This window comes from Excalfactoria chinensis, chromosome 2, assembly GCF_039878825.1.
Source record: "Excalfactoria chinensis isolate bCotChi1 chromosome 2, bCotChi1.hap2, whole genome shotgun sequence".
Taxonomy (NCBI): domain Eukaryota; kingdom Metazoa; phylum Chordata; class Aves; order Galliformes; family Phasianidae; genus Excalfactoria; species Excalfactoria chinensis.
In genome coordinates, this window is record NC_092826.1 from 128,246,631 (window position 1) to 128,390,809 (window position 144,179).

Genomic DNA, 144,179 nt, shown 5'->3' on the forward strand with positions numbered 1-144,179 from the left:
TTGTCTGAAGCGTAAAGAATGGGCCACTGCCAGAGGGAGGGTACCAGGCTTGACAGCCCAGTGGCCTGATCAGGTCTGGCATATCCTTTGTTCCTCTGTTCCAATTTAATGCCTGCTGGGAGTGAATTCCAGTCATGTGGGGGTGCTTTGACCAATGAATATTTACCAACATCCTGATCACCCTGGGAATACAGTTTAAAAAAAACAACTCCAGGTGAAGTGAACATATACTAGAATTAGCACTCACAAATAAGTCATGAGCATTTTTCTTTAACAGTGAAGTTAACGACAAAAACACACCTCTTTGGTTCATGCATACATTTAGGACTAAAGCAACCCAAGGCAGCATTCTCCATACATTAGTGGTACAAGATCTAGATTTCTAACTAATGATAAACCTATGTATCATGTTGCAATAATACATTATTTTAACGTTGCACTGCAGTAATCAAATACAAGAGTGGTAATCTGATTTCTTTAACTGCAGAGAAACCGATGCAGTAATAGTGCCAGGAACACCTCTGTCATGCTGAGCCCATGTGTATGTCATTATGCCACCTTTATCAGTGGCTTTCCCAGTTACGGTCTGAAGATCACTTGGTGCTTACCTGTGGGAACTGGCTGACAATGCAGCACTTGTCCTCCCTCCTTCCTAGCTGCTAAACTCACTGAAACAAGCAAGGAATCAATGATTGTCTTCCCAGGTGTCACACAGATGAGTAAGTAATTGCAGCAGCTATGGGGATGGCATGCCAGTAGCGGAAAGAGAGGAGGTGGGTTCGGTGGCTGTGTGTGGAGGTGGAGGACATGGCCACTGGGTGATCTCTGCTCTGACCTGTTAATGAGTCTCAGCCCCCACACTGGGTTGTTTCAGCTTTTAAACAGTGACAGGAGGAGATAAACAAGAGCTGTTCCTGGCCTCAAACACAACGAGTGAGACCTCTGAGGACAGAGAGCACGCAAAGTCCTCAGCTTCCTCTTCTTTAAATGAGGACTACAAGAAGCACACCTGGAGAGGAGCTCTGCAACACAGCACTGTTAATGCAGTGGTGGAAGAGACAGATTCAGGCTTGTGGAGCAGCAGAGGCCTTGAGTTATTCATAGTAAGAAGCTGTTCTGCTTTGTAGGCTGGGTCAGTTCCAGGAGTACAGAACTGCTCTGGCCTACACAATGCTCAACAAGGCAAGACTGGCAGCCACAACATTCAAAGGCCTCTTTGCCTAAAGATCACAAGATATTACAGTGGCACAGGATGAGAAAGTGAGATCTCAGTTACAAGGCTTTTACATTGCATTTCATCGTCTCTTCTGGTATTTTTCTTTAAGAATCATAGAATCATAGAATCATAGAATTACTCAGGTTGGAAAAGACCTTGAAGATCATCAAGTCCAACCGCAGCCTAACCAGTAGCCTATCTCTTAAAAAACAACCACAAAACAATACCACAACAACAAACCTCTTCTAAGTCATATCCCTGAGTACCACATCCAAGCGGCTCTTAAACACATCCAGGGATGGCGATTCAACCACCTCCTTGGGGAGCCCATTCCAGTACCTAACCACCCTTTCTGTAAAGAAGTTCTTTCTAATATCCAACCTAAACTTGCCCTGGCGCAACTTGAGGCCATTTCCCCTCGTCCTGTCACAAGTCAGTAGTGAGAATAGACCTGCCCCACTCTCACTGTAAGAACCTTTCAGGTACTGGAAGACAGCAATAAGGTCTCCCCTCAGCCTCCTCTTCCTCAGACTAAACAGCCCCAGCTTCCTTAGTCTCTCCTCATAGGGCTGATTCTCCAAGCCCTTAACAAGCCTCGTTGCCCTTCTCTGGACCTGCTCCAGTACCTCCATGTCCTTCTTGTGCTGAGGTGCCCAAAACTGGACACAGTACTCGAGGTGAGGCCTCACCAATGCTGAGTACAGGGGCAGGATGACTTCCTTAGTCCTGCTCACCACACCATTCCTGATACAAGCCAGGATGCCATTGGCCTTCTTGGCCACCTGGGCACACTGCTGGCTCATATTCAGCCGACTGTCCATCAGCACACCAAGGTCCCTTTCCGTCTGGGAGCTTTCCAGCCACACCTCCCCAAGCCTGTAGGATTGCCTGGGGTTGTTATGACCAAAATGCAGGACCCGACACTTGGCCCTGTTGAAACTCATTCCATTAACCTTGGCCCATCGATCAAGTCTATCCAGGTCTCTCTGTAGTGCCCTTCTCCCCTCAGGCAGATCAACACTCCCTCCCAGCTTAGTGTCGTCTGCGAACTTACTGAGGGTGCACTCAATCCCCTCATCCAAATCATCAATGAAGATGTTAAACAGAAGCGGCCCAAGCACCGAGCCCTGGGGGACGCCACTTGTGACCGGCCGCCAACTGGATTCCACTCCATTGACCACAACTCTCTGGGCCCGGCCATCCAACCAGTTCTTCACCCAGCGGAGCGTGCACCCATCCAAACCACGGGCAGCCAGCTTCTCTACCAGAATGTTATGGGGGACAGTGTCAAAGGCCTTACTGAAGTCCAGGTAGACCACGTCGACAGCCTTTAAGAAGAACAGCTATGGATTTGATAGGGAGATTTTGTGTGTATTTTTGTCTGAAAACATCCTATAAACCCTTAATTCCAAAGTCTATGACTCAGGGGAAAAAAAGAAAGATACACAGTGAAAGCTCAGTTGCTGGCAATGCAAATGCTCTGTTCTACTCTGTGACTCTGATTTGCTGTCCTGCATGCAAATCCCCAGCCTCTAGAGGGGGGAGAGTTTCATCTTCCACTTCCAAGTGCAAAATGATGACTGGGTCAGGATTTTCTCAGCTGACTGCAGTTTTGGGCAGGTAGGAAACTGGGCAGGAATCTGGAGTTGCCAGTTTCACTTTGCCTTAAATACCACTCTGGAACAGTACCAGTGCCCAGGCTCTCAGATGAGCATGCCTCTCACTATCCATGCCCTCACTGGTACGGCCCTTCTCATGCAGAGGCCTCACCGCAGGTCAGCAAAGAGGAACAGCTCTGTGGGGTTTCTGCTTCTTCCTCCACCTTATTTGGATCCAGTGTGCATGACTGGTGAACACCTGCACCCCATCAGCAAGAGCAAGTGAGCAGCACAAAAGTGAGTTGCTAGTGGGCAATGCCACGCAGGGATGAACATTTACACCTCCTCCAGTCCTAGCAACTTGGGGGGTTGTGAATGTGACTGCGTTGAATGGAATGGGGCAGAGCTCAAACATTTATACAGGTCACCATATAATTGCAGGAAATGTAGGACAGACGTTTTTGCATTAATCTGCAATGTTAAGCACTTAATCAACAACTTAAATATTCTTCAAATTCCCAGCTTGAGTGACAGCATCTGAATAGTTTTCTATAAGTTAAGTGGGCTTAAATTTAAGCACATTAGGGTTCCCTAATTAGTACTGACAGTCATAACCAGGTTTTCAGCAATGTGTATTTATGTTGCAACACGGATAAGGTGTTCAATCTAGATTTGGAGGATTTGAGAGTTTAAAGAATTCCAAAAATATATGTAATGGACCAAAGCATCAGAGATATGACATCTGCTCCAGAGCATGAAAGAGGCTGTGCTCTGATCCTTTGAGAGCAGCATAATTGCTAGAAAATATTAACTCCAAATAAAAGCGTCAACTGCTACTTGCAAGCTCTGAGCCACACTCCTCACTCCTAGCTTTCTGGGGCAGCCTGTCTCCTTGGTATCTGTTCAGGATGCTTCTCTCTTTTTAGTGCCGGATAGTCCTTACTGTACGTATCTTCACTAACCTTGCAGGGTAGCAGAGTGCTGTCACTGGTCTTTAAAGATGAGGATCATGAGATTTTGGCTTGCTCAAAGTCTCTAAAGTAAGGCAGGGATTAGAAAGGCCATCTTCGGAATCCCAGCTTCCCTTTTGTGCTTCCTGCTGGATGGCTCTGCTGTTCAGCAGCAGCTCCATAACATGTAGGTCTGCTGGTGACAAGTGCATGAGAGCACTGGCTGGTTCTGCAGCCACAGCCGTCTGGCTTCATGCTCCTAGTTAAAAAACAAGGGCCAAAAGGTTGTCAGAACTGCCAGTGTCTCTGCTTTTATACAGTGCTCAGCAAATAATTGACAACTTGCAAGTCATTAATGTTTTCAACCTGTTATTCATAACTCTGCTTGTCACTTACTTGGTGCCCGAAGTGTTATTGCTATTTTTTCATTCCCAAAGTGATCAGATCTGAAGTCCTATTTACAGGGATACAGCTTTTGGCAGAGCTTCCACATTGTTAACAACCAGGCTCATAACCAGCAGCAGAAAGGAACCTCAGAGAGGGCTTTGCACAGCTTGGGAAGGCTGTTGTTAATGCCTCTCACCCCTCTCTGGCTTGCCAGAAGATACAGTCCCAGTTAAACAAATTAAACACTGCCTCCACAGTGCTTTTCAAAGACTTTTTTTTCCCCATAGTTTATACCAGCACCTGAATGATATTTTCACTGTCTTTCTCTCCTCCTCCTATCCTAAAGTTTCATCAAATATTTGATATTGGTTACTCCTCGAAGCCTAAACTCTGCCATACAGGACATGTATGCTGACAGAAGCTGAATAGAGCTGTATGAATAATGGATTTTTTTTAATCTGGCAGCCATAACTGTTGCAAAAGTGTAAACCCTCAACGAATTTCCTCAGATCAGCACTAAAGTTCTTCTTTTCTTCTTTTTTTCTTCTTTTTTTTCTGAATTTATCTGTCCTTCCTGTTCCAATAAGTGAACATGAAAATAAAAATGAACAGTTTGTTTTTGTTGTGTTTCCTTCCCCCCTGCACTCTCCTTCCCCCCATCCTCCCCCCCCTCCCCCCCCATCCTCAAATATAGAAATGAATTATCCAGCAGTTTCAAGGCTTTCTTCCTGCTAAGGAGAGATGGTTTGGCCTGGCCTTGGCTCAGGTTGCTCACGGAACTGATTGTCCCACACATTTCTGGACCCCAGCACTGTGGGGCTGGGCTGTTCAGAGTTGGCCCAGGACAGGCTCAGGATAGGACCAGGACAGGCTCAGAGCTGAGGGATGACACTTGGATGGCAGACCTTGTGCCCATGATGGGCAGCTGCAGAGTGCATCCCTGCCCACAGCTTGACTGCTTCCCTGCCAGGCACCCAGCAGGACCCGGCTTTGCTGTTGTTCCTGATGTCGCTGCTAGCTGCCACTAGCAGGGAGCCAGGTGTAGGCCCGTGAATGTTCTAAATCTAATTGAATTTAGCACTTGGATGAAGTGCATGCTAGTTAGAATTCAGCTACATGGATTATTGCCAGGGTCCAGCAGCAGGTGGAAGGCTGCAGGGTGAAGCTTGGTGCCCTGTGTGGCCAGCACTGCCAGAACCCAGTGTGCAAAGAGGAGGTTTACGCTGTCTAACTAACAAAACGTTTATTAACAGGCAGCGTGAGCGTGTCTGCTTGGCTTTGTAATCACATCTCTGGGAAATGTCGTAACCTTTTGTGATGCATGAGTAAGGAGCAGTGGTTTGCTCTTGCTCAGTGGTTCCCCCTCATGCAGAGGAGGCTCTGGTGCCTTCCTCAGCACACAAAGAGCCCTTCCCATTGCCCGTGCAGGAGGATGTAGCATGATCCACACCATACTCTGTGGGCTTCCCTGTGTCATTGGCTTCCCTGTCTAGACACAGAGACGCTTATTAGATCAAATTCAGATCAGAGACATGGCTCTGGCCAAGATACCTGAGCAGTCATTGTCAAACTAAGCCTGGGGATTTGCACTCATTCAGACAGATCTTGTCAGAGAAGAGCTGGTCTTACAAAAGATGTTTAACATCAGTATTAAATACAAGACAGAGAAGTGCCAAACTCAGGAGGAGCCACCAGCTCAGTTAGAGTCTCAGCTACACTCACATTTGGTTGGTAGAAATTTGTCAGTGCAGGCTGATGGCAGAAGGACTGATAACAAACATAATGACTTTCTGTCTCCTGCTTATTGTCCTAGCATTAGCACTGTTGCAACAATGAATTCTCTGGATAGAGCAGAGTGTACCCTAGGCATTCAGCCGCGGCAGCCCTATACTTTTGGCTAGATAAAACAAGACAGGCAGAGAGAAAGACTTATCAGTGGTGCACGGCAACAGGGCAAAGGTCTAAAAGCATGATGTGGAGCATGGAAAATTCCAACCAGACAGCGGGAAAACATTTTTCACCGGGGTGTGAAGGTGGAGGTCCTGACACTGCGGCTGGTTCCCTCAGGAGGTTGTTGAGTCTCCATCCTTGCAGATGTTCAAAATCCAACTCATCATCGGTAAGCAACTTCCTGTGGCTGACCTCCACAGAGGAAGAATGAGCAGCATCACCTCCAGAGGTCCTGCCTGATTCAATTTTTTGTGGCTGTAGGCAATGTCCTGCCTAACCAGGCCAGCTGGTCTCCTCCAGTCTCTTTGCAGACAAGGCAGAGAAGCAAGTGCTCCAGAGCACAGTGAGGTTCTTCAGTGTGGCCGCTCAAGAAGCCATCCACTCTTTTCCAAGACCTTCAGGAGGTCAGGCAGGCAGACTGGGATTTTTTGTCAATCACCTGTTTTCACTGTCCTACTCAAGTGTTCGATGCACGGAGAATGACAGGATGTAAAAATTGTGCTGGTTTCAAAACTGCAAAAAAGGACAGTAAATGCTGGACTTAACATTATTTGGGATATCTTAACTTTCTTTTTTCCTACCCCAATTTCAGTCACAAGGAATTTTTAATTCCTTGTAATGTAACTACTACTGCATTAACTATCTACTGGCCAGTCCACATTGCTAGTTAGCTGAAGGCTGGACCAGGAGCTTTTCATGTGCTCATCTGTAGTTCATCCTGGGGTTACAGAGTCACTGCCTACTGGGATCAGGAGCTTTCCCAAGCTCTGGGTTCACTGCCCAGTGAGCTTGCAAAGAAAATCAGACTTTTCCCTTAGGCACCATTTAAAAGAAGGGTATTCTTCCTTTCTGCAGAAGAGAGCAGTCAAAGTCTGGAGCTTTCAAATTCTTGAAGATCTCATGAGTTTATAAAGGCTCCATCAAATTCCTGTAACTGTTTATGCTCACAGTTAACAACACTGTGCTGTACTACAAATACGTTTTAAGGCTTCATCCTATCACTGCCCTGCATGAGAGCAGTCCCAAGAGTTGTGCTTTGCAGGACATGTCTCCAGGCCCATGGCATGAAGCTACAGAAACCACTACTCTGCACGTGTTCAGCTTCACCCCAAACTGATAGCGGCTGGCAGGTTTTGCCCCCAAACCAGGATCCAGTCTCCTTCTGGAACATATGCAGGTGCAGAAATTCACAGCTGCAATCAGGTGGTTAAACAGGAGAAGAGGAAATGTCTCCCAAAGCAGCCTATATATCAGTTCATGTTCTGGCTCTGACTGCCTTGAAAAACAGAAAATCGCCTCCTTGTCCATTAGCTTTCAAAGAGCAGTAGCTGCAGTTAAGTACTGAGGTACCTCATGTGCTAAGGATGTTCTGAGCAATGCTTTCATTCTTCCAGAGATTACAGTCTGCCTGAAATTAGAAGATTATAAACCAAAAAGGCCTCTTAGGTCTTCCTACATTTTCCCACTGATAAAAGGTATGGGATGGAGTGAAAGAGCAGCACCATTTCATCGCTTTATCCTAGACACGATTGATTGCAGCACAGAAAGTCTCTCCGGGCTACCCTGCATGCAGATGCTGGACGCACACAAGGTGGGAAGACTTGTCAGCTCTTCAGAGACACTTAGTGTGTAGCGGCAAGCTCTTTACCAATGCATTTGATGCATGCAGGGAGGAAGGTGTTAATCTGCTCACATCCAAGGCACAGGCTGCAGGCTGGCTGCTGGTAATTGCTGCCCCATAAAAGTGCCTGTCATGCCTCCTTAGTCCTTAAATATCCAAACTCAAAATAGATGTCTGTGCAACATGTTGAGCCCGGCACTATTGTTTGGCGAGGCAGTGTTATTCATTTAGCTCCAGCCAGCTGCTCTCTATATTCAGCCTGGAGGAGCAGACTGGAATTCGTAACCAGACAGGCAGGCTGGGAAGCCATAACTTATTCCCCGCGCTGATAAACCTGTGCATCCAAAGTACAGTAAACAAATACCCGCTGGGAGCCCGCTCCAATGCTGCATTCTCCTTTCCCCTGCCACAAACAGCAACGACCGCAAGGGAAGCCGCCTTCATAAACAAACGCCCTAGCCCTTCATTCTCTATCGGCTGCATGACATAGCGTCGCTGCTGTGTCGAACGCGGCGCAGAGCGGCAGGATACAGCCACAGGTCGCACTCTGCAACGTACCACACGAGGTCGAGGCCTGCGCCTTCTGCTGGGCGGGGACCGGCCGCGCTCGGTTGTTTGTTCCCACATTGCCCTCTGCCGACAGACGCGCTCGGAGCTGAGCCGTGTTGCAGCGCGCAGCCCGGTGAGGCGCCCAGCGCTGCGGGCCCGCAGGCACGTGCTTGGCCTCGAGCTGATGCTGTGCCATACAGCCCTGCACCCACAGCACTGCTGCGGGGAACCGGGCTCCTCAGATGACCACGAGAAACTCGGTCTGCTTCCCCGTGCCCTGCATCAAAGCACTCAGTGATCTTTTCCAGGCCATCAGCAGTGGCTGTGACAGCAATAGGGATTGCTAAGCGGGCTGAATAAGCACAGTCTTGACTTTGTAAATCACACTCGCCATCTTTTGGCTGGTTTCCTGCATTCTGAAGTGCTGCCATCCTCTACTTGTGATGGGGTCTCACTTCCCATATGTCTTTGAACCACCTCCAGCACCATGTGGGCTGCAGGGCGGTAGCAGTCTGTGGGGCTGTAGTTGAAAAGGCTGAGCATTGGTGTATGAAAATAAAAGGGCTGAGACCCCCTGCTCTGGGACAGGGGTGTGCTTTACCAAGGTAGTTCAGTTCCCCTTCCCTGGGTTCCATTTAACTGAAGTGAAAAGAGAGCTTTAGAGGAGGCAGGTGCAATTCCATAGCGAGGAAGTCAGGACAGCAAGGAGAGTTGTACTGAATATTCACTATTTGCACTATATCCAGTCAAGACAGGTTTTTTAATAATACATTCATCAACGTGGGGGAAACTCAAGTGCTATGCATTTTCCCTAGGGAAGCTTTCATCAGTAGCTCTGCTATAATAATGTGAAGAGCACAGAGCTTGTTGGTGATACTTTCTGTCTCAAAAGATATTGCTTTATACCATGAGCAATCATTAGGGAAAATGTATTACTAGCACGACATACAAGCATTTGTGTGAGAAGTGTGTCTGTGTTCCTTCTTTAGCAGGATGCCCCTGAACTGCACAGAAAGTGACATTTTGGTCCTTTAACAGGGTCTGGTGCTTATAAAGGTGCTAGGCAGAGGAAATGATGCTGCTAGTTATATGTGTGCTATAGTAGTTACGTAAGTCCCTGCATGTCTTCAGTGAGCACACTGGGTGCACAGTAAGGGGTTTCCCTTCAAGGGCAAACAGTGGTTAAATTCCGCATAGTTCCTCGGGCCCTGAATTATTTCCATCCAACTGCTGATGGTTTCAAAATGTTTTCAGATCTGCTACGAAAACAAAACAAGTGGGAACATCTGTGAAGCTGAAGCAGCACGGTGCATGTGGGATGGGCTGAGACAGGGGAAGGAAACCAGCCATGGGCCAGCATGCTGTCAGGTGCCATCTCCATCGCTGGAAGTGCTGGCAAGGAGGGAAGCTGGGACGGGAAGGAACTGAAGAATGAAGCCACGCATGAGGGCCATAAATAAAAAGAATAGAAATAATGAAGCTTAGGTACTGGGAGAACTCCTGCCACGTAGGAAGAGGAGCAGGCTGTGACTCATCCATCCCAGCCCAGTCACTCCAGGGCAAGCGTGCGAATCACATGAGCGTGCACCGAGGCGCTATTTATAGCCAGTAGGTGAAGCACCAGTTATTTATTGTTGTGTTTGTGCAGAAGGAAACTCCCCAGCACAGGAAAGATGCTACTCCAAGTCTCCTGTGTTTCCTGTTTTTATGTATCTGCTTTCCCTAGCCTTATTTCTGCTCACATTCTTTATTTAAAAGCATCTGTACTAATGATGGGAGAACTGATAAATAATTACCAGCACCGGTGTGATCCCCTCCAAGTGCTCTGTGAATGCAGCCATGTGGCAGTCCCCATTCTGCCTGCATGCACCAGGTCTCCAGCAGCACCCCTAAGGGTGCAGGGCTGGCTGGAAGGCAGGACCCCCTTCGGGGCAGCCCTGCTGCAGCCAGCCCCACTCCTGCTCTGGGGAGCTCTGCTGAACGCCATCTCGAAACAGAGACGTCAGCTCTGTTCTTCCTGAAAGCATCACACGGGTTTTAGCTACTGGCTGAAGGTGTCCACGGCCCCTATAAACATTAAAGAGAGAGTGTGATTTCTGAACAAACGAACGTTTGATGCATTTTAAAACTGACTCTCTGCCCTATTTGGAGAATCAGTGCTTTGCTTTTTAACAAAACCCTTTCAAGCAGCAAATTGTCTGGCTTTTTTTCGTACATAAATTCCCCTTGTCTCCACTGAAAGACCTGTCATGCAGGATTACAGTGCAGCACTTGCACTTCTGTGCTTCAGCACACACATAGAAACATAATCTCCCCACCAGTGTCGTTCAGAGATTCTTTTTCTGTCTTTGTAACACAGCCGTGACTTGTAGTTTAGCACCTGAAATCCTTAAACTTGGGATGGGGGAAAAGACACATCTTATTTGTTTGCTTAATACTCCAAAGCCCTCCCAGCCAACAGCCTGGGATGTTCACAGCCCGCCCTATTTTGCTGTCACTACTTGACAAGCCTCCTCCGCTGCAGTGAGACTCGGCTCTGAGTCGTGCACCTGTACTAATTTCAAACTGTTTGGGTGAGTTTGATTTCCACAAGTGTAACTTCTTTGGTAGCTGAGGCCTGGCTGTCCCAGTTGTGCTGTGGGGTCAGTGCAGGCTGGCTGCTTTTGCCTGTTCAGTGCATGCACTAGGTGGACTTCACATTGCTGCAGTGAAGATGCCTGCCCAGATGAATTGCCCTGGTCAAATACTTGAATAGAAACGGATCTTCTCTTTCATGATTTCTCTCCCTTACTTTGCCTTTCCCATCAAAGCCTGATGTGTGAAGGTGGGCTGCTCCTCAGTGGGAGAACAATCCCTTTCAGAATCACAATGGGCAGTTTAGAAGATACACTGGGAGATCTCACACAATCCCCTCTCCCAGTGGATGACTTCCAGCTTACCTGCTAACAGGTTCCCCACATTTCAGACTGTGTGTTCCTGGGGGATGTCTCTTCACTGATCAAAACCTGCCTGAGAGCCTCCATTTTCAGGAGAGGATGCAGTACGAGGGCAGAGTAAAACAGCCACTTCTGTCTTCCTTCTCTGCACTGAATCACAAGGTTGGAAAGGACCTACAAGATCAACTAGTCCAGCTGTCCTCCCATTACCACTGCTACCACAAGCCACTAAACCATATCTCATAACTCCTCATCCAGACACCTCTTGAACACTGACAGGGACGGCAACTCCACCACCTCCCTGGGCAGCCATTCCAGTGCCTGACCACTCTCTGACTGAAAAAGTTTTCCTTATATCTAATCTAAACTTCCTCTGGTACAACTTGTGGCCATTTCATCGGGTCCTGTTTGTTGCCTGGGAGAAGAAGCCAAACCCCTCATCACAACCTCCCTTCAGGAAGTTGTAGAGCACAATGAGGTCTGACTTGACTGATGCTCAAATACCTGGAAATTAATGTATTGTGGAAAAGGAACTGTCACCTCACACCTTGCAGACACTTTCTTCACCTGTTGTCTGGTTGTTTACCTGCAGCTTGTTTTGTTAATGTGCTATATGGGTTTTTTAGTCAGTTTTAGTCAGCTCTCAGGTTGGAGGGCTCTCAGGTTCAGCACTGGGCTGGTAGCTCATTGCCTCATACCTGGCATTTTCAGTTCCAGACTATTCATCCATTACTTACAAGTCAGATAAACGCATTCTGCTCACCTCTCTTAAGAAACTGATAAATAAATACATAAGCATATGCTTGGTAACAGTTTGGCAGATAACAGAGTTGGTCTATTAAACAGAAGAGAATTTGGTTCTCTGGGGTTTTACCTGGGCTGGATCCAAATACAAAGTCTGGCCCTGAATTTGAATTTCCTGCACTTCAGGAAGTTTCAGATCAGAGTTCGGCTTTAGACTGCCACAAAACTCGGTCCAAAGCACACATCCTGGGCCCATGCTCACAGCTGGTTTCCTTTCTCCTCTCCCCATCAGTTTCAGCAAGTGGGGATTAGGATTTCCCCTGCCCTCCTACTGCTCTTTGCTAAACTAAACCTGTGACTTGTCCGCAAGTGAGAGGTCCGCAGCAGAAGAGCTTCAGAGGGTTTGCATATAGTGAATACTCCCTGTTCATGTAATAAATACATACTATATATGTCCTTCTGTGGATCATTTCCCAAGGACATTCCCACTGCTGGGATGGAGGTGGATCCAGGCTCTTCTCCTCACCTGTTTCATGGCTGCTCCTTGTTCTACTTGTGACACATGGCAGGTGTACTGCAGGGCTACCCATCCTGTTCCTCTTGTGGAAATGAGGAAATTCATTTCCTGTCTGGATGTATAAATGATGGGCAGAACTCTGCAACCTTTGGTACGCTGGTAAAGCATACAATCTTCTGCCTGAATATGATTTCCAAATAGTGGTTCCAAATTGGAGTAACCGTGACCTAAGCTAAGCTGACCCTTTTTTCCAAACAGATTTCTCTGGCTATAGCTTAACAATAAATCAGTGCCAGCACTGTCAACATAGGCCCAGATACCAGTGAAAGTACACCTCATGGTAGCTCTCTGGTAACCCTGAGGAGCTGCAGCTTTAGGAGCTGTGGGCCTGCTGTGATCAGAGAACAATTTCAAGAAGCTATTAAGTCTGCTCATACAGCACCAGCGCAGATGGGAGCAGAGCTGGGCCAGGGCACAGGCAGCACCCACACGTGGAATCCTGCCCCGCTCCTCTGTTCCCTCCCACAGCAGCACAGCAGCCATTTGCTGTGCAAATCTGGAGTGTGACTTTTCAACCAAATCCATTCATCCAAAATCCATTATGGTGCACCTGCAGATGTCAGTATAGCCTAAAAAATATATCCTTAAAAAGAGGGATCCCAGTCAGTGAAATACTGTGCTTTGAAGCGTCCACACACAGCTTGTGGCTCTGCTCAAGGTTTGGGTGTTTTAGAAGGGAATATTCTCCTGTGGTGAGTGGCTCTGGGTTTCAGCAACATCTGCTGCCAGGTTTGCAAAGGAGCCCACAGCATGAAGGCAACTGAAAGGGGAGAACTGGGGGGCAGGCTGTGCCCACTGAAGGCAGGAAGGGCTCTTGCCTTGAGGTTTGGACAGCAGAAGGCAGCTCTGGAGAGTGCAGCCTTGGCTTCCCCCAGCAGTGCAGCTGTTGTCCATTGGTGCACCTGGCACTTCTCTTTTGGCCATACTGTTGCCGGTGCCCCACTGGGTCAGCAGGTGCTGTCTCAGCCCAATGCAGATTAGAAGAAGGGCTTTTGGCATTGTCTTCGTGTGTTTGTAAGAAGTTATAGATGTGTCTTCAGGTGAGAACCATCCTCCTTTTATTTTGCATGATTTGTTCCTTGAAGGAGAAAGCAAGGGCTGAGGGCAGGGCAAGGAGGATGCACAAAGCAACCCTGCAATGGAACAGGGCGTGGAAAGGCAAAGGTGATGGCTGCATTGCAGCACCCTTGGGATGCAATGCTCTTGCAGGGAGGTGTCTGCAAAGCACAAGGCACAAGGGGCAGTGGTCATCCAAAACGCAGCCCTGCTTCTGCCTGCAGGCACATTGGGTGCTGAGCTGAGGGACCTGAGGCAGAGCTGAGGCTCTGTAATGTGAAACTGCACTTAATTACATCCTAACCCTGAAAGCGCAAACCACTTTCCTAAGAGGGACTGCACACTGAGCCTTTTAGCAGCCTGGTTTAAAGCAAATGCCACTGGGATGTGAGGTGGCAATGACCAGCAAGGGGCTGGAACAGCTCAAATGTGGTTCCGCAGAGATGGCTCAGGGGAGAAAAAAAAAGCTCATGTCTGTCTGAGCCCGCACCTGGACAAGAAAGAATGTGCGTACATGAGTGTGTGTGTGCATGTGTGCACGTGTTGCTCTCCTTTCCATTCTTTGTGCCACTCCTGCAGACCAGAGATGAGGGCAGGTGGCCTCCGGGCACAAGGCTATGCAGGGCCCTGGGTGCAGGCAGCTGCAGCAGCACACACTGCAGTCAGGGCTCGAGCTGGGCTCCTGGCAGGCAGGAAGCTGGCTGGAGCGTCGTCTGTAATGCTTAAAGGCTTTTATAATGCTATTACTACTTAGAGTAACCTGTTGCCAACAGTGCAAGAGGGAGCACCACAGCCATGCCATCCACAAACCAAATCAATCAGTAACCACTGAGCAAAATACAAGATTTTTTGTTATTTTTCCTTCTGGTTAAGGGTTAGGAGGTATAAAAATGAGTGTCACCCAGCACCCCAATCCTGCCAGTTACTCACGCTCTAGCAAACAGTTGTGCTGGTGTGACATGACCAGGGCCGTCTCAGACGTGAGATCTGCCCTGTGCCACTTATCTGCTGGCTGAATAGGGCCCCAGGAAAGAGTATGAACAAAAGCCTGCTTGTCCTATTTATAGCTGCTTTGTGTCCCAGGCCCTGGGCTGGGTTCTTCTGAAGTTTCGATCAGAACAATGTCTGCAGGTTGGCAGGTGTTCTGGGATGGGCACACTGACCTATGGGACCACGCAGGAGGTGGCTCCAGGCAGAGAGAATGTGACACTCACTTGGTGACCCGTGGATACCCCGAGGTGGCTGAGACACAACCACCTGCCCCAGCCCGCTGGCAGCAAGCGCCATGCAGCCATCTGCTGCAGCCCCACGCAGCCCGTGGCCAGAGTGCCAATTAGCCTAGTCCCTAATCAGTGTGCCTTAATCCAATAAGCCGGGACATGAGGAGCCAGAGGCGGTGGTGGAGCGGAACAAAAGCTGTTTATCTGCCTCAAACGGTCCCACCAAGCAGGTTAAAGCTGACGGTGTCACAGTAAACAGGCAGCTCTGAGAACATACCCTCAGCCAAGGGAAATCCCCCACCTCAGGGTTTGCTTTCCGCCTCAGCTCTTCATGGGACAGAGAGAACAGTCGGGTTTCCTCCATCCCTCCTCCTGCTGTGGGGGAGCAAACTGCCTGCTGCTCCTGCTTCAAGTTGGAGCGTAAAGAAATGACTGCAGAAGCAAGAACCTGAGTGACTCCTGGCTTCCGGGCTTTGCCTGTGAGTAACACTGAGGTGTGCATTAGGTCCAGCTTGTTCCCTGAGCCCAAAGTCTATATACATCTGCCTGTGCTATAAGCCCCTGACTCTCATCCCTGCCCATTCTTCCCTGCATTCCCTCCCTGATGTGTCCCCAAAACACTCCTGCTCAAGTGGAGTCCCTACCGGCCCTGAAAGCACCGTTAATCCCAGTCCCCGTTGCACAGTGTGTAGCAGATCTGTCCCCCACCACCCGCTGGGCCCAGCTGAGCTCTGTGCTGCTGCTGCGGTGCTCCTGCAGAGCCCCAGCCACCCGAGCTGAGCAGAGGGAGAGACCTGGGGCAGCACTTCTCTGCAAGGAAAAAATGCACACAAAAGACACTTCTGACTGCTTTCCTCTTATAAAGTTTATGGATACCAGGTGTTTCCCTCTGACATTTCACTAAACCTCCTCTGTGAGGCTTTTGTTGCTTTCAAGCCAGTTTCCAGTTAAAAGAAACTTATAAAATTGCCTACCGTTTAACACCTGTTTAGTATCAAGGAGAGGGGGAGATCCTGAAGGCCGTGCTCATGCTAAATAACCACTCCCTCAGCACATCACTCCTACAGAGCTGGGAGCCAGGCTGTGGAACCACGCTGGTGTGGGGATGGGGGTGAGCACTTGCAGCAGGCAGAGCTTGGGCATGGGCTGTGCCCAGCAGGCAGCCAGGAGCACAGGAGGAATTTTGCAGCAGGTAATTACAGAACAACCTCACTGAGCCTCGTCACTCAAAACCCGCCTGGAACTTCACATGTGCAGGCTTAGATACCGTGAATGAAGTGGCCTCTTATTGCTTTAATGGCACAAATGTATAGCGTGTGAACTTGGAGGCTGTGGGCACAGCAAGCCTGCGACTTTGTGGGTTGTGCTGCAGAGAGCAGAAAAACACTGTGTTTTCCACCTCCAGTGCTGCAATAAGAGCAGAATGACAAAGTAATTGCTATTGTCTGCTGGGACTGCTTCCAGTTCTACTCGTACTCATTGACCTTTCCAGCTCCATTTGGCTTTTGCCTTTTCCTTCTTTGTGACCAGTTCTTGCCCACTTTGATCTCCTTCCATTGCTGCATTTTAGGTGCTAATCTCTAAGGAAGAAGTATGTCAAAGCCTTTCTTTAAAACCCTTTCTCTCAAGTGCCAGTAGACTTCCAAAGAGTGCCAGCACATGGGGAGAGTCTGAACTCCTCTTAGCCAGGCAGATACTGGCTGAACAGCTGTGTGTTAGCAGCTCCATTCTTCTGCAGCATCATTTCCTTCCAAGCTGTTCAATCCACAGCCCTATAGCACATCATCTCCCTTTTCCTTGCAGCCTTCTTTCCTGAGATTGGTTTCTGTGTAAGGAGGGGTTTGTGGTGTTAAACCACAGGAAAGGCAAACTTGCACAGGTTTCGTGATGTCCTTCTGTAAATGAGTTGAAGCTCAGTGAGGCCTCCTCCTTCCTTCAGACACTTCCAAATGCCCAGAGGAAGCACGAGAGGGAAAAAAGTCTCATGCCTTTCTGTGTAAGACCTGTGATGTTGGCTTTGCTTTCAAATTTGACACTGCAGATCGGTGCTTCATGAGACCAAAAAATGCAGGCTTAAGTCCAACCATGCCAGTTGAATTGTGCTGGCATGACATGACATTCCAGTGTTACACTCTGAAGGAAAGACCACTTTTTAGGGCTTGAAGTATTTTCAGAGATGTCCCCACCAGCAACTGTGATGGCTCATTGCAGACATGGAGGGAGCCCTTCTCAGGCCTCTGAGGTGCTCCCCCCCAAAAAAGTGTGGGTACTGCCTTGGGATCATCCCACGGAGGGGTTCCCTGGGAAAGAATGCCATGGCTGCATGCAAACACTGTGACCCAAAGGAAATTCCCCTCAGAAAACCTCAACAAGCTTTTAAGCTGTGGGTGGTTCTACAACCCTTTGGAAACAAGATTTGGGCTGAAGGATTCTGGGCAGCCTGTGGTGCTGCTGCCAGTAAGCACTGAGATGCCGGGGGAGGTGAGCATTCCCTGCTGAGGGCTGGGAAACACAGGCTGAGGAGTGAGGACAAAGAGATAGAAAGAGATGGAGCAAAATGAGAACAGTTGAAGAGAACTGAAGGGGAAAGCGAGCTGTCGCCTTCCCTATGCCTGCAAAGCTCCAACCCCATGCCAGGTTTTTAAAGCAGTGCTCTGGAACCACTACACACGCTTTCAGGTAATGATTTGGTTCCCTGATCATTGCTGTGGTGTTGGACCAGGTGACCTATAAGGGTCCCTTCCAACTCAAACAATTCTATGGTTCTGTGGTTTGGTTGTTTATGGTAGCAACAAGAGCCATGCAGGACCAAATCTGTCCTGTGTGCCAACAGGAGAAGGGGGCTGATTTTAAAGCTAAGAGCCTAATCCTTCGCATTAGCCACATTCTTCTGCCAGCTTTCGCCATAAGAACATGGTCTCCAGATTGCAGAGTCTGCCAAGCAACGACCGCCACATTGCTTTGACCACTGGAACTGTGTGCAGCACGGCCCATCCTCCCACGTGCCCAGAGGTGGGGTGGGCTGTGAGCATGTGGGGTGGAGGAGCCAGGCTGCCCCACCAGCGTGTGGTGCCATCACAGCATGCTGCACTCCCAAGGTTGCATTTCGAGTGCCAGGCAATGTTCTCCATAGCTGTGATGCCCCCTAAGGAGCGGGGCTCAGCCATGGTCTGGTGCTGCTCGGCCTTCTGTAGCACAATAAAAATGCAGAAATAGCAATATATTCTTTCAAAGAGTAAGGAATGGGCTACCTTTAAATAAATAATTGTAAAAAAAATCACCATCATCACAGGATGATGGATAGGTTTTATTTGCTTTCTTTCCCCACTTTAGAGATGCTAAAATGATTCTTCGTTGAGCAGTGGGAGCAGAGCTGCTCACTGCATCACCTGAGCTCCCTTTCTACAGGGTGACAGGGCGTTATTCAAGGCTTTCACAGCAGCTTGGGAGTGCAGTGGCACAGAAAGTGCTGTGACTCCATCCACAAGTGAGGAGAGTGCTTAGAAGTAATGTAGTAATGTTCTCTTCTCCAAGCAAGATGTGACTCTGGATGTGGTCTGCTCCAGGGCATGCTGCTGCACTAAAAATACTTTCTCTGGAGGAGAAGTGGATTTTCAACCCAAAATATGTATAATAAATAAGTAACACGAAGGGCTACAGGAACCCAAAGATATGGATAAATAAATACACACCAATTCTGTGAGTGAATGTGTATCTGAAATAGGGTCTGAGCCTTGTGTGGCCCTGTGTGGAGCCAGGAGCTGGACTGAGTGATCCTTTAGGTCCCTCCCAGCACAGGATATTCCATGGTTCTACACTGAAATCCATGCGGATAATTTTCCAGTGGCAGGAGCTGAGTGCAGGCCCAGCGCCGCCAGCAGCGGGGTAGCAGGGCATAATTAATGTTTACTTATAATCAGCATCTTTCTGCACCAGCAATCACGGCAGGCTGAAACCAAGCAGGGGAAGCAGGAGCCCTGCTGCTTTCAGCTGTCTGGAGCAATAATTGCGCTGTGCCACTGCACCTCTGGGAGTCTGGCACCATCCATCCCCGCTGGTGACCGCCAGGCAGCCCGGCCCCAGCACGTCTCTGTACAAAAGGTGGAGGAATATAATGGTGTGCTATAGCTCTGCCTATGGAAAGTGGGGCTGATGGCTTAATTGAGGTTAAAACAAGCTCCAATCAGAGGGGTAGAAATCTAACGGTGCTACTTAATCTTATATAAATACAAGAGAGACACAAGCGCGTGACAAGAGAATAATGACCGACTCCGGTAGGGTTTCTATGGAGAGCAGCCATTAGCCATGCAGCCAACGGGCTGGGCTGGAGCGGGCTGCTTAGCATTCAGTCCTGGTGGTGCAGGCTGTGAGCTGGAGCCTGATTTGAATTTTAGGGCTGGATTTAACAGTCTGGAGCAAAGCGTCACCTCGCTCATCTCTTCTGCCTCAGGCTGTGGGCAGACCTTTGTCCCAGTGTGGCAGCAACCTGCCTGGGGCATGGGGCTGGAACAGAAAGGCCTTTGAGGTTCCTTGCAGCCCAAACCATCCTACCACTCTGATTCCAAGGATGAGGATGGGATCCAAGGGAAGGGATGAGGCTGGCATGGGAGCATCATAGGCCCAAGGGGAAGCAGGGAGCATGCTGCAGGTTGTCTCATAGGCACAGCCGTAAGGGGAATGCAACTCCATTGCCCCAGCTCACACTCTGGTCAGCACACTGCGGGACAGCCAAGGGCAGATTTAAAGGACTGGGCTTGCTTAGTCTGAAGAACAGAAACAGAAACAGAAAAACCTTGAATAGATTTGTAGGCTGCTCTTAGTTGTGCAGAGATGAAAGGGGAAATGGCTGCATGTGTGAACTACGTGGGATGGACAGAACAGGGAAAAGATGAAAGCAAATTGCAGCCACAACTGCCCAGATGTGCAAGAAAGGAAGCTTTCTAAATGAGAAGAGACTTACGTGCTAGAAAGGAGTGTCTGCGAGTTTGTATGCCCTCCACCAGCAGGGTCTGCAGAAGCAGAACAAACTGCTGCTGGGATGCAGCAGTGCTGGGATGCCCGTTAATACAGGCAGTGCTAACTTGTGGAGCATGGCAGGTGCTGCACAGAGGGAGGCACATCGAGCACAGGGCTATGTGACACAGCAGATATTGCAGAGGTGTGTGTTGGAAAGGGAGAGCTGAGCAGCATTAGCACCCGGACAAGGCAGAGCTGATGCAGACTGCAGGAGGGATGAGGCAGCTCTTCCTGCTGAGTCCAAGCACAGGGCAGCAGCACATCAACTAGCAGGGCAGGAGAGGAAGTGCTCAGCTTCCAGTGCCCGGTGCAAAAAGCGAAAGCCTTTCCTTACAGGATTTATTACTATATAGGACAGCTGTTTCTTTTGCCCTATCAAAAGGAAAAAAAGAAACCCTCCCCTGCTCCATCAGCCTGGCTCCCTCCCAGCTCCTCCTGTGCCCGGGCACATTTTCTAAGCAACAGTCCCTCTGCTGTCCCTGCTGTCTGTCACACCTGCTTTGTCCCGTTGCCTGCCCTGCTTTGCATTCCCCCATTCCCACACTCGGGGCCTGCTCCCCCCTTTCCTGTGAGTGACAACTGAGTGCAGTAAGCTGCAAGATTCAGTAACCCCAATGCTATCCCATAACCATTCCCATTTGCCGCACTGTGTGCACCGAGCGCAACGTGAATTTCTTCTTTTGAAAGAGAGCGGCAGCCAAGTACCTCAACAAACTGCGCATCTGGGGGAGTCCGACCAAACTCTAATATTAGAGCTGCCATTTACGTCTCAAGGAAATAAAAAGGACCAGGAGGCCAAGCTCCCTCCACACGTCTTTCATGTTGGTTTGCTACACAGCGTGATCTTGTTTTACAAGTGCTCTGTTTACAAGAATGCTATGGAGAAAAAAAAAAAACCCGTTCATTTAAGTCGCACAATCGCATAGGGCTACTTTTGAGAAAGGGCCGATCCAGCCCTACCAGCTGCTGGCCCGCAGAACTTGGCAATTGTGGAGGCTAATTAAGATTCCTCGGAGCTGCTCTCTGCTCCTCATCAGACATGCTGAGCCTCCCCCCGCGCCCCAGCAGGATGCCCACCGCGCGGCCCGCTCATGAATTAACCGATTGATTCTGAAAATATCTTTACTTCGGGCCTAAAGAAAGACGCTCCCTTTAAAAGGAAAACGGCAGCTCTCCGCATAAGAATGAAGCGATAGTACAGCACCCACAGCCGGCACACACAGCCGGCACACACAGCCGGCCTTCTCTCTCACGCTGCCAGAACCAAGGACTGCCAAAGGGTTGGGTGCACAGGGAAGCCGTGCTGGCTGGCTGTGTGGGTGGGTGTCAGCAGTGAGACCAACTTACACACACCTTTCAGTGAAAAGCAGCATGTTCAACATGAAATGAGCACGTATTTGCCGAGCCTGTGTGCTCACCTCTAGCTTTAAAGAGAAGAAACTCCTACCTGGTATGGATCGAGGCTGAGAGTGCCTGAGCAATAAGGCCACGATGCTGAACTACAGAGGCACGCGGCTGTTACTGCGACATGACTTGGACCAGCAGCAAAGCATGAGATCTCCAGTCCCTTCCAGCAGTTGTGACTGCAAAGGTTTATATGGCCAAGCTTTAAGCTAGAATCTGATCTGCTTCATATATTTCTCAGTTCAGGCTCTGATTCATCTGACACAAACAGCTTTCCCTCCCATGTCTGTGCAGAACTCTGGGTTTGATTTTTACAGGAAAGGTGACTGTGGGAAGAAGACAAGGCAGGTGAGGTAGTGAGGAATCCCAGTGTGCTGCCATATAGAATCTCAAACACACCCTCAGCTCGGGCAGCTGCCCCTTTCTGAAAGGGCAGTGTTCAGCTGCACCGCTTTTAGTTAAGGAGTACTTTCCAAGTGAGACAACTAAAACTCAGGACGATTTCCCTGCACAAAAGCATACTGCAGACTGTAATAACAAAATGCTTTATTTTCTGGGAATACAAGGAAAAATGCGATGTTTGTCCTTGTTATCAAATGGTTCTAAGAAGGAATTCTTTCTCTGAATACAGAAACACTCATACAGCTTATCTATCTCCTTTAGCAATGGGGATTCTTTATTTTACAGCTGAAGTTGGGATTTCAATAAGCTACAACAACAGATTTCAACTTTGCTCATATTCTCTCATAGATGGGGCACGTCTGCCACCCAGCACCGCTCTTGTTTGAAAGCCTAACAGGAGGCTGAAGAGACAACACAGATGTAGCCATCACAATCCTCACCCAGGCTGCTTTGCAGCAAGCCACAAGACTTCACCATTACCACAACAGAACAGTGAGAAAGCCACAAGGTAAGCTGCTTTCTTCCTTTATCTACGAAGACTTCTCACTCAAGACTTACGGTTGTGAAATTCTCATAGCATTCATCTGAGTCCATCTCAGTATTTCACCACACATCCCCTCGGCTGGAATCTGGAACTCTGCCGTGAGGCAAATACAACAGATTCAAAGTGAAAGTGACTTATTTCCCAACGTATCTGCTATCTGTGGGACAGGCTGAGAGCCGAGATGATAAATGAGAGGTGCTGATAAAAGACTGCAAACTTATTATCCATAAATTACTTCCGTCTTCCACGAATCTTAGAGTAAGAGTTCAGGAGTTGAGCTTGTTAAAGAAAGGGGGCTGGGAGGTTCCTAAAATGGTCAGGTTTTCAAGTAAGCATTCATCTTTTAACGCAGCACAACAGCTCCTTGCTGCAAGCAGCATCCGCACTAAGCAACAACAGTTGTCAGTCTTACTGTGTAAAGGGGGTTCACGTTGTCTGAAGCGGGAATGGCAAACTCGGAAATAACTAATGGTTGTCTTTATTCAGGTTAGACATAACAAAGATGTCAGATACAGCAGTTAGTCTAGAAAAATACATTTAAAAACTCTGCAGCAGACCGTGCCTCCTGTAACAAAATCTTCCAAAACCAAATTGTACAAATTATTCTACATTAATGTAAAAAGAAACTCTTAAATTTAGCATCACGGCTTCCATCAAACTTCTCTCTATCAGAACATGAGTTTCGCTGTTTGTAGATGTTAGAGTTTGTCAGACATGTTTCTAACGTATCCTGTACATATTAAATAACCTGAAAGGCTCCTCTTGTAGTGCATTAATTTAGCAAGCACACTCAGTATTTTTCCAGTACCATTCGTGTTACAGTTATTTGCCCACAAACGTAATTAACATCTAAAAGTGCACACAGTTAGGCCCCCCTCCCTCTCCATAACCTGTTTCAATGCTGAAACCCAGACATGGGCTGGAAACGTTATGCTACTGCAGCTACTCTACCCATGGTTAGAAATGTGTGACTAGAACGTTCTTAAACTATACAAGAACTGAATTATATACAAGAACCAAAAGGACAGTCTGTATTTACATAAGAAACTTCCACTACCACAGCATTATACCAAGAACTCCATACAGTGTTACAGTCGGTATTTACTCAGGTTTTAGCTGTAATTCAGCATAACACAAAACCTAGCTCAGGAAACACCCTGAAAAAGAAACGAACATATGCATTAAATATGACTTGAGTTATGCCACAAGACAAACATCCATTGCTGGATGCTCTTACAGGTTCAGTGTTCGCAGTAGTGTGCTGTGCTATACAGCAACTCGGTTGATCCAGAAATGTCGCTGGGGGGAAAAAAAAGAAAGAAAAGAAAAAGGAGAAAGGACAGCAGATGTCATGTGAGGAATGAGACCTGAATAACCAACCCCAACTGATAGCCTACGGCACTCACTGCAAGCAGAAACCCCACGGAAAAGCATCATACCGACCCACGTAGCTTGCCTGTAACATGCCTAAGATGGAACTTCACTGATTATTTCTCTTTATATAACTTTTCCATACCAAATGGGAATATTTCAAGGTCAGATTCCAGATTATCCAGTTTGAGATTAATAGCTTCACTCTGCAAGAAATCCAGTGTATGAACCTATACCGTAGTTTGCAAATGCTACTTTAAAAAAAAAAAGGCCAACTATAAACTTTTTAATTCACTTTTTTACAATGAATTTTTCAAAGAAATCCAAACAATGAAAGCGTTGTCTCTAATCTGCATTAAAGTGGTAAAACACTTCTCCTGCTTCTCCCCTCCCCCAAAAGTGCAAAAATCAAGTTGCTTCTTGGTCCACAAACATAATACATCATATACAGTGAGAGATTCTCCTCCTGATGGAATACTGCTGCCAACCCATCACTTCCAGTTTCCACTCCATGAAAATGTCAGCGTCCAAAGATGGCATTCAATTCCAGTAGAATTAATTCTACGATCTGGTTCTGGTACACTGTATGGACTGCAATGTTACCAGTCTCTTTCTCTGGTTTGAGTAAGGTTGGACCAAAAACTATCGCTACGCTCTGATAGGTCATTCGGTTCTTTTCTCCATTTTCCACAACTCTGAAAGAGAAAAAAGTACACACAACGAAGATTTGTCAGTGCTAGAGTAATGGGATGACAGAAAAAGTCCAAAGCAAATGGCTATTCACAACATTTACTTAATGACTACTGGGCTTGTTATTAGCACAAAGCTGCTGCCATTTCCTTCTCTACAAACAAGTGTTGTTTGGTGATATTATCCTTGAAATCCTCACAATTTCTCTAACACGAGACAGTAAGCATCACAATTCTGCCACTCACCATCCACTTGATGCTCTATAAATACAGACTGATGTATTGCTTTTATGAAGTCCAATATACACAACAAAAGCCCAATAGGCATTGCCACCTCCTCTTTTTAACTTGACTATTTAGCTTTAAGGGAATATCAGCAACTCCAAGCCTTTCCTTACCTCTTCAGGTGTCTGAAGAGTACTTGCATAGTGTCCTGATTTGGTTTTGGCAGCTGTTTGATTAGATCTTTAACAGCATGGACACGCTGTCTCGGTTCTTGCTCTGCAGAAGGAAGAAGTGTAGAAACAAAACCTCAGTAATTCTGCACAAAACTTTATGATAAAAATTAACAGACTGGAGCTAAAAGCTTTGATTTCTCAGGGCTGATATCAAGAGAGCATGCTGCCACCTGCTGGGCAGTCTGCGTGTTACTGACAGACAACTGCAGGTAAGCCTTGCAGACACTCATAACAAAACATTCTACAATAACCAAATTGCTGCTATTGAGCAGAACTCGTATCAAGAGCACAGAACTGCTTTCCATACTTACTGATTGCATTGACAAAGTCATTGAAGTGGTTGTAAGTGAACAGCGGCTCTGGCAGTTCTCTGAAAAACATCTTTAGAGCTCCCGTGATGACATGAATATCTTCCCATTTACTGTCATTCAGGTCAAGTTTCTCATCTGAGAGAGAAAAATGAATAATGTTAATAATTTAACTATAAAAGCCTAGTTAAAAAATGTTAATTCCTTTTCTTTCCTGAGTTTATTGCTTTTAAAGTATGGGAGGACCAGCATCCTGCTCCAGCCTCTTCGCTGCTGGGTACAGAGCTGCAATGGTATGAAACCTTTTACATTCATAGGTGGATGGGAGAAAACTTTTCAGAACAAATACCGTGTGATATGCTCATGAGGCTGCACTACAACAACCTTGCATGCTCTCTAAGGAGGGCTAAAACACTGCCAACAATCCACTCCTTGGGAGAGCTGCAGCAATGCAAAGTGTTCCAAACTACGCCAAAAGGAACCACTGAGATGAAATTAAGCAGTAATTCAACCTCAGCCTTGAAGCAGGGTCTCTCCTGAACCCCCATGGACAGAAGCAGTCAAACTTCCTGCTGCGCTACATGCAGCTATCCTGCCAAGGAGGCTTTACAGAGAAGAATCCCACCTCTGCAGGTAACACAGAATTTACTTTTAGACCTGAATAATCAGGGAATGACTGATCGAATCATGGTGCTTAGATGAGCTACTGTTGCTCTTCCCAGCTGCAGGCTACCTATTGATTCCCACTGAACCAAACACTATGGTACAGATACATGAAGAGGTTTTATACACAAGAGTACTGTCAAGCTAGCAACCCCCATATTAATCTTGCTAAAAAGCACTAACTTACAGTTTAACTAGTAGCTCAAAATTCAGTATGCTGTCTGGGGTTCTTTAGTCATTTTTTCCCTCTTGAATTCTATTACCACCTTCCTTCAGAACAACATCTAGCAATGCCTCCATGTAAAGACCAAACCCCCAGGCTGTTAGGGTGGTGGTTTTTTGCTTATTTTGTTAGGGTTTGGTGGTTCCATTGTATTTGTGTGTATGTGTGTGTTTTTACGCACTAAATGCCACCGTTTTGCGGTAACTTTAAGGATAGCAATCATTTGTCAAGAAAAGCTGCAGTTACACATTAAGAATTCTTTTCTCCTGAGTTCCCTACAAACTTTAAGCAACCTGAGAAGCTATGTGACTGTAATGTAGTTGATGAGAACTTACCATGATTGACTGCAAATCTGAGCTTCTGTATGACTGCAAGATTACCACTAACTCGGTATAAGCCATCAACATCTAATCCTAAAATAAAGGGATAAACCAATTTTAATCTTTCGTGCATACAGGTTCTGAAATCATCAGGCTCACAGGTCTACTCTGTCAAACTGAAACCCAAAGCTGCCCACTTAATCTTGTGCAAACGATCACCTGGTTTGGCAATAAACATTTCACTAGATTTTTTGATGGGTGGAAGGAAGGGATATATGCAGGGTCCAACATACAAGAACCAAGCACTTTGTGGATGTCCCATTCTTTAATTTATGGTTAAGAAATATCAAGTCAGGCATAAGAGAGCATCTCAAAGTTGCCAGGTGTCCAGGTTTCAAGAAGGAACATCATGCCTGCACACTCACTATCCAACAGCCTTTAGAAGTAAACGGGTAGCCCTTGCCTTTACAATACTGCAACACTCAGCCAGGCAAAGAAGAAAGCTGTCTCTGTGGATGCTACTGCAATTACTCAGAATTGATTAGCAGGTAAAGAATTAAACTGAAATGCCACTTGAATACACCATATGAATCAGTGCCCCTGAGGGCTGAGTGCTGCCAGAATACCTTCAGTCCCTGTAGCTCATGGAATAGTCTGATACTATACAGCACAGTTATCAGCACCATCTGACATGTGCCTTTTCCCCATAATCCACTAGTCATTCCTTTACAAAAAGAATAGATTTGTTGTGTTTTGGAAGTTTTGGAGTTGAGGAAATAGGGAAAAAAACTGCTCATTTCTGTCAGCTTCCCCTCAGGTGTTTAAAAAAGGACAACTTCACCACCACCTTCACTGCAGTCCTGTCCTTAAAATATGAATGACTTTAAAAAAGAAAAGAAAAATAGACCCTCTCTATCAAACTGTGGACCTCAAATGGGAATAAAACCCGCTGTTACAAACAAGATGGCAGTTTGTCGACCTACAGTATCGCAGTGGAAGGGAAGCAGCTGTTTTTCCCTTCTCAGGACACAAGACAACAGCACTGAGAAAGAAGATAACATGCTGCAAAAAGTCCTAACAAGTTCCCACTGAAAATGCCTTAAAATTCACTTACAGTATTCCCTTGTAAACATCCTGAACTCAAGTTTTGTTCCCAAATTAACAGACCATCTTCTGATCAACAGTTATGGAGATTCCATACACCAATCTCAGTTGATACAGCAACAGCAAGAGACAAGCAAGAAGCCCAACCCACAGGCACACAAGTCAGGAATTACAACCAAGAAATTTCCAACCAAAAAAATGTGATTAAGTCCTTGGTAGCAGACAGCCCACAGCATCACGTTTAACCTCTGTAAGCCTCTCTTCACCTGCAGTAAAACTTTGATGAGACAAGCTCTTCTATGACTCCTTGCAATTTCTGCTCCTTTAAACCCTTACTGCCAAAAAGCTGTTCAATGTTCTCCTCATCTTGAAAGACAGTGAAGTAGATCAATTCCTCTGATGTAAAACTTACTTCCCTCTCCCCACACTGGGTTCCAGCTACATTCCCACTCCCAAAAACTCATTACCTACAGACATGCATCAGATTATTTCCTCTAACAGATCAATAGCACATTCAGGATTAAAGCATTCAAAATGTAACAGCGTGATGAGCAAGAGGGATTTAAAGACAAACAAAAGATTCACCATACCATGTTCCTCAACATGCTCAATGCACAGCTTCACGAACTTTGGCACCGTGCTGTTTTCTCTTTGACACAAGCTGGTGAGATTGGAACCAAACACTTGATCTGGAACCAAGTAAAGAGACTGATTTACAGTGGAACAGGACTCGAGTGACAGAACTAGTTCAGGTTAAAACAAACCTCTACACAGAGCAAAAAGTACCGGATACAATTGTTGCATTATTAGAGTGAGAGTGGGGGAAAGTTCTGAAAAGAGTTCTCAACCTCTCCCAGAAAGAAAAAGTGTCTGCAGTTTCCCAAACATGAGTCTTTGAGGGAGGAACTTTTGGTACTGAAATCATTTCAATTCATCAGAAGAAAACTTGGAAGAATCATACCGCCATCACTGCTCTGAGAAATGCAATGGATTCAAATGTTCTGTTGTACCTCATCCCTCTTTGGAGTTCAAAATACATTTAACCATAATCTCATTTACAGAGAAAGGCTTCAGTATAGAGCTTCATTTCTAACACGTTTAAGTTCAGAAATGGCCACATAAGTGATAGAACATTACACAGAGCTCTGACTGCATGAGTGACTATGAATAGGCAACACGGCTTCAAGGTTGGAATTCAAATGTAAGTACTTATGGACAATGTCCATCTTTCAGATATTTTGCGTCTTGGCCTCCAAATGACACAAAAGGCAGCGGGAGTGTTCTCTATCAGCAAACAGAGCAAAAATGAAAATCAGCTTTGGCAGAGAACAAGTTCTTATAAAGTCTCAGTGTGTTTCACCAACATGTCAGTTCCTCTTGTTCAGATCAGATGTTAGCACTGAAACGCTCCCCAGACTCATATGGTTTCACCGTATGCCCAAATAACAGATGACATCCCAGGTTTGGATGCATGAGACTGAAACAGGGTCTTGAAATAGAGAAGCAAAGCTCACACTCAAAAGGAAGAAAGTTTTATTTTATCTTTTAAAGGCAGCATGTAAGTGACCATCTTTGCAGTATTTAATACATTTTACTTCAGAGCTCATGCAAGAGAGAAACTGCTCTTGCATTTGCACCATGCATAGCATCTAGCCCATTTGTCATGTTTAGTAACAACATCTGCATTTGAAAACTGCTTTGGGAAATCCAAACAGCACACCAAACCAATTATACAATAAGACAATTGGTATATAATCGTATTATTAGCTGTATGCATAAAGGCCAGTGCCCCAAATCATCTCATTCCTGCTGCTCCTACTCACACAGCCAGCTGTATAAGCAGAGTCAGTAGCAAAGGGTTGAAAAAGGTCACGCAGCAGAAAGGCAGAGTAGCAAGCAGCTGTAGCAGGTAGAACAACGCAGATTAGATAGGACAAGAAAATGCTGGTATGTAACACAATTGTTTGCTGCAACTGCTTCTGACTGTAACAATTTCCACATACAGGAGAACCAGATTCGTTTCTCCCACTTTAAAGTAGCTTTTGCAGTCCCGTTTTTCCATGTAACAAAGGTTCAGCACAGCTACTTCTCAATTTGATGCATGCTGTGTCAAGGCTGTTTTAAATTTTTTTTTTCATTTTTTCAACTCAAATTGCATTTGCCAAGTTTTCATTTGCTAAGCTTAGCAGCAGCCACAAAGTACACTGGGCTTCAGGTAGACTTCTGTATTTTTCACTCATACAGTAAATGTAAAACTGTACAGCACAGATCCAACTTTTAAAGTTCACATCATGCTTTTAAATGAAAACAAACTCTTTGTTCCTTAGTGTCTTTATTAAAAAATCCAGTCTCATCAGCATGCACGTGTACAGGTTAAACTTGGCTTAGCATTTACTGTTGCTCATGTCAGAAGTTATGCCATTGAGAATTCACATGAATTCTAAGCTGTAAAGCAGGGCAGAACATGGAAGTCTGGGAAAAATGCCTTCTTACTTCAGACAAAAAATTAACAACTTACAGTTAAATTATATTTGCAGATACACAAATAGATCAAATGCTACATGCAATAGAAGCACATCCGTTAAAGTATGCAGTTAGGCAAATCACAGTCAGATTTGGTCTGATATTTGCCTACCCATCTGCTATTTTGACCCTAGTAGAGCACCACCTACGAGTCCTGCTAAAGCATACAAACAAATAAATTAAGTTTTACAGAGAGTACCGGGAATCACCAAGAAGAAATTTACACAATCACATTAATTTAGACCTGTGCAAAAACTGTTCTCTTTCAGAGTTTCTACAAATGTAATAGACTGAAGTATATATTAAACTACCAACCATTTCGTAAGTTGGATTCAAGAATATCTGTAAAACTCATTTTTTGTGGAAAAAACAAAAAACAAAAAAACTCAAAAAAAAGGATACATTCAAAAAAAAGAAAAAGAAAGAGAAAAGAAGGGTTAGGGAAAAAGGATGTTGAGATTCCTTTACCCTCATCCTTTTTCTGCCTAAACATTCCATTTCTAATGAGATGGCACATACTTCTCTGGTTTTATCCAGACTAAAAACACCCCTGTGAAACATGAGCATGTGTTCAGCTCTGCAACAAAAGGACAACCGTCCTTTCCCTTGTTTGCACAAACGATTATTTGGCTATACAAATTCCCAGCTCACAGCAGCACACTGAATGGACTTTCTAGCTCAGAAGCGCTGCGAGTCCGTAGAGGCTCCTGGGCTCTCATTTTCCACTTCAGTTTTGCCAATAATGGGATGAACACAACATCCTTGACAAAGTTTAGGAGCTAACAGCACTGCTCAGAAGAACAACAAACAATCACCAGATTCACCATCCAAGACTTCTGTTAAGCAAGCTACATTCATGTTTTACTCTAAAACTAGACAACATGAACCCCATTTTACACATGAATTATCAAATTCGGTTTCTCAAATTATTTCCTTTGTTAAAAAGGTTCATTTACCCTTAATGTAGCCTTTTTCACGGACAGCTTGTAATGTAGGTCGTCGTGTGAGAAACTTCTTGAGCTTTGTTTTGGTCTTTTTCTGATCCGTGGCATCTATATTGCTAGGTACTTTCACCGCTGGAAATAAACACACATTTAGCATGAATATCCACAAAAACAACTCTTGTTTGTTTTATTTCTTTCTTTTTTTAACAGTGGTTCCTTGGAAGAGAAATTCGACAACAAATACAGAGCACAAAAATAAAAAGAAGTTAAACTATTCCAATTCACGCTGCATTCACATTATCCTTTTTGGATTTATTTTTAATTGCAGATAGCATCCATTTTTCAAACTGCCAAGAGACAACCCTGTCACCAGGTGCTGTCTGTGAAAATAACTAAACAGTAACTATAAATAAAACTAGAAATGAGCCAATCTAGGGTTAGCAACTTAGTGAAGCTCAAGTACAAGTTAACGGCAAAAATATTTACAGATACTGCTCCATGGACAGAAAAGTACAACTATCCAAATCAGTATTGATCAAGGACAAAGAGATTCCTATTCAAAATAATCTATGTCAGAGAAAATATGCAACTACTTCTACACAACTGAGAACAGACTATTTCTCTACTGCCTGTTTTCTCCTACATTTTAAGTATGATTAAGAAAACACAGATATAAGTAACCAGCACCAAGATGGAAAATGTCCTCTTGAATTCTTTGCTGTTTACACAAGTGAAGATGAGGTAATTACTTTTTTTTTTTTTTTTTTTTTTTTTTTTTTTTTTTTTTTTTTTTTTTGCATGCCTGAAATCAGTTATTGGAAAGTTTTCTACTCACAACGAAGTTTCTTGGAGTCTTTATTCTCCTTCTCTTTTTCTTTGTCTTGCTTTTCCAACCCAGGAGAATCTGGTACTTCATCTTCTAATGCTTCATCAGATTCTACTACCTGTTAGATTTAAGAAGATAGAGGTAAGTTTACCAATTCATAGAATACACCAAGAAATGCATTTCACACAGACTGCTCTACAATATACTTTCACTTAATTCTTTCCTCGATTCTAGATGCCAAAATTATTTTCAGAGATGATACCATTTCTGATGGCAGTAACCTGGAGAAGCATTTGGTCATAAGACCCAATACAGACAAAAACTTCATTACACCAACTTTTTTTTTCTTCCTCCCGAATTCAGTAGGCAAACATCAGCTACTTCATTCACATGATCTGCAACAGAAGCACCTGGCTGATAAAGTCAAAACCAATTTCTAGAACATTTATCCTGTTTCTAATCTTTCTAGTTTAAGTTTCCTGTGATAGAAACAGGCTGCCAGTTGGAGAATTTGACCTCTCTCAAAATATATACTGAATTCGATCCTACGGAATAACCATACCAAGGTGCAAAAGCCTTCTTCTGTGGGTTAATGTTCTTTCAGCATATTTGCAAAAAGAATAAGAAATCCACAGTTAAATGGAAATGCAAATCATGTTGTTGTGTGATGGCAGATGCTGAAGTCTAAGAAATTGTCTGCTGCCTCACACCTATTCTGCATTCCATCAGGGAATAAGAAGAAAGCTTCCTTTGGTCTCAATGCATAACATAATTCATTTGCACTTCAACTTGCATGGCAGACGCGGGTTTTCAACAACACACATTCCTTACTGGTTTTCAAAAGCTTCAGATAGACTTTTTACCATGTCAGCAGTCAGTATATTCAACCGTTCAATTAATGTCCCTGCCAAGGATCCCACTGCCACTGACATCATTTGAACAGGATTCTCTTCCTCAAAGCTTTGCAGGATTGTTACATTTCAGATCTCCTAGATTTGAATATCACCTAGAATTTAGGTTTGTAACATGGACCAAGTCTCATCCAACAACTTCAAAATCTGTTTGTGTAAAAATAGAGCAGATATCCTTCACAGATAGTCCTTCTATACAACATACTGACATAACAGCTTCCTGAGGGAGGAGAGGGACATGAATCTAAGCTGCAGCCTTCTTTTGGGCTTCACACCTGAGCAGGCCTCAGCCATCACAGGAAACACATTCACTACTACCATTACAACGGAGGGTTGTTTTTTTCTTTTTCAATTTTACATTTGCTTTAGATCTGGTAGATTTTTGTACCCAAAACTTTCAGTGTTTCAAATTATCAGGTGGTCTAAATAAGGTCTATTTTTCCCTGTGCAGTCTTAGGTCTCTTGGCTTTTGATTTACACTTTAATTTAGTCTGAAGGAAATAGCAATACCAGATGCTAAGGTAAGCATTCTTTTGTTGGTCGCCCTCCCTTTCACTCCCTCCTGTCAAAGCCCTTCAGCGCACTGAGACAGAACAAGTATTTGAGAGAAAAAAAGCAGCTCATTTCTGAGGAGATCAGTCCACACCTCACAGTTCTTAATGCAGTGGATCATCCCTCCTCCCTTGGCACAGTTTCATTTCATATCACTGGGAATCATCATATCCCCAGCCCATTCCCAAGAAAATGATGAAATGAGGATGTATACAAGCTACTTGGAGTAATTACATAAGTACTTCTGCTGAAAAGTACTACCTTGAAATCAGAGCCTTTGTGATTTAAATACATACCTGATTGTTGATGGTGTAGTTAAGGACTTTATACCATTCATTAATGAAGCTGTCATTATCAGACTGAATTAAGAGCTCAGTTCCCTGGCGGGTTTTTAGCTTTAAAGAAACAAAAACAGAAATCACCAGAATTGAGAAACATACTAAAACTCCAAAATCAAATTAAATCAGGTTAAACTTCTCTCTGGCACAACATTCAGATGATAAATAACTACTCTAAAATCAGTAAAAGCACAAAGTAAGTCATATTGAAAATATCGCCTACAAACATATTAAGAATGTACATTTCTTACAGTAATGCAAAAAACTGAACTACATTTAGAGATAATTTCTGAAGTTGCTCGAATGCCTGAAGTTTTGCACTTCAGTAAAATAATTTACCTCAATAACATTCTTTTTGCTGGATTTGTCCTTTGAAGCCCAGTCAATCAATGCCCCTTTGAGATCCACTGTAAATTCTGGCTTGGACTGATTGACACCAAACTTCTGGAAAAAAAAAAGGAACAATGATGAACTTCAAAAAATAAAAATAAAAATAAAAATAAAAATAAAAATAAAGAAAACTTCCAAGATACATAGACTTGCAATCCCTAAGTGTAACACGCCATCACTTGCTTCACAGCCTACACAATATGAAGCAATCACAGTATCCTGCCGCAAATATGCTAATGTAATACCAAGAAAACTGAAACAAACCAAAAGCACCAAAAGCTCTTTATTCATGCTTATTACGAACTGCTCAGCCTAAAGACTTTAAAATTCCAGTCTTTTAAATGCTGATCAGATTTCAGACTTGTTCCTTTTGAAAGTGTTAGAAGTCTCTACAGAATTTGATCATAGCTTCATTCTTGTTGAAAGTCTCAAGCACCTTCAGTTTTACATTCTCAGAAAAGATTTTCTTTTTAAATGTTCCCAGTGATGCCTTCCACACTAAATCTATGCAGTATTTTCCTTTAGCTGTCCTTCAGTATGTTTCCTTTAGCATACCCTAGTAAGTAAACAGAAATCAAACTCACTGTTTAGCTTCTAAAAAAACAAGTAACCAAAGTGATAATGAAGCATTTAACCTATAATCAACCCTTCAATCAATCTGGAGGAACACAGCATGAGTAAGAGCTATTTCTACTTCCTACTTTTACTGTTATGCTGGGTATAACAAAGCACTTCTACCGGGGTCACAGTCTACATCCCATAGCTTTAAAATATAATTTCTCAAGGAAGACAATTTGCAAACAAATAGCTCTAACCGTTAGTAAATTTTGTTTGTTTGTTTTTAATGTACAGAGAAAGCACTAAGCCAATTGGCTGCAGAACTGATGTACATCTGGGGACAGTGCAGCATCCAATCCATCACTAGGGTTCTTTTCTAGTTATTAAACAATAATAATTTAAATATATATATATCGTGCTCATGTGACAACTCAGTCTGACCCAAGCCTCAGGACAGCCTCCTTGCTGCAAACATCATCATAAGGCTTCCAGTCTGTACCACAACAACCACACCTGAGGTGAGAAAACACAGTTCAGGAAACAGAACTAATCTGCTGCTTCTGATTAAATTCACAGCAAGGATGTTAATTAATGCTAACTGTGTTTTAGAAAGGCTGTTTACAGCTAGAAAATCTTCCTGCCTGAAGTGCAATTAAACAATGATCAGAATGAGACAACCTAACCTGTGAAATATCATAATGAAAGAATACTTCCAGTGTACACAATGCCAACTAACATCTGAAAAAAAAAAAAAAAAAAAAAAAAAAAAAACCTCCTGCTTTCTATCTTTATTCTCAGATTTGCCATCTAAGGATGTTTCTTAATAGCTTTTGGTAGAGGCCCAATTCAGAAATGGAGTTCACAACAACCTTGGTGCATGTCAGAAAACACTTCTTTTTTGCCACTGGGAAGAGCATGAGAGTAGAGCTGAAGACCTCTGCAAGATGAGGGATCTGTTACCAATGCCTTCCCCACGATGCTGAGCAGCAAAGTAGATGACCTGCAGCACATCAGTTAACAACAGCCACTGCTGTTTAGACCACAAGGAGTGGCTCCCTGCTGCCCTCTGGTATGCCCCCATTTGCAGAACTCCAGGTGGCAGCTCCTGCTGCTACCTCAAACAACACTGTACTTTATCCATTTATTTTATTTTATTCAGCCTGACAACCTTCATCATGTCTGAGAAACACAGGACAGTCCCCCCCCAAAAAGAAGAAAAAGAGCCAGATATTGCTAATACTGGGGGGGAACAGCAAAGCAAGCACTCTAAGTCTCTCCGCAAGGCACCTCTGATAAACCAACATATCACAGACTTGTTACAAACTTAGAATTTCCTTAAAGAAATAAGTAACCTTCAGCCTCTCCTACGAGCTTCCCTGCCTCAGTTCTTTTCTCTTCCTGCCTGTGGGGAGGTGAGAGGCCAGCCACGATTTTCCTCCTTAGAAGCTTCCAGGAGAATATCCTGTGCAAGGCTGCCGAGATGCTCAGCTTACAAGGGTTAGCTAGAGGCAACTGAATCCTCCTTTTCTTGAGGGCAATACTAAGAAAAGTTGTCCTTTTAGCATCTGCTTCCGCCTAGACAAAGTCTGCTTCCTAAAAACAGAGCACATTGCTCGGCCAGCGCTGGCCAAGGTACATTCAGCCCTTACTCCCAATTCTGTCTGCAGTTCTCTTTTCCACTGTCAGGGAAGTTGCAGAGAGCAGAAATGAAAGAGGAAGAGGGAAGAGGTCTAGAACATGGTGCTGAGAAATGCTTTAACATAATAAGTTGTCCTAGAGTCTCTTCGGACAGATTTTTCTAGGAAAAAGTAGTCATGGGATGTGCGTACACATTTTCAAGGCATTTTGCAATTCTCCCTTTTTGGAAAGTGTAACAACTGTTGTTTTTTTTTCCATTCAGACACAGATGCTGAGTTGGATGAGGACTGACTGCCTTGAAGACATCAGAATCGCTTTTCCCTGTTTTCAGGAGTTGTTTCCACATCATGGGAGCCCATGTAGGACAAACTGCACAGTCTGTAGTGGGATATATTTCAGGGTTTGTTTTGGAAACTGAACTGGCCATAATGTATAGGAAAGCACTGGGAAACACAAATGACATCTGCCCATCTAATAATTCTGTTCTCAATCAGTTTCATAGAACATTCTAATTCCATGCCTTCTAAAGAAAACAGTACCAAGACACAGTACCAAGATGCTTCCTTGGGACTGGTAACAGAACTTCAGAACTTACAGCTTGGACAAGAAAAAGAAAAACATGAAGACTATTTTTTACCACAGCAGAATTACAGAGCTTTTCTGAAATCTACCTAGGAGTATTTACATTTCAAACACTTCTCATTATTATCAGCTGAGCCCTGTATACTCAGCTGTGCAATACTGATGAGCTATGGCAATGTACACACAGCGCTCTTGTACACTGCAAGGAGTGGTATGACACAGTAAACAGAGCTTGCCCACATGAACTGTGAAGAGCACTTATTTCCTTGATCTTTCAGTGGGAAGTTTACTCACTTCTGGTTTACCACCAGCACACCCAACAGTGAGGAAATGCAGCTATTACATAAGGTTGACAAACAAATCCTTTAAGCAATTACTATTTGCTGTGGTTGTTTTTCTTTTTGAAGCCCCATCACTAATATCCGTCAGTAGCTCTTACTTCTTATTCACAAGAGAGAAAAGCTTTCAACACACTGAAAAGATCTGAAAGAGAGATGAGTGAAATCCACTATTTTCCTTATAGAAAATAGCAATTTAAAGAATATAACTGCACAAAAATTATGTGCCTTCCACACACACAGGTTCATTGGACAGAAACAGAAAAAGCTGCATCATTTTTAGCACAAGCTTAATTGAAAAACGCCTAAAGTTACTGCCTCCTTACCAATAATAATAATAATAATAGAGCCATGGTAAGCAAAAAGGTCTAACATCTCCAAGAATCTTAACTGAATCCAAAACATTTAGCACTCTCTGCACTCTGCAGGGAACACAGGAGAGATAGCAACATACAGTGAGTGCCATGTTATAGTCCTCAAAAAGCCAAGGAAGTGATATATTGCTTTGAATGTTATATTATATACACTATGATTCAGATAGGTTTGCTTCTCTTCCTTTTTTGTCTGTTGCAGCTGCTGATGTGAGGTCTTCATTTCTGGCATGATTTATTTAACTTTTTCCTTCTCTGGTATTTGTAGAGCACATATACTGTTTATGCGCACTGTTGCCTTCTATACTGTCTCCATATGAAACAATATTATTTCTTTTCTTTACTGTAAAAGCTTTAGTTGGATTCTGGTTAAATTATTAATCAGCACTAAGACATTAAAAACTGCTTAAATAGCCAGTCAAGCCTGTTTCTTTCTTCTAACAAGAGTCTTGACTAATTTCTTCTCTCCCACCATGAAACTACCACATTAGCTACCAACATTTTATTGGTTTTCAATAAAGAGCATGTCCCAGCTTGGCAGCTACACTTCAAAATATGACTAATACAGATGCTCAGATTACACATAAGGAGTCCTACAGCTTTCTGTCAGCTTTCTGTATGTAGTATATAGACAGAACACCACTGAGCTCTTTTTTTTTTTTTTTTTTAATGCATAACATTTACATTTTCATTTCAGGTATAGCCGAAATTAACCCATATCATGTACATCATTGTATCAAAGGCACCACAGGAGCCTTTAAAACAGTCTATTAGTTCTGTTAAAAAAAATTAGTCACAGTGCTTGTTAAAAAGAAAACAAAACATGACCGTATCGTGCTGTTTATTAGTTAAGCCACCAGTGGTTCAAACATTAGGCAAATTTGGGATTATAATTCTGGTGCTGATGAACCAGATGATCTTTGAACTTTGTTCCATTGAAACAACTACAGCATTACTGAAATATACTTTTGTTAATTTGTATCTTAAAAAAAAAAAAAAAAGAAAAAACTTTGAAAAATAGCAAACAGGATACATAAGGTGTTATTTGAAGTGAGAGAACTTAACAAACCTTGGGAAAGTTTAAATTTACTGTCAAGATTAGAGGCAAATAGCCTTACAGTGACAAGAGGCATGCAACAAGAACACATACACTGATAGCTGAAACTTGGGCAGAGTTTACATAGGTGACAGCAGGTCGACGACTGAGAGCATTTTTCCAAGAAGAAAGCAGCGAGAGCAAGAGCTCAGGGATTGAGCCCCCCTGGCAAAACGACTTGATGAGAAAAAGGAAGAAAAGTGATGAAGTCACAAAACAGTGCACAAAAAATGATATGGTTACATCAATTACTAGGCTGCGGCTAAACAAACATCCTTCTGTTAAGATGAAGAGGTGAAGAGGAAACGTTATTCTTCTCTCATGTCACATAGACTTGACTTTACTCAATTATAACACTGATAAAGATCAAAGCTTCTGACAAATGACGTGGAATTTTTAATATCCCCCCCCAAAATCTTGTGCGCAAAGATAAAAAAAAGCACGTGTTAAGTAAAGCCAAATGCAAACCTGCACACAGCTGATGTTCTCAACTTAATTATAAGAACAAATACCAAGAAATTAAAGTTGTGTGTATTGTCAGGTATTTAAGTTCCACACAGAAATAATCTCTTACTATATATAGTGACCACAATACTTTTGCTGCACTTAAGTTACCAAAAGAATTGGAAGCTTTTTTTTTTCTTCCACTAAATGACCATTTGAAAGGTGTAACACAGCTAACACTGCTCTCCCCAACCAAGCAGAATTATGTGACTTTTCTTTTTGTTTTTTTAACAGATCACAGTCTGGTATGCATCTATTTATAACTGTATCATACAACAATCAGGAACAGTGACATAATGAACACAGTTAAAATTAATGTGCTGAGCTTTTATTTTGTTTTTTTTCCCGTCAATTGTTAAATTGGAGTATTAAAAAGCTTTTAGAATTAAAAAATAATAGTATTCTTTGTTCACAGAGGCCAAATATCAAACCTCATCCCTGAACGGCTGCGAATTTTCCAGTTCATGAAGTAGGATGATGAAAATGAACTTGACTGGACAGGGACTGAAGGGCATGAAGGAAGACAGGAAAGCAAGTTTTAAAGCTTTCCAAATCCTAGCACTTCCTGCGTTGGAACTCACCTTTTAAGATTCTCCGATATCTCTTCAACATGTTTTGTTACTGATGGTAATGTATGAAAAAGTAGTTTATACGCTTATTTTTTATCATTTCTCTCAAATAATAATTCTCACTTGAATAATACTAACTATATTTACCCAGTATTCAACATTTACAGGTGGGAAAGTCAGTACATTTCAGGTGTACGTGTTTCTGTTCATTTTTCTGTGCTTGACCCTCTGATGTACATCATACCCCCTCTCTCCCCCCACACTGAGTACGGGCAGATCTCCTTAGGTTACAAAATCCACTTTCTACAACAAACAATGCAGTCCACCTTATCTCATGCTTCTAATTCTTATTCTTTTTTCCTTCCCTACTATTTTCCATCTGTTTGACCACCTTGTCCAACTTCATCATTTCCATTCTCTGCTATCCCCAGTGCAAGTTTACCCACTTTCCTGCGACCATCCCTACTACAGCAACAAAATGGCAGAACAAAACTAAATCAGAGCTTTGAAAAAGAATGGTCAATATCAATTCGCTGCCCAAAAAGAACTGCAGCAGCAGAAAGTAAGTCAAGTAGAAAGACCAGCAATGTACAGCAGCGTAGCTTACATCAGTAAGATGAAATTTTGTTGGGTAAGATGCAATTTTATTGCTATCAGCGTGACAACATTCTGGAATAACCAACACCGTATCTGACCACTCCTAAGCTACTGTAGGAAATCTACTTTTACTTCTGATATCAGACTTCCAAAGTAAGTAAGTAAGCCATAGGTAATGAACCGTTTTTATTCAGATTCATGTAGGAATTTAGCAGGATTATAGCCAATTTAACTATAATGTTATTAAACTAGAAATTGTATCAAAATTGAAGAATCATTGTCATCGTCTTCAGTGTGAAATCTTTGTTTCAAAACAGATGCAAATATTTATCATGCATTATGTGGATATAAAACATAAGTTTCTAAGCCATCACTAAACAGTTAGACAACAATAAAATTTATTTATTTTTTAATTGTGCATATATATTGGTATTTAAGACCAGAAAACAACAGGGCTGTAATTTGTTGTGCTTTATGATATTAACACTTAAAAGAAGGCAAGGCCTTGTTCCAGAGCTTACCCAGCCAGTTCCACTTCCTTGGGTTTTAGTGAACAGCAGTGATGAACCTTGTAATACCGCCCAGGATGACATCCAATTCTTTCTGTAAATATTTGTAAACAAAACATAATAAATTGACTTTAAAAGCAGATATTAAAGCTGTCTATCACTGTTGCCCAGCTGACCTGCATGTTAATATACTTAACCATATATATAGTCATTAGTGCCATCAGTAAGTCTTAATTGCTTGCATATTTGCAGAAGTGAACATATGTTAATTGTCCCAGCCTGACTATCAAAATCTAAATCAAACAAACCTAATTAGTAGTGGGAGCAGTTCACCAGAAGGAATGCCATACAATTATAATTTCAAAAGGGCTAATCTGGAATGCTCAGCCTACTGTGTACTAAGGAGATTACGCCAAAGCACTGCATAATTCTGAAATTGACTGATCACATCTTACTGGGATGCAAGTGTCCCACTTTAATGCAATAAGCTCATTTGTGCCAGCAACAAAATATTTGTTACACATCCAAAAAAACAAAAAACAAACAAACAAAAAAAAACCAGAGAAGGAACAAATCAGTTCTTCAGCTGTCTGACAATTTTTGTGTTTGAATATCTGCCCTGAGGTTAAAAGTAAAATAAAACAGAAAGTTTTACAAGCTCTAACAATCCATTCCCACTGCCTAAACGTTAATTATTATTGAGCAGCTCTCAAAGTGACAGGAGGGTCACGTTGCATCCTTCTGATAAAGCAGGCCAATAATCCAGATCAATGATTCCAAACAGATTAGACCTAAGTGATGAGAGTATAGTGCACCAGCAGCAGCTTGTATGAGCCACCATCTACCTCTTCCTACCAGGTTCTTAGGAGCAGCTCTGGGGAACCAAGTTGGAGAACAAATCTGCTGCCCACATGCACTGGACTAGGTCAGAGTGTCTCTGGAAGATCAGCTCTGTGCTAACAATTTAATCCTTAAAAGATAATGCTTCATGCGTTAGAAATTTGGGAATGTTGATATGGACATATACAATACTAGACCTAAGAAAATAAAAAAATTAAAGGTAAAAAAAAGTAAACCTAAATTAAATATGAGGAAAAGCCATGTTTAGTACTATTTGGTACTGACTCTGCAAACACTCAAATTAGGTTAGACAGTATTAGCCCATTTTACATTAGGATTTATAAAGCAGGTACCTGCCTGTGAAACTAAGAAAGGAAACTAAAAATAAGGCCATTCACCACATGCAGGTAGATTAACACTGATATATATGAAATATCTTCCCAATAATATGTAAACATATTTCTAAAAGTTCAAGACCTACCGAACTTTCTTTCCATTTTCTGTTATTTTTGTCACATTCAATAGTCCGTACTTCTCTTGACCCTGCATGATGGAATAAGACAAATTAAAAAGAAAATTTGCTTTTATTGCCATGATATCAATCAATTCAATCCCCTCAAATAATCAGTATCTGGCAACAAGCCATCTCTGCCAGTGTTGTAATGTAAGAAATGGCTTTAAGTATATTTAAACATGCAGCAACAGTAAAACCAAGATTTTTCCTGGGAAAACATTGCAGTATACCAAGTGCCATTGAGAAGGTATAAGGTTTTCCTTCTTTAGGGCCTACGTTTTTTTAAAGAAAATCTTAACACTTTTGCGATACGATACAGTGGAAATTTTAAACAAGGATATATTGATTCCTATAACAGTAATTTTATGTTGGTGTCTTTTACTACAGAGGGACAAACAAACAGCCTGAATTCATTGACAGAATTCCTCCAACTCAAGTAAATGTATATTTTAAATAAATCATGCCTGAAATGCATAAGACTATTAATATAGTAATTTTCAAAACAGATCAGCAAAACATTCAGTGTCCTATTTTTTCCTAACCCCAAGTAAAAGATTAAATTTTTAATCTACTTAATTATGCACTGTCAATGAAAATCATTTATATTTGTATGCCACTGCATAAAATTGGAGATCAAGCAGTGAAAGGCAGAAAAAGAACAACACTGAACAAGAGGGCGTGTTTAAGTTACAAAGGGGTGAATATTTCTAGTTTCTGTGCAAGAATAAGAAAATAAGGCATGTTTAAAAACAAAAATAGTGCAGGATTAAAAGGGAATTGTCAATTTGTTCTATTCTCAAAATGAATGAACAAATTCTACCATCTCCAGTCACTCCAGCTTTGTCCCACCAGTTCCTGTGTTTTTCTTAATTCCTTTCTGTTACAGCTCTTAACAATTCCCAAATTAAGAAGTAATCCATTAGTTGGAATAATCAGCTAGGGAAAAGATCTAAATTAGCTTTATCACAACACAAATGTCCTCAGTTTTAGATCCAATGAGAATAGAAGATATTTAGAGGAGAATGTTAGAGAGAATATCTCAAATTAAAGCAGACCGCAGAATAATCACAGGACACGGTAAAGAACAGGGAAACGTGACTCTGACATCGTCTTTATCAGAGACACAGACCTGTATTTCATGAATCTTACGCGTTTTTATCTGCATGTTTCATGCAGTCCACATTAAACACTAGAGATGTGCTTTCAAAGATAGCATTTATCTGGTGATTCACATGTTGTTTTGGTCCATTAGTAATTACTTGTCTTAATCTAATATCTCTAGTGAGTCAGAGTGTTTCCCCGAGCCAGTGAAAATACACATTATTTTCCAAAAATAGGATTTCACTGACCGAGTAATCCATGATCTCTTCCTCAAATATTCTGTGGTATAAAAAAATGGCACATGGAACCAGGAGGAATGTTCCAAAACAGAACAACTTGGAAAGCATATCACCGTGTCTTACTCAACAGCAACACTAGAGGGTACTAATGAGAAAATTATGGTAATATTTAAGCGGGGGGAAGAGAAGTCTAAATAAAAACCCAAAAATGCAACTTTTTTTTTGGTAATATTAAGTTCCGGAGACAGCTAAAGAGAACAGACTTTTTTTCCCTATTGTTTAAAACCAGTAGCAAGTTCTGCTACAAAATCTAATATTTCGAGATCAAACAAATGTTCACATTTAAAACTTCAACTAAGGCAAAAAAACAAACAAAAACAAAACAAAAAAACCCCACAAATCTGCTTAGCATTCATAACAAGTGTTTAGCAAGTTGAAGTTTCCCTCCTGTTAGCTATTCTGTGAAAACAAAAAGACAAGGCTTGTTTATATAAGGCTCTGATGATTACTCCATCTTTTTAAGGAGATGAAAACACAAGTGAAAAATAGAGACATCACATCATACAAGCTACTAGTGAGTAATGATGATGATACTTTCTGTGCCCTCTGTTGTTTACTGCTGCTTGTAACCTTCCAGGTTGCTAGGCGGGAAGGCATGACTTGGAGGAGAAAGTCAATGCTACATAATCTGACACAATTAAGCTAAACATACTCACTGTGGAATAATCCACTCTCACAAAGCTGTTTTTAAATCAAACATCTTTCTTTTTTTCTTTTTTTTCCTTTTTTTTTTTTTTTTTTTTTTTTTTAAGCACAGTTGGATGCAATACATTCCCTTTATAGTGTCTTCAGTTTTATCCCATTATTATTCCTCAATAACAAGCAAGTCGACTGACAATTACCATCTAATGACAAATAGCACATTTCTACAACATGTATTTATTTAAACAGTTTCCATACTGACTGTGGCTTGATGCTTTGGTGAAGAAGGAGAGGACTCATTTTCAGGAAAACTGGCCTTAGAAGAACTTGACGATTCCTATGGAATTTAAACAATTGGTACAAGTTATTCTTTCTCACTTTTTTTATTTTTTCCAATTGAAAAATAAAACCATTTTTTACCCCCTAAAGGCACACTTTCCAACATCCCCCCTCTCACAAAAATAGGGTTTTTCGAGCATTCATGATATTCTGAAATACTTGCATTATAAACCTGCTTAACTAAACAGTGTTCTTACAATACTTACGGTCCAACAAAACCAGATTATTAAACATGTATCCATTTGGGGGGAAAAAAAAAAGTTAATACATTCTTTATCAGCTCAAAGCAAAGCTTTCACCCATTTAAGGAGCAGATTCATTTGTATGACTGCAATAACATTATGTATTACAAACATGCTACATGGCACCATATGAAAAACAAAATCTGAAGAACAGACTATGCTCCTGTGTGAACAATGAATTTAAGACCAGCACAATGAATTGTTACACATACAGAAAAGCATGTACCAGCTCTATTAACTTTTGTGAGTCATGACAGTTAATTTCCTTATCGCAAAGGACCAAAACTTTCTAGAGATTCACATTCTTCTTCTAAACCAGACATTAATGATGGATCAAAAGAAAACTGCCACATATCTGAAAACCAGAAAAAATGCTGGAACCAAAAAAAGTATGTGTGTTTCCCCTGAAGTACTGAAAATCTGGTAAAGAATTCAAATAGAAGAAAAACAGCATTTGCTCTCTCTTAGTTCCTGTGTGTTCCTCCCACTCCCCTTTTAATTCCCTTGATAGTTCTCCCAAATTCTGTGCTTCCATTTGAACTGAAGTGTTTGTTTTTTCCCCTGCACACCTGCATATTAAAATCCATTTAGTACATCTGCCTACAGAAGTGTCTCTTTGACTCTACCACTATCTCTTTGACTGATGTACTGAGAAACAATAGCATTCCTAAGGACAAAGTGTTCCACATTTTCAGATGTTCACAGGACAAAAAACACTGAAATTTGGGAAAACAATGGGAGAACATTAAAAAAAGTAGCTTCCCTTGGTGCCAGCTAAAAAGCTAATTTGGGGTTGATGAAACCACCCATCTAAAAGCCAGTTGCTATCTTTATACTTATTTCATTGCATAGTTCTCATATACTAAGCAGCTCTGGAAGAAGACAACCAGTACACATGGACATTAACTAACCCTTTATCACACGCTGCCTCTAAGCAGTACATGTAACAGCGTGTCTACCACTGGTAATAAAATGGGTGCTCTAAACAAATGAATGGTCTCTCTGTCCTTCCACAAAACACTCATGGTACATTTTTAATTGCACTTCAAATGAAGTTTCATACAGTCACCTTATCAGTAACAAACACCTGGTGCCTGAATATTCTAAATCTGTTAGAACTACAGTAACTTTAAGTCACTGACTTTACAGAAATGGTTTATGCACAATTTCTCTTGGTTACTACACTAGATATTTGTACAGTTGTACATTTGCTTCACCGGACTTAAGGTCTTGGTACTTGACTATTGGATCCTGAAGTAAACAGCTCCATTTTCATTACTACTACTGTGTTTTGTCCACTTGTCTTTGACATGTGCAATTACACACGCCCACTTACAGGTCATTCTCTGTACTCCCAAAAATACACTAATGTCATTTAATTTCTCCATGTATCTTTACAAATAGGAAGCTTGCAAGCCGGTTTGCTTGCATCTTATTCTCAGTAGTCTGTGCTAACACTTCAGTATTAAGATGCATTTCTGTTTCCATGAATCTTGGGTCTGACTGCTGTGAAGTTACAGAAGTCAGCAAGTCATTCATTACCCGTACAACACCAATTTCAGTTCCTCTCTGCTTACATCAGCATCATACACTGGCTGAATGGCACAGAAATCAGAAAGAGACAGGCAGAGGAAGAACAACGGAGAGGCTCTGTCCCCATGTTTGCTCAAACAGCATCTGTTAGTTGATAGTCCCAAACAGACTACCAAGAACATGCCACAAAGAATGCACAGAAAACAGCTTCTGTTATTACTGACTCAGCTCTGTTCTGACTAAGCTCCCAGCTCAGCTCTGGAGGCGAATCAAAACCAAGCACAACTGTGCTCTGCCCTTTAGCAACATTACAACCCTACTGTAATCAAGCACAACTTTTCCTCTTTGCGTATTACAAAGGAGATTAGCAGAACTGTCATTAAAGGGATTACCTCACTACATAACACAACTATTTGTATCTTTACTATTTTTAGTTTAGCAAGCACAAGTTTTATTTCAACTCTGTGAATACCGCAGCTACTCAACTGCCATGTTTAAAGCACATTCATGCTTAGTGTCTCCTACAACTAAAGTATTCAGTCATGAAATATCAGTATACCTTACATGGGAACCTTGCCCACATTCACAATTCTTGAATTTAAAACTTAACTACTTTCCACAGCCTGAATTGAGTTACAGGAAATTCCCAGTTATAAGTAAAATGACTGTAAAAATCAAACTCTGAATTAATGCTAGTTAAGATATCTCAAGGCTAACAAGAATAAGGCTACCACTGACAAAGAAACAACAGTAAAATTATCAAACAGTCCTTGGGTTCCCTGAATGTTATCAAACAGTGATACAACACAACATAAAAACAAGATTTCAGAAATTCATACAGGGCAGTTTCTTTTCAATACATCACAAATTGAAAACAGTTCATATTGTAGCATGCTGATTAACTTGCTCCTACCTTATCGTTGGTGTCCAACACAATTGTGCTGTGCCTCCATTTTGTTAAAACTATTGGTTCCTGTAGCCTCCTGTCCAGACTCCTACTCTTTATTATATCTCTTTGCTGCTGTGGTGAAGCATTATACTAAAGAAAAGAAAAATCAAACTATAAGTAGGATCTAATTCACACAAAAGAAGGGCTGCATCTTTACAGTACAAACTTTCTGATTCCTTAATCTTCAAAACCATCCTGTATACTGTAGTCCTCTCAACTGACAGATGTTTGATTTCCTGGACAAAAGCTTACTGCAACCAACTGCCATATCAAGAACTAGTACGGCACTAGGATAAACATATGATTTAAACATTCAAGTCTTTATATTGCACTGACAGTAAAAAACACCTGTCATGACGTAAGATGAGGATAACCCTGTTATTCTACAGTAAGCCATGCAGATTAAGAGTGTTTAACTGAATATAATTCTATTTGGCCTCAAGATTTCATATACTTAAGAGAGTAGATACTAAGAGGTGAGGACTTCTCAGAAAAGCTGCACCAACTACTGTTAAGGGAATTTGTTATTGTGCAACATATCTAAGAGCAGAAAACAAGTGTTTAGCAGGAAATTATTTTAAGACTTGGCAGAGCATTCAGAGAAAGGAAGACAAAAGATCTATGTTATGATAAACCCAACTCAACAGCATCCAGAGATGAACAGGTTGAGAAAAAACGAAGGCCAAGAGAAAGACCTTAAATTTCGATTCAGCTTTGCAGCACTCATATAAGTAGAAGAGCCATTTAAAATCATCACCAACTGAGCAGTATAAAGAACTATAAAAATATTTCAAGCGAAGTTTAACACTGAAAGTACAAACAAGAAAAGACTAAATAAGATTTGTTTGCTTTTTACAAAGTCAGTGACAATCTTATTCTTTCTATTCAGTGTTAGAAGTCTGAAACCTATTCACAGAAACAGAAAAATAGGTGTAATTGTAACAGATTAGAATTCACCAACTAAAATGTAGCACAGGAAAGCCAAATACTCATTTTACTGAAAAAAAGGCAAAAACTATCCTTGACACCACACTGAATTCTACAGTTTGCTACTGATTTACTACTATCAAGTCAGAGCCTGGGGTCTTCAAAGATGGTAACACATACTGACAAAATACAGCAAAATTAAAGTTCAATAACATAAATGCTAAATTCAAGGTAAATAACATAAATTTAGTGCCAAAATAACCAACACTACTACCACAGCGACAGAAATTGAGATAGAAGCTTTGTATCCTGAAAGGAATAGAGTTCATGCTCCAATAAGTCAAGAGATACTAAGAAGCATTTAAATTATTTCAACATGCATTGAAGTGTTAAAGTACTCCAAATTGAATAAACATTGTAACACAGAGAAGAAAATTCAGTACATCATGTACAAACAGAGGTGTGCTGGTCAGCACTGTCGAGATTCACATCTAAGAATGCACTGATCTCATACTGGTTTCAGCACATTTACATCCATAGAATCATAGAATCACAAGGTTGGAAAGGACCTACAAGATCATCTAGTCCAACCATCATCCTTTTACCATACCTACAGAAAACCACTAAACCAGATCTCCTAGCTCTCTATCCAGAAGCTTCTTGAACACTGCCAGGGATGGAGACACCACCACCTCCCTGGGCATACATCAAATGCTACCTTACAGTGCTGAGGTGGAAGTAACTTTCAGTTTGTTCCCATGTTAAATCAAAGATGAACCACCAATCATGCTGCAATAAATCTTAATGCCAGCTTACTTTCTTGTAATACAAGTATCCATTCAGACACTCCTACAAGTCAAATTGTGTCAGCAGTATAACCAATATGTAGCAAAATTGCCCACGTTACAACCAAAATCTAAGCAAGTTTCAGTGACACTATGCCTAAACAGCAGAAGGCTGACACAGACATCATTCCTCACAATAGTTCTAAAGCACTGAAATGAACAGTTCAAATGTTTTTGCTGTGAAGCAAACCATTTATTTAATACACACACATATATATACATATACTTCTGTGACACTAATGAATATTATTTATGGAAACCTTTCAAGCTGAGTATTTTGAAGAACTCAAGTTATAACCACAGTCCAAGACAGACTTTGAAGTATGTTGAATTTAAGTCTATCTTAAGAGCTACAATATAGTCACAGCCTATTTACAGGTGATCTACTTTTAAGAAGTGCCTTTGATACCATCACAAACCATTGGGAGTCTGTTTACCTAGCAGGTAACTCCATCCCAAAGAAAAAAAGGGCCTGTAAGGCAAGGCTGACACTCCAGTTTTACAAAACATACTGCACAAGAAAGCAACAGTAAATAGAGCTAACAAAGTACTGATAATGTTACAGGAATGCTGTGCCGCACGTCTTAGCAGCTTCAGTACTTTGTGCTGGTGATACAACCGGTGTTAATAAACTGACAAGTCTTTAAAAAGAACATTTGACATCTTTCTCCCATTTTCTCACAACACAGGTGTCAAATAAACCATTGTTACTCAGGTGTTCATGGTATATTTTCCTCTCTGTGAACAGCAGAATAAACTGCTAGAAGAAAGAAGTGAAAGCTAAGTATTTCTGGGCTTAAGATGAGCTTCTATTTCTAAAATAAAGGGAGTGATTCGTGATTTCCAAAAAGAATTACAGGGAGACACAGGTACTGCTTTGGACTCTGGATTCTCCAGGTGAACTACAATGGATAGATGCCACTAGTTAGAGAGAAGCAGCTAGGGTGCCAGTGATGCAGTCAGATTCCTCCTTCACATCTTCAGTGTCATCTTGAAGACTAAGGTTAGGTTGAGGGCCATACAGAAATAATCCTATGACACCCCATGCCTTAGCATCACACCTTAACAAGATGCTATCATTTTCTTAATTCTGAAACTTTTAATAATGCAGCAGAGGATTCCAAATATGCAAACTACTGCTCCTTGAAAAATGTCCCCAGAACTCCAGCTTGTCCCACTAAGTTACCCCCTCTCTAACACTCCCAGTTTGCTCCTCATTTCACTGCCAGTTCCTCTTATCAGCAAGTGAGGACATCAGCAAACTGTTCATATTTCTACTGCATACGCCATGTAACCCTGACTTCTTGTTACACCAGCTCTTGGTACAGGGTGAGGACACTGCCGATTTAGGTAACACAGGGTTATTTTTTCATTGCTGAAGTCATTCAGTGCTGTCTCTAGCTACTCGAATGCTTTCTTTGCATCACTGTAAATTTTTCTAACCCTCTCAGCTGGCTGAATAATATATATTTAACTTTAAACTGATAACGCGGCATGGCTCAAGGCTCTGTCCTAGCCTAATTTTGGCTGAAACAAATGCAACACCTCCGAGCTATTTGTAGCAGTTGTCCTCATTCTTAGGGAGATGACACAGATCTGTCAGCTTCAAGACAGAGAACAAAGATTCCTCTTTGTTTGCACTAATAACAGACAAGGAATTGGGCGGATAAAGGGAGAAGAGGGTGGGAAGCAGCTGACAGTGAAACTCGGTAAAGACCCAATGTTAAAAGCAGGTCAGAGATTAAAATGGGATATTCTGATATCTCATTATCCTTTAGCACTTTATTAACACCACCATATTATTTGCAGTCTTCCCAATAAATAGTCTGAAATTGATTTTTTCTTTGAACAAAGCTTCAAAAAGAAATAAAAAAAAAAGAGGGGGGGTGGGTTTCCAATTCCAATGCTGCAACTGTGCTTGGCTTTGAAGAAACTTTTCAGCTCTGTGACTGAGCTAACATCAATGCAAATGTTTTGCTATTTCTTATGAACTAAATAAAATGCTTTTCTTACTTTACAGAAATAGAAATAAAGCATTTCTTAGCTGCCTTTCAAGGACCTCACCCTGCCCCTTCCTTCCTCTCCCTGAAGGCTCCTCATGCTCCATCTGTACAGCAGCAGTTTGAAGCACTGGCTGCACTGAAGGAACAATGGCTGTGCAGGACAGAAGACAGCTCCACTTGGAGCTGAAGCGGTTGAAAACCCCACTGGACCCACTCTACTGAGTTGACTGCCCTGGAAGCTCTTTGCTTCACCTTCTACCCTGCTGTGCTGTTTATTTTTTTGATATGTTTATTTAAATAATCAGCAAGAACAGGCAACTGAATGTAGCAGAATCCACAGGAGGAAAGACAGAGTCTTCTGGAAGATGTATTAAAAGTTCTGAGTCAAGACTAGTATCCAATTCAAATAATTATTCAGCTGTCAGTGAATCCAGGGCAGAAGACAGGAAAGGTCTGGGGTATGCATCAGCTGAGTGTGGCAGGGGAAGGACAGTCCCTTCTCCATTAGGGAAGGGTGGTGGGCATGGAACAGGCTGACAAGGGCTGTGCGCACGGCCCTCTGTGCTGGTGTTCAAGGAGTGTTTGGACACTGCTCACAGACAATGGGTTTGATTTGTAGGTAACTTTAACGTAGTATGGAGCCAGGAGTTGGATCTGATGATCCTTGCTGGGTCCCTTCCAACTCATGCTACTCTATGGTCCTGTGTTCTTCTGCTCCACTACAAGAAGTTGGGTCACACTCATCATGAGCATTAATAGAATTTTTCCGCAGTTGTCAAAGCCACTCCATCCAGATGTTATTTTAGCCAGAGGCATTCAGCTATTCCTAGATGTTACATAAATGTGTATGTGACTGGAGGGCTTTTTATAAGACTGTCTGAAGTAATTTGTATTGTAACTCACCCTCCTCCCCTAACACCATCAGATACTTGTTTTTATATACACATACAATACTGAAGTGCTACTCCAGAGCACATTCACATTTACAGCCAATGCTACAAAAGCAAAATTTTTAACCTTACAATACTATCCCAGTACTGTATCCTAAAGCCTCTTGGTTTTAGTTCTCATAATGTGCAGATTACCAAGAATAACCTAAAATAAAAAGCATTATCTTTTTTTCTTTCCTGGTTTAACATCACCACATGACCACACTATTCCATATATTTAATTTGCAATTAAATTTGGATGGCAACACGGGAACTAAATTATTTAAACAAGAGTGGCAGTGCTGAATTCTTTCTATGGTCCTTTCTCTATGCATTCATGAGAGTTTTCAACAGAGATCATTTTTCTTCAAAGCCATTCTGCAGTCTATGCCATGTTTCCAGTTCATTTGTCCCAAAGCACTTTTGGAACCCGCCTCAGCAAGCTTTTCGGGAGACTGAACTTCAATCATGCCTCAAGTACTCACATCTTTGTAGCGTTTTTACTGACTGTTCATCAAATACAGTTATACAGACTAGCTAAATATTTTGCTGAAATGTTTAATATATTACGCACCATTTAAAGCTGAAGGTAGGAATTTCTATCAATACATAGGACTGCAAATTGAGAACTAAATTGCTTATTTACTTCTGCTAATCATATATTTGCTGCCACTCAACATTTAGTACTTACAAAGATCACTCAGTAAGGAATTAATAATACACTCTACTCAGATAGCTCAAAAGAAATAATTTAAGGAAACTTCCTAACAGCAATGTTTGATTATTTTGGTATAAACAAGAGATCAGACCACATACTGTGAAAAACAGAGGCTAGCTTTCCATCTGTAGGTGGTAACTAGTAGGAGTGACCTCAGAGGCTTACACAGAACCACTAGAATATCATCCACAAACACACTAAACCTCTTCTCTGTGTATTTGTGTTTCTCACAAAACAGTTCTGGATTATCTTTGCAACTTCTTACAGTCAAATTAAAGCCAACTCAGTGTGTTACCTAGCTCAAAACCAACCTATTTTAGTAGAAAGCAACTTCTTCACTGTCAACTTTGTACAGGAGGCAAAGAACAAAGCACTGAAGAAATCATTGCCCTAAATTACTTCAAACTATAAACACCAACTATCAGTTTCCTCTGCTAAAGCCTGTTCTAGCAGATTTTCACGCTTCTACTTATTCAAACAGCCAATCAATGGCTAAGTAGCTTTTAAAACCAATAGTTACCAATTAATTATATACATTAGAGAATTTAATTACATTAGAGATATTTAATACATCAGATCAACACTGGAGAATTCATAAAGATAACTCAGCTCTTCTGTAACACAAATTCTTTAGCTGATCTACCAAAAGAGCCAAGTATTTAGCAACACACCTAACCTTAAAGACTTTTCCCCAAGCACTATCTATTAAGGTTGCTACTTTCTAAGTAGAAAGGACACTGGCTTTAGGGAAATAATAGCTGAGAAATATGCCCTTAGAAATACTTATGCATGAAATTTGGTGTATATTTATTATGATCAACTTAATATGAAAGACTGAACAAACATCCTAACAGCCAGAAAGACGCATACAAAAGCATTATTATGGCAAATGTTCTGAAAACCATAATTCAATATTATTAGGTACATCCTCTGACTACCTAAATCTGTCAACATCCTATAAAATTTTAGTTTTACTTCAATATGAAGTACCAGAAAACACTTCAGTTGAAACCCTTAAGTGTCAACCCCAAAGACACCATAAATTGCTGAAAATTCTGTTTTTCACTACTTTTGTGTATATAAGAAGAATCATCAAGTGTACAAACACATGGCAACAATAACGTGTTTTGGAGTATACTAAAATTAAAGTACAATTTTTCAGGAACATTCTGTAGTTTAGAAAATTTACCTTTTTTTCCCCTAAAAATGCTTTCTACTTCATTAAAAAACAAAAACAAAATCACAAATATTACTTTGCAGCCTTACATGAAAAGGTAGGTTCAGCAAAGACATAGCATCCTTTTTGATATTTGAATAGCTACATCATCTATTTTTAATGATGTCTGCCAGTGTGCTTTTCTTCTTCACAAACTGAAATTCTGCAAAAATGACAGAAATAATAATAAAATGAAGCACCTAAGTCCTCTTGTTGTGTGTAACTCCCACTAAAGGCCTCATAAAAAACCTCCTAGGGAGGATGGGAACAGTCCAAGACAAGTTGCCAAAGTTTCTTTTTCAGGTCACTCACCTTTGGTAACTCCCATTCTGATCGGGAGCCATCAGCACTGTAGTAGTATGGTCTACCTTGTTCATCTGCATGTTTTAACCACTGTAGAAAGAAGAGTGATGACAGGAAAAGTAGTTAGTGTGACAGTCATAACACAGCTAGACTTTGATAATTAGCATTTAAAGTGAATTTTTAATAAAGTTCCATCCACTTCAGCAGGGTCTACTCAGTAACCTCCATTAACTATGTTTAGTCAGTAGTGAGAACCTAACAGTTTTCAGCTTCCTGCATTCAGCTCACTACCACTTTTTTCCATCTGCAACTCCTCAGGAAAAACGCCTGCAGTAACACAGATACTGAATTCCTGATGACTCACATAATCTACCAAGAGATTGTGATAAACAGATGTTTTGAAGATTGCATATCTCATTCTTATCATCATTATGATGTCATTTTAAGGAGGTACAATCTTTACACCGGATCCCTGTAAGGATTTTATACATAAGATTACAAAATTTCAAGGAGCTCATCTAGCAACTGTAGATCATTTAAGAGATTACTACACAACTTTAACTCCATTTTCATAGCATCAACAGCAGCATGAGTTGTAGTGTAAGATGAGAATACAGATTCTGTAGCCTCTAACAGCAACTCCCAGAATTAAAGAGGTAAAACCATGATGACTACGACTAATGGTACAGAACAGACAGAATTGTAAAGAAAAAAATTCTACAGGACTTTTGCACAATCATATGCACACCTCAGGTCAAGTAGGTTTCACAAGATTACATACCAATAAGTTGTTTTCTATCAGTCCCAACGTAATTATTGTTTACTGTTTGCATATTTGCCAAAACAGAGCATGCACTATAGCTTACTAGCAGAAATGGATCTAAGAAGGACAAAAATGGAAACTGACATAAAACTCAATGATTTAAAAGCTTCCTTAAAAGAACTTGCATATGTTAAGTGGAGAGCAAGTGATGCTACAATAAACACTTCCTGAAAGTCAAAATCAAAACAACTTGAGTGGACAACTAGAAAAATGGACTGCTTTACAAATATAAACAAATATTGTCGTTTTTCCTGCATGGGAGAACATTCGAGGATATATCCAGAATCATGCTACGTTGTCGGTAGCAATTAGGTAATTAGAGCAGAACACGAATCTATTGATACAGCTCAAGATTAAGTACAAAGTTTGTCTACATCTGAAAGCAGTACTAAAAACTAAAATAAAGGATGAAACTGAGAAAGAAGAATTTTTCAGTTTGAAACCATCCCATCTGGGAGACACATGAAGACAAGAACAGCACTTAAAGGATAATAAGAAGAACATCACATTGGTATGAAGTTCATTCCTGAAGCATAACCAAGAGGATGGGAGGTGGGAGAAAAAACATACATGTGATAATGTGATATATTCATTTAAAATTATGCGACATCAATGAAAATAAGAAAACTTTCCCTGAATGGTGAAGTAGCATATGTGAGGGGAAAAAAAAAAAAAAGTTCCTTTGAGAAAGTTTCATGCATATTCAAAAACAAAACAAAAATGTAGATACCACTAAGGAATGCTATTCACTTCCAGAAATGAAACCTGCATTTCTATTAGGGAATTAGCTGAAGAGATTTAGAGCATGTGATGAGAAGAAGGAAAAAAGTACCTTTTCATTAGTATAGTCATTGGTATATAAGGTTTGACCATGTTCATCCAACTCTTCTGACCAACCCTTTGGAGGAGAACCATACTGACTATCTGACTGGCTGTAACAAGAACTGTGGTCGTTTTCTTCTGATGAAAGATGCTACAAGTAGTCAGAAACACACAAGGCAGTTTTGAGAATGAAAATGCTTTAAAATCTGAAAGATCAAAGATTATTTGACTAGAAAGAGAATAGTAATAAGTGCAGGAAGTTCACATTTTTATATCTTACAGGAGAAAATGTGCTCATAAATAAACAATAATTGCTAGGTAATTAAAAACAATTCAGAACACCATTTATACTTTTTCTTTACTAACCCAGATTCCAACTACACAAATTCAAGTAATGGCACACAACAGATTCAAATCTAAATAACACTCCCAATTTGTTGCCAATATAAGTTTTATTCCCACCAATTTGCACTACTGAATTAAGGTAGCTTTTGTTACCTCTACTGCCTTTGAACACCCAGAAGACATACTACACCTTGTTTTTCTGGCATCACCCCAGCTTTTATACTTCAATTCCCTCCTTCTTTTCCCAAATAGTACATGGAAATAGAATGATCATTCAGGATAACTTGAAACTTCAGCTGAATCTGTCTATGTGTATGATGCATTCTACAATGTTAGCAATTTCCAGTCTTTACCTTCCAGCATTGACACGTGTGACAATTCAAAAGCAAGACATTTTTACCTGCTGAAGTCACAGTGAACTGAATTGTAAGATTATCTTCTAAACTTAAGAGGGAATTATAACATGGAGAACAAGTTTGATGTGGGAAACAGAAGAAAGGTTTTCCACACACATCAAAACTTCTGGTAACTCACCATGTGCATGAGGGAAACTCCCTAAGCTGACACAAGTTGACTACTAAGCACAGCAAAATCCATAGATAACCTTTTGGACATTAATTAAGCAACACAAAAGTCCTCCACAGCCTGCAGAACATGAGGATTTAAACTACGCATTAAAAAAGCTCATCACTCACATATAACACACAAATCTGAACTGCTGAATTTTACCTACTGGGGCCAAAAGAAGTCTTCAGTCACATTTTTACAGTTGGACTTGAGACTAACAAGTTGAAAGTACTGCTACAGACCCCTCTTGAATAATTGTTTTATAACATAACTGTAGTGTGTACACATACTTAAGTTTACATTATATTTTAATGTTCAAATACCAATTAGAGAAATGTCAGTGACCTTAAGGTAGAAGACATCGGAAATTTGTGTTGTTTTTTTTTTAATAAGAATTATGGCTAAACAAGATGACCTTTCTTCCAAACAATGCCTGATGCTAAGGAAAGCAACAAACAAATTAAAACTAAATATTCTCTTAGGAGAAAAATAAAAACCGATCTGTCGCTCAGTAAGAATGACTTAACAAGACTGTCTGTAGCATGCCTATATCATAATAGTCCTGATGTTACAAGGCTTAGTTAATCCCACCAGCACACAACCTAGGAGTTTAACTTTGACTGATGAACTTAAATCAAATTCCAGAGGTGTTACAAAGTTTATCAAACCAAAGGCATTCTTTAATGCATAACAAAACGGTGAAGTTGCTTAAATGGGAATTAAAAATAACACTGGACAAACATATTTTGGTAAAGGTATTAAAGGTCATAAATGAAATGCTGAACACAAACAGTGGACTGTGAAACACTCACAATTAAAGAATTGAAAAGCAGAAAAAAAAGTGGTTTCATAGACAACAACTAATAGCATAGCCATAGAGAATGAATTATTTAAGAATCTTTTGCTATTTGTATTTTGTCAGCTACACAAGTTTATATTAATCACAGCACATATCATCCGCTGACCCTACAGAAAATGAAATTTTGATGGATAAGATTGTTTGATGGATAGAACTGGTAAAGTTAAAACAGACTGGCCTTCAAACATCATAAATAAGTGAACGAACTGAGCTATCTGATATAACAGTAAAAACAAAGCAGTGAAGAAGTCAAGCTTCTGAACATGCAACTACATGGTGAAGTGGTGGTACAGAGATAAAAGACAGGGGAATCATCTGCAGATGGGGGGGGGGGGGGGAGGGGACAGTTTTTGAAAGTAGTTCCATGAGAAGAAGGAACAGTGATGACATTAAGAAACCAGCTACACTTATTGCTAGGTGAGTTACTACTCAATAAATAAATAAATAAATAACAGCAGTCATCTTCATCACAGAAGAGCACTCCAGAAGAACAAAATCGTATCTAGCAAAAGAACGGCCAAGTGTGAAATAAACTGATAATTGTCAGAGACTGGCAAATTGAGTTTCATCAGTTTACTTGTTGCAGCTGCTAGCTGGTGGCGAGAAGGTAAAAAACTCTTTAAACACTTTCAAACACCACTGCTGCTCAGAAGGCCATTGCCAGTGGCAATGAGAGGGCTCCCTTTTCCTGTCTGTCCCGTTTCTGGCACTAATGGCCCAGAGGCAGACTTCCAATACAGGACTCCTAGCAATCTAACACCTCGGAGCAGTATATAATTAGATTTTAAAACTAAACTACATAATAGCTCATGAGAAAATCAACCTGAACCACACATATTTGAAAAAGGTATAGAAGAATGGAAGATTTCTTGACAAATGTTTGCTTTTTCCATCAAGCTTGACAATGATTAACCCCAGTATTGTTTGAATACAAGAGTACTATTTTAAGCATATTTAAACAGTAATATTCATCTTCCAATTATTCCTTTTCTTTATCTGAATCAAAGCAAACTGAAATAGACTAACACCACTTGTTTGGCTCTCCCTAGCAATCAGCTACACATAACATATTAGCAACTCAAATATTACCCTTAGCAGTCTTCTAACGTAATAACTTCTGTGGCAATGCCTAACAACAGAAAACAGCTTTAGAAGGTGAAGGATTTGCATCATGAGAAAAAAATAACCTTTGTAGCTAGAATATAACTAAGTCAAAAGTTCCTACAGCCTTCCCCAAGAATTTGCCATCAGGAGGCCCAAAGGCTTGATTAGATGCATCTTCCAGCACTGTAATTTATGTTCTATTCTCCTCTAGGACATCCAGTTATCATTCACAGAATTAAGAACATGATTTTTTCTCAAAGTTCACAATTCCCCCTAACAAGGCATTACTCTTTTAACTGCCTTTTCCCCTTGTTTACTCTACAGCTATCCAAGGCCCCACAGAGAAATCACTGACAAGTGTATAAATTCATTTCTCCTAAGCAAACAGTCAGATAAAATGAATGGAATTAAATGGAAGCCACAATCACATCAGTGTTTCTGATGCTGATGGAACGTGCTACAAAACTCATTAAGTCTAGTTTTAGATGCCAAACTCCCCTACGTAGACTTACTGCCACAGCATTAACGAAGCGTGAGCAAATAACTGCACGTCCCTTTCCTGTTTTACTGCATAATTAACTTCTATTGATAATTCCCCTCATATTTTATCTCCCTTCTCTGTTTCTAGAAAATGCCTCATTCCCTCTCCTTCCCCAACTCCAGAAATGTGCAGAACACACTGAAAAATAAAACATACACCACATCAGAAAAACTGCAATGGTTTTCTTACTCCATTGTCATTTAAAGTCCTGTTAGTTTCAAATTCTCCTTTATTTTCAGAAAGAACAATGCCTGTAACACCTGATGAGAGACTGCCAGGTACTTTCACAACTAGTACTCAGACTCATGAACCATCTTGTACACATTTCACGTACACATTTTCATATGCAAAATTGACTGAAGAGAAATTGTGGATGGTTACTACACCCCATGAATCCACATGACTGAAAACACAAATGAAGACAGTCCTTGATACCTCAAAATTGAGAGATATCAAGTTCCACAACAAAACAGTATTCATAAGCATTACAATCTCATTGTGATCTCAGAACGAACTACCTCATGATCTGCATGGCTCTGGGAATCCCCTTTATTAATGCTTGCATCTCGGGCCCAACGTGGAGGTTTCCAGGTTCGTTCCTGTGATCCTCTGTTGTAGTAATAACAGCGTCCTGTTGTATCTTTATGGGTTTCCCATTCCCCATTTATTTGGACTGGAGCACTTGTAGGTAGTGGTGGAAGTGCAGACTGAGATATTTTCAGTTCTTGTAAATTAGCATAAACTGGTGAATCAGGCCTCCCTTGGCTTGGTGGAGTAGTTGGCTATTGAGAGAAGAGATGTATTATTAAAGAGCAAATGAATTTTATAATGCTCCCTTACAAATCAGAATATAATACAAGAGTAAAATTAACCAACAAACTCCTCTTTTTTCATTAATTATAAAAGCACAAAGGAAAGCCACAAGATGCTGAAAAGACTAAATCTTTTTCAATATTAAAGAGATGTAGTTTGTGATGTTAACTTTATAGTTAACATTTCAGCATTTCTCTGAATAACAGTTGATAATTGCCTTGCAGTGGATTTTAAATACACTGAAATCTTCATCAAAATAATTAACGTATTTTAAAACTTCAACTATACATTTAAAGGATTGCTCAGTAGTTGTAAGTAATGTGACCTTGTTTAAGGCAAAACATAGTATTTCTTACATGTTGCTTATCAATTAAACATGGTTTCCCAGTCTTCCTCCTCCCCTACAACTATACAAATGATGGTGAATATAAAGCAGTACTTTTGTTTCCCCACGAGACCTAAACAGACAGTTCAGTTTGAAAGACGAGTACAATGTGGTGCTGCAGAAACTCCAGAAAAATCTTAGGTGGTTTACCTGTAAAGCCTTCCCAAATAAATGCTTACTTAAACTCTTCTATGTAATAACATTGTGAGCACTCTGATTACCACCCCCTTCTTAAAGAAATCATGTGGATATTTACTTAAAGTACCCAACTTTATTCATATATCAGCAAATAAGGAGAACAACAATTGTCCACAAGGAAATAAAAAATTAAGGACAATTTCACATTCATAGTTTGTGGATATGAAGACCTGCAGAGAGCACAGTCAAAAGTCTGTGGTACTTACTGAAACCATGAGTACTTTCAAATAAGCCACAGCAGTGGTTAGAAGAAAAAATACTTTTTGATGTTCAATTTTTGAAGTGCAATAGAAGCACATAAAACACACCATGCGAAGGAGAAGAGTGTGTGTTTTCATGAGAACTGTGACAAGGAGACTGTGGAAGCAGCTTGCTATTAAGCCAAACTGAATGCCTGTTAATGCAGAGCCACCACTCTGCATCAGGACATTTATTCAGACACTCTAAAGAAAGTAAAAATATCATGCAAACCATCCCTCCCCCCACTTGCTTTTAATTTAGAAGCTTTGCTGGAGGCAAGCCCCTGTGCCTCTTGCTGCAACTTTCAAAGGAGAAAAAGAACCCACTGCATTACATAAAAGATCCTTTACGATGTGCTTTTAAGCATTAAAATCTTAGACTGCTAATCGTGGCCACATCTAATCATAAATTATTGGGGTTTGCTCGGGCAAGACGGGATATTGTACCACACAATCAGATATAAACTGCTTGCACCACAGCTGGAACCAAATATGGGCAATATCCACAACCAGAAGGGGAAATAGCTGGAGAGGAACTTAATGATATTAAAACAAGCACAGACCTGTTTTGTGAATCTTTAAAAGTGAAAAGACAACTTACTGGATACAACAAGTACAGTGTTTATCAGGAATATACAGCAAACCTGGGGGAAAGGGTATCGGCAGCACTCGCAAAATCAGCTGAAAACAATTAGCATCTCCTTGTAGGTCTTTTCCAACCTTCATGATTCTGTGATTCCTCCATCAATTCAAAAGGAAAGAAACCTACCATTGAACTCTATGAAAACACTACTTCTACCCAAGTCTCTCCTTGGGGCAGGGAGGAGGAGAACAGCTGGATTTGGTAAAGTTCTGTTTCTTGAGGACATTAATAGCATAGGGAGCACTGCCATAAAAGTTCTAAGGAGTGTTCCTCAACTTCACTGAATGCTGAGAGCCTGCGGTCAGCTTCCATACCGACACTGCCCCCAGACTACAGCAGGTTCTCTCACTCCAAACTGTCCCTCCTCCTGTGTCCTGGTATGCCCAGAGCGAGGTGCCTCATCCCATATAACTCGCACTCCCAGTCTGTGCAAAGCAGCAGGCCCAGGTGGCATCACAAAAAGCCCCAGCTCTGCCTCCCCTGAGGGCAGCAGCATCCCAAAGTGCCCTGCCTGCTGCCACACAGGTCTCAGCCTCGGACAGCACTCCTCAATTTTTGCCTCCACAAAAGACTAGAATTAATTTTGGCACTGTAATAAGAACAACTCTGGATGAAGCTGCAGGACCCACGTCATACTACAATTATATTAGAAGCTCAAGGCCAATGTGCTGCCATGCAGCTCAAGAAACACATCAATTACATTTCATACACGAATGTGTGATAAAATTGTAATGTGTGTTTTGCTTTGGACTGCTTAATATTTCTGCACTCAAATTTCTGGTGGAGAAGTCAGAATTTCCTCCCAAAGCAGCAAACAAGGCAGCTAAGAGCCCTGCCAGCCAGTCAGTCAGCTTTGCTCTCTCCTGAGAGACCTTTTTGGTTGAATTACGAGATTTAAGAGACGCCCTCTAAGTTATTGTATTCAGCAAAGCATGAAAAATGCAAACCCATAAGTCTACCTTCAGCACACAGCTTCGCTTTAAGTGCGTCTATGGGGATCTGACATTCTTATCAGGAACTGCTCTGAACAACCACGCAGCACGCAGCAGCACTTCCCCATACCTCAGGGCACGCAATGAGGTGCCCTGCTGCCTGCAGTGCTGAGTTCAACAGCACCCAATATTAACAACGCTAATTTTATCTGGTAAAAAACTCCTGTTTGTTAATAAAGCAACTTGTAAAAGCCCCATGAAGTGGCCTCCGTGTGTTGCCCCGCGAATGGCCGGCTGGAAGGCCTGTCCCTCCCCAGGCAGCTCCCACCAGGTGGCCCTGCCGAGCTCCATCCTTGCCATTGTGATGAAGGTGACTGCTTCGAGTTCAAGTCTGCTCTGCAAAAACTGCTGCTAGCTTCAAGTCCAAAAGTATATTAAAATAATTTAACTGTGTTCCTTTCATTTACTAAACTCATTACTAATGTGTAAGTAAAAGTAGATAAAGTATTACCTAAGGCAAAATCATTTATAACAATTTTCATGGCTGGTTTCCAAAATCCAAATACAGGTTTGCTAAAAACCAAACACTTCTGTAAGTACACACGGACTTCCAGTTAGAACTTCCCTCTCTGCCTCCTTCTTTGCCCTAAAGAACTTCTAATGCTCATATAGGCAGAATCAAATCTACTGAAAGAGACTACTTGTTCTTGCAACTCTGATAGCGAGAAAATATGTAAACCACGTCCTTCAGCATGCACATGCACGTACACAGAAGGTGCCTTTTGCTCAAAACATTTCAAGCTTCATCTCCCTCTTGGTATGATTTCAAGCTTCTTCCTGCTACTTTCTTTGACTGAAAGCAGTGAAGAACTCTTGCATGGTAAAGAGTGATGAGGAAAAATGAGAAAGGAGAAGTACTTCTGCAGTGCCACAACCTGAGTGAAAATCACACAGCCCTATAAGTGCAGTGACAGCCTTATGAATACAAAGAACCTCTCCCTGAACATGGTAATGCTCAACAGTTTAACACATTCCAGGTCTGCTGTATTTAAGTCAGTTTAGTTGCAGTATTGGCAAATGAAGTCCTTGCAAATTGATAATGAAAACTTCCAAGCAGGACAAAGTTCCCAGGATCAACTAAAACTTTCTTCAAAATCAGGCAGAATGTGTGGTGTGGTTTTGTTTTGTTTTGTTTTGTTTTGTTTTTTGGAACGTTATTACACTGGCACAGTAAGAAGCAGGCACATGCCTTTAAATAAAACAACTTGTTAATCATTCATGAATGAGTGGTCAACATTTTCATATGCCAGATATGCTATCAGGCCTCTGAACGCATACTTGAACTCAGTGCAGCGGAAAGCAATCTTACTTCACAAGGTACTTCTTCAATATCAAAATTCACAGGAGCTTTCAAAGAATATCTTGGGTCTTAAAGTTATTTTAAACAAATGGCTTTCTTCAGATGGCAATATTTGTTCAAGCATCCAATATCAAAGCAAACAAAGAGGTTCAATGCACTGCAGCAGTCTAAGACTGCAGTTCTAGTAGAAGCAAGGACAAAAAATCTCTTCCTATCTGCTAAAAATACGCTGTGGGTTTCTGCATTGTTTGTTTGCTTTAAAAGCAATGAGAACATACTGTATCAAGGGTGCAAGTAATTCAGAGATGAAAAAAATACCCTGAATCTGACAGTCACCTTTAACAGCAATCAAATCCAAGACAAAACCTTTTAGAGCATAACTGCTTCCAGAACAAATCATACATGATTTTCTCTCCATTACAAATGATTGCTTTGTCCTGCTTCTGTTCACAGCTTTTATGAGTGCTGAAATTAAGGGCCTCCATTTCAATAACAGCATTTAGATTACTAAAATCCACTGTTAAAGAGACAAAAAAGACCACATAAACCTTATCAAGATGCACTAGATTACACTCAGCACATCGCCCATACGCGTTTGTAAGATCAGCAGAAGGAAAATGAAGAATCCCCATTCCCTCAACAACCAAGCTCCTTGCCAAGGAATTGCCACTGTCCTTTCAGCAAGGCCTGAGACTTCAATACCAACTTCATTCCATAACAATGATATCAAAGTAATGCCTGAACCTCTACATTTTCATTTTCAAGAAGTGACAGCTTCAATTGGAATCATCAGCTTAACTCCTCATTCGTCTTCCTGCTCAAGGCCTGGGTTTCTACAAACATGCTCAGGATCCTACTTTCTTTCTAACATGTTTTGGCACATCCAAAACTTCTTATATTGTTGGGTGTTATATGAGGGATTTTCAACAAGTTCCTACTTCACAAGTAAAGATAAACTCATTTAAATAGCAAAGTTAAAACAGGAACCCAAACAATTCTGTATGCCCTGACTTTCCCTGGCCAAATATTTAACTACGTAATGCCTCAGGCTGTTAGCCTATGATATGCATAGAAAGAAAAAATATTACAGGCCTGTTAATACCTGACCATGGATTTACAGCCAGCCGCAGTAGTGCAAATACTATTTAACAATATTAAACTTCTCTTATTGATTTACCATTATAAAGTGATAAATAATAACAGATTTAGTGAAGCAACACAGAATTAAAAACATCCTGCGAAAAACTCACAAATATACTCGCTAGTTAAAGGCCATTCAATAGTTAATAAAATAGTCCAATGTTTAAAGTGTCACACTCCCCTTGTGATGCCCCAAGCACTCTCAAGGAAGTCATTTTTATAAATGGCTGGCCAACAGCTCCCCAGCAAATTGATAATAAAAAGAAAGCATGTTGTTTATTTTTCCTAATTACATTTTTGATCAACTTTTGCATTGTAATATAAATGTCTGTATGTGAAACAAGGTTAGGAAATAAAGCATCTTAGGATGCAGGGCATTGTGTTCCGCCAAAAAGCTGTCACTATTTAAGCCATTTGAAAGATATGTTTCTCCCAAAGTTGCTAAAACTATAATTCTTGATCCAGTGATAACAAAACTCCTTTCAGCAAAAATGACAACATTGTGAGAACAGTAGTAAATGGAAAATAAAATTTTATATATACACATATTTCACACTTGATAGGGATTATCTGTGCATTATTTGACTAATATCAAAATACATACATCCCCTTCACTTGGTAGCCTAAAATAACAGCTTCGTTTTTTATTTCCTCATTAAATCATACTACAAAAGCACTGCAGTGCAGGCAGGCAGCCCATTCCCAGCATACTCACACCCCGCTGGGAGCAGAGGCACAGCATCTCTACAACAGGGCAGCTCTGGCACGACTTGGGCTGCTCCCAGTCCATTCGTCATCATTGACTGATCAAAGAAAACTGATAGAAAACCTTCCCCCTCCACCCCCCCCCCCCCCCTTTACATTGTACAGATTTATCACCGCATGTCTATAGCACTCATGTGTTCCTCACTGAGACTGGCATATGTAAGCTTATGAATTCCGTAGCAAGAAAAGACAGTATATAATTGACCAAAGGACTGTGACAGTGATGTCAAATATTTTATAAAAAAAAAAAACGGAAATAGGATTTTACAATGGGATCCTTTGTACAGTATGGACAAAGATGACAGTGTTTACCATACTTGTTCTCTGCCACTTGCACAATCTAGCTTGTCCCTTTAATAAAAAAGCTTTTGTCCCAGGCTACAGCAAAGCTGCTTCTCCTATAGTAGGAAATTTAAATACCATATGAAACACTGTACTTCACACATGCTTACAGGGAAAGTTAACACCAATGAGGATGGAGTTGGGAAATATAATGGTACTGAGTCAGCCAGGAACACTCCTTCTCATTGGAGGGATGGGGGGGTTCTTTTTTTCATTCTGTTCATTCACCATAACAAACTCAAAAGACATAATGTAGTATTTGGAACCTATTTCAGAAATTCAGAGTGTCCAACAGCCTGGACACGTCATGCAGCAGTAACTTCTCACATTCATTTTTCTTCCAAGCTTCATAAAAGTGACAAAGCTGGTTCCGTAAGAAGGATGTTCTCTAGCAGAAACACAAGATGTATTCTGTTGTAGTTTCACTGCTGCAGATTCCTGATCTCTGGGGAACCTGAAGTGAGAGGCTGAAAGCTGGTTTGTGAAGAACAAAGCTGCTGGGAACCATTTGTGATTTCTCCTGAGGCCCATTTTCTATAAAATCAAAACACACTGAGAGAACCCCACAGAAAAATAACTCCAGCGGAACACTGGTGTGTGCCATGCTGACAGCTACTGCTTTTTCAGCAGGGCAGGATCACAAGAGCTCACATTCAGAAGTGCTACAGCAAAGCAATTGATACAGTAGAACAATCTCTAAACAAGGGTTCAGGACTACTGGAAAATTCTCCCTCCCTTCACATGTAGTTCACGATTTTGCTTAATGAATTTAATCTATAGTCCTATGTCTTATTTGCTTTATTGGGGTCAAAGTTTACAGATTATCAGCTTCCCTGGACTACTTCTATGTTGTCACCATTGCAGTACCTCAGTACCTCTAAAGAGTTACCTCCTATGAAATATAATTGGGGCTGGAATGGTGTTATTTGAACTCATGGCAGCTTAAAGATCATAAAAAGTACTGTGTACTGTGTTCAGTTTTGGGTCCCTCACTGCAAGAAAGACATTGAGGCCCTGGAACGCATTCAGAGGAGGGCTACGAAGCTGGTGAGGGGTCTGGAGCACAGGCCTTATGAGGAGTGGCTGAGGGAGCTGGGATTGTTCAGCCTGGAAGAGGCTCAGGGGAGACCTTATAGCTCTCTATAACTTCCTGAAGGGAGGTTGTGGTGAGCTGGGGGTCAGCCTCTTCTCTCATGTAATTAGTGATAGAACTAGAGGGAATGGTTTCAAGCTGCGACAGGGGAGGTTCAGGCTGGACATTAGGAAGTATTTCTTCTCGGAAAGGGTAGTCAGGCATTGGAATGCACTGCCCAGGGAGGTGGTGGAGTCACCGACCATGGGGGTGTTCAAGAAACGTTTGGATGTTGCGTTGAGGAATATGGTTTAGCTGGGAAGTATTGGTGATGGTTGGACTAGATGATCTCCTAGGTCTTTTCCAACCTTGATAATTCTGTGATTCTGTGAAAAGCTTCCATTAGTTTACATCACTTAACACTGAGTAGCAGTATTTCCTACACTTTATATTTCTCAGAACAGATTCCCATGGCATTTAAGTGTACCTTTGAGGGTTCAATGCTTACACAAAGCAGCCTAAGCCTACGCACCCACAGGAAGGGCAGATGGGAAAGCAAACATCACCTCTGGTAAGGCACCCAAGGTACTGAAGTTGTATTAATGAACGTGCCTGAAAAAAAAAAAAAAGCCTGAAAGATCACTCAGGTACCACTTGACAAACGCAATGAAATCTAACACCAGGCAGGATACCAAAGAACAGACTTCTCGTTCAAATGAATCACATCTTACTATTTTTAAGAGAAAGAAGAAGCAGAGGCATTAAAGCTTTCTTAAATATATTTATTAATTGCTCTGTTATCAACTATTATTTTTTTTTATGAACAACCTGCAAGACACTGTTCTAGAGCACAGCAGTCATCAAATCTGTGCTCTTCAAAAAGAGCGTTCATTTCCAAAGGCTTCGTAAGAAAATGCAGAACTCCCACGCAATTTATTTACAGCTGCTGGCCTTTCACACTGCTTTTGCAGCAGATTTCACTTGTGTGAAACTACTTCAGAGAATGTTGCTTGTAGCAGCAAATTCTGAAAACACTTGTTAAGCTAATATTTCTTTGTTAGGTGTTGGAATAACTTCAAAATAGCTTGTTGAGCTTATGAACTGCAGCATCTATAAGTTTCTAAATAATGTACACAGCTGCAGGACACCACCAGTATCCAAACAGCACAAAAAATGCTACAGTATCAATACATTTAATGGTACAAAGAAAGCAAAACCCTGTTAGAAACAGAGCTAACCAGCCTAGAAAGCAAACGCAGTACAGTATGAAATTAGACACTAGGATAAATCCGTTGGCTTACCTACCTAATATATTAACAAGAGTATATTCTGTTGGGTAAGCAGCAGGCTTGATCCCTTCCTGAACAAGCAGGCAGCTGCCCCCTGCACAGCTTCACACAGCTGCTGCTCCCAGCTCCCCAGCAGGCAGGTGACTTGGGCAGGATCCCACTTGGGAAGGAATGGAGGGAGTCACTTCAAAAAACAGCTACTGGGAGTACTTACATTAACTTCCATCAACGGTTACATCAAAAACTTGAGGGACAAGTCTGAGTACAGCACAATTTGTTAGCTGAGAGCAATACCAAACCAGCATGCTCTGAGTGTTTCACAGGATTATCCAACATCAGACATATGGTGACACCCCACATTGTACATGCTGCCATGCTAGGTCTGTACCTCTACAATCCTCAGCATCAAGTTACACACCCAATGTCTGGAAAAGTTCAGATGAATCCTCTCCATCAAGTAGTTAAGTCACACTGTAACATAAAATAGAGCCACAGTATGAAGGTGGGAATCCTAGGATACAACTGTTCTCAAGTCTGCACACAGTATATGCAAAGTCCTGACTGCTTCCATTTGCAGTCAAGTTTTTCAGCTGGCCTTTTAAAATCATCAGAACATCTACCACCAGGAAAAAAAAAAAAAGTGTTTTCCAGCCTTTTTTCCTTTTTAAAAACTGGTTTGTTTGTTCATCTTAACATAAAGAGGAGCCACGAGAAGAGTAATTTGCTGTTTTAAATGAGCAAGTTACCCTAACTCCCCATGCACGCACAAGAAGAATTTCCTTTGTGCATAAAGGCAGAAGCCACGCTGACACTTCTGCTTATACCAAGAGCTCAGCAAATACTTTTGCTAATTCAGTTCGTGTCAGTTAACACAGTACACAGCTCAGAGGGCTCAGCCAACATTTTTAAGTTTAGAAAACAAGAAAAAAAAAAAAATTATAATCAGAAAATAAGAGACTTGCAAATAGGGTTCCAGACAGAGGCAGGACAACTGGCTAGCTCACTGCTACCAAGAGCCAGCCCCCCCCAGCCCAGGGGCCAATGCCCACATGCCCCACAGCAAGATGGGGGCAGGAACCAGCCTGGCATATGGCCAGCCCTCTGCTGATTGCCCCTGCCCAAGGAAATGGGTACAGGGTAGCTACAGGAGTTGCTCAAGAGCTGGTCCGATGGGGCCCTGGGCAGCCTGAGCTGCTGGGTGGGAACCAATGCATGGCATGGGGACAGAACTGATGATCTTTAAGGTCTCTTGCAACCCAAACCAGCTTGTGATCCCATATTTTTAGCTATGCCCACTGCTGAGTTGGTCAACTTTTTACATTTTAGTAAAATAAAGAAACCACAGTGTTTATATCAGTTCTTGTACAATTAACAAAACCCCTGTTACTAATGCTAATATTTAGCAAAAAGAAAAATCCTGGGTCATGTATGCTGGGAACATCTTCATCAATCTAAGCAAGAAAAGATGCCCTGTTTTTATCTCCTCTCCAAACCTCCGGGGTATATCAATACCTAAAATAATTTATAACCCAGAAGAGCTTTGAAACATTCAGAAACATGTGTAAGGAAGGGGGATATATTTATCTTTAAGCATAAGACAATTTTCTTCAGCTTGTAGCAAAACTTCCATGGATAGAGGAATAAGTTCCCACTGGGTCTGGTCAGGCTGATGACTCTGGACATGACCCGAGGTCACAGAGCACAGCTCTGAAGAACCAAGCTGCTTAGATTTCAGATAAATAACAATGTCTGCTCAGTCAGCCCCACCAGCCCCACCGCAGTTCTTGTTCTGTTCACCAATTTAGAAAAAATCAGTAAGATGATGGCAAAAGAAATCAAGCAGGAAAATAAACACGATGCTGTACTTTGGAATTAATAGGTAGGTGTTTTAGAGCAGACAGAGTTCAGCCCTGGACAAAGCCATTTCTGTACTCCAAGATGATCACAAAGTCACTAAAATCATATATATTAGAACAGTTTTTAGCATAGAATTTAAGCCACCTATACTGATACCCTGTAATATGCCACAGTTGGGAGCTCAAGGTACTTGTCAGTAATTACAAAGTGATCACAGCCATCACATCTAGAAATAGAAAGAAAATCCCCAGATACAATTAGACAAAAAAATCTTGAAGTCAGATGGCCAAACCACCCACTTCATGAACAGGAGCCTCCCTAAGACCTGCAGGATCTCATTTCCCCTCTGCTGACTCTCACAGCTGCAGCGCTGACAGGAAGCTTCAAGTGGCGGTTCTTCCTCAAGATGTTACAAAACACAACTTGTTTCATCATTTGCTTATTTGTAATACAAATAGAGGTCTTGCAAATAAAGTGAACTTGGGGCTTTTAGAGTGCATGGGAGCCTAGACTTAAATATTTATCTTTTCAGAAGCAGCTAGTCATATTTTTCCAGTTCCTATATAATTTCAGTGTATCCATTAAGATAAACCAGATTGAAAATTGTATACTACAGTAATCAAGAAAGAACCACAAAACAGCATCAGCGCATACAGCCTGTTGTAGGTCTACAGCATCCTAACTACAAGAACCAATGAGGGGACAAGGCAAAGCCACGCAGTCTACACACTTACTTGTTAAAAACAAAAAAAGGCATATACTGAAATACTCAAAGAATAACACATCTGTCTACCCCTCTAACCTTAACATTCAGATAAACATCATGACCAAAACAGACCACTGAAAATAGTGTGCTAGGATGACAACTGTTGAATGTGCAGCCACACAGTTTGGTGGTCAAAGCACCACGAGAATCAAGATGTTAGAGGCCTGCTCCATGAAAAAGCTAATTGCCTTCTTAAAAATGAGGTGCTTAGTGAATTAGCATCTCACTGAATTCTCAGCAATCAAATCAAAATGCTTTATCTTCTACTTCTCAGATCTATTGTAACAGGAAAGGGCTCTGCTTTGGTATTTCCAACAGCATGCTAGGAAGAAAACTGAAACGGAAGTTGAAGAGCACAATGTCAGCTAAGTTTCTCATAGCATATCTCTTCATACTCCTTTTTCTAAATCACCATTTTAAAGGGTATGTGGAGGTAAAAATACATTAGATTTACAATTAACAGTCAAAAAATATTTTGTTTCTCTGTGACTACCTGTACATTAGTGTACAGAAATCAGACTATAAGGTTAATACAAGCATTACTGACTGCCATCCTCGAGTTCTTTGATAACTCAAAGAAAATAGAAAAGCCCAAGGTTTTTGTTTCCTACACTGCCATTTCTCATTTAAAGGCTTGGCACTACCTACTTGTCAACAACTGCTGCATTTGCTACAGATGCAAACATTGGGTATCAACACTCAGAAGGTGAAATAATATTGTTGAAATTTGTATTTTTCTATGCTGATTTCATTTCCTCATACGCGTATCAGCAACTACTCATAGTTAAATGTTTCACCAAGTCCTCTTGTCAGCAGGTCCTTCTCAAGCAGAGCTTTCTTACAAAGAAAGATCTCTTAAGAAATCAGTAACAAAGAAAGACAGCCTGCCAGAAATAGTGAAGCGAAGGAATCAAGTTAAAAACCCACAGCTATTTTGATATTTCTAGTAAAAGCCCCACCTCCAAAGTCCTGCTGTGCCAGCTGGATCAGTCCAGACAGGGTCTGTTACTGATGCATGGATCAAAAAGATGGCACTTTGTCCTCCCACTTCTGCTGCACTGGGGAACCGCACTTCAGGATTCAGATTGTAAAACTCTCACAATGTCTGGTTCCAGAAGCTGAATAAGGTTCAAATTCAAGTTATAAACAGGTTAATGCAGCTGTAAGTGAAGCAGGTCTCGCAATAAAAATAGGAAGCTTCAGTCCTTGCCACTCTTCTGATCATAACATGGGAGTCACAGCACATATCCAGTACTAAGTTGGTGAGCGTGGGGAAAAACGTGGCCTTTCCAGTTCCTGCCACAATTACAACCGATCAATTTTGCAAATTATTAAAAGAAGCAAAGTAAACCAACATAATTAAATTGACCGTCTGACATAACAGTTTTTCCACTGTTGACAACTAGAACCAAAAACTGGTCCTATTCTCTAGATGTCTGATCGACCACTAAGAGGAAGCCAGGACTGAACTGCCACCAAGCCTAAAAATGCATGCTGTCTAAAAACCCTAAGATTTATAACATCTGCTGATGAAACTTCATCAAAATTAAGAGAGTGCTTTAAAATGAACTAATTAGATGTATGTTTTTGCTGCCAAGAAGCTACACTATGTAATACATGAGAAATTATATAGAAAGATTTTATTTAGTAACTTCTATCTTTTCCTAAGAAAAGTTCTATCAGCATTTTATATACCAAGAGTACAAGAAATGCATTTCATGCATTAAGCGAGGGAGTTCAGAAAATGCTGTCTGAAGTCGAGTGGCACATTGTTGCTATTTCACATTACTAAAACATTCCAGACTTTTTTTTGCTTTTCCCTGTACGTGTAATAAAGCAAACCTATTAGCACTGCATTATGGCTGAGATAGCAAGAATTTGCTAACAGTTTTGTGCTGATTAAGCAACAGGCAGCAAACATAGCCCTCCCCCAGGTGAGTGAACAGCAGCCCCATGCTCAACAGTGGCATCAGCAGAATGTTCCCATGGAAAGTGTGAAGGTAACAGAGCACTGTGGCACAGTCTGCCAAGCTACAAGGAAAAATGCTATTAAGGAAGGCATGCAATCCAATCCACGCACACAACAGAGCTCAGCACGTCAGCTTTCAAGAAAAGTTGTACAGAAAGCAGCTGCCCAGGAGTAGTCAGGATGGAGTACAGTAGTCAGCATGGGTTCAACATGGAGAGGTCATGCTCGACCAACCTGGTAGCCTTCTACAATGTTGTCACTGGCTGGGTGTAAGGGGGGAGGAGTGGTGGATGTACTCCACCTTGATTTCAGCAAGGCATTTGATACCGTCTCCCACAGCATCCTTATAACAAAGCTGAGGAAGTGTGGGATAGATGAGTGGACAGTGAGGTGGGCTGAGAACTGGCTGACTGGCAGAGCACAGAGGGTCATCGTTGGTGGTGCACAGTCCAGTTGGAGACCTGTAACTAGCGGTGTTCCCCAGGGAGGAAAAAGAATCCTTAAGGCACAAAAGCAAATCACAGCAAGAATGGTTGGCATTGTAACAAGTTTTAGATGGGTTTTCTGCTTAGAACCCTCTCTGACCAGGAAAGATACTTCTCATTTTTACGTGTTCAGAAATGAAGTTCGCAATAAACCATAAAAACCCCACATACATCGGCATTCATCAGGAAAAAGGGGAAAGGAAGGGAAACTATGAATGAAGAGCTGATTTAAGACAAAGTGGCACAACCCTCCTAAATTCAGCAGGCGCTGCCTACGCAACATATTTGCTTCGGCACAAAACTGAAACCCTGCAGTTTTGTTCAGGCTGCTGGAACCCCCCTCAAACTCATTTATTCAAGAGGCTTAAGACAAAGAACATCTGCTATTGCAGCAAGCAGAATGTTTTTTCTGTTTATGAGGTAGGAAGGCAAGTCTCGTGACAGACAGGACATGCACACAACATCTCACATCAGGATTTCAGTTTCAAATTATGTCTCAGAAGACAACAGGATGAACAGAAGCTGCTTAAAACCACACACACACAAAAAGCCTTTGGGAAGTCGTGCCACATGGCTTGTATTTTTTTAATTCTTCATTTTTAATTAAGCGAGAACAGACTCTCCGGTTTTAGTATTCTGACTCTGTTCCTCAGAAGCGTACAAAGCAGGATGAATATTTTCACATAAGCACATCCAGAACACAGCACGCAACTTCAAGACCTTCAGAAACTTCTAAGATCCATTTTCAGGTGTTTAAGTGTTAAAATAAAGCACACAACTGCGCTGTCAAAAGCTACCCTGAAACCCCAGCGAGTGCTCAGCAACAGCCGGCAATTACAGCAGAGTGAAGAACAGGAGGAACATTCTCACGGGAACCACAACCAGGTTGCAGCTTTCTCCCCCTCGCAACAACTAAAAATACACATATTTGTGCCTTGACTGTATTTCTGAGTGCTTCGCTCTACTTGTGGACAGTTTGTTGGCACTTGGATTTGGGGCAGAAATGCAACATGCTGCCATGCTTTTCTGTACTCTTTCTTCGCCTTTATCTTTCTTACACCAGCAAGAATTTCTTTCATTTTTAAAAAGTGGTTATTTCTGTAATTCACCTTTCAGAATAAATACGCTTTTTGATATTCCATTGTTTGCTCCAACTTTTCAAGACTTTCAAGTAAGCCAGGTCTGGAGCTGCCATGTTTCTTGGAATGAAATGTTCCTCAATGAAATTAGATATTACAGCAGCTTATTCTTTTTCCCCCGACAGCTGCAGACCAAAAAAAAATTGTATTTGCAGAACTTGGTTAACATCACAACAACTGTGAAGCTGCACTGGAGCTCAGATCCTACCATTACAAGGGTGACACAGAACACTGGCACTGACAGCACAAATCACGGCTTCCAATGCAATAGTGGTACAGCAGAGCAGCATTCCCTGGGAGAAGATGAAGTGAGAGGAGGGGAAGATGTGATTGCCCAGACTACCTTCGGACACAGATCTTAAATGCAGCCCCCCCACACTGCAAGGACTGATTCATCATCCAGGTTGTAGCTGACTTCAGCATCTGCCTTTATCATCCAGTTGGCACTGAGACCGAACAGCAAAAAAAAAAAAAAACACTTTGCAATTTTCAGCAATTGGGCAGCAGGTGAAGGAGACAGGTAAATTTCTAATCCAAAGGAAAACTTACCGACCAATAACAGCCTCAATAGATAGGTGAAAATGAGATAGGCACTGCAGGACTTGGAGCTGCAGCATCACACTGCAGTACTGTAACTGGATCCCTTGAGCACAGCCACCACCAGGTAAGAGCAAAGAGAAAGCTTATGGATGCGAGAAGAGCAGCATGATCTTGCTGTCCTTGGCACCTGCTATGACTGTACATACAGCACAACTGTACGCAGAACTCAAGATGTGAAGTCCTCCATCTTTCTCTCCCACTAGGAAACTCAAGACATGCCACAAAGAAGCACACAGGTTATAGCTTGGCCAACTATGGAATGCTGAAAAAATTAAGTTGGAAATACCTTATTGATGCTATTCTGTTTGTTATAGGAAGCAATCATGTTACAAGAAGGCAAGGGAAGTGCCACAAAATGGACAGTGAAAGGAGCAAGGCGGCCACAGGGGGAGTTAACTGAAGACTTAACCAAAGGGTTAACTGAAGGGTAGGAGAGGAAAAAAAATATCTTCAAGTTTCATCAGACCTTATATTTGGGCAAATCCTGCAGAGGCTTTAGAGCTTTACATAGCAAGACAGAAGATTCTAGCAGGGCACTTGGGATTTGGGTTTTTCTGGTTCTCCATAAAGGACAGAAAACTTGAGCCCAAGTTTTGTTGAATTGATGGCTACAATAGCAACTTGTAGCCCTTGTTCTAAGTTTACAATGTGGTTTTAACACACACAGTTAATTGAAAACGAAATTAAAGGAAAATATTCCACTCTGGTACATCACAACCCACATGCTGCGATATGAACAAGTACTGTAAAGCTCGAGGAGAGAAGGAACAGAGACACGTGTCTGCTGGGGAGAGGATACAGAAGAATACTAAGAAAAATTCTCTCCTAAGTTGTATTTCCACCATAGTAAACACTCACTGTTTTCAGAGAGGACTCATGAAGAACAGCTCTCTAAGCTGGCAGAGACAAGAGGATAAAGAGGAGAAGCCTGGAGCTCCAAAGGTGGCTGCCAAGGACCTCCCCTGGCACAAGCGCAAGCAGTAGAATGCTGACGGACTGAAGGACCACTATGTGACAGCTGTGCCACTATCCTGTCATGCTGCCCTTCACAGTGCAAACTGGGCTCCAGCTCCCAGCCTGTCACCACAGCCCAGCTGTGGGAAGCTGGCTGGGCAACAGGTGGTTAAGAGCTCCCAACAGCATCAGCATGAACACCAAAAAGCAGCACGGGTTGTGCACAACATGGTAGGACGGCATCCTGGCAATCTATCAAGCCGCCCAGAAAAGAAGTCTGTATACTGCACTATTACATACATGGACCAACCAGCTGAGAGAGCTTGCTGCGAGCAGTATTTTTTTAATCAGTGCTTTGTTAGGGTATTCTTTTACATCAGTCCACTAGTTGCAGAAGTCTCATCCCATAAGCCATACTGAAACAGCAAGCATGCCCTTCAACCATCAGACCTGCAAACTTTGCACAAGGCTATTTATAGCTATTCAAGCTGCAAGAGGAACACGCACAGCCTTTGGTATTGCTGCACCAGTATTTACACATGAGATCACAGCACTCAGCCAGCACCACTACATCTCTGTGCAATTCCAGCCATAATTATTGATAGAGCCATGCAGCTCCTAGACCAGCCAAGTCCTTCATTTGAATGGTAATCCATAAATCTGCTTACATCATCACACCAGGAAACATGCATAGCACTCTGATCAGCAGCACTGCCTTGAAAGAGAACACAGGGAAGCTGCTCAATTTAACTGGGTGGTGTGAGGACCATCTGGAAGCCTCGGGCAAACCATTCTAAAAAGGGAAGAACTGAACTATTAAATTCATAAATTGTGTGTAATTTCAAATTAATGAGGGGTGCCTGTAAACTGCATTCAAGAACCTTGTTACATTATCTGGCTTCAGTTTCTCTTTGCAATCACCAAAAACCAACAGAAGCAACAAGCGCAGTCCATTCAGACAGCTCTCTAAGTTTCAGATTTCTTTCACAAAGCCATTTATCAGAAGAACTAGAATTCAGTGATATTTAGACTCCGAATATTCACAGCAATATTCAGAACATCACTGTACACAAACTTTCATCTGTCTAGAGCTTACAACAGAAAGGACGTGCAGATGAAGACTAGTGAAAGAAAAAATAAACAACCAAAATTAAGGTTACTATTCTTGTCAAACCTATTTCAGCAATAACAGCAACACCTACTCAGAAATGAGACATACACCGCATGCAGTGCTAAAAGTGCACCTAGAGAGAAAAGGTTTTGCCAGGATTTCACATAGGAGCTCCTCCATGCCCCTGCTCACACCCTCCCATATGCTGCTTTCAGCAGTACTCACTTTCAGGAAGAGAGACCTTCAAATTGCACAGTATATAAGTATTGCACAGTTTATAAGATCTTGAAATACCATGGAATTACCTACAAACTTCTCCATTTTTGTTCTGCTCTGTCTCCTATACCTGACATTCTTTACACTAGTTTGATTGCTTTGCACTAACTTAACATCTTCATAACATTATCTCCTAAAAAGTTCTTTCTGATCTTTCCCCAGAGCTAGTTCACAAGCCACACTAACAGAAAGCAAACTCAAAACTGATTAACGTATTCTAACAGTATTCTGCCCAGTCACTCACCATCACAAGGCTTTTGAAATTCATCATCAGTTCTTATTATTCTGTTTTGCTCAAGGGTATTGTCCTTCAGTATTCGAATAAAAATCCATGTAAGAACAAAACCCATTTCCCTCTATCATTTTTAAATCCCACACCTCTGCCAAGAGGCAGAGAAATAGCAGCAGCCTGGGTAGCAGATATGCACAGATTTTACTTCTCTTTTTAAAGCACAAATGCCTACTATTCCAGAGAGAGCTGCCTATCTGAAAATAAGTGTTCTGCATTTTATTCCATCCAGTCATACGTTCCCCACTGTTTTGTCACACTGCTGTGAAACAAGCAGTACTTTCTTTAGAATTCTATGAAATAACAGCACATTTATTTAATACATGAGCCTTGCAGTACTAAACAACTGTCTAGATAGCAGCTAGGTAAAGATACACAGAATGCAGTTGTTTATTCTGGGAGTTATGCAGTGTGCAAGAACAAGATACGATCAAACATTCCCCAGTGGGGTTTGTTTATTACAAAGCAATTGGATGTTTGTTCTGTATCTGGAAGTTCCTAAGTTAAAAACTGACAGAAGCACTACCAATGGAGACGCAGCAAGGCCCTGGTATCACCTGATGCTTTAGGTTTATGCAGCAGCCAGACAAAACAGCAGTTCATTTTCCTATTCCGCCTCTCCACATTAGCACTCACACTACCATCTGCAAAGATCCTGCTGTCTCTGTGCTGAGGTCAACATTTTGTGCTGCTTAGAAGGCACACACACTCACACTGCATGCTAAGAATGGCACTTTTCCAGATGAAAAGCAAAACAATTCCACATTAGGACTGTCATTCTTTGAGCAGTGCAGCTTAAGCCTCATTTGAGCTAGTAAGTAGTTACACCGGTATCAAAGGCATAGGAGGAAGGTAGACGCCTTAGAAGTTAATTTCACACAGAAGATGATGAAGTAAAGTTAAACAAGTGCAGAAACACAGACCAGACTGGCATGTGTAGAAATAAAGGAATGTTCCATGTCTTTGTTTAAACTGCAAAAGCACAAAAACAGACCTGCATGTACCTCACTCAGCCGAGCTCTCAGACATATCTGTTGGAGTAAGCCAGCCAGCTAAACCCGGCTAGTCCCTCAGGATATAACTTCTTCATAGTTGCCTCCTATGGTTTGTTTCAGTTTATTTTTTTAATATTATATACATATATTATTATTTATTTATTTAAATGAAGACCACCCGAATTTGCAGCAGAGAAGTTCAGAAGGGTACAAGGGCTATCAGCAGCATCAGGGGAACATGGTACCCACTCATCCTAGGGCACCCAAACCCAGAACTGCTCACACAGACAGAGATCCACAACTATCTTACACAGCTGTTGCACATTAACAGCATTTACCCACAGCTGCTCACAAACAACTGGAAGTTCTCCTTAGCATGGGATAGGAAAAAGAAACCAAGTTTCTTTCGTAGACCCTTGAAGGGTCCCTACAGCCAACATTCAGAGCTACTGCTACAACTTGAGAGCATTTCAGGCTGGTTACAAACTTGTAACAGCAGTTACTGCGATAATGCTAAAAAACCTTCTAATGCTTTCCAAAATGCCTCCCCTTGCAAAGCTTTTAGATCCTTGTCCCTAGAAGCTGTTCTTCACCTCGTTGTATCAGGTATAGCTCAGTATATTCTAACTTAGAAGAACCAATGCTGATTCTTAGAAGAGATGAAGACGATGGCATTTAAAAGCTAGTTCAAAATGCTACACTAGAAATGCCATTATGAATCTGAAGAGATGTGCAGTTGCACCACCAGTAACTCTGGTGAGCTTTCTTCATTCTGGCAACTTACTTAGTTTGCTTAAGCAATGAATAAGTGAAAAATCAAACTTCCAACCACAGAATCAAACTGAACCAGGTCCATAAAACCAGTAACAGCCCCCTGCTTTGAGGGTTACTGTCTGCCCAGTGCAGAAGTCTAACACTACCAGTGTGCCACCAGCCCTTCACTAAAGTGACAAGGCAGTTGAGAATGCTATGATCTGCTCTCGCATTGCTTATGGAGGCTTATAAAACTTTATGATCTCAATTTAAAGTTACAGCAATTTCCACAGAAGCAGCAGAGGTAAAACAGAGATCTCTTCACATGATGTTTCCTACTTGGAATCAATCAAAGCAAAACAGCCATCCTAGTGATAATCCCCTTTAGCACTTGACAGTTTATGCAATAGTCAATTACTAAAGAGGATGAAAGACAGAACAGTCTTTACAAATGGGTCACTGTCTATATTTATAAATGATTAAAAACAGCCACTACTAAAAGTAACTTTAACGAGCATGCAAAGTAACATTAAGTGGGAGCAAATCTTCACCACAGACGCATATATATTCCATGTCTCCCATGATAGAAGAGAAGGTAACACGAACACTCATCCTCATCAGAGGAAGTATTTCAAGCAGGCTATGCATTGGCATGGCTGAAAGCAGTTTTTAATTTCTGTCTGCAACTATTTTATCCCAAAGTTGCATCTGCATCCAAACCATCCTCAATGCAGTCTCTGAAAACACCCACCCTTCTATGTCTGCACATCTTATCTCAAAACTTGCTAGCAGAATTTACCTGCAAACATTAACCAGAAAGCCTTTTCAAAACCACTTTCAAATTTCTTCCCCTTTTTCTTCAGCTCTTTGTTCCTAAGAAATTAGGTGTGCCTATATATGCATGCTTTAGATAAGTCATTTCCTTTCCCCACCTCACTTCAGAACAACTATTCAGGCCTCTAAGGTGCATCACTCAGTCCTATCAGATGCTCAAGTGCTGTGCATCCTCTGCTACAAAGTCCTCCTCTCAGTTTCCCTCCTTCCTGTTGCTAGCCTCTCAAAGGATTATTTTCTGCCCTTCTGCTGGGATCATGACATCACACTTGATATGACTGTCCTAAAACGTCACTGAGAAACCTCACTGATACTCCCTGAAGCACCATTAGCACACCTATGATTCCATCTGTACCCCCTTGATCCACTTCATTCAATTCCAGTTCTGCCAGCAGTTACCATCTCCGCCAGAGGTTTAAATCTGGTGCAGCTGGAATGTTTCCTGTCAGACCCTGCTTTCTCTAATTCCCTCCAGCCTTCCTACAGCTCAAGCCCATAAGCAAACTGAGTGACACCCAATACTGGGGATTTCTTTGTATAAGGGGTCAGGAACTATTTTATGCTAAGGATCAAGAGCATTCCACTACCCGATTATTTTTTTCTTCTCTGGACAAGATCATTTATCCACATATTCAGCAGCAAATTATTCTGTTCATGTTGTCAGAACTCTATCTTTTGCCTCCATCAGATTGCAGATGTTCAAAAAATCCTTCCTTTATACAGTACGCAGGAGACTGGATCTTCCAGCATTTCCACAGCCCACAGATGTCTGAGCAGAAGATTGTTCCACTACAGAACCTGCACTTCACTGGAAAGGACAAGTAGGACTGTCTTGTGAGAATGAGGAACCTATCTCTTAGAAGAATCTCATTATAAGCAACTCCTCTGCATCTCATACATTTGTACTCAGTGTACTGAGAAAACACTGAAAGTTGGGCTAGGAACAAGTAATTGCCACCACCTCCAGCTAACCCATCCCTCATTCCCACAGCTGGCTGGAAAGCCTGAGCTCATTAACGCAAGGACAAAAAAATCTCCTCCCCTCAAAGAAAAAAATATTATCACTAAGGCCAATCTAGTCTTCCAAATTAAGAAGAAAAACTCTGTAGTTTAGAATTTACTATAACTCAGACAGCATAAAACTGAATTTCATGGCAGCAGAGGGAAGGAAGAGCCCCAGTCACACTGCCTTGGGAAGCAGAACCCTGTTTGTGTGCGAAAGCTGGGAACTTGATGTTCTCACTACAGACTAAAAGTAATAAAAACAGCTTTCTGAGCCATTAATTTCCACACAGCTGATTTCTACTAAACAATGCTCATTATTGAAAGAATTGTTAAAAAAAAAACCATGGGGCTGTTCCAAAAGAGAAGGCTGGCACTTCTATCTAGACTGAGCTAACAGTGACATCAGCATTACTACTGCTTTCATCTCTATGGCTACTAAATGTCAAGTATTTTCACTGAGAGCCTGTGATTGCACATGAGATGAAGTGACTTCACAGTTGTAAAATACGATGACTGCAAGGCCTATCGAGCACCCAAGACAATGATCACAACAAACTCTCCAGTGACTGAACTACAAGATCTTCCTACAGCTGCAACTTAATGTTTTGGGGATTTCTAACTTCAAGCACTGGGAAAACTTCCATCTTCAGACCATTTGTATAACCCAGTGAAGGCTGCACATACATGCACACCTGTTCTGCTGGAGGCCACACTTACAAATAGCTTTTCATGTTGAAGCAACATATTTGCAGGGTGGGAGGGATGTGGAAGATGAAGAGGTTACATGTCACCACATTAACAGCCACAAAAATCACATGGAAACAGAACAGCTGGCCTGGATGGTTATTACTGTTCGCCAGAAGACACTCATGTAAAGTGAATTTCATCTACTACAATTACAGAAAGTGACACATATTCAACACAGTAGAGGAGACCATGTAAACGTAAAGTATATATGAAGTAAAATATGTTTTCAAAGTGTTCCTTAGTATTCCGTCATTCATCTGGAAACCAACTAATATGACAGGCAGATGAGCTACTATGGATGATTCTGAAGTAAATGTGCAAGCATTAGTTTATTCTTACAAGGTCTAAGTAGCTGTTATCAGCTACAGTGAACATTCATTGTTTTCTCCACTTTCTTTATAGCAACCTTGACACTAAGGAATAGAAAAATGTTTTTATAAATGATGAAATTCAACTCAGTAATCTCATCTATTCCTTACTGTCTGCAGAAAAAAATGAACAAGTAAAAGAAAATTTGCTTTGAGAGTAACAAATGTTAGAGGCATGAAAATCCATAACTATAGAAACTGAGTTTCAAGAAAGAGGTGAATGACTCTTCACCTCTTGAGTGACCGAAGGTGAAGAACAGAATGGGGTGCTTAAGAACTACTGATTCTGGCTACTTCAGTAACTTCATATACACATATACAAGTACATGACTGCATAAATCACTCCATCTTGCATCCTTAGGATCTTCCCATACTCACTCATATTGGCTAAGCAGCTTTGTCTTAATTGTGTCTTATTAGTAAGCTGGTGCTGAGGCACAACTCTCTGTAGGAAGATTTCTATTTCTAAAGTTAGCATCAACTTTCATGTGCATACCACCCTAAACTGACATCTGATTGTGGCAAATGAGTGACCTATTTGTACTCAAGCTACCTAAACACAGGCTTAGGAAAAAGCTGACAGTAACAAGCACAATTATCTTCCTCTGGTTTCAAAAAATCAATAAGTGAGTTACTGAATAGGTTCCCTTCCTCTGGAAGACAATATAACCCAAATTCAGAACTATCTCAAAACAATAAGGCAATGTTTCTGTAACATTCAACCACAGGACTATGTGAATGGAAATAATCCCCAAGCTTCTGGAAGCATCAGAGCCATTCACACCAACTGCTTAGACTTCAACAGCTAGCCCATGCTGAGACAAGACAGTGGGGTACTGACAACCTCTGTTAGGGAAGAAAAAACAAAGAAAAAAGTAACCTTAAGGCAAGTAGTTTTGGTAATAAGGAGAAGGAAGAATTTTAAAAAAGAATAAGAAAAAATACCCCACAAATTTACAGAAACTGTTTCTTAAGCTTACCTGTGCTTGTTCTGTGGAGCTGCTACTGAGTTCATCTCCAGATTCGGAATCCTGGTGAATTTTTTCTGAGCCTTCTCCTGCTGAATCACAAGACTGTTCATGCAAAAAGCTGGTCTTCTCTATTTCCAAGAACTCTGGACATGGGAAATGTCCCATGGAGATGGTTCGAAACTGATTGGAAACCTTGGGAGATTGCAACTCATTGTTAAGTTTTCCATTGTTCTGAGTAAGGTCCAGACTCAAACCAAGAGTTTGACCAGGGCTATGGTTTGGTCCCAGATTTTGATTGGCATCTCGAACTAAGCAAGACACTTGAACTGGAGAAGATTTCCCAAAACTAGAAAGCTCTGGTGACTTATTCACATTTTCTGTCGATCTCTGTAATCCGTGCGTCAACTTTAAAGCATTATTTGGCAGCACGCCTGCTTGCTTGACAGGTGGCATCAGTGCTTTCCGTGGTATTTCCTTCACATACTGTGCTGGCACATAAAAGGGTTTGGAATTTTCATCCCTTTTCACTTGCCACCAATCATCATTAGTCTTCTTCACTAATATGTATTTCTCCCCTTGTTTAATAACAATTTTCTTGTCCTTGGCCTCATACTCATAGTCATACTCCACTTCAATGTACAACTGTCCTGGAAGGATCTTCGCACTCCTATCAGCCATCTCCACCAGAAGAAATTTCACCTTTTCCAGCAAACACTTTGCCACATTCTGCTTCAGAAGTGTTGGTTTCCTGTTAATAATCAGAGCTGTAAGAAAAAAAAAGGATGTCCATACAATGAAGTAACTGAGTGCACTTCAGAGGAAAATAATTTCAAAAATAATGCTGTAAACTCACCTCACTCAAATACATCAATAAAGGCTTTCAGATACCTTTCACAGCAATAAAACCAAGTCAACATCACAACAGAATTACTAATTTAGGTCCCATATTCTCACAAGCCTCTTGCCATCAAGCTACTCACTAAGCCCGTTGTTACTACAACTAAGCGATGTTAATCATCATTGAGGGCTAGTCTGAGTCTCTCCTGCTTACATATGGGCTTTATTTCTTAAGAAACTGCCATTATTCTGGTTTTAATCAAAACATTTAAAAGGAGAAGATTACAATTTGTTTACTTCAAGTTATCCTTCACTTCAAGAGTCGCTTCAAAGCACTGAGAATTCTTACAAAGTCCTTCATTCCTCCTCCAGTGCTGCATCCCAGCTCAGCACAGAATGGCTATCCCAGACCCAAGCCTTCTGTTCAACCCCTGCCAGCCTCACTGAGATGCAAGAGCTTGGGAGCAGTGTAATGTGCAGGCTTTGCTACCCCTGCATCTGACCAGGCATTGGGACTTGTGAGTTGCTTCTATAAGTTGCTAGCATAACATAATATTTAAGAAGTATTTCAAGTTTCCAAGATACTGTAGCTTTAGCAGTTTAAACTCTAAATGTTTACTTTGCCCTTAAAAGACCTTTTAGCAATATTTATGTCACAGAAAACCTGATAATGCACCTGATAAGTGTTAAAATTTTTTAAAATAATAATAATAATAAAAACATTAGAAACAACAATAATGTAACGGGACACTGAATCAAAACCAAAAATGGACAATCAATAAAACAATATTAGACAGAATCATACAAACATTTGAAGGTCCCTTCTACCTCAAACAATACTGCAATTCTTTGAAGGCCATCTGGTCCAACTCCCCTGCAGAGAACAGGGACACCCACAGCCAGATCAGGCTGCTCAGAGCCCTGTCTAGTCTGGCCTTCAGTGCCTCCAAGGATTGGGCTTCCACCACATCTCTGGGCAGCCTGTTCCAGTTCCACTACTCTGATAGTAATTGTTAAAAAGACGTCTTCCTTGTATCCAATCTAAATGTTCCCTCTTATAATTTGAAGCCGTTTCCTCTTGTCCTATCACAGTAGACCCTGCTAAAGGGTACCCTTCTTTCTTACAGTATCTGTAGATACTGACAGGCCGCTCTCAGCTCTCCCTGGAGCCTTTCCTTCTCTGGGCTGCACAGCCCCTGCTCTCCCAGCCTGTCCTTGCAGGGGAGGTGTTCCATCCCTTGGATTGCTTTTGTTGCCCTTCCCTAGATGCACTCTAACAGGTCCATGTCTCTCCTGCACTGAGGACTCCACACCCGTACAGTAGGTGAGGTCTCAAAACAAGAATGTATGAAAAAGTAGCACTTAGATTTACAGCACCTTCTAGCCTAAGCAACTACCCCTGTGCCCATATCCATGAGTTACAGTTTTGCCTCCATTTAATCACCAGACGCCACAATTGGTGAGTTGGTGAGCACCAGCCTTAGCAACTTGTAATAAAAACAGCTTAATAAAGGAATATGAAAAAGTACAGTTTCTTAACCTTGAAAGGAAAAAAATAAAATAAAATAAAAGGTGATAAGGGTGAGATCTCTAACACAAAAAGCACTTGGAAGAATCCATGTAAAAGCTGCTGCATTAACCTCAAAGGTTAACGAGGAAAAGAACAATAAAAAAATCCATGAATGACAAAAACAGTTCAGAAATTTGCTGTTCTGCATCTGAGACTCCATGATGAGATCCGCAGTGTTTGCCCTGTAACCCAGTGGAACTAATGCAATTCCATGCAGGCACACAGATGCAGACCATAATAGGGACTAAGTGCAGAAACAACAACAAAGGAGACTTGTGCGGAGAGCTGAAGCAAAAACCCCTAACAGTTCTGCAGCTTTCCTTCCACCATTTTGGCTGTTCAGGCTGATCCTTGAATGCATTGTATTTCCCATTTAACTCTGTTGCAGACAACACCTGAAAGTCTGACCACCAAGTCTAGAAACAATCGATTTGTTTAAGTTCTGTCTTTGTTTCTCCCATAGACCATTTCTACACCCAGAACACGTTTCCTACAGGTAGCCTTAGAGGCACAGTTGTTTACAAGACTCTAAATGGAGTCACAAGATCAGGCTTACAATATTATTAAAGGACTTGGCAGAAAGAAAGATGGTGCCACATGCAAACAAAGCTGGCAGCAAGAGGAACACAACGAGTAGAAAATAATGCTCAGATTGTCTGCCATGGGTTTCCTCCCCCTTTTTATTCTCTCCCCCATAAAACAGCGCCCTGACATTTGCAGCACTGGAGCTAATTGACAGTCTCAGCACAAAACACCCAGCCCACCTGCCGTTCAGCACAAACAGGTATTTTTAAGTGCAGCCCTGCGTCTGTTAGAGACTCCAGCAGCAGGTAAGTATGCCCACATTGCGGCCTTCCCCACTCACATACAAAATATTTTCTTCCTTGTAACCAAATCCGACTCCTCCCAACACTTCCCCAGCGCTGGTACCAACCCCTTTCACAGCTTCAAGGTCATAGACCAGAAAAACATAAGTGACTCTGAGCTACGGGCTACCATGAAGCTATGCTGCCTTGGAAATGAAAACCTAAGAAGACAAGCAGCTCACACTGCCTCTCCTTCTCCCATACAGAAGCAAAACAAAAGAATGCATAGCCACGGTTTCCCACGGGGCTACCAAGCGTTTAAAAGCTTGATATTTTCATTCTCTTGCCTATTTCATGTAACTGTTAGGTGACAAACGTATGCTAAATGTCTTTCCAAGATAGACACGCCAAATAAAAGTTGCATTTTATGCTTCAAGAAGCTAACAGGATTTTAAGAAACAGAAGTTAAATAAAATACAATAGCTACAAAAATAGCTTTGTAACCTCAGCCCTTCACCACTAAAAGAAGGCACACGATTCTGTTCTCCCAGCCAAGCTGCGAAATTATCAAGTCAATAGCAAATATTTGGTAACATCAAACACACGATCAAAAAGAAATCAGTTGCGTTCTGTGGCAGGCCAGAACACTAAGACAGTTGTATAAACAGCTCATCATCGGGATCAAGCAAGGCTCTGCTCCTCCGCCTCCACAGAGCTAAACACCCATGGCACAGGTGGGAAACCTTCCTCACTGCTCTGCTAACATTAACACTTCAGGTTTGCAACCAGCTACCACTGCGGTCCCTGCAGCCCAGGGGTCAGCAGTTGGGCTGTCCTCCCTCAGGATAAGTGCCGACCAGCACCAGGCACAGAAACTGGGACATGAGTGCATGGTGTCACTACTAGACAGTCACCAAAGTGACTCTGATGCTACAAATCAAAACTGTTGTAACACAGTGGGCCAGGCCTCGTAGACCCTTTGTGCTTTCTCTTTTATTACTACCATGCATCCTGGGCTGCATCAGAAAAGGGGTGGCCAGCAGGGCGAGGGAAGGGACCCTTCTGCTCTGCACCTACAAAGCCCCATCTGCAGTACTGTGTCCAGGTTTGGGGCCCTCAGCACAAGGACATGGAGATGCTGGAGTGGGTCCAAAGGAGGGCCACAAAGATGATCAGAGACCCCTCTTATGGGAGCTGGGGTTGTTCTAGCTTGGAGAAAAGTCCACAGAAACCTTGCTGTGGCCTTCCAGCACCTGAAGGAAGCTTACATGTAGGAAGGAAATCAACGCTATATACGGTATGATAGTAACAATAAACAGGGGAATGCCTTTAAACTAAACAAGAAGAGATATAGGTAAGATGGTAGAAAATAGTATCTCACTCATTTGGCAGTGAGGCCCTGGCACTGCTGCCCAGAGAACCTGTGGGTGCCGCATCCCTGAAGGCACACAAGGCTGGGTTGCATGGGGCCCTGGGCAGCCAACCCACAGTATGGGGATGGAAGTGACGGCCCTTAAGTCTCTTCCAGCCCAAGCTGTTCTGCAATTCTAAGAATGCCTTCTTAACAGAGCAGTAACAATGAATGAACCCCAGTGACAACAGAAACACAGGAAAATATTTTAATGAATACCATTAAAAAAGAAAAAAAAAAAAAAAAAGATTCAGACCACATTTTTAGAAGTGAAACCCAAATGGTAGAGGGGTAACTAATTTAAGGTGGGCCACGCGCCCATTAGGAAACACACACTCACACAGAACACATTTGCCATACATACATAACACACTCACCCACCAGCTGTGCCTACCAGCACAGAGACCAGCACCAAGCCAGCCCCAGCCGTGCTGACAGCAGCACTGGGTCAGGGATCCCACACTCAATCCTCTGGCACAGAGCTCCCAGGCTCTGCTTGCGACGGGACCTGCTCCTGATGGAACTGCTCCCAGCCCTTACTCAGCAGAGGCTGCACGGGGCCAGCACCCGCTGTTTGCTGAGGTCAGCCCCACCCTGCCTGCTGCCCGCACCCCTCCGACACTTCCTCGGGGTGGGAGCTACATGCAAAGCTCAGCAGTCCTACACGCCAGCCCGAGCCTACGTTGTTACTAACACAAGATTGTATTTGCGCACTTCCACACAAACTGGGATCTTCTCTAATCAAACCTGAATAACTGCAACAGCAACTTCAGCCCTTCTTGGAGTGGTTTGTTTAGGTATCTCCCTACTTCAGCAGTCGGCCTTTTTAGTGCAGCTGAAACCCTACAGCATCACCCACTGAAAGCTCCCAACCCTCACTGATCCCAAAGCACATGTGAGCAGCAAGGGAGAGAAGCGTGGCCCACTGACGGGAGCCTATAAAATCACAGTATGCACGTAATGTATTAGCTGTGCTCACTCCCCATTCCAGCATTATCTCAGAACGCAATAGGAAATAAAAACCAGGTATACAGCAGGTACCTCCCCTCAGTTTGTCATCTACAGTATATCCTTCTGATCTTCTATAACCAGGTCATTAAGGAAAAAAATCTTATGTGTTTGTTTTTTTTTTCCTTTATATTCCTCCTGAGAAAAGAAGAAAATAAAACCAAAGATCCCTTACTTGCTGTGGTTCAGGAATTATTTACTTGATAACACAAACAGATCTCAGATATTAAACGCAGGGCGCTGCGGATCTCAGATCTCCCCCGTGCCCTTGTTTCCACGTCCTACCAAGGAGCAGCAGTTGCCTTGTGCAGCTTTTTTTTTCCATTTTCAGCATCAAACTTCACCCATTACAGTCACGGAGCCTCCTGTGCTGCTGCTACAGAAATAAACTCAATTACCAGCGCTAAATCGGGATCGTTTCCTATTGGACCGGGCCGACAGCTCGCCAGGTTCTGTGAGTGGTTCCCCAGGGGCAAAGCTCTCAGCAGCTCAGCGCACACACGGCCACGGCTCAGCACCGGCCCCACAGCAGCAGCGGGCCGGGCTCTCCAGCCCAGCACAGCTCCACGTCGAGCCGCTGCCCGGACGCCCCCGTAGGCACCGCGTGAGCGCGCAGCACTGGGACGGAAATAGGTACAAAGATGCAAACGCCAACAACTCAGCCACAACAGGCGAGTTAGAAGCTTTTAGAAGCGAGCTTAATCCCTGTTCGCTCGGGTTAGCAACCCGCTCTACTGCCACGCAAAGTGCCTTCCCCGAGCTCGGACTTCCTTAAAAACTAAAGGCTTAATCAGTAACCACGCAGCGCTGCTCGCTGCTCCCTGACTCACGGCAGCCGATGCCCGACCCGCAACTGTCAGCGCACCTCGCGGGGCCGCTCCGCTCCCGTCCCGCGGGGCGCACCCACCCCCGGCCCCGCCGTCCGCACCAACGGCCCCGCCGCCCGAGTTGTTCAAAGGCGGCCGCAGCCCCGACGCGGAGTGGGGCGGATGGGGGGCGCGGCGGCTCCGGCAGCGCCGCCCGGGCCCCCTTTGTTCGCGGCGCGGCCGCCCAGGTGAGGCGGTTGCATAAGGCGCTCGGCCCGGGCCGCCCCCGGCGCCGCTCGGCCCCCGGCAGAGCCCAGGTGCGCGGCCGCCCCGAGCCCGCCCCGCCCGGGGGATGGCGGCGGGGGCCGAGGAGGGGGCGCGGCCGCGCTCTCGGCCCGCCTCGGGGCAGCCGCCCGCGGCGCCGCCGGCTCCGCGCTGCCCCCCGCCCGTCCCGCCGTTCCGAGAGGCGCGGCCCCGCGGCTCCTCACCTGAACCGGCCGCGCGGGCCCCGCTGCGGTGGCCGCGGTGGCGGCTGCGCGCGTGCCCTGCCCGCCGCTCGCGGCGCGACCCCTGCGTCGAGTGTCAGCTCGCGGGCACGGCGGCGTCACCCGCGTCACGTGCCGGGGGCGGGGCCGGCGCGGAGGTGGGGGCGGAGCTCCGCCCCCCGCGCGAGGCCGGAGCCGGGAGCGCCGCAGGTGGCGGGGCTGGGCCGGGGTGGGTCGGGCTGGGCCGGGGCTGCGGCCGGGCCGTGCGGGTGGCTGTGCCGGGGGAGCCGCAGTGCCGCCCCGCGGGGTCACGGTCACAGAATCACGGTGATTTCGTGCTCCGAGTGCGACGTGAAGTCGCTCGGTTATAGTGTGGTCAGATGGAGCACGCGATCCTTATCGCTTCCCCGTTGCGAGTGGAGACCCGAGTGTCGGTGAACAGGTGGACAAACCGCGGCGCTCGAGCAGCTCGACCGAAAGTAGATAAGGAGCAACAGGCGAAGTCGCTTATTCAGCGACGAGGACGCCCCTTCCTATAGCAGACAAAACTGCCGCACATCCCGGCTGCGAACATCTGCGTGACCTTCGCAGTGTTTTCAAGCTGTCGGCAATCTTATCTGCCTCCCCCAAAGAAACAGCGCCCGCTCCTCGTGGTGGCAAAGGGAACCTTGGAAACGCGAGCAGACTGAGAGCCGAGGCGTCTGCTGAGCCTGAGGACAGCCTGAAGCAACGTGTGCGCTCTGTGCGCTCTAATTAACGTGATCAGGGCTAATGCTGGCCTCGTGTTGATTATTTTAGCATGTGGAGTAAGCAAGGAGGTGGTAACATCCTCAGAAAGTGGGCGAGAGGGGTGTGAAAGGGGAGGGAAAGGAGAGAAGTGGCTTAAATACCTTTGAACGAACATGTGGGAGCATTGCCGTACAAAATGACATTCATAATAATGATACTTTCTTGGTATTTTGTATCTTAGTACAAGTATCTTAAAGTATCTTTGCTTCTGTGTATCTTGGCCTGAATACTTGCGCCTGCGTCCCCTGGGCACAAGGATTGAGGCCGCCCATAGAGCGCCCTTGTTGAATCCTTTGGGGTCTGTTGATGCAGTATGTCTGATATCTCTGATACAGCTCCTTGTTCAAGTTCATCACAGTGCTAAGAAAAACAGCAGCAGATTGGTATCTCTATTGGAAGGGAAACCTTTATATGTATATATAACATGTATATATATATATATATATATATATATGTTCATTATTTACCCTTAAAAAGCCAAAAAACACAAAACAACTTGTAGTTTTCCATTCAAAGAATGATAGAGCCACAGAACATCCCAAGTTGGAAGGATCACCCACTCCAACACAAGGATCATCAGTTCCAACTGGTAGCCCTACGCAGGATCACCCCAAAGATCAGCCATTTGCACCCCAGTTTGTGTAAATATGCCTGTGACAAAGAGTAATTCATGATGCTGTGTTCAGTTGGATGTTTTTGTCTAATAGGATTCTGCTCGTATGCCCAGTTTTGTGGTAGGAAATAACATACTTAAGGCACTCGGGTGTTTGTAAGCAAGCTGACTATATTGTACTTATTGACACGCCTGAGGTATGCATAAAAGCATCTAAAAAATCAGTCATAGTAACCACGCTGTAATTAGCCTTTCTCACTGCCAAAGCTGCAGCAGAGTGCTGCAGGATATGGCATTAGTGATTCACTATGAGGCACTCTTCCCTCTGAGTCAGTGCCGAACCACTGGTCCCACACCACGTCAATGTGCATAATAGAGCTGGAGGTGCCAGAAGATATGTAATTTTGAGTCCCTGCCCAAGCGCAGTCATCCCGCAACACTGCACACAAACTGTCCGGCTCCACTTCCAGTTTTAGTGCGCTACGTATCCCGCCTATGAAGGATTTCTCTATAAATCTGCTGGAAGAAGAGGAGCTGGAGGTCACGACCTGTTCCCACTGCAACTCGTTTTTCCTGGAGGTGTGCAAGTGTGGGATGGCTGTCACAGCAGCACCCGGGGTAGGGCTGTATGTACATGTTAGGTGACAAGATCCGATATGCGGGGTGGCCTCATGAATTTCAGACTGAAAGAACTGCTAAATAGAACCATAGAATTACCCAGGTTGGAAATGCAATTGTTCTATGTGCCGTGACAGAAACTATAGAGCTATTAATTTTTATGTTCGTTGATTTGGAAAGTTTATGTATGCTAACTCACACATAACACATCAATTTCTGCATCTGCAAAGCAACTCCTTAAGCAAAGGCAGCACGCAGTCAGTGTCTGTCTGTCCTGCTGCCCCATAGCTCTCCAAATGTAACTGTTTGCCAAAAGGGAGTTGTCTCGAAGGCTGTTAATTAAGTTGCTGGTTTGTGAAAAAGGACGGCCATGGAGAAGGGCAGGAGCAGCCACATAAGAAAATGGCATTATAGGTGTCAGTCGTGGAGGAAAAGGTTGACCTGATACTTTCTGTCATAAAACACAAATCTACAGAGAAAAATAAAAAAGAAAAAGTGTCACAGTCCTGAAAATCCAGTCTTGGAATAAACATTTTTTGTTGCTTTAATTAGACATGGAAAGAATAATTCTTGCCCTTAGGTTGGGAGCTCTGACATAGCAGGGCTGTTAGTACAGAAGTCTGAGCCTATTGAATCTGAAGGGCAAAATCTCAATATTTTTTCTTGTCTGACTCTTCCAATTCCACTCTCCACAAGTTCAGCTGTCCATTCCTTCAGGCATGACTCAGTTGCAGTAATTCTGGATGAACATCATGTTTTAATTCATTTGAAATGCATATTTGAGACTGGACACTGCCGTGCTGCCGCTAACAGTGCCGGAACTGCTGTTAGGTAACCGACCGAAACGTGCTGCCTAAAACCTGATCAGTCTGAGATCTGGGCTGTTTGTTCATTGTTTGCCCTCCCCCTCACCAAACAGCCTAATCTCATTCTGAGCTACATTGATTCCTTCTTTTGGAAGTACACAAAGCTTTCTTACAACTACAGGCAGGTACTGCAAATATTCACCTTACTCTTTCTGCTTTCTCCTTGGAGCTTCAATCCCTTTTTCTGTCTTTCTGTGTTTGGAACTGCAAGCTCAATAATAGCAATATGCAGCAGGGAAATCATTCTGAATTTAGATTTGAAAAAAAAATAATAATAAAAAATAAAAATCTACTTAAATGAACAAACAGTTCTGATATAAATAGAATTATTTATTTTTGCTTCCAATTCTACTCACGGATTTGTTTTATAAAGGAGTTCAACTTGCCTCATATGAAACGCATCACCTGGGGTGTCTCATATCTACTCTGCTCCCACTCTCTGTTTTTCTGACAGCTTCTACCCTCTCACCTCTAGCTAAAAATACTTCTGCCACCTACACACGTCCATACAATCAATCCCCCCTTTCTGTTCCTTCTAGAGACTACAAAGGCACTTTTAACAGCGTGCAGATGCTGTGGGCTTTTTGCATGAACTTGTCAATTTCCTCCCCATCTCCTGCCCCAGCTCGCGGATGAGCCATCTTTATTTATATAACTGCACTATAGGCAAAATCAATTGAAAAGGGAACAAAGAAAGTCAGGAATACAGAAAAGGAAGGCAGATTTCTCAGAAGTTCAGCAAAGAACTTCTCTTGCTGTGCCACTGCAGAGGAATGTTCTCTGCCTTAAGGAGGAGCTTCTGTTCACAGTTCAGAGAAAGTAATTTCTTTACTGTGAAAATGCAGGGAGAACTGTGTGCAATTCTTCCATCCTTACAGGGGATTTTGTACAAATAACGTTAAAATATACTGTGGGCTTCACATGCTTCTTCTGCTCATCTGCCACTTGGCTGTTGCGTGATGTGTAATAGTTGGATTTCTCTCTGGAACCATCTGGTGAGAGCTGTGACCGAAATTCCAATATGGCCATTGTTTGTATTAGCGGTCTATCAACTATCCGATTATCAGCATTACTAAAGAACAAAGTAGCACTTGTTTTGGTCAAAAGGACCATTTAAGTCTGCTCCTGCCATGAGCAGCCTCACTGGTTACCTGTGACCTAACACTGTTTGCTGCTTTTATATTCCAGGGCATCTAATGCCAAGGTATCACTTCTATGTTGAGCATGAAAATGCATCTCTGAGTCACAGAACGGGATTGAAAATCAGGAAAGGAACCAAATCCTTCTCTGGTACACTCTCGGGAGCAAGGAGTGGGTGAAGGAGTGCACTTCTTCCTGCTGCCTCTGCTCAAGCACAGAAATACAAAGGAATCTTAGGCCAGCACAACCACAGTGTCCCCATTTCACAGTGGCCTGAGCTAACAGACAGACAATACAAAAGGCACAAATAATCATTAATAACAGCTCTTTCCTGGGATAAAACTGTAATGAAAGGTACTGACTGTGGTAGGCAAACAGGGACACCTGCAGTGTTAAGATGGTTCTGGTCATGGCTTAGGGACGTGGTTCAGCCAGGTGTGAGCTGGAAATGAGGAGATGCTTTCTAAGCAAAACTAGAAATAAGAACTGAAATAGGCTGTAGGAGCAGGAGTAAAAAATACTTATGTTTCTCATACTCAGCATGGTGGCTTGAAACAGGTTAGTCGTGCACTCTGGTTTTTAGGAGGCCCCAACCGTTTACATGCTCCCATATTTAGCTGAACTGCAAAAGCAAAGAGGGATTTTGATTCCTGTGTGTAAATATACCAGGGGAAAACACCAACAAAAGGTTTTCTGTCACAGCAAAACGAATGCAAATTGGCCTCTTTTCCTTTTTTACTTTCTTTTTTCTTTTATATTTCCCCCCTAAGGAACAGCTTCCTGAAATCAAGGGAGAGGAGACTTTCAGTGGCTTCAGAAGAAGCAATGAAGTCGGGAAAGGCACAACACTTTTCAAGATGCTATTGAATGCATTTGGAGAAACACCAATATGGCTTGGTTGCTTCTGTGAAAGGAAGAAGATACAAGATTTCCCCATGTCCTCTGTGGCTGTGGCTAAAGCTCTGTGATAAATACAGCTTGCACAGTGAGGCCAGCTGTCCTGGGAGGGCCTGCAGCCGCACTGCTCAGTGCTCTGGTTCCTCATGGTCTGGTGTTCACATCCAAACTGGCTGGTGGGAAAATCCTCATGGCAGAAGATGTGTGGGACCCTCCAACCAAACCATTGGAAGGACAGCTCGAACAAGTTAACAAAATAAATGAGCTCATTCCAGTGCCTGTGAGCTCCTTCTGTTTGCCAATACAGATGTCACCTTCTATTCTTCCTCCTCCAGACCCTTTGTTCTGTTTCAGCCTCTGCACCAGCTCTTGTGTATTTAATTCTCTATTTCATAGGAGACTAAAGCAAATTTCTGTGCTCATAGCGACTGCAGAAAGAGTTAGGTAGAAGGTTATGACATTTCCACGGCTTGCTGTGTTTCTTTCTTTCAATTTTGTATTTTGTTTCTGACAAAAAAGTTATTTCAAGTCCTTGAGTGGGCTGGTATGAAGGAAACTATGTGCTGGCTCAGAGTTCCCAGTAATTTCAGCACATCATAGCCATTCCTGAGGAGGCACTGGAGTTCAAGGAACAAGCACGTTCTAATCCCGTTGCTCCTTCTTCAAGTACTGAGACCTTCAGGAATCCAAATCTTCATTGTCTCATGCTAGCTTTCATGCAAATGTTTTTGCAGCTCTTCATTACTCTTTCTGCTTGCCCAGTTGTTTCCCACTGAGGGGGGAAGTGGATCCCTTACAAAATATTACATTGATCCAAGGCTGGTTCAGCAGCAGTGCTGGAGGAGATGGCAGTCAGTGCTGCCATCCGCTCCGTTGTCTCAGCTGGCTTCAGCCAGAAATGAGTCACTCACATTTTTCACTAGAGAGCAAACCACGAAAAATACTCATAAAACAGGATTGGCTGGATCTGCCTTATTTGTGTATGTTTTTTATTAGTAAAACCAATTTGTCATTAGAAAGAATGGAAAATTACAGTACTTTGGCCAGACCAGCATTAGTTTACACCCTGAGCTGCTGTGAAGGATTCCCTGGTGTGTTTGAGGTGGACCATGGCTTGACCATACGATTGCCCCATCCTAAACAAAGGGAGAAAGGAGCAGCTGTGCGAGCCGTGACCCTGCACTGCACATCGTCACCACAGCCTCTGCCCAGCTCCCTTCCCCCAGCCACAGCAGTTCACTGCTGGCATTCCCCAAAGCCTTCGTGGAAACGCCTCATTTGTATCAGCATCATCAAGCTGCTCCCCAGTGCCTCCTCGTCAGCACCCTCGGCAGACGTCACTGCTGCACTCAAAAAGTCAGGCTTCTATTTAATAATTGCTAAACCTGTTTGTGAAAATGTTGGTGGTGAATATAAACCTTCCTGGTTTATAGCTCATTTGGAGCCCATTCAATAAAATCAATGTCCAAAATATACTTTAGCTGGTTCCGATCAGCTCAGTCTCAGTGAATGTTGTGCCTAGCAGGCTGTGGTTTGCCGGCATGTAACATGTGAGCTCCGACTGCTGTGTTACACACAGAGGTCGTGATTTTCTCCCTCAGTGGGAGGAAACCCAGCAGCAGCCTCCTGGCCCAGCCCACAACGTGCTGTGCTGGGCTGTGCTGATTTCGGTCGTGGTGACACTGTGTGTGGAACAGTCCCAGAGCTGCAGTCAGCTGGGCCCAGATAAAGGCAGGCTGCACCGCCACAGCATGGGGAAGCAAGAGCAGGGCCGTAGGGATCTATGATCCTGCTGATGAAAGAACACCTAGAAGGTGTGCTCGGTGATGAAATAACTGCACCTTAGGGATGAATAAACTACAAAGCCAAGTGAGAGGTGTTCTCTGGCCTAGAGCTTTGTTAGCATTACATTTGCAATGAAAGAGAACAGAGGGAGGGCTCTTGGGCATCCTGCTGAGACAAAAAACCAAAGGGGAAAACAAAATTATAAACAGGCCCCAGCTTGGGTGAGAACAAAGTTAAATGTGAGAGTTTTCATGGCAAAACAAAGAGCTCGTTGTTTGGCTCAGATGAAGCAGAAGATGCCATCTCCCCCACATTGTTGTCCTGTTGGAAGGGATCCATGCAGATCATCCAAACTCCTGACTCCACACAGCCCCTAAACCCAAACCCAGTGTCTGGGAGCGGTGTCCCAATGCTCATTGATCTCCAGCACTCAGGGCCGTGCCCACAGCACTGTGCAGCCCGTTCCATCCCACCGCCCTCTGGTGCAGAACCATCCCCTGACCCCCAGCTGCCCCTCCCCTGGCACAGCTCCATGCCGTTCCCTCGGGCCCTGTTGCTGTCACACACAGCAGAGCTCAGCGCTGCCCTCTGCTCCATGTGAGAAGCTGCAGCCGCCATCAGGCCTCCCCTCAGCTCTGCACTGAGCACATCCAAGCACCTCAGCTGCTCCTCATCCATGCTGCCTTCTGGACCCTTTCCCATCTTTGCCCAGCAGAAGTTAAAACAGTCTCCCCAATGTGGTGGTGGGTTAATAACACAAAGTCACCACTCTTGAACACAGAGAGTTCTTCAGCTGTTGTGCTTTTGGTTGTGTTGCTGGTAGGATCCCAGTCACATCGCCACACCAAGCAGTTCTCTATCTCAGCACATTTAGTTTCATTCTTGGAAGAGGGCAAGGGAGGCATGGAAAGGGAAGGAATGGTTTTTCTTATGAGGATGATTCAGGATTGCTCTGTTGTTTCATAAGTGGGCATTACTCATTTTTCCCACTTTATTATACCTTCTTTTGGAGAGACAAAAGAAATGAGTGTGCTTTCCTTCTGGGAGAGACCAACAGAGTGATAAGAAAAAATATAACGTCGTGGTCAAAAGAGAGCAGATCAAAAGTCTCTGATTGCTCTCTTTCTGAAGAAGGAAAGAAAAAAGAAGGGAACGTTCAGTGACAGTGGAATGTTACAAATTAGAGACCATTTTTCACACAGAAGATGTACTTGTTGCCAGAACCTTCCACAGCAGCTCCTGAGTGCAGGAGCAAGAAACAAAGGGGCCTTGCACAGGTGGAACTGCAGGGGCTGTAAACCCTCTGGTTTTACAGCATAAACCAGCCTGCTGGACCTCCTGCAGTGAAAAGGAAACCAGGGCAGGTCGCCTCCAAAAGAACTTGAATGCGTTGGCTTTTAGAGAAAGGATTTTGGCACAGGCAGTCCTCTGCTCCTGCACCACGTGTCTGCCTTAGTGTGGCCCTATGTAAAGCCAGCAAGAGATTCAGAAACTGAATTTGACTTCTACAGAGTCTGGGTTTACCACATAAAATCATCGCATCAGGACACCAGCACACTTTATTGCCAAGGAAATACTAAGAAAGTGTGGGCTGCAGGTTAGCCAGCCTGTGGTGTATCCTCCTGGCTCCTTGTTTATTCCAGAGAATAAACATGAGAAACACGAGACAGGTAAATAGGTCTCCATTTGTTGTGACAAAGAACAATCTGACATAAAGTAGACGGTTTGCAAAGTGAACACGATGATCAGCAGTGAATCACAGGACAGGAATCCCTCAGCAGAGCTTCCAGTTGCTGGGGACAAGGTAGCAGCAGCATTCTGCTCTTGGAGGGCCCCCAGCTCTCACCGTGCTTTCAGCACCTTCCCAGCCCTGTACAACCTAGAAGAGAAACAAAGAGAATGTGCTACTTGTCTCTCCTCCTTATTTAAAATCCCCCCCAAAGCAATTACAGATGAATTATGCACTCTTCCCCTCTCCTGTGTATGTGCTGGCTGGCTGGCTCATGTTAGCTATCTATTATTCATGGGCTCTCTCTCTCTCCAGTCTTGCCCCCCAGCCCCAGTGCTGCCCTACAGCACATCCCACTGCTGCTCACCCACTGTGGATTATTGCCATCTGCTGGAAAAATGTGATGGACTGCCAGTTAATCTCACCCCAATTCCTGGAAATGGAGTCAAGCCACTCAAGTTGTTAACAGCAGGCACTGACCAGCATCATCACAGCTGAGAGATGTGAATGCTTCATTGATCAGGTTATCGCATGGAGCAAGGCTGTTCTGCAGCTGGGAGGCTTTCTCTCAGATACAGATCATCCCAGGGTATTCAGTTAGATGTACAAGAAGGCAGGCTGGATATTAGGAAGAACTCCTCAGAAGAAGTGATGAAGCAGTGGCACAGGCTGCCCAGGGAGGTGGTGGAATCACTGTCCCTGGGGTGTTCAAGAACTGTGTGGATGTGGCACTGAGGGACACTGTTAGTGGACATGGTGGGGATGGGTCAGTGGTTGGGCATGACGGTCTTGGAGGTGTTTTCCAACCTTAATGATACTGTGCTTCTACCAGACTTTTTTTCCTTCCAGAGGTAAATTAATTCCAAGCACAGTAAGAAGACTCATTTAGAATTCTCCTAAGCAACCAGATCTTTTATGAGCAATGAGATCTTTAACATCGTTCAAAAACAAAAGAGTGCTTTGGAGATGAGGATGCACTCTGGAAATGGGGATGGGCTCTGATTCCCAGGGCTGCTGGGCTCCAGCAGCAGCACTGGTGTTGTTTCTTTGTGGCCTCTGACAAACCATCCCATGGTCCTATGAAGCCAAACGTGAAAAAAGGCCTACTGTGCTTCATAACATCCCAAGCAGATGACTACCAACATATGCTTTTATGCCCTTGTGTCGTGCATCTTTATGTTGAAGCTCAACTGGTGCAACTGCCAGAGGCAAATTAATTAATCTCTCAATGGAAGGTGAAACGATAGCTCCAATCTGCTGTATTACCTTTAATTTCCTGACCGTGTGCCACAGACATTTCATATCCCAGAGATGGATCCTCTTATAGAAGCAAGCAGGTTACTTCTCCGTGTTTTAAAGTCTTGATTTACTTTCATCTTCACTTTTCGATTGGGCTGTCAGACAGCAAAAGGCTGAGTGGGGCACCCAAGGAAGAAGTGATTTCAATCAAAGAAGATACAGCATGATGGGAGACAACCGACACTACCAGACAAGCTTATGATATATCACGGATGTTTTGTTCATATTACCGGTAAACTGCAAAATAATTCTGGATTACACCTCAAAGGAGGGTGAGTGGTTTAATCAAGATCATGTTTGAACATCCTCAATATAGTATCCAGAACTTTTGGTTGGTGTGAATGCTGGCAGGCTCAGTAAAATTGCTTGGACACAGACAGGGTCCCAGTCACTTTCTGAGGCTGAGGGAATCTGACAGGCCTTCGTCCCCTGACAGATCAGCCTGACAAGATGACGTGCTGATGATGGTCTATTTTCTGTAAATTCTGCAATGTTTGATCCTGTGATTGCACAACAGGAGTAAGATAAACGAGCTGCTTAAAATCAGCGCTTCCAAAAGCAAAAGGGCCTTTAATTTACTCATGGTGTTCTGTTATTACCTGACACTTACGTGTGATGGGCACTGAAACTCTACATTGATTTTTGAGCTTCAGAAACTGAAAGAGGAAATGGGTTCCATTGAGCTTGCACAGCCTTGCCACAGTGGGATTTTGTCATATTTTTCGGTGACAATGAATTCATCCATTGATCTGTTATTCCTAGTTGGCCCTAAAATGCAGATTGGTGCTTTATTATCTGCCTGTGTGCTGGAGGTTATGGCAGGGGTTCTTAGAGATATTCAGAATTGTTAGCACTACCGTCTGTACTGCTGTGAGCAAGCAGCGGGTATCGCACAGTGAGCAGGTGGATCCTGTGCCATAGAATTTGTAGTAAATGAAATGCAAAAGCAACATGTGGAGAGAAGGCAATGCGGTGGGAACCCCACAGCCTTGCTGTCACAGCCCTATTGCATGGCAAGGAAATGTTGCAAAGGGATGGGAGCTGCAGCTGAGCATAGAACTTACTCATTCCCTTCAGTGCTGTGCTGTGTATCTGCAGCTGCAGGCACAACACAAAGCACTGCGACTGCCTGATGGCACTGCTCTCACTGTTTGATCCAGGGGATTCCTATTGAATATGGTGAGGATGAATGACAAAATCACAGCATGGCTGAAGTAGGTCTGGACCTCTGGGTCCATCTGGCTCCTCAAGCAGGGACACCCAGAGCAGGGAGCCCAGACCCACGTCCAGGCAGCTTCTGGGGAGGGACCCCACTGGCTCTGGGCAGCCGGCTCCTTTCTATGCCATTTCTCCTGCTGCTAGTCTACTTAGATGTGCTTTGAGTTAATGGACTTAGAAATCCTTTAGTGTAGCAGGTGGGAGGGTTTAACCACTGTGGCTGGTTCTCATAGTGTTATCTGTGCTCAGCCAGTGCAGTGGTTGGCTTGGTCTGTTGGACCCTGGCTGGATACAGGTGGTTCCTCCCTTGATGGCAGGCCAGGCTGCAACCACTTCCCTGCAGGGATGAGGCAGCAGCCTGTGGGATCACAGTCACCTCCTGTGGGGGCCGCAGTCACTGGCTGTGGGGCGGTGGTCACCTCCTGTTGGGGTTTCTCTGCCTCCAAACCAGGAGACCACACAGGTTTCTATTCACTCAGCATCAGGAGAACCTCACACCGCTTTAGCAGCACAAGGCTGACACAGGACACAGTATCACAGCAGGGAAGAACTGTTGCTTAACACGTTTCCATTCCCAAACCCGAAATACTTTATACAGCAGGGCAGAGATTTTTCTGTTGAGTCTAATCCATGCCAGGCAGTAATCTCCTAATTACACTGTACAGCAGGATCAGTCTTGCTAATCCTTAATTAGATCTTTGCTTGGAAAACATTTTGTCTCACTGCTGTCTCTTGCACATGGTCTCCAGCTGCCCAAAGGCTCTCACCTCTGGCCCCAGATGTCTTAAATTCTTTGTTTGTCTTCTCCAGCAGTGATGCTGGGGCTGTGCACCCCAGGACCCCCCCTCCAGCTGCATCAGTGGCCCACATCCATTCCCACTCCCTCTGGGCTGGCCAAACCCAGGGCAAACCCTGAAGCACACAGTCCCACATGTCCTACATGGTTCTGAGTCCCACCATCCTGTGTAGTTACAGAAGCGGAGGGGAGCTACTCACAGGTGTATTTGAGTTATGGATTTAATCTTCCAGGGGGGACAGGAAGATGTAACCTGTCTTTTCCCTCTGCTGCTGCGTGAGACACAGTTGTTGGTATAGATGTATGTAAGGATCCATTTCTCCTTTTTGAGAATAAATGCAGGTCAGATGAGTGGTTTTAGTGAACAAAGGATTTTTAACCTAAAAGAAACACAATTCACTCTGACCTCATTTTCAAGCCACAGTGACCCTTCCTGATGTGATGTGAACTATTAGTGGTCTTCTACTATTAGCTGACGCCCCCAGATAGGAACCCGGGCTTTAGCCACCAATGCTTTTACTACACCACACACAAAGTACTCCTTTCAGCTGTGCTCCTTCCTTTAATTTGTCCCTTTCAACTTGGTCTATTCTATTATTCTATGAATTCTTTAAAAATACGCATCGATGAAACAGCAGATATTGATGTAAAGACAGGTTTAATACTTCAAAGGTGATTGCATTAGCTTCTGTGATGAATTGTTTGATAACAGTGGGAAATAATTTCACAAGCAAAGATGAAGATGCTCCAACCACCTGCACACACTGTGCCTGAGAATAACCCAACACAGGGAAATGCCAGCTTTCTTCCCAAACTGAGCCCATCTGGTGGTGTCCTGGTGGTGCCCGAAGCCTTCAATGGGACCAGAGCTCAGAGCCGGTGATAGCAGCCAGGCAGAACTCTTCTCTGTGACGGCTTTTGCAATGGCAAACACTGCTGGTGGGTGGCTCACATGAGCTTAGTCATCACTCAGGTGCCTCAGATAGGGATCACTGTTTTGGATGTGAGCTGAGGAAAGCAGGAAACCCGCAGTCAAGCTGTGTGACCTGGTGATTTCTGCCCCACCACCTCCTCCTCACACCCAGCTGGTGCAGCCAGGTGGGTCAGTCCTGCACGCACTGCTCTGGTTTCGCAGGCAAGCTACAGATGTTCCTCAAAGGAGTAGGATAAGAGCTCTAGAATCTGTTCAATCGGCTCATAGAGCAAAAACACTCAGTTTGGTGAAGCTGCTGGGCTGAGTCTCTCCAGTATGGCAAAGCAAAGGGAGATTTCCAGCTAGAAAGAGTGGGCAGAAGGACCTGCAGTGTTCAGGGCCTGAGTTTAGCAGAAGAATGTCTGCTCTGAGTTGGGCTCGGGGCTGACGGTCACCCACAGGCATAGCTCCGGTGTGGGTGAATCTCATCCTCCTTGAATATCAGGTTGCAAGAGAGTTATGGAGAGATGAGAACTGTCCCTCTGCCTGAGGATGTGCCACGGATTATAATTGCTTGGAGATCGTTTGTAACAAGCAGGATTTGGGGAACAGCAATTTCTGTAGAACTCTGCAGTTCCTAATTACCATCACAACCCTCTCATTGCACGGCTGACTCTTGACATGAGAAGCAGCAGTAATTGTGCGTTCCAGATCCAAAGCTGCAACTAATTGCTGCTGTGCTTCCTCCTGCTCACACACATGGGCTGACTGGAATGCGCCACATACTTGCCACGTCCAAATGCATCGCCCAAGAGGTGTGATGTTACAGGAATCTGAGGCAGCGAGCAGGCTGGGGCCGGCATCCACCCGTGCTTTTGCCAAGAGAGAAGGTTTCACCCCCAGCCTCGCTAACCTCACACCTTCCTGGGCACCACCCAGCCTGGAGACCTGCCTGGCGAAGCAGAGCTGTGAGCTACTGCTCCAGTTCACCAAGGGCGGGCTGTGGTGCAGAAGTGAGACAGCGGGCACGTGCCGATGTTGCCCTGGCAAAGTGCCCCAGCAGCCACTGCCTCCACACCAGGACAGCTGGCCAGTGTGTGTAATAATAACATAGAGTATAGCAAGAACATATATTAGTAATATATGACAGGAGGGTGCCTGCCCCTGTGTTCAAGGGGAGACAGGCAGCGGGAAGCCTCCACAAGCAGAGGCAAAGCTGCGTGTCGGACGGGACTGAGTTCATCCCTGAGCTCCCAGCAAAGCAGCTTAACAGGCAGAGATGGAGCAAAGTGCTTCTGTCTGAACACGGCCCTGCTGCCCTACGGCCTCCACCAGATCTGAGCTGGTTATTAGCATTAATTATTTAATATCTAATTAATAGTGTACTCTATCTCTGCTACTCATGTATGAAGAATGGTTTTAAACTAAAAGAGGAGAGGCTTGGGCTAGCTTTTAGGAGGAAATCCTTTACTCAGAGGGCCATGAGGCCTTGGCACTGCTGCCCAGAGAAGCTATGGGTGCCCCGTCAGTGGAGACACTCAAGACTGGGTTGGATGGGGCCCTGGGCAGCTTGAGCTGCTAGGTGGGAGCCCTGCCCACAGCGCAGGGATGGAGGTGATGGTCTTTAAGGTCCCATACAGGCCGAGTCATTCTGTGATTCTTTGCTTTCAGAAAATCTTTCTGTACCAACCTACGTGATCTTTAAACGGGAACAATTCTGACCTCTGTGAAGAGTTTCATAAGCAGAGAGCAATAAATAGGTTTTCTCCCAGGAACCCTTTTCCCCATCTCAAGACAGACTTTCCCAATACTGGTTTGTTTGCTTTTCAACCGAGAGATCGCCTAAAATCCGTAGTATCACAACCTGCCATTATAGAAACAAACGGTACAGAGTCTCCAGCATGTGACACTCGTGGGTAATCTCAGTGACATTACTGCACGCCCATTACCACACACGTCAAGTGAAAATAACGTTTCAGAAGGGAACATATTCCATATCACTCCCCCACAAGAACATTTTAGAGGGTGGAAGGGACCTGCAGCTGTTTGGCAAGCGTGAGTCTCACTGCGGGGTGAGTCAGTGTGCAGTGACATTACTCAAAGAAGTCAGAGGTCAGACATGACGTCCTGCTGCACTGATGCTGTGCACTGATTGCTCGCTCTGGACTGGGCCCTCTCAGCCAGAGGTACCCACAGTGCTGCTTCTGCCCCAAAGGGTCAGCTGGGCAGTCTCAAAGAGTAAGAAATGCGATTGTACACACACACAGATGTATGTGTACTGAGTTACAAGCGGAGCTAAACCTGTGCATGTGGAACCTGGATCAGTGCTGCATACATTGCATTATTTGGGGTTTTAGACAGCAGCCAACAGCAGTCTAATGTTAGTGAACGTTTGCTGTTGAATGTGTGAGTGAGCACTCACTATGTCAAAGATAAATGACTCTATCAGTAATATATACGTGAACGTGAACCAAATTCCTCAGCTAAACGTACCTCCCTGCTCTCCTCCCTCTCTGTCAGATTCAGGCCTCAAGCCTAGAAATCAATCTGCCACACGTGGCTGGCCATGAATGCAGGGTAGTCACAGGGGTGTCCTGGGCTGACAGCACCTGTGGTATCTGACTCAGGCTGGTGTTCAGTGCATCCCAGTCACCCAGTGGCCGCACAGGGCGGGTGGTGTTGGCAGGAGCAGAAGTCAGCAGTGAGATCCCAGCCCCAGCCCCACCTGAGGGGTCAAACACCTCTTTGCAAACACTCCTTCTAACCCTGTCTACAAACACAAAACAAAGCCAAACAACACAGGGCGGTTTTGGTTTTTCAGCTCTTTGATGGAATAAAGGAAGTGGGAGCAGGGAATCCTCACTGCAGACCCACGCATGAATCATGACTTTCTGTTTTGGTTCACTTTGGTGCCGGGCTTTGTTTTCTCTGCTGCTACTTGTTCCCTTGGCTTAGTGGTTTCCCCCCCTCCAGACAAACGTTACTTCTCTTCAGAAGGCCCCTCTGAGTTTTCCTTGCTGCTGTGTGTGGAGCAGAGCAACTCCCACCTACTCTCCTTCCCAGGAACAGTCCTCACCTTGTTCCCACTCAGTCCCTGTGGGGATCCACACAGCTGAGCACCTGCCCCATGGTGCCATCCCCACCACCCATGTTGCTCTGCAACACGTCCTAAGGGCTCCATCATGACACTCCTGCACTCCCCCTCCTCAACACAATAGGGGAAGAAAATGTGGTGAAAAAAGCTAAAGAGTTGAGATAAGGACCAGGAGATCACTCATCAGTTACTGTCGTGGGAAGAACAGACTCCGCACAAAGGAGAGTAATGTAATTTATAGCCTGTTGCTAATAGAACAGAGCACTGAGAATTAAAGCACACTCAATGCACTTTCCCCACCATCCTCTGCCACCTCCTCCCCCCCAGGCGGTGCAGGGGAAGGAGGCCTGCAGGCAGTCCACAACTCTTCATCTTTGTTACCCCTCCACGGTCGCTCTGCTCCACGTGGGGCCTCTCTCATGGTCAGCATCCTTCCCAGAACCATCCTGGATTCCCAGCAGATCTCAGACACCTCTGGCTCTGCACAGCCCTGCCATGTCCCATAGTGCCGAAGGAGCCAGGGATCTGTCTGACCAAAGAACCCAACACAGCCAAGCTGTGGGTCACTGCTCCACCAGCGGCTACGAAGGCCTGATCTCTGCCGGCGTCATTAATTAAATGCCCTCCTGGCCACCTGCACACGTACTCCTGCTCCTGCACTCAAGGGAACACAGTTCTCTCCAGACAGCTTCTGCAAAGCTTCTGGTTACAGCTGGGTGAAAGTGAATAGTGCAAAAAGGCCATATTTTATTGTATTTTATGCCTATTTTCACGTGCTAAGCTCATTTGTTATGCACATTCTCTCATTTCCTGCTCCCCAGCTCATTTTCAGCAGCGTGTCTGCAGGTTAATAAACTCAACCAGAGCCACGTGGATCATTTTAGTGCAAGTCACGCGCTCTGCATCCCCACTGAGCCCATAGCAGAAGGGCTCGTTTGCTGCCATGTTGTCACTGACTTACCCTGTGCTGGAACTGGATGCTGCTGTTTGTCACCCCGGGAACGAAACATTAATGCTACCTGCATTTAACACACAGCCCGCTGTATGGGCTGCCGAGGGAAGCTGACAGCCCTCTGAAATAACGAGTGTGGGGGAAGAATTGTTTCTAGCCTAAACCTCCTGTGGTACAACTTGTGGCCATTTCCTCGGGTCCTGTTTGTTGCCTGGGAGAAGAGGCCAAGCCCTCCTCACCACAACCTCCCTTCAGGAAGTCGTAGAGTGCAATGAGGTCTGCCCTGAGCCTCCTCTTCTCCAGCCGTTTCGTGATAAACGGCGCTCGACCCGCACGACAGCAGCACAGCTGGCTGAAAAGGAGCCAGGCGAAGCGCCAACCGGGCAGGTTTCGGTGGCTCTAAGCGGCTGCAGCCCGGGGGGAGGTGAGGGCACGAGAGAAACGCAGCTTCTATGGGAGCGGGGAGCAAAAGCAAAGCGAACAACGCTGATCCTCGAGGCGTTTCGGCAGCCCCGCGCTCCCAAGCGGGCGCCCCGCAGCCGGGCTCCGCGCGTCCCCTGGCGGCCCCAGGCTGCCGCTCCATCGGCTTCCAGGCTCTCGTCGGGCCCTGAGAGGAGCAGCGGCTGCGCATCCAACTCGAGAGCGGTGTGGAAACAGAAATGAGGTCCTGGAAATTCCCCTACAGGTGACAGAGAGCTTCCATCTAAAATACAGCAGTGCAGCAGCAGCCACCGAAAGCAGAAACAACTGTTGTAAATCACAGTGAAAGGAAAAATAGCCTGCAAGAAGAGAACACCTGGGAGAGAGAAAGGTAAGAGGCCTACAGAGCATCGGAAAGGGACTGGAACAAAAGGTGAGGGATGTGATCACAGATTCCATAATTGGCCAGGAAACCTGTAAAGGGAATAAATACACCCCGACCATTCAGCACGCAGGTGGAAATGCAATGAACACACAGAGTTCAAAGGTTTTTCTTCTCTTTATTTAAACACAAATACATTTACAGCATGCAAGTAAGTTAAAACTATACGGCGTCTTCCCCAAACCAACCTTTCAATGCATCTTAAGTGTACTGAAGTTAAACCATCGTATTCCACAGGTAGAATTGTCCTCTCATGTCAAATTTAGAATCACACACAGCAGTGAGTCAGCAGTTCAGTTACACAAATAATTTAGTCGCTCACCTGAAATAAATATTATTTCACCGAGTTCCTGCCCTAAACCTTCCTGTAAAAAGCGTCATCGGGAGGAACGTACAAATAAGAACCATTTGAAGACTGCGAGTTTCAATAGCAGTGATGAACATTCCCTGTAGAGGCTGAAGGTTCATTTACAAAACGCAGTCGTCGTCCCGTCCAGCTGAGCTACGACAGCCAAACCTGAACACAAAAAGGTTTTTTGTTCTGCTCATTCCTTTTTACACTTGCAGAGGCAGTTTTTGGTAAACTCCAAACAAGGTTTAAAATAAAAAAGGTATAAATATAAAAAGGTGACGTACGCTGAGCTACGGATCGGTTACCATTCATTTAAGTTTTCACACAGCAATGTTCAGCACCAAAACCCACAATGATCACCTATGGAAATGAAACCCTCATTCACAGGCACAAGAATAAAAATCCTGCTTCATTTGGATGCATTTTAAAGAAAGTGGGGTTTTGCTTCTTTGATTGCAAGTCAACAGATGAAGGCCTGAACACCTGGAGTCAATGCAAACAGATAACAGACAGCGCCGTTCCCATTATGAGCAATCTCAGGTGAACAGCTTGCCGTTCCTTTCCTTTCCTCAGTGTGCTGTATTTGAACACGCTCTGAAACAACAAGCAAGTCTGGAGTGTTGGGCAGCCTTCAGCAACAGAAGCCTTAAAAGCTGAGAACTGCAACAGAAGTGACATTTCTGACCGACACACTCGACCTTTCAAAAACAAACTACGAAGAACTCAGACTAACGTAGATGTAGAAAACCAGCAGTTCAAGGTCTAACGTCTGACTACGCTCCATCAGAATGGAAGTATTTTCTCTATTACATAAAAGTTGAACACGAATTGCTGTCTGAACAGCCACAGGTCTGGGTTCCCACAACAATTGATGAATACCCATTAAGAAAACACCAACTAACGTTCAAAGCCATTTTAATCAGGCATGGAGAGCCATCCCAATTCATTCCATAACATTCAGTTCCTTCTTCCTCAAAGACCTGATAATTAATTTCTATCCAGAGGCCGTTCTAAAAATTATAGTGGCTAAACCCTATGAATAAGTTAGGCAAATCAGGCTAGAAGGTTTTAAAACCCAGATACAGCTCAGTGGGAATATCAGAGCTCAACCAACCGACCGACCAAAAAAACCCGTGTTTCATTTCATCAGCCGCTTTACAGGACTTTATTGCAAAGAGAAGAAAAAAGATCCAACAGCTACTACTTAGGACATTCCAAATACCTACTTACAAACGGATTACAAACACAATTCAGTGTAGTGCTTTATTTTTATTTCTAAACGCAGCTCTGGGACTTCCAGATACATCCACTTTAAGCCATATCCTTGATCAGGTGTATCTGAAACAGTTGCTGAAATTAATTGTAATTGGAAGTTAAAATTTTTTGCCCAAAGTTCAGGACTGTGTATGCAGTGGAATATCGAGTTACATTTCAGATTGTGCTCATTCCACTATTATTGAACAGCGAAAGTGAACCGTCACAGATAGAGACAAATGGACATAAAAGCTCGTTGGAATGAAGCAGAAAGTTTCCACTCCACCGGACTGCACTGTGTGTAGAATCGGGAACAGGACAGATGAGACCATCCATCGCCAAAGTCGTTTTTGTAAACTTCGGTTTGCTCTTAGTACTGTACAGGGTTTAATCCTAAAGCACCCGATAAACAGGCATCGAATCAGGTAACAGTGAATCAGCCTTGTTCATGTTGAACTCTTTAGTTCTGTGGTGCAGCGCTCACAGTGCCTTATGGCAGCTGTCGTAAGCACACTTCAGTATTCTTAGGCTGTACAAATAAGTTTAGTTCCAATGCTCTACGTAGCATCCCAAAAGAAAACCGTAATGTTATGCAGAGTGCCAATCTAGTTCAGTGGGACACGTAGTGTTATATCAAGTGATGGAAATGAAAATATACTCAAACACTGTTGCACATTCCCTAAGACAATAAAATGTACACAAAAGAAGCTAGAAAATTTGAACTAAGAGTTTCTCAATGTACATTCAGCTTGGCACAGTGCAGGCTAAATTTAAGACATGAAAGACAAACGGTGTAATGAGCAGAGCTACACTTTAACTAACACGTCATTTCTCAAGACGCCAAAATTGCACTCTAGTTTTTGTTTGTTTGGAGGGGAAGGGGGAATTCGTTAGCAGAATTTGGAGAGGGGAAAAGAGCTGTACAGGCCAGGTATAATTTATACATTTTCAAAAAATAATCCTACAGTCCCCAAAGGGAGAGTTTATTGTCATGGAATGACTCCCTCTAGACGATATCCAATCCTCCTCACGCCGCATTAACCTCTCAGCAACTGTAAATGAGAAAAATACAGGAGTTAAATGTTTGTACTTCACAAGCCAAAAAAGCCAAGCTATTTACACTTACAGTACAGCCACTATTTATACAGCTCTTAAGAGCTCAGTTCTTAAACCACTTAAATAAATGCTAATACAACATCTGCTTTAGAATGAGAAGTTACGCAACACAAAGCATTTAAGCAATGCTGGCAGTTACCAATACAAATTTACAGCAAGATAAGCTGACTGATATAATCGAGACCAGATACTCAAAGCAGCAAACATGACAATCCAGCCAATTCTATCTCACCTCCATTTCCTACAGCTATTGCTACTTCTCCAGGGAAGTGAGAACTGCCCGGGTACCACCTACCCACCCAACAGCTGCTGCTCTTTTGGAAGGATGAAGTGGGAACAAAGCACTAATGAAGTTTCTTTCTTGTAGGCAAGTCACAACTGACTGACTCTTCAATGAGCTGAGAACACCTGCAGTAAGTTGTTAAATGTCAGTCTCCAGATATTAAACAGCATATCGTGTTTCTACTGGACCAAGTTCTAACCCAACCAGAAATCCAGATGCTTGCGATCTTAGTATTAACCCTCAAAAAGAAAAAGATGACCACTGTTGTGCTTGTAAGTGCTAAACTCAGCATTATTATATAGCAACACGTAACGTGCTCATACAGAAAAAAAATCTATGAAAGCTTTAAAACTGCCCAGAGGGACTCTGTGAGCCCATTATATTATGTCACTGGTTTCTTTTGTCATTTCATTGTTTTTGTGGCGTTTTATTTTCCCCAACTTATCTTTCCTCTCCCTGACAATTTATCTACAAATAGTCCAAAAGTCCAAGTGCTAAGTCTCCTACTGAAATTCCCCATGACCAACAGTGAAAGTTTGTTCTTTAAAGCAAGATAAAAGCTCAAAATTCAGCTACTTATTGCTGATTATAAGGGTACTTAAACCACTTGGTAAAGAGGTATGACATTTAGTAGCATCTCTCTCTCCTAACAGATCTAGGTAGCACTGTTTTACCACAAACATCCACATGCTCCAGGCATCTAAAATAAAATCAATCAGACCTCCAGATGCCTCTGCATTGGACAGCTAAACTTGACTGCCTTCACAGCCACAGTAGCTGCAAGATTGGCTTCATCGAGCCAAAAATAATAATCAAACATCCACGAACTGCCACCTCCTTGGTCACCAAATGGAGTTGTTGCTCCAAATTAAATTACATTCCACTTCATACTTAAGATGAAGTTAAGAACGGCTACTGAACAGAACAGTGTTCCTCTAAGTAGTTCTGCAGCCTGAGCTTCTTCCCTTAATTAAAGCAAAAGACTTGACAAGACATTCAGCTAGCAACAAGAAATGAACAGAAATGAGATTAATATAAGCCACTCTGGAGCCATTCAAGAAGAAAAAGGCCAAGGAGTTCAGCACCATACAATCATGTTGGAAGGGTTTTCCAACTGAAGATCCTGATAATCTGAACTAAGAGTTCCTAGCAAATATTCTTATTAGGACACTCAAAAGTGAGGGTGATGACAGAGGAAGCAGCCAAGCTTTTCTGTTCGATGACCCATAAATGAACTACACTGCAGAAATTAATGAAAAAGAGACTAAATTCAGTGAATAACATGTATGAGTACCTGATTCAGTTTAATGACTTATTAAATTAGAGATGCAGTCTCAAGTTTAAAAGTGCACATATTGATTTCAACTGCTATAGCTGTATTTTAATCAGTACATTTAAATTTAGTGGACAGAGACATTATTTCTTCCATTAAACACCCACAAATTACAAACACACGAAACACGATACATAGTTGGCCAAAACTGCTAAGAAACAATGTATAAGAACAGGGCCTTCTTTATTTTATTACCCAATGCTTTTCTAAAGGGAACTACAAAAGCAAACTCTAGCAAGCCAGAATATTCCCAAATATTAGCTATTTGCTGTGGCTGGTAAAAAAATATATATACATATAAATATATATATACATATAAAAGCCAATAGGATATTGTTATTTTGTTCTAATGCAACAGAACTCCAGCATTACTGTTTGACAATAAGTGTTAGTTGCAAAACAAAAGCAAATGCATTAAGCAGATGCACACAGATACTGATTCTCTAACTATAAATTCTGGGCAAAAAAAAGTTGATGACTTTTCACGTGATTTTATGCAGAACGGACAGCAATGAAGCTGACACAAAAACAGTCCAGTAGTACATTTAAAACAAATCCTTTGAGCCAAACTTACACTTTGTCCTGCCGTCCTCCACCTCCGCGCAGTGCAACTGGCTGGCTGTTCTGAGTGAATGCACCTCCCCCACGAATTGCACTTGGATGAGTTGGAGAAGCTGCTGGATGTTGGCCAGGACGGATGGGCTTAGCTGCATGAAAAGAGACATGACTTACAGGTTTGCATGTAACACTCTCATCATTTAAATTTACTAATGCTTTGTTTTACAGTGAGCTAAAAGTGATAATAAAAATTGAATGCATTTTGAATTGAATGAAAACAAGATGAGGGAGGTGGTGTTTTCCAAACTTAGCAGATTAGTACTGAGCACTGAAAAACAGACACAGTGTTTCTTTTCTTGTCCGTACTAGAATTAAGGCTAACAAAGTTTTGAACAATTATTATCTTCATGCGTATTATCTGCTCCACCTAATGGATGTCCTTGTAAGAGCAGTTTCTTGTCAGGAAGAACTCAACTCATCACTTAAGTTTTATGAGCTTTATGTTCCTGTAAAGAATTTTAGCCCACCTCACTCCTACCACTAGTCAATGCTGCTCTGCCAGCAGCTCTGCAAATGGATTACTCCAGGCAAAACTCCCTTATAGACTGCTCCAGGCACTACTTACAAGCACGCATTATAATACTTGCTATACTTTTGAACTCAAAACAAAGTAGTTTAGACAAGCAATTCACATGCTGCATGTGCTTTCCTTAACTAAACCTGTTTGCAATGAGCATTGCACCAGTTCCTAATCTTATGAAGTTCTGACATATTAAAATCATAAAGGTTGGAAAAGACCTTTAAGATCTAGTTTAACTATACACCCACCACTAACAATGCCTATTAAACCCTGTACCACATCTACATGCTTCTTGAACACCTCTGAGGGCAGAGACCCCACCACTCCCCTGGGCAGTTATCAGTGAAGACGATACCCACCTCACCACAGTCTCCTTCCTTTCAGACAGTTGTAGAGAGTGATAAAGATTCCCCAGAGCCTCCTTTTCTCCAAGCTAAACAATCCCAGTTCCCTCAGCCACTCTACCTACACCTTGTGCTCCAGACCCCTCACAGCTTCATTGCCCTTCTCTGGACACGCTCCAGGGCCTCAGTGCCTTCCTTCCAGCTCAGGAGGCTGAGGATAACTGGTCTGACTATTCAAGACACATGTAAAGAAAACACTGAGAATTTGAACCTTTTCCTTATCTTCAGTCATGTTTTCCCACTGTATCCAGTAAAGGACACAGATTCTCCTTGGCTCTCCTCTCACTGTTAATATATTTGCAAAAATCTTTTTTGTTGCCTTTTACTACAGTAGCCAGTTTGAGCTCACGCTGAGCTTTTGCCTTTCTAGTTTTCTCCCAGCGCATCCTATCAACTTCTTTATGCTCTCCTTGAGTTGTCTGTACCTTCTTCCACAGCAGATAAAATCTTTTTTTCTCCAGGAGTCTCAGCAGAAGTTCCCTGTACAGCCACACTGGTCTTCCTCCCTGCCAGCTCATCTTACAGCACAGAGAGACAGCCTGCTCCTGCACCCTTAAGAATACCTTCTTGAGGAGCCATCCATTCTTCCAGGACTACTCTGCCCCTTCAAGTCTGACTTCCAAGGAACTCTCACTACCAGTGTCCTGAACGGTTCTAAGTCTGCCCTGTTGAAGACCAAGGCAGCAGCCTTGCTGACTTCACCAAAAATAGAGAGCTCTACTGCTCCATGGCTGCTCTGCTCAAGACAGCTCCTGACCACCACGTCTCCCCCACAAGTCCTTCTCTGTTTGTGAGCAGCAGGTCAAGCAGGACACCTCCCTCGGTAGGTTCTCTTAACAGCTATATCAGGAAGTTATCTCCCACATGCTCTATAAACCTCTGACTGCCACCTCTGCCCTGTGTTGTATTTCCGCCATTTATCAGGGAAGTTAAATCCCTCATGAGAACAAGGGCTGTTGATTGCATGACTTCTGCCAGTTGCTCACAGAACGCCTCTCCCATCTCTTCATCTTAGTAGGGATCTGTTATAGACCTTGTTGGTCTTCCCCCCGATCCTCACCCACAGGGACTTGACCTTATAATTCCCAGCCCCAAGCTCTACAACATCAAAACAGTACAATACAGAGAGCCATGCCCCCACTCCTCGTTGTCTGCCTATCCCTACTGAACATGTATTTAGGTTTCAGCAGACAGTTTTAGCTATAAAGCAACTATAGGTAGCAGCTACATCAGAGAAACACTTCTCAATTTCTGCTCAATAAGAAACTGATCTCCAGTAGCACAGGCCTAGTTCAATTAGACATTTAATTACAGGAGGCTTTATTCCTGTGATAAATTCACTAAAGAACTGTTTTGTTGTCTTAAATATCACTTGAGGCAAAGATAAGGCAGGAGAGCACCAGTCTTTGCATCATCACTCAGTGCATCCCAAAAAACAAAATCCAGTCCCCCCCCAAAAACCACTTCAGTCTGCAACAGCTCTTGATGTGCCTACAGAACACAAGTTCAACTCCAGCTCTCACTTCAGTTATGTTCAAATTTAAGGAAAGTGTATTGACTACTGAAGATCTGATCAAGGACAACAAAAAGGCAGGACCACAAAGTTCCTGCTACAAAAAAAGGCAAAAGAAGAACACAGGCACAGGTACATCCCTCTACAGGTCTCACACCCTGCTAGCCCTCAGTATCTGACAGCATAGCAGCAGGTGGGAAGGAAGACCTTCCCAGCTTACACAACAGATCACAGAAATGACCCGTTTGATGCAAAACATAACAAAACACACATTCAGTCCAACTGATAACCATAACAGAACTTGCAGAACAAAACACACCAAGTTCACACAAATGGATCCAACTGTGGCTGAAAAATACACACAGAAATAAATCAGAAGTGATGGAAGCTTTAAGAGCCAGTGGATTCTTTACTAACCAATCTGTGCAGAATGTCCTCGTCTGGCCATATTTTTGGATCTTACAGCTTCCTTTATACGGTCTACTTCCTGCTGATACCGTTTGCGATCACGAGATGCGTTCTCTTTGGCTTCCTTCAATGCAGACTCCAAAGCTTTAACTCTTTCAGCTGTAGCTCTAAGTCGCTTCTCCAATTTAGGAAGCTCACAGCGAAGATCGGCGTTATCACGTACCAGCTACAAAAACAAAATCCATTCGTTGCTTGGTTTTTCTCTTCATGGGTAGATCCAACCAACACATGATCCCCTGAACAGGCATATTGTCTAATATGTACAGTACAGTAGGGCACCTATCCTAGTGTGCTCAAACTTTTAGTAAACCTCATAGTTGAGCACTAAGACTGTCATTTGAAAATCTGTTACTATAAAAGAATATACTATGCAACACAGACAAAGCTGATGTGCTGTCACAGACAAGCAGGCATCCCCCAGATAGAGAAACTGACTTTTAACACATCAGCTTCAGTCTTCATTGGTTTAAATGCAACTATTTCATTGATATCTATTGAATTATTTTACAGGAAAACTTTAGCCTACTGTTTTATATCAAGAAATACATTCAAGACATCAAAATACTTTCAGAACAGTTACTTCATGAACTATGTGCCACCTCCAGGATAATGCAGTCTAAGTAGTCTGTTAGCTTTTGATTAAACCTGAAATTTGGCCTTACTGTACCTGCTTGTGAACCTTTGTAAGCTGTTCAAGATTATTCTCAAGAAAAGAGATCTTCTGTTTTTGTGCAGCACTGCCTCCTGTATCATCTGAGTCTATCTCAGCACTCTGCAGTAACAAAGAAAAGATACTGAGTACAAATCTGAATGTACATATTAAAATCAAACCAGAAAAAACAAACACAGATCAATAACAAACTCAGTTTTAAACTGAAATGTGTGCAACAATCTGAGAGAAACCAAGTACCATCACAGCACCAGATTACCTTTTTCACTCTAGTAGCCAGATCTTGAACAAATAGCTTCCGAAGATTGTGGAGAGTCTGAAGTTCTTTAGCCTACAGTTGAGGAGGGGGGAAAAAAAGAATTATTTCTGAAGGAAAAAAGCAAGTAATCCCATTTCCTTTGAAATACATTTTGATGAGCTTACCACAGTCTCTTCCAAGCCCTTTAAATCTTGCCTTGCTTGCTCCCGTCTGTCCTGCATAACCCTAAAAGAGAATACATTCATACTAAATCATCTGAGCAAAATTAAAAATGCTTTAGGAGACCAGAGTGGTAAACTACATGGTTCACATGAAAAACATTTTTCAGCTGAAGTCCTCAGGATTATGGATATAATCAACTGATGACACAACAACTCAAACTGACACGGAACAAAGGAGGAAGCTGCCAACTGCAAAGAGAGAAAGCTTCTAATACTGAAAGGATACGTACAAGTACTATAAGCTAACTAAATTATAAATGTCTAAAATGAGCAAAGAAAGATTTTTCAGAATTAAGTTCAGTAACACCAGTGAAAATTTTGTTCTACCAAAGCTCTTCAGTCATTTGTGAATGTGTTAAATATCCAGTGATGGATTTGAGATTTTCTCTTTTTGTTCCACCTCTTCACCTCCATTACATTTGCCAAAGCTTGCACCATAAGCTACAGAACCTGTTTCCAGGCATATAACCCAACAATACTGCTCTGCAAATCTCCTGTCTTCCTACTAAATGTGAAAGCATTCATTGCACTGTTAACACTCTGGAAAGTTCTCTTCATCCAGCCACATTACTGGATTTCAGTTAAACGACTAAACATCTGAGATGATCAGATATGCTACACAATCTGTCAGCATTCTATCTGTTTTCCAGACCTCACTGGAAAAGTAGCTGTAGGCACCTTATACAACTATTTAGGTCAATAAAATGTGAATAGTCAGCATTATTTCTGGTCTGTCCTTTGCCAGCACATTTCTGATGTGCAATGGAAAATAACTGAAGGAGGAGGACACAATATTGAATGAAATTTTAATGTTTCTTGCAGATCCTTGGAAGAGCAAAGTTTTTAACATAGCAAGTCCCTTTAAGAGACCAATGCTGTATATTTCTTTTACTAGCCTGCAAAACAAAATATGAAACAAACATGCGGTATCTTTATTAAATCTTCTACGACAAGAAAACCTATTGCAACTGACAGTGAAAGGTATACGGAATAAATAAGGTGGACTTTAAGACCACACTACTATTCAAATTTCAGTCAATTCAAGCAACAATGTATTTCACAGCAAAAATCCAGAAAAGAATGTGCTGATTACTGCTTACTAATACAGATCAATCAAGTCTGATTGTTTGAACTTCTACAGTTTAAGTCAGACCTACCTAACTAACTAAACCACACAAGAACTGGAAACATTAAAGATCTGTTATAATGTTAATGCAAGTCTCTTCTAGCCTTACAGCATGCAAAACTTAGCTGTAAAAATGGGAAGTTAACTGCTCCATCCTATAGCACATGAACACTGAAAAATACCATGCCTTTTGTCACATATACCATGACACCCTTGCACCCTTCATTATTTTACTTCCAGCTTTATATACTAAGGTGGTGAAAAAGGTTCTAAAAAGATTAATTTCAAGGTGGCTCTGGAGCCTCCCTCTAATAAGCATATTTATCATATAGTCAACGCAACTTCATCATATCAGATCACTAGTCATAAAGGAAAACTTCCTCCACATGCTTGTTTTGTGTGAGATTATCACTTACGTAAGTTCATGGAGTTTTCTACTTTTCTCCTGATCGGTTGCTTTCAACTTCTCATGCTCAACTCTAAGACGTTCCTGTTCAAGCATCATCTTCTGATTTTGGCTGAAGACGAAGAAAATAATCAGATGTATTTTTAAAAGGATGGGAAAGGAATTTAAATAGATATCCAGTATATATTAAGTTAAAGCAGAAAACACCTTTGTTGTATCACTATCATGACAAGCATCCAGAAATACATTTAAGTACAATCCAAGACATGTTGTCAATAATTAGAAACTAAGGCTTCTGATATGTTGTCACAGTCAAGTGAATCTACTGTAAATGACATCCAGTAAAGCGACAGAAGTAAGGTACTGTTGAAGAAAAACCCCTGCCACTTCTCCCCCATCCTCCCGTCCTTCTGTACTTGCCCAGTCTAGAGACATTTGCCATCACCAAAATGATAATTGCTTACTCTTGGAGTTCAGTGATAAGTTTCTCCTTTGCATCAACTTCATCTCGTAGGCTACTGATCTGTTTCTGATGTGTCTCACGATGGCTTTGAATCTGCTGTTCCACAGCTTGCTGTTAAGAAAAAAAACAGCATGTGTTATGCTTGCAGAAGTTGTTGTAATTTGTGCTGTTTAAAGAAAAAAAAAAAAAAAAGAAAGAAATTAACTTACCTTGACTTCATTTGCAGTTTGAACCTTATTTAAGTGCTCTTTCTCCATCTCATGGACTTTCTCTAAAAATGGGAGAAAAGAGAAGACTTTCCAGCCAGGCACCAAGGCTACCACAAGGAGAATGAAGGTAGTTCACCTTTCCTCCTCTCCCACACCTTAGAATTTGGAAGTTGTACGTCTGTGTGTATCAATTACAATCAATAACATCTTTAATCCTACTCTTAGTATCTGCAAGTACACATTCCTTTTGACTAGTTCTTTAAGTTTTGTAGCAAGAAGCTACCTTACAGCTCTGTCCTTCAATCTAGATTGACCAGTTTCCTTTTTATTGTTACTTATTTCAATTGGGGTGGAGGATGGACAGACAGACTACAAAAATCTGTTCTTACCTTGTGCTCGCAGTTGAACTAGCTCTTCATTAAGAGAATCCACAGACTCTTCCAGTTGTCTCTTTTTCTGTTCCACATTCTGAAGATATTCAGTCAGTGACTTGATCTTGGCTTCATGCTTTTAGAATGAAAAGATTCTTTTACTTCACAAATAGATATCATGGAATTAAATCTATATAAACACACTGTACTTTTTTTGGCAGGGAAAAGAGATGTGTTTGAATACATAAACCAAAATATAAAGAAATTGAACCACACATGTAATTACAATTTTGGTGGTAGTTAGGAGTCACACTGCTCATCCACCCTAACAACCACAATAAAGCAGCCAGTCATGTGTGTAAAACTACTGTAATATCACTGTTCTAATGCTGTCTCTCCCATTTCCAACTTGACATGCTAGAGCAGAGCACAAGATAGGTGAGATCTGTATTTGTAAAGGAACCCATGATGGAGAACATAAAGATTCTAGTAATTAATACAAATGTTACAAAAATACTATCAGGCTGCAAACATACTATGGAAATTCTAACATCCTGTCATACAACTACTCAAAAGCATCCAAACTTCAGAGAAAACAAAGGATACAGCTGAGTCCTGTAAAGAAACACTTACCTGAGAGATACGAAGTTGACAGGCAGCCAACTCCTTCTCATTTTCTTCCATTTTCTTATTGCTTTCAGCCTGTGTGCCTTCCAACTGTTTGCATCGTTTTACCATTGTTTTTACTTCTGATTTCATTTTGCTAATGTACAGCCTTGCAACTGTGAATTCCTCATCTATCATGCCAGTTCCCTCCGGCTGCTGAAAATTGTGGAATCACATTTAGAAAGCTTAGGTAAAGAAACAGAATTCATGATGAGGTAAAGCAACTTAGTGCCTAGCATCCTGGCACTCACCCCTACCAGTAATCACAGCACTCGGCATCAAAATGAACTTAAATGAATAACCTGGAAGTGTAACATGCTTAAAAGGTTACCTTCAAATCCCTTAGAAGCTTAACTGTAACAAACCTGACTGAAGTATTTACAACTTGCATCTTCAGGTTAACACCAAAAATTATCAACTGATCTAACCTAAGCTCTTGAAAGTAATTATTACTTTTGTTGTTATTGTTTTCTTTCCTAAGCTATTTTGTTTGCACAAAGGTAATACGTCACTCACAGCACTGCCTGTCCTACAGTCATCTTCTAAATTAAACTTTATTTCAGTTACATTTTCCACGTTTAAGGTAAGTAACCTTCCTACTGCCACTGCAGGTCCAAGACAATGCCCTTGAAACTGTCAAGGTCCTAAGGACACTATGAACGAAAACACTATTTCAAATACCATACCTGTTCTCTCTCATTTTTGCATAATCAATTTATTTTTTGGACCTGGTAAATCACAGAAAAAGCAAGAAATAACCTAATTCTGAATTTACTAATACATAAGGCTTCCCATGGTGGTTATTTTTACATCTCTTTGAAACCTCATCCTACCCAGCCACAGTGCACGTGTGCAATACACGGCACTAAAAATTGCATTGACTAAATCTTACCTTGACATCATTATTTCCTACTGCAATTCCTATTTCTGCAAGATCTTTTAGTAAGGAGGCCATCATCTCCGTTGCTCGTTTCTTCTGATGGTTAGTCATTTCTTTAAGCTTTTGAAGCTCTGCATCTATGCTAGCTAAAGTAACCTACAATAAAAATAATTACATTTTAATAAACAATACGTGCATTTTTAGAATTTATTTTTTTTATTACATAATATTGCAACATCAAAACATGCACCCAAGTTCCAGGAGTCTTTAAGAACTACTATTGCTCTCAAGCAGAACTGCAGTTACACTGAACTGCTGTGGATGCAGCAGCTGCAATTCAACAGCCTGTATGCTCAAAACTTGCCTGCTCTTGGTTTACCAGATTTAAAAGACAAGTGGGACATTTTACAGCAGAAACATTCCAGCAGTGCCAAAGGATAGTTACTGCATGGGTTTGCTGCAACAGACTGAGAACAACATCTTAATTTTACTTCCATATCCATCTCTTGGTTCTGTCAACACAAATCAGTACCAAAACTGTGCAGTCATCTCTGAATGATGCTGAGAAGACAAACAGCTTCCACAGATAGTTTCACTAAACATATAAACAAACTTTGATGCAGGAAGAAACCTTTCAGGACATATCAACCATGAAAGTATTTCCGCATTTTCATACAAGAGAGAAGAAGAGACAGAAAGAGCCGTATAGAGCTCTAGAGCTCATATTAGCCATTTAGGTAACCAAATCAGTTGTATTCTGGTATTAAACAAGTTTTAGACTTGTTTAAAAACTCTCATTTTCTCCTTGAAAAAAACCTTTGACTTCAAGAAAGATACACAGATAAAGGCAAGAAAAATTTATACATTGAAGATTCTCAGTAATCCAATCCATTTTCCTACCGATTTTTGGTTGAGTTCATCACTAAGCAGTTCATACTCCTTCGCCTTATCTTCTACTTCCTGAGACTTCTGATCATAATTGACAGCTAACTCTTCAAGAGCTTGCAGCACCTCTTTCACTTCCTCTTTAGAGGCATCATTTTCAGCCTGAAGGCGATTCAACTCAGCTTGCAGATTGTCTTGGTCCCGTCTAGTTGATGCTAGAAGCTACAACAATGACAGATTTATTTAAATAACAAATCATTAACAAGCATAATGCATTAATAAGTGAAATCTTCATGTTTTTACCTACTGAAACTGCTTGTACCTACTTTTTATTTTTTATAGTGCCTAGCATAAGAAATTAAGGATATTAAGTATAGGTACAATGAAATGCTTCCAGAACACTTCTGGCTCCTATAGTCTCTGCAAAACGGAAATGATTACAGACCAAGGCACTTCAGGCTAGCAAATGAAAACACACACAACATTGCAAATCCTCAAAAGAGATGCTGAATATTTCTCATGAGTCTAAAACTGTCAACAAATGAGCTCCAACTTTCAGCATTCTCAACTCATTTCCTTCTTGGCCAATACACCTAGTTTTTTTTTACTATTATTATTACTTAAAAATAAATAGCATTTGTCATTTGCTCCAACATCTTTGTTCAAAGAAATTGATCAGTGTTTACCCACATGTTTAAGTTATACTTGACATGTCGTCATAAGCATTTTGAATATTTCACTAAGTACATCCTTAAACAACAAAGATGTCCCTTTTTATTATGGGCCATAATATTCCACACATACCCGCTGTCCAACTTCTCTGCCAGTACAGCAATACTGACTATAGTCAACAGTAGAAAACATTTCTTACAGCAAATCAAAGTATCTTCAGTATTGACAAATTGCTAATTTTGTACAAAGATGACAACAGCCTATGTCTTGGTATAAAGTATTTCGCAGAACTGCAGGGGTTGGAAGGAACCTCTTCAGACCATCAAGCCCATTACCCACGCTAAAGCAGGATCCCTATGGCAGGTCACACAGGTTCCTTTTGTCTTCATGGATACTTAGGAATCAAGCATTCTGGCTCAAACGTAGCCAAAAGCACAGCGTAAGGGGAAAGAATGATTAAGGCGAGCATTTCAATTCAGGTTAAAACAACAACAAAAAAAACCAACAAACATTGTACAGTAATAAGCCAGCATCCTACTCCATAGTCATAACTGTGGCCCATTAAGAATATCTCAGAGAGTCAAAGAAAAGCAAAACGAAGGTACAAAAGCAATACTCACTTCTTCCTGATCCAACATTTGTGTTTTCAGTTTTTCTACCAGCTGGCTCTGCTGATTAATTTCTTCATCCTGCAGTTGAAGAAACTCTGTTCAATAAACTGACAAATACCACTGAGAAAAACAAACAATCCAAGAGAAGGTAGCATCAGGCATATAATCTTCCAAGCTCTAAGATGACTGGACAGCTCAAAGCAGTAAAAGCAAAGAAAACATACACACGTATAAAACACTGTGCTCCAAAGACAATATTTTTCCAACTGTGCTGTTAGAAATCTTCCCCAATCTATTTTAAGCTTCCAGAAACAATTCAGATTTAATGAGAAGCTTTTTGTTCTCCAAATTTAGTACAACTGTTTCAATTTTCAGTTATGTTCCATGCGTGCATATTTCACTTGAAAATAGCAGTTTTTCCTTCCAGCTAATTTTCCTCTGCTTACTCACTACCTTCCTCCTTCTGGTGCAGAATTAAACCAAGCAATCAGCTAGGAATGGTCACCATCCAGGAAGCATAAATACTAGCTGAAGTTCTCATGAATGTTTCCCCCTTTCATTATTCTCTCTCTTCCACCCGACCCCACTCCCCCCACATGATGGATCTTTGCATCCAGTACAATTTTTTCTAGTTTCAGCAAAGGGGAAAGAGCAACTAAGAAAGGATGCTCATTTTGGATGAAATCAAGCAATTTTAACACCACTCAGTCAGAACTAGAGAATTAGAGTAGGTGCTTCCGGCAAAAGTTTAAACAAGCTGTAGTAACAAATGAATACAGACAAATTAAGTCCTACCTAAAACATTCCAAGATGCATTTCAAAGAGATCTTATGTTAAATAAAAAAGGCACACCTTGTCATCCAGTTGTTTGTATAATTTGGCAATTTCTTCCTCACATTTTCTTCTCTCGGCATCAGTGAAATTGCCAGTTACTCCAATCGTGGTAGCTGGTTTATCATTAATAACGGTAATATCCTTGTCCACCGCAAAAGCTTCTAAGTTGGCCTTCTCCTTGTCAAACTGCTCATCAACAGGCACAGTCTCCCCTTAAATAAAGGCATATACACTTATGAAGTATTTTTAGCAGAGTTGGTCATCTTCCACCAAGCATTATCTACTCCCTAATTACAGTACATGGTTAATAAGCAATCAAGTGCGCAGCTTCCATGGCAAAAATGACTACTCCATCACCCAGACTAACTCTTGCTTACCACTGAATGTTACATTTCACCCAGTTAACTCTGATGTTGGCTGCAAATCTTACTACAAAATATCTTCCAAAACTGCACTGCAGACAGAAACCCCCCCTTATACCCGCCACCTTTGCCAGTTTGTCATGACAGGTAGCCATATTTACTGCTAAACTGATTTGCTTCATTAAAAATATTTCCACAGTTATACTTTTATGTTTCTATGCTCATCAGCGCTTTCCTGAGGAACACTTCACTACTTTCACATTTAAAGTATCACATAAGAATTTAAGCACTTCTCTGGTAAATTCAAAGTGAATTCCTTGGCATCTTATTACAAAGCATTTTATGCGGCCCCTGAACAATATGGGCGCTTTCCAACATTCCTGTGTGGTATGTGAATATTCTGGAAGAATTACACTCAACATTCCAGGTGTCTCTACATAAGACAGGGAGGAGGAAAAATAAATAAATTCTATCACACCCAACTTAAGTGAGGCCATTCCATTTTTTTTTCCCCTCAGATTTACACTAGAATGTGGTGCACAAATTGTCTGATTTGGATGACATATTACTTTACGACGGCAAAATCATCTAAAACTGAAAACTCCAGAACACATCCATATCTTAAATCTTAACTTCACATTTTGTATTTATCTTGCATTTTGTCAGTCATTTCAGTCCAAAAGTATCCAATCATTCAGAGAGAGCAGGCACATTGTTAGCAAATACTTTTTCTGCCTATAGAAATGTTTGAGCTGTAAATGAGGTCGAAGTCTTACAATACTGACTTGAATTTTACAGTTTTGCACAGTTTCTGCACTGACAGTTAGTATCATTCTTCACTTCCAGATCAATATTTTAGAATGTACCTTGATCTCATTCTGCCAGTAAATCAGGCACTGAAAAACCTACAACCAACACACTTACAGACATTTTTGCCAGTATGGGATTACTCAAGTTGTTCTAAATCCAATGAAAAATAGCAAGCTTCAACAGCATTATTATCATTAGCATAATGCTAATATCATAGCATTAATATTCTTTTCAATGTTTGGCATAGTATTCTTTATTTTTTTTGAATATTTAAGAGGAAATAGAAGAGTAATTCAGCATCTCTTTGTCCAAAGTGTACACAACAAAGAAAACTGCTTCTCACCATTCCGCCATCTGTTGAGTTCATTTTCCAGCCACTGTATGGTGTTACGCAGTGTCTTGTTTTTCTCTTTTTCTTTCTCATACTTTTTCTTCCACTGTTCTGCAGTGAGCTCAACATTGACACAGACTGTGTTCTTAATGGTCTTTGCTCTACATAAAAAGAAAAACCTCTGAAACAGATTCTATTTTCTACATAAGGAAATTATGTTGAAAGCATAAACAACTCCTACCTCTTCCAAAAGCTCATCTCTACACTCTGTCCATTTACTAATTGTTCAATTAGATTGATACAATTGTTAATGGACTCAGTAATGTAACAGGCATAGAGAAGACAGAAAAAAATCTCAAGCCAGTTGAGCTGGAAAGAAGCAGCTGTATACTTTAACTTGAACTGGGACAGCGTACAGCTTTGAATAAAGACTCACATTTACCATACCCAACAAACATTTCTCTAGTGGACAGCATAATACTTTCAGTATGTAAATCACTTGGCTTAAGAAACAGCTCCAAAGTTCAGTGACTAGATCTGCATTAACCAAACAAGTGCCATGAGCTATGAAGTACAAATGCATTTAATTCAGGTGATACATTTGGCCAAGCAAACCTCATCTCCAGAGACAAAATATCAAGGACTAATACACTCTGATGACATTAACGTGCAGCTGTTGCATTAGCAATGCACCTGGCTTACATCAGTAACTTATGTATAACTTCCTACCACGAATTATCTCCTCAAAAAGGTGAAAACAGAAAAAAAGCTTATTGGCAGACAAAAACCCATCCCTGCCACCGTCATGACTCTTGTACATTTATGCAAGCCTCGGTGGGAGTTGACTACTACCAAAAGGCACATCATTTCCTACTGAATTACGTAATATTTATTTAACCTTTAGTTCCTACCTGAAGCCTGAGGGCTTCAGCAGAAACTTAACAACCCCAGAAAGCTGAGTTAATAAACCAGACCAACTACAGTCATTTGAGCAACTTCTGAAGAAGGGACAACGACTCTAACAAACACAGCTACAGTTGGAAGACACTTCCTCATACCTGAATGCTAGAAATAGTGCAAGGAAAGGATCTCCTAGAATCTTAAAGGAGACCAAACCAGAATTCCAGTGCTGCAGAAAACAGTCATCATCCCACACCTACTAACTACACATATTCTACCATATTTTTAACAAGTTCTGAAGTCATGTAGTCTACCTTCCATAATGAAAATCTTCTCCAAATAAATAAAATTGAAAATTACTTTGTTGAACTAAAATGGAAGAGAAAAACACATTAAGCATGAGAAGCTGATGGCTTTCATAGTGGTAGAACTAAAGGAAGAAAGTAAACATAGTAATTAATTTGGTTTAGGAATCCTGACTGGGTAGCTTATTCCTCACTCTGCCTTTATTTCTAATAGCTCAGTATTAAGGGACATCTACTTTTGCAATCAGCATCACTCTCAGGTCTCAAACTATATACTTTTTAAAGAACAGCTTCACTGCTTTGTTTATTGTAGAAGGTTTGTTTTATCAGTCACTGTTAGGCATGTAAGTGCAGTGCATACACAGCACTTAAACTGCGTTATGAAATTCTGTTTCTTACCTCTCATTTAAGTCATATACTCACCTTTGGCCAAACAGAAGAGTAGATTTAGTTTCAGATTCATTGTATGAAGATGGAGAACAGCAAATAACAATAGTGGTTCTACAGTTACCCCCTAGTGAATCTTGAAGGATTCTGGTCATTTTACTATCACGATATGGAACATAAGTCTACCAAGAAAAGGAGTAAAAGAATTGGTCATTTCTTTTTTTTTCCTGATATTATTTACACTGTTGAAGAGCTATTCTTTCCTTAGGTACGACTTCATTAGGAAAACAGATTAAATACTACTTTAATCAATATAACATTCAGTTGAACATGCACAGAGCGATCTAAAATCTTGTTTTTATGCTTGGTAACTTCTGGAGTATAACAAAGCTTACCATCTGTTTAGGCCCCTTAATAGCAAATGCAACTTTGTTATTTATCAGTGACAACACAGTACAAGTAAACCTTATTATTGCAAGGTACTGATGTAATTGGATTAGTTTAAAAGACTCCACTCACATCATTATGACCAATAAAGAATTTGTCTATAATATATTGTACAGAAATACAAGCCCTTAACACTGAAGTACAAAGAAAGGACCAAAAAAACCATAGAACACTTACACTGCTTTCAGCCAAAGCCGAGATGACATTTCCAAGAGCAGATAAAGACTTGTTGATGTTCTTAGCCTCATCCAGCACAGCACCTTCCGCCCCAGTTTTGCTAACCTGAAGTATTTCAGTAAATTACTGAATGTTACTTCAGAAATATCACTTTCCATATTTCATACAAAACTTGGATACCAGGTCTTAAAATGCATAAATTACAGTGCATAAGGAAAATAACAGTAATATAGAATAAGCAGAATGGTACATGTTTCCTTCTCTTCTTCAAGCCACAGACACAGCAAGCTGAGCTGTCATTTCAAATAAGAAACTCAGTACCACTATCAAGTGCAAACGCCGATACTCCACATCCATAAATAGACTCTTGATTCCAGTACCTGGCTAGCCAACACACCTCTTTTTTTCTTCCACTCAGATACTGAGATTGAACTTTATCCTACTTCCCAACCTCCATATTTACAAACCCTCACTGCAGAAATGCGAAACAGCTTAGAGATAATATCTAACAGCCAATAAAGACTAGGACTGGGAAATCACAATTCAGAAATGAAGTTAAAACTCTTCACAGATAAGGACTGAGCAGTCGTTACTGTATTACTGTAAAACATTTGATTGTAAAGAATGATTTTTGTTTTTCAAAGCCGGAAGAAAAACAGAACGTTACCTTTTCGCTGCCTGCCAAGTCCACAAGATAGAGTTTTCCACTCAGCTTCTGTTCTGTTTGAGTATTCTCTTGCTTTACATTAATAAGAAAAATACTATGACTTCGAGAGCTGTGCTCATTCATATCTGCAATTAAAAATACATAACTGATCAAAAATAACAGCACAACAGATCTAGCTTGGCTAAACAGCATCTTGCTAACAGAGAAAGGAAAGATGCAAAGCTAATGAAACAGTATACAGCTGTATCACCATGACACAGTAAAACTGAAGGCAATAACCAACAGTACCATCTAATTAAAGATACCATCCCCTTTGTGTTTTCTGTTAACATCATAAATTCACAGATAAGATTTGGTAACTTGTCAACTATGGAATTCACACATTTAATTTATTATATAAGAAAGCATTTTTGCATTGCAGTACCAGAGTACTTTTTCTTGTTTGTTTACAGCACATCACACTTATATCCTTTTGTGTAAATGTCAAGTAGATGGCCAAAATTCCTCACCACCCTTTCTGGTTTAAATGCTTATTCTGCATGTCTCATTGCAAAGGTGAGCAGTAAAAGAGATTCATGTCAAAGCTTAAAGATGATTTTAATGAATTAACAACAATCCAATCTGACTGCAATCTGAATGACAATGTCTGCCTACACAGCAAGTTTGTGGACGATACCAAGCTGAGCGGTACAGTCAATAAACTGGAAGGAAGGGAAGCCCTCCAGAGGGAACTGGACAGGAGAAGTGGGCCCATGAAAACCTAATGAGGTTCAACAAGTGCTGCACTTGGGACAGAGCAATCCCAGGTATTTATACAAACAGGGTGAAGATCTCCTTGAGAGCAGCCCTGCAAAGAAGGACTTGGGGGTTCTGGTGGATAAGAAGCTGGACATGAGCTGGCAGCGCATGCTCACAGCCTGGAAGGCCAACTGTGTTCTAGGCTGCATTAAAAAAGGGATGGTCAGCAGGGAGAGGGAGTTGATTGTCTCCCTCTTCTCAGCTCTTGTGAGGCCCCATCTGGAGTACTGCAGTCAGGTTTGAGGCTCCCAGTACAGGAAGAACATGGAGCTCTTGGAGCGGGTCCAGAGGAGAACGGCCTCTAAGATGATCAGAGGGCTGGAGCATCACTCCTATGAGGAAAGGTTGAGAAAACTGGGCTTGTTGAGCTTGGAGAAGAGCAAGCTCTGGGAAGACCTCACTGTGGCCTTCCAGTACTTGAAGGGATCATTTAAACAGGAGGGGAAATGGCTGCTTACATGGGTTGCTAGTGACAGGACAAGGGGGAATGGTTTTAAACTGAGATGGGCGAGATTTAGGTTAGGCATTAGAAGGAAGTTTTTCTACACATTAGGTGGTGATGGACTGGAACAGGTTGCCCAAGAAGGTTGTGGATGCCCCATCCGTGGAGGCATTCAAGGCAAGACTGGATAAGGCTCTAGGCAGCCTGGTGGTTGGCGACTTCTGCACGATGATCACTGTGGTCCTTTTCAACCCAGGTCATTCTATGATTCTTCCTTTTATCTATAAATCTCTCACAGGCTTAAAAGGTAATCAACACCACAGAAATAAATCAAATTGAAAGAATATCCTTCTATCTGAATTTCTGCTATTTTTCTTTTCATTAGTCTAGTACTTATTTCAGAACCTTACTACCTTGGAGCACCGAAGTAGAAGGGCAGGACTTTTCTTAATGGAAAGATTTTCCCCATGTCCAATTCTTAACCAAGGAATATAACCATATTTTTCTTTATGATAGTTTTTTTTTTTTTTTTTTCTACCAAATAAATATCTGGACAAATTTCACAAACAATCTCTGGTTCTCAAAGATTTCAGAGTCACTTCAAATAGAAATAATACTCTGCACACATCTCAACTTCCCTCCTCTTCATCTCTGAAATACAGGCAAAATAAACACACAAACAACTCCTAATCCTAACCCTTTGGGGGATTCAAAAGCCTATGGCATGAATCCTTGCAACTCATCTGCACATCTCAGGCCAAAGAAAAAAATGGGATGCTACTTATACCTGCAGCATGGTTGGAAACTATAAGCTGATCAGCTTTTCTTACAGGCTACAATAAAATGGCCAAACTGTAGATGAGTCACAGTGGCTTATTTAAAGGTTCACAGAGTAACTGGAACTAACTCCACAAACCAGGATTCTGCACTACTCCCTAATGAACAACTCCAATGATTCAAAGCTCTTCACCAATTGCTTAATTCTCAATCAAAGCCTAATTATCATCATTAGGAAATAAAAAAATAAAAAAATTGAAAGACTTGGTACTTAAAGACATATCACAACTGCTTGCACTAAACCTTATCAACAGCCTGAACTTAGTTCACCATCCTTGCCTTATGGTATGTTTTAAGACATCAGGAAGACAACTGATAAAGCACTAAAGCAGGTAGGGGTAGTACTTACTTGTAACTGCTACATGTCTGTTTGATTTTCCTTCATCTATAGTATCCATAACTTCTTCCGGACTACATACAAAACGTTCTGTGCAACCCTTTAAAGTAATATCAAAATAAAACAGCAATAAGCCAGAAGAAAATGGAGCACAGTAGAAGCAAAAGATCAAAACAGAGTGACACTAACCTTTACATAGGGAACTCTATTTTTGTCTTCATGAACAGAAAGATTGGTCTTTGAAACTGGAAGAGAAAAAGTTCTAAAGCTAAGGTATGTATGATTTCTTCAGAGAATGAGACATTTACAGCAGATCCAAGTAAAAATTGAACATACATCAAACGACCGCTACTGCAGTTACAGTTGCATTATATACATTAGCTACGTGTGGTCTCATTTTGATGCATCTATATCAGAGATGGGTTACTTATTAACATAACACATATGTCCCAGTATCATCCTAAAGCTTTTGTTCTTTAAATCTCTTTACTTCCTATGCTCAAAGTAAATAAGAAACTCACCATCCAAAAGGTCCCTTATTTTATCCAAGTATATTTCAAAATACGACACCTAGAAGCGTGAAACAAATAGCATTAGAACACAAAAATGTTCTTCAGAAGGACTCAGTACAATTACCATGACCTCCCATGTACTGCCATTTCTAGTTGACAACCACGAGGACAAACTAAAATACACAGCACTGCCACAAGTTATCAAGATAGCTACCATCAATGTTTAATGGAAACAAGATTAAAGTGTTAATGTAATTATTCTTTGAGAAGAGCCAGTTTCTGAAATAACTTGTCTTTATATTTTCCAATTCACAAGCATTCGTAACAGATATGGAACATCCATTCCGCAATAAACTACTTCCACTTTTAATATAGATTAAATATAGGAAATAAAGAAACTGTTACCTTAATATGAAACTCAAGATTCTCATCCATAGAGTAAATATAATTAAAGATATCTTGTACTATTCTTGGAATAATCCCCATTCCATCTGGGTCGTGAAGCTTCCCCTTTTAGAAAAGAGAATGAAAAAACATTAATACCTAATCAAACAGCACAAAGTATTTGAAGGCAGAATAAAAAGTCAAACAAGATAGCTCTGAAGTGTTGGTGGGTAAAATGCACTTATGCTTATCTGCAAAGGAAGCTCCTGGCCATCCACTCAGGGCCAGCAGTTGCTAGAAACAAAAAGAACAGCCTCAAAAATGTCACACACAAAGATGAGAAATCTACCATGAACAATATTGTGTTTTCCATCCTGCTTTTGATAGCTGAATAAATACAGTAACTGCCATTCTTACATATGAAAAATATTTTATGTATCCAAAGTTTGTAATAGAAAGGAAAAGAAAATGAAAGATGCAGATGCTTCATTTCTGGAAGTGTCCAAATTTAGGGTGGATGGGGGCTCTAGGCAACTTAATCTAACGAAAGATGTCCATGCCCACTGCAGAGTAGTTGGAACTATTGATCTTAAAAGATAGTTTCTAACCTAAACCATTCTATGATTTCATGAAAACAAGCCAATATCTCATCTGTATGAATATAACACCACTGCGGTGAAAAGAGATGAAAACGATATTAAAAGAAAATAATTTTAAGTTGCCTTACTTCCATAGTGTGTGTCTTTCCAGATGATGTCTGCCCGTAAGCAAATATTGTACCGTTGTATCCCTCAAGTACATCTAGAGGAAAAAATTACTTTCATTAGGACTGATTTCCTTCTCCTAAACAAAAGTCAAATAAAATAGAATGCAAGCAATTCCTAAAAAGTTCAGCAAGTTGAGCCATTCAGTGACTGAAAAGTAAATGCTACAATACTTGGTGCTGGGAGAGGATGGCAGCAGTGTTCTCCCTTACCACTTTTAATGCAGTCACCATAGATTGCATTTTCAGAAGCTGTATGAGAAGCAACTGCTCCTTCAGCCAGCAAAACACAACTTGAGAGTTGGTAATAAGAAGTAAATGAATACAGCTGCCACACTGAACAGACAGCCTTTGACCATTTAAACAAACTGTATTATGTGCTACATTATTTGCTGCCTTCACAGTAAAGCTGGAGTACCTGATTATTAAGAGAATGAGCTATGCTACATGTTCCCAGCATCTTATTCCTTGGCCATAAGCTTATGTTTTAAATCATGAACAACTCAATTCTGAGTTTCAGGTTGAAGGGTAAGGTGGCTTGTGGCTTTGTTTGTTTGCAAGTCAGTTAATGCAGAAACACATTCTGCTAACTTCTTTTTCACAAGCAAGTATGAGAGACTCCAAACAGTGAGGTCTACCTCCCGTTACAACCATAATCCAACTGTAACACCACTACAGCTCTTTAGTATCACAATCTAACAGAGAACAGAAAATCCACCCACAGAAACTAAAATTAAACATTTAGATAGAAGAAGAATAAAGGGACAAGGCTACATACAACCCTTATTTAACTCTTTTTGAAGGAAGAAACTTCTGATCTAACCCTGATTCCTCCTTAACTCTTCAAAAGTAAAATACCTGCGGCAACACAGACTTGTAACAATTCACTTTTCTATTTACTAATAACCTTCAACACTTCACTAAGCTGGTCTTGCTTCTAACTGCTGATAGTTTATGCTCTCCTAAGAAGGGCTTTGATACAGTTTTAAAAGCTGTGTCAATTGGAACTTGTACTGATCCCCTTAAGAAATGAATCAATTTTATTTTGAGGGAATTACCTAACTCCTTATAAACATAGTTCATTGTGGTATAACCTTCTCTGTTAGAAGACTTGAGCCCCAGAAGCCACAAAGCCATTAGACAGTTCAAGTTTAGAGAGAGTACACTCTAACAAGCACTGAAATCAGGTAACTCATAATTGCAAAGTTAAAACAAAACAAACATGACGTTTTCCATGTTTCACCTTACATTCCTCCAAAGAACAATAACTGTAGGATGTTTTCTGACACCAATTAAAAAAACCTACTCTTATGAGTTGTTTTCAAACAGACAGAAGCCTATCTTTTATTAATTTACGGCAACTGTTTTAACCTTTAGCAAGATCTGAAAAAAAAATAAATATCAAACTAACAGGTAAATATCATCAAATGTTGCGAACAACTGGAGAAGCAGGCTTAGCATTGACATTTATACTCTGAACCATGATGACTGTTATTAAACATTCAGAAGGTAAACAGGAGCAACATAAGTACCAGTTTTCAACATAAAAACCCATACAAATAAGGCGTTTCCTGATAACGAAGAGTTCATCCCACCTTACCTTTGACAATCTTTTTAGCACAATCATTGTATACTTGCTCCTGGGATGTGTTTGACTGGAATACACGGTCAAATATATATGGCTTGGACTGCAAAATAAAAAGAAAGGCTGTTAAAAAAAGACCACCTGGGAAGCACAACTGAAAGGTGTTTGTTCACATAACTTAGAAGCAGCCTACATGGTCTCAGTACGATCTCATGTTTTATTTTAAGTACTTGAAGGACGCAGTGAGGAAATCGGCTTATGTATGTGTCTAAATCTTTACATGTTTGCTTACAAATAAGGCCTTGAATTAAATATGTTTGGCTTTTAAGTGCAACCCAAACCATTTTCCATAACTACACTGCTACAAGACCTCTACTCTATTTACACTGGAAACCAGTGCCTAGCATCTATACCTCTGAGAAAACTTCATTCTTCTCCACTGCTTTGGTAAAGCCAAATTATTAAAAACAACTTGTATCACATCACACACTATATGCCTTCATAGTATTTGTTAACAATCTCAAACCAAAGGAAACATCCAGGTCACCTACAGTCAGCACAGGAAACATTTCCCCATGCATGATATTCTTACAATAAGGCTCTGTAAACAGAAGGAAAAGGCCACTTTGGAGGAAGGGAACCTTTCAAAGATTTCTTTAGGAAAATACTGAGAGAGGAAGCTCTGACACAGCTTTTTGAAAAGAATGTGGGATTTGCTAACAGCTGTAACACGCTGACAATCCATAAAGATGAGTTATTATGTTCATCTTACTAAGCTGAAAATTTCCTAGCACTTTCAGAGTTTGATTTATTATTATCTTTGCAGACAGCTGAGGTTTCCAAGGGCCTTTAGTCAGTTCCTACCACTAAACTTAATGCAACCGTTCAATGCCCCATTTGGCCTATGTTTAATTCATTATCATCCTTCCCCTCCCCCAAAGATACTGTGGAACGGCCTTCCTGGCAGCAGAACAAGTCTAGCTTCCATCTTTTACCCACCCACTCACCACATTCCCTTTCCCAGCCTGACCTTCCATGTGCCTTTTAATAACATCTAGTGTAACACCAAACAAAGCTTTTTGGAGCCAACGCATATCACTCTGTTTAAAGGGCTTGAAATTCAGATAGATGAGCTCCCTCTTGGAAAAAAGAAAATAATTACATAGTTCACTGTGTAAATATGCTCAAGAAACCACAAGACTCAGTAGGCAGAAACTATCCCTAAGGTGCTGAAGTCTGAACATTTGTTTCACAGTAGGGAAATTACAGGCTTTCTCATTTAGTCATTCTAGCTTCAAATACACCTCAAACTTGTATGCTCTACAGGTGAAACTCAGATCTCTATGTACACCAGAAGACAAACAAGCAAGTCCAAGTATCCCCAAGGTAAGAAAATGAAAGCTGAAACGTTGTTATGTAAAAAGTCTAAGTCACCACAGAGAACACTCATTTTAAGTTCTCTTTCTCACTGACATCTGTAACTTCAAAAAGCCTCCATCCTCACCATTACCAGGAAGCTATGCTACAAACTCCAAGCCATCCACATCATAAGCATGAGGCACATTTCCTCCATGCTCAAGTTTGTCTGCATGTTTCTACACACTGAAATAATACATATTATCCATAATAATAGCCATGGAGGATCACGTTTACCACTACACATTGGAAAAATCCAGACGAAAAAGAGAGTGTCCAAGAGGAGTGTGCAGCTGATGCACCAGGGGGAAAGGATACCCCTCAGGCAAACACTGCCAGGCTTCAGATGTAGATCCATGTGAAAAATGTTATGTTCAACAAGGCCAAATGCAAGGTTCTGCACCAGCAAATCCCAGTATGTGTCCAGACTGAGAGTCCCTGAAGGAAAGGACCTAGGGACCAAGGATGAAAAATAAGATATGGGCCAACCATGTGAACTGGCAGCCCAGAAAGCACTTCGCTGGCTTATATGCATGCTGGACTGCATAAAGACAAATATGGCCAGCAAGTCAAGGGAGGCAACTGTATCTCTCTACTCCAGCCTTGTGAGACCCCATTTGCAGCACCACATCCAGTCCTGGGGCCCCAGCACAAGAAAGATGTGAAGCTGCTGGAGCAGGTCCAGAGAAGGCCATGAGGATGCTCAGAGGGCTGCAGCAGCTCTTCCACAAGGGAAGGCTGAGGGAGCTGGGACTGTACAGCCTGGAGAAGAGCAGGCAGCCTTCCAGTACAAGGAGGGAGCTCACAAAAAAAAGACAGGGAGAGACTCTTTACCAGAGTGTGTAGTAACAGCTCGAGGGGTGACAGTTTTAAACAGGGAGGAACCTATTTTTCTGGCAAGCAAAGGCTGACTGAACTACACTACTCTTTTCTAAAAGGAACATTACATTTACTAATGCAATAGCAACCCCTAGACATAGAATACTTCTAGATTATTTACTCTCAAACAGCCACTTGGATGCTTTCATAAAAGAAGAGAGATAAAGCACATTATATAATTACTGGCATATTTTTTTGTTTACAAAGGATTTGAAGAACAGCACACACGATGACCGCCACAGATTAGTAAGAACAGAGAGCCAAACTGCAAGGCCTTCACTCAGGCAATATTGCCTTTAATTGGAATTTGTCACATGCCCGGCAGCTTTCACTGTATAAATAAACAAGATCAATTCCTCTCAACAACTGCTACCAATGTAAGTGCAAAATGTAGTAATTCCAACCAAAAGAACCCTTATGAATGATGCTGCTTACATCACTTGTTACTTCCCATTTTAGGAGGTGAAAAGTGGTACCTTCATTTTACATGTTCTCAGCATTATACTTCTCCAGATCAATGTAGAACACAACTTCAAAGCACTCAAAAACCCAACTGCGTACTTCCCTCCCCCCCCCAGACTGCAGTATATTTCTTTATAAAATCCATAAAAAACCCACTTCATCATCAGTGAACCAGTAATGAACCAAGTAGGTTCAACTAAGCAGGTTCCAAAACAATCTTGTTTTAAGAATACAAGTTGCATTTAGTGCTGTTTCACACCACTGACAGCAGCAACACTACATCTTATCACTATTCTTTTTTAACAGTTTACTTTTTGCTGTCAACAAAGCCAAAATAGCATCACCTAGATTAACTCGCCCCAGAAAGTCTGGTCATTATCTTTAAGGGATTAGTCATGAAAGATTAAAGTGTCGGATATTTTTTCCTACATTGGATGCCTTTTCTTCCCCGAGGAGTAACTGATCAGATGACATGAAGGCCATGAACACACAAGAGGCCCAAGCAGCACTACCACAAGGTGCCTGCAGCAGTGGCAGTATTGCTTCTGAAATAGGAGGCTGCTTGAACATACTCCAGAAATGTTCAGCAAATCTTACTAAAACCCAATTAAGAAATTAACATGACCTATAAGTGACACCAGGAATGCCAAGCAAACAAGTACAATGCTGACTTCACTCCAAGGAGAGGAAATTTAACATTCACATTCATTTCTTGCCTATTAGCCACAGGAAAACTTCAGCTCCCATAACTGCTGCACTGAAGGGATGCTGCCCCACAGCAAGAACTCTGCAAGCACCTCCATAGCCCCTACAAAACACTCCTGTCAACATGATTTATCACTAGTTGAAGTCAATGTGAACATAGGGTTTAAGTTCAAGTACAGAGATCCACAGTTAAAGACCAGCTATCATCCTCCACTTGCTAGAATGGACTGTTAAAACAACATCATAGCTATCCATGCTTAAGTTAAAAGAGGCTGAAGCAAGAAGTAAAGGGCTTACCTTCTGCCTTTCAGTTTTGCATCTTTAATAACAAATATTCTTCCTATCAGCACAAAACATGTTAAAAAAAAACTCACTGAACAACCTCTGGAAAGTATGAAGACAATAGCCTGACTCAGTTCTTCCTGTTACTAAGCAAAGGTATTACTGCTTGAACACACCTAGCACAGAGTTTTCTTCTTAGCTCTGTGCTTACACAACTGCAGTTGATACACAACAGTCAGTCAACCTCCACTTTTTGCTTTATTTCTCTTATTTCTGTGCAAATATTGGAAAGATTATTCATGCTGATACTTGAATTGCACCAGTTACTTACTGTTATGGAAGCAGTGCTAACCACACATACCAAAGTTACTAAAAACTCCATTTCCAGCATGAAAACAGAAATTCTGCAAAAAGAGTCTCAGCAAAACTTTGGTTTACTGTTTCTTCTACAGAGAAAAATGCTGCTGGCTGGCACAGAAACAGTCCTTGAGTTTCAGAACAAAAGACAAACATGAGACAAGTGAGTTGTTTTAAACGGATACGTAGCCACAAAGTCTAATCCTCCTTCAGACATGGCAAAGCTACAATATTTGCTTTCTGTTTAGTCAGCACAGCAACATCTGACAAGCCTTCCAATCATCCACCACCTCACAGGAGAACAATATTAAGAAAAAACTCTGAAGGAATAGTCTATTCAGCTTCACATTGCTGTTTGGGATTCACACTTGCAGTTGCAATCCAGGCATCAAGTGTTTTCATTTGCACTTCTAATTAAATACTGTTTGCTTTCACACTAACAAAATAATAATTAAAAGAACATACCTTGCTTCTTTTACTCATGTGGGCCAGCCCCTTTCTGTCAGCAGTGCACGTGAAGTACATTTTCATTCTGAGTAATCTAAAGCCAAAAGCTCCAGTGATAGCAAGTGATCTTCAGTAATCTGTCTCTCACATAACTCTCATTTGCTATCCAATATTAGTTTAAAAGGTAATGAAAAAGAAAGCTGAAGGTCTCAAACTCTTCACAAGGGTTACACCTCACTCCAAAGAAACATGAAAACACAAGCAGGCAGAGTTCTTTTGTCTTAATACTCACAGAAGTAAGCAATACTCTATGATTGCTACGCAAAATATCTGGAGGACAGACAAAGGGATATGGAGCATTTGGGTGAGCATCCAATATACCTCACCACTCCCATCATTCAGCAGCACTGTTTTCAGTTTGAAAGAGCTCAAGTGGACTGTATTCAGCAATTCATCTTTTGGGGAGTTTTAAGATAAGCAAGCAGTCTCATGTTTGAAAAAATTAAGAACATAATCATGTAAGTTTGTTGTTCTTCCACATTCCGTTCTACTCAAAAGCCTGAAATTGTTGAGTAAATTGCTGTCAACTTTTGTATGTAAGGGTACTTATAATATTTAACCTAACCGTCATATACTCATAGCAAGTCACCCATTCTCTATGTTAACAGAACCCTTGTATTTACTTAACTGAGAGAACCATTCAAAAATACTCAGTAATGTGTTTGAGTGGAAAAATGCATCCCAATTAATGATTTAAAAGGTTTTTACTGATGTAAAAAAAAAATAACATGCCAACCTGTGCAAGGACAGTACTTGGTCTGCTCTTCAAAACAGACTGACATCCCCTCACACTGCTCCAATGCCTGAGCTACAATAATGTGTTTTATCTAATACAAATCAAAAAGACAAGGGAGGAAAGACGGCCATGTCAGTAATTAAGCAGGAGCCAGGGAAAGAAGGGGGAAGGGAAGACAGATAGCTCAGAGATGACAAGGGAGCCAAGGAGGGAGGAGGAGAAGGGTTTGGCTGTAGTCACGGACTCCCTTCCCACCCGCCTCCACAGAGGAGTCAGATGTGCAGTCTGCCACAAACGCTCCTTCCGCAATCACCCAGTTTTCAGCTCCTATCTACCATTCCAGGCAACTCCCAGATATTGTTAAAGAAGCCTTCCCTGCTTCAGCACAGACCAAGTGCACACAAGAAGGTGAAATCCCTTCAGGCTGCTCAAGACAAGGCAGCTAAGGAAAGCACCTACAGAAGTGCTTCAAGTACAGTTCAGCAGGCAGCCAAAACGACTTTCAGCAGTAAATACAGAAACTATCAGCTGATAGTAATCAAATGCACAGCTCACTGAGGAATGCTTTTAGAAACTGTTTCACAAGAAGAACTAAGAACTGTTTCTGTTACCATCTGTCCTTTGGCAGTTCCAGGAGGCACAGGAGGTGGGTGATTACGCTGCTCTGTCAGGAAGTTCAAGACTTTGCAAGATCTGTCTGTTTGTTAAAAAATATCCAATGACAGAAGAAGTCCCACAGGTTACAGTTAGTGCCTCAACTGCTTAAGAAAGTGAAGTTCCACCTTTGAGAATGCAAGCTGTGTCATTTACCTGCTACTATAAAAACCAAAATGCACAGGACATCAATCCTACATACTAAGATTTTGCGAAACAAAACTCACATATCGTCACTGCTACGAAATGCACCAGCTTTAGAGGCTTATTCTTCCAAACACAGCAAGTCCCTGGATTGGGACAACTGGAGGATATGTATTTTTGTTGGTTTGTTTTTAATCAAAGAAGAAAACTAAGTGTGGTCATAGCACTGAACGTTAATTCCCAGCCAAGGCCCAGCAGAGCTCCCCCTGCAGCCCTCAGAACGGCCACCAGATTGCTCTACAGACATCGTGCCACCCCAGCCCAATTCTTAAATATTTTCAGTGTATTTAAGGAGCATGCGGGCGTTTTAAAGGGCACATCCACAACATCTTTCTTGCCTTTTTTTTTTTTCTCCTCTAAGCCGTGAACTACTTCAAGAAGATGAGGAGAACTGTTACTTGTTACACAGTCGGAAGACATCAGGGTTTCTAAAACTCATCCTGGATTTCGGAGAACAAATGCTGTCACAATGAATGAACGCTCACTCACTGAAGTCAGATCATTTGTTCTAATTAGTTTCTCTGTTTTCCAGGCCTGGATCCTTGCTGAGGAGTTTACCTACACAAACTCAAACACGTACTCGACTACAGTGATCTACCAGCTGAGACAAGCCCCAAATCACCTCAATTTCATAAGCCCGCTACCCTTCCCGCAGCTGCAGATTCGTGGCATTCCGCGTTTAATGGACAAACTGGAGTACTAACACTTCGTAATTCGCACTAAAAAGCAGTACGTTATTACAGTACCCGCAATGGAAGGAGCTGTGAGAGGACTCTCGTCCGGGACTCCCAGCGCTCCGCCGCCACGTCCCGCCCGCTCCGGCCCAGCCGCCCCTCAGCCCGCGCCCACCCCGCCGACCCCGCGCCCCCCGCCCGGCACCGCCCCTCGCTCACCGCGATGACGACGGTGTCCTCGCCCTGGAACTTGGCGACGTACTTGTCGCCGCGGGTCACCTCGGACTCGTTGAGGGGCCTGAAGCGGCACATCACTTTGATGTTACACTCCGCCGGGTCCGCCATCTTAGGCCGCCGCCGCCCGCGGGGCGCTCAGCTCCGCCGCTGCCTGCTCCGCTCCGGGGCTCTACCAGCCGCCGTGCCGTCGCCGCCGGAAGGCCCGCGTCCGCCCGAGCAGGAGGAAAAAGAAAAGGGCTCCTTCCCGGCCGCCGCCTCCCGCTTTCACTTCCTCCCCAATATGGCAGCCATGGCGGCGCCGCAGCCGGCGAGACCGAACACCCCCCTCGGCCGGGCGGAGGCGGGGCCGGCGCGGGGCAGGGAAGGGTGACGTCACCCTCTGCAGAGCCCGGCCCTGCCCCCCTCGGCTGGGGCGCGCCGCGCAGGCGCAGTGGGACTCACGTTCGTTGCTAGGGCGGCGGGACCGCTGCCGCGCGCCGCCTCGGCGCCCGGGGGAGCGCGGCCGAGCGAGGGGGCGGGGCGTGACCGAGGGGGCGGGGCGTGACCGAGGGGGCGGGGCGTGACCGAGGGGGCGGGGCGTGACCGAGGGGGCGGGGCGTGACCGAGGGGGCGGGGCGTGACCGAGGCCTCCGCCCGCCCACAGCGCTCGCGGTCGGGCCGCGCGGCGCAGCCGCTGCTGTGGGCGCGTGTGGGACCGTGTTAACGGCTCGGGGCTGGGAACTTTTGAAATAGCCTTGAAATAAGTAGAAAAAGGAGTGTTTTCCTGAAATTTGTACGTGATACCGAGTTAGGATTACTCACTATAGAAATGTGCTTCTCTTAAGGGTACTGGCTTTTTCATTAAAAGGGGAAAAATAAGATGAATTTTAATAGGAACCGTCTGAGATGGAGTAGCCTGTGTTGCCAAAGGCTTTTGCAGCGTGGGGATGTGAACAGCGTGTGATCACGTAGGGCAGGTACAAGGTGAGCACTGCTTCCAAACTGCGCCACGGGACAGACAGATCACCTCACAGTCCAGCTTCATCCACAAATCACCTCACAGTCCAGCTTCATCCATGGGGCGTTTCTTACGCCCTTATACAAAGAATAGTTCTGTGCCTGGCTGTTACAAAGGCTGTTACGCAGCTGTTTGGATCCTCACAGATTCCCTCTGACAGGATCTTATTCTTATGAAGGACCTGTCGCCTTGTACTTACTACTATTCCAATCCATCTGCTTTCATTCCTGAGGGAAAATAAAAATGCTGGCTGCAAAACCACTAATTCCATAGTTATTACTCCCAGCAGCGTTCCAGCTACTAAAACATCCTTTACCCCAGCCTACTTAACAAACTTCTAGTTCTTGTTACTCTATAACCAAGGAGGGCCGTAGTGCTAGCCATGTTTGCTGACGTACAGTACCCAGCTTAAGAATGTCTTGTTATGGCAGAAACTTCATCAGGATGATTGGTAAGGAAATAGGTGCTCGGGCTTGCTTACCTTCTAAACAGCAAACTTCGCAAAGAATAGTGACTCATGAATAGGAAGTTACTTGCTTTAATTATGTTGAAACAAGAAAATACCTGCATGCATCAACTATGTTGACAAAACTGCTTAGTTCTAGCCTATTGAGTCTATGCAAATTCATAGCAGAATGACTGATGGTCTCTCTTATCCCGGCTGTGGGATACCTTCCTACAAGAGCTGTGCTAAACTAAACATGCATGTTCTGTTGTCCATTTCAGGTATTCCGTCATGAAGTTTCTCTTCAGGGAACAGAAGTTCCAGCTATTCAGCACCCCTTCTTTTACACGGCCTACTTTAAATCTGACACGATGCAGTATGCTCAAAGAAGACAGTGTTATCGTTGTTGGCTCTAACACGTCAAAACAACAGTCTTGAAAACTTATGTCTAAAGATGTGATATCACTTTCTTGACAACGGAGCAGAGATTAAGCATCCTGGTAAGTTTCTCATTTTGTCACTGTTCTGCTTACAAAGAAGCAAAATTGCTTCTGCCAGTGTCTTGTTGACATCAGGTAAAGTATTTGCAGTTAGGCCAATAGTCATCTACAGAAAGAAGACCAGAACTCACTCACCTCATAAGTTTGACCTCATAAGTTAAATAGGTTTTCTAAAGAAACCCTATATGGCATATTCAGAAAAGTTTCTCAGTAAAGACCAATGCTTTGTTAAAAGTAATTTTTCCAACAATTTTATGTCCATTTGTTCACTAACCATGTTTTTTTTCCCATGTATGATCTGTGCAGTAAACCTCAAGATATTCTTTTGTGATTTGTAGATCCTTTATATCTCTGGTCTTTCCCAGCAATAAAAGCACATTAAGGAAAGAGAATTGGCAAACCTGAGCCTTGCAGTGAAGCTATATTTGGGTAATGATGTAATAATTAACTATTACAATTGTTTCAGCAAAGTGAGAATAGTTTTGATTTGGTCTTAAAAGAATACCACGTAGATGAACAGATCTTTAAAGCAGGTGTTTGTTGGGAAGCAAATTAAAGCTTTTTCCTCCTGCCCTTTAAAGAACTGAATTCTTTTACCAGTACCTGTTGACATTCAGTGTTCCTAATGCAAACACAAGTGCTCTTCTTATTTTAATTTGCAGCAAACTAGAAAAATAGAGCATGTGACTTTGGAGAACTTACTGTGTGTCCAGGTTCAATTGATTCTGAATTTGCAAAGCAATCTGTCGGACAAAAAGAATTAATCTGCTAAATGTACTGTACCTCAAAGACAATTTGTAGTTGTTTCTAACACTGTCTGTAAATAAAGGCTATTAAGATGTCTTGTGAATTCTAGTGACACTGCCTGACACTGGAAAAGCATAATTAAAAGTAACGATATCCTATGGTTCAGACAGCTTTTAAAATACAGTTTAGAGTCTCTACCAGCAGACTGTAAGCAATCAATTCAGCTTTTGGAACAGAACAGATAAATAAATTACTGAGATTGGCAGAAAGCTGGCAGATAAAATTTAGTGTCATGAAATAACACTGCAGTCAAACTGAAACTCTCATTCAATTATGAAATAGTAAAGCTTCTTCTTTCAGTCTTATAAATAATATGATATGGAACGTATCTCCTG

At 42.2% G+C, this 144,179-nt stretch overlaps 2 protein-coding genes across 7 annotated transcripts; both read right to left on the reverse strand.

Moving 5' to 3' along the window:
- Window positions 1–22,632: 22,632 nt before the first annotated feature.
- ARHGAP12 (Rho GTPase activating protein 12) lies at window positions 22,633–90,369 on the reverse strand. 5 transcript variants are annotated; one of them, XM_072328160.1, is made up of 18 exons: window positions 90,237–90,369; window positions 83,320–84,074; window positions 59,532–59,795; window positions 55,608–55,748; window positions 53,962–54,042; window positions 46,976–47,101; window positions 44,211–44,285; window positions 41,874–41,935; window positions 40,565–40,646; window positions 33,740–33,841; window positions 33,359–33,457; window positions 31,609–31,717; window positions 30,786–30,905; window positions 27,897–27,995; window positions 26,218–26,295; window positions 25,000–25,134; window positions 24,629–24,731; window positions 22,633–24,236 (listed from the first exon to the last, which is right to left on the reverse strand). In XM_072328160.1, the coding sequence occupies exons 2-18, from the start codon at window positions 83,986–83,988 to the stop codon at window positions 24,062–24,064; spliced, it is 2,520 nt and encodes an 839-aa protein (XP_072184261.1). In that variant the 5' UTR covers window positions 83,989–84,074; window positions 90,237–90,369; the 3' UTR covers window positions 22,633–24,061. The 5 variants fall into 5 exon arrangements, with proteins under 5 accessions (XP_072184261.1, XP_072184260.1, XP_072184262.1 ...); XM_072328159.1 differs by having other exon boundaries at window positions 33,740–33,844; XM_072328161.1 differs by lacking the exon at window positions 55,608–55,748 and having other exon boundaries at window positions 33,740–33,844.
- Window positions 90,370–107,902: 17,533 nt separating this feature from the next.
- On the reverse strand, window positions 107,903–141,335 carry KIF5B (kinesin family member 5B). Of its 2 annotated transcripts, none has more exons than XM_072327520.1 (26): window positions 141,078–141,335; window positions 133,998–134,085; window positions 132,362–132,435; window positions 131,656–131,760; window positions 131,260–131,308; window positions 130,928–130,983; window positions 130,751–130,838; window positions 128,325–128,449; window positions 127,658–127,762; window positions 127,070–127,215; window positions 125,454–125,602; window positions 123,957–124,150; window positions 123,114–123,182; window positions 121,837–122,043; window positions 120,949–121,092; window positions 120,024–120,209; window positions 119,409–119,526; window positions 119,020–119,081; window positions 118,812–118,921; window positions 118,358–118,459; window positions 116,759–116,819; window positions 116,595–116,666; window positions 116,333–116,437; window positions 115,615–115,831; window positions 112,717–112,849; window positions 107,903–110,462 (listed from the first exon to the last, which is right to left on the reverse strand). In XM_072327520.1, exons 1-26 carry the CDS (start codon window positions 141,201–141,203, stop codon window positions 110,456–110,458), a joined length of 2,898 nt encoding a protein of 965 aa, XP_072183621.1. In that variant the 5' UTR covers window positions 141,204–141,335; the 3' UTR covers window positions 107,903–110,455. The 2 variants fall into 2 exon arrangements, with proteins under 2 accessions (XP_072183621.1, XP_072183620.1); XM_072327519.1 differs by having other exon boundaries at window positions 120,024–120,212.
- Between the last annotated feature and the right edge of the window lie 2,844 nt (window positions 141,336–144,179).

Excerpts from the sequence above, each read along its gene's own strand:
- ARHGAP12 (XM_072328159.1), bottom strand. The coding sequence starts at position 83,988 with ATGGCTGATAGGAGTGCGAAGATCCTTCCAGGACAGTTGTACATTGAA. Across the intron at positions 41,936-44,210 it reads CACCAAAGCATCAAGCCACA|GGTCAAGAGAAGTACGGACT; the intron begins GTCAGTATGGAA and ends TCCATCATGCAG. Across the intron at positions 24,237-24,628 it reads CTCTTCAGACACCTGAAGAG|AGTTGTGGAAAATGGAGAAA; the intron begins GTAAGGAAAGGC and ends TTTCTCTTTCAG.
- KIF5B (XM_072327519.1), bottom strand. The coding sequence starts at position 141,203 with ATGGCGGACCCGGCGGAGTGTAACATCAAAGTGATGTGCCGCTTCAGG. Across the intron at positions 132,436-133,997 it reads TGCTAAAAAGATTGTCAAAG|ATGTACTTGAGGGATACAAC; the intron begins GTAAGGTGGGAT and ends TTTTTCCTCTAG. Across the intron at positions 122,044-123,113 it reads AAATGTTGGATCAGGAAGAA|CTTCTAGCATCAACTAGACG; the intron begins GTGAGTATTGCT and ends TCATTGTTGTAG.